Source organism: Dasypus novemcinctus, chromosome 12 (genome assembly GCF_030445035.2).
Source record: "Dasypus novemcinctus isolate mDasNov1 chromosome 12, mDasNov1.1.hap2, whole genome shotgun sequence".
In the NCBI taxonomy this organism is placed as follows: Eukaryota; Metazoa; Chordata; class Mammalia; order Cingulata; family Dasypodidae; genus Dasypus; species Dasypus novemcinctus.
The window spans coordinates 84568325-84670902 of record NC_080684.1 but is presented as its reverse complement, the minus strand read 5'-3'; the positions used below and the strand labels follow the sequence as shown (position 1 = coordinate 84670902).

General features: G+C 38.2%; 1 protein-coding gene across 8 annotated transcripts; it reads right to left on the bottom strand.

Moving 5' to 3' along the window:
* Window positions 1-3843: 3843 nt before the first annotated feature.
* On the bottom strand, window positions 3844-99841 carry NR1H4 (nuclear receptor subfamily 1 group H member 4). Of its 8 annotated transcripts, none has more exons than XM_023591926.3 (11): window positions 99630-99841; window positions 77567-77610; window positions 76791-76923; window positions 62882-63247; window positions 39689-39898; window positions 36896-37029; window positions 35081-35179; window positions 34246-34345; window positions 30402-30548; window positions 11673-11786; window positions 3844-5018 (listed from the first exon to the last, which is right to left on the bottom strand). In XM_023591926.3, exons 3-11 carry the CDS (start codon window positions 76867-76869, stop codon window positions 4780-4782), a joined length of 1488 nt encoding a protein of 495 aa, XP_023447694.1. In that variant the 5' UTR covers window positions 76870-76923; window positions 77567-77610; window positions 99630-99841; the 3' UTR covers window positions 3844-4779. The 8 variants fall into 8 exon arrangements, with proteins under 8 accessions (XP_023447694.1, XP_058164586.1, XP_023447693.1 ...); XM_058308603.2 differs by having other exon boundaries at window positions 39746-39898; XM_023591925.3 differs by lacking the exon at window positions 77567-77610.
* Window positions 99842-102578: the final 2737 nt, after the last annotated feature.

The following is a 102578-nucleotide window of genomic DNA, read 5'->3' as shown; positions in this document are numbered from 1 at the left end:
CTAGGCTTTCTCCCCGGGGCTCCAGCTTCCAAAGCTAAACTCTCTGTGTTCTCCTTCTCCATGTATTTTTCTTCCCTGTCTTTAATTGAGCATCCATTTATATAGCCCACAAAGAGGGAGAGTAGGGTCTCAAACCAAGTCACCTTAATGACGTGGTCAAATAAGAGCCCTAATCTTGATTTAATAAAGTAAGAGTGAAACCTTAGATCTAATATAATCTAATATGCCCAGAGGAACAGACCAGTTTACAAACACAATCCAATATCTATTTTTTTAAAATTCATAAACAATACCAAACTGCCACACGGGGTTTCTCAGCCTCAGCACTAATGACCTTTGGGGCTGGGTAAGTTTTTCCTGTGAAGGGCTGTTCTGTGCAATGTAGAATATGCAGCGGCATTCCTGGCCTGTACCCTCTAGATGCCAGTAGCATCCCCCCTGCGGACGTTACCAAATGTCCCCTCAGAGATAAAATCACTCCCAGTTGTGATCCACTGGGATAAGAAAGAAAAGGAAAAGAAGACAGAAACCCTTTATTTCCCCATTTTTATCTTTTTCCCATTTCCTTTTCCTTACTTCCTTTCTCACTCTGTGAAGGGTCTGTGGAAATATTTCAGGGGCTCTGTGAGCTTGAATTGAAAAAAACCAACTTGTTATCTTTATTTTCTCTGACCTCTAATTTCCTTCACTTGTGAATGTATGCAATAGATTACAATAGTATTCATTTCATATCACGTTACAGTTCAATATCTTGACAAATTGCTTACATTCATCCATACATTGAAAATACAATCGTTGTTAGACCTCATGCTAGTTGAGTGTCATAAAACTATCTGCCTTGCTACATTCTAAGACATGGTCCGTGATTTTCACCTTATTGGCAAAAGGGTCCATGGAACAAAAAGCTTAAGGACCCCTGGTTTAAGAGAATATAGCACTCCAGGTGTTTTATCTGAAAGCTTAGAATTTAGACAGGGGTAGGAGTCAAGGCCAGGGTAGCACCAGATGATAAAGGGTCCCAATTGCCCTGCCAAGGAGTTAAGATTTTTGTGCAGCCAATGGGAAACCGTGAAGGAGAAATGGAGCACATAAACAGATTTGTAATTAGACAGAGAGCACTCTATTGACTGTGGAAAATGGTCCAGCAAGTTATACCTCAGAGAGAGCACTTGTCACAATTTGTACTTATTTCTTGTCTGTCTCTATTACTAGATTGTAAACATCATAGACTCAGGGCCCTTATACCTGTTTCATTCATTACTGTTACCCATTACATCAAAACTTGAGATATTCAGAAATAAAACACCAGCAATATCAGCACATGACAGTCAATTTTATTAATAATAATAATAATAATAATAGCAGCTACTCTTTATTGGATTCTTACTACTGGCATGTGCAGCCAAGTATATTGCTGTGTACATATTATCTTGCTTAATCTTCACACCAACCCTGTGAACTAGGAATACTGTCTACATTTTACACATGAGGAACTGAGAATTAAAGAGGTTAAAAAGTTTTCCCAAGGTCACATGGCTAATTAGTGGCAGGTCCACTTCCTTGATATTCTGTTTCCATGATATGCATTTTTTTTATCTTAAAGCCAGATTCCACTTCAGTACTTCTTCATGGATACAATACGTGATTACAATTTTTTACTGTGCTTTTTCTCTTTATCTTTTCTTAAAGTCTCACAAAAATTCTTTCTGAAAAAAAAATTCATTAGTTTTCTACATGAGAAGCAGTAATGTTTTTGATAATCTAAGGTTTTAAGCACTTGAATAAATACAAACCAATAGCTCTGCCTACAGTGCCCCATCAGTTTTGAATCATTTCTCACCACTTTTCCCGCAGATGTCTTGTGATCTGGAGACACCAAACCACTCTCAGTTCCTCAAACTAGATGTACTCTTTCAGGCATTCAGAAATTTCCTCCATCTTAAATGTCCTTTCCTCACCACTCTTCTCCTGTGGGCCTAGAAACTTCCTACTTTCCCTTCATTTGAAGGAGATCAAAAGCAGTCATATGATATATGTTACATTGCAGCCTTAAGTTTTAGATTAAGCTAATGAATGATATTTATTTTTAGCATGTAATCTCACTCTTGTAACTCATAGCAATGTATGTGTGTACTTGTTACCTATGAAACAGTCTATAGTAACAGAGTAAATTCCTGTTTTCCTTTCCCTTATCTGCACTTAGCAAGTTCCTGTTTTCTACTCCTTTCTCTTTGTCTGAGCCTGGAATTTAAAAAGAGAATGGAATAAATAACTTGGTCATTGAATTATTAACTTTTAAAATTAGCTAGAGATAAATACCTGAAACTTATCTTTGATTCTAAATGCTATGTTTTGTTTTCATAACAGTAATCTTTAACGTGTAACTAACTCCCATTTGTACTCCCTTATTTTACCGTGCATGGATTTTGCCAATCCTTAACAGCTCTTTGACAGCCAGCTTTGTTCAGCTTAGCCATGTTAATTAGGTGATTGACAACTTTATGTGTTACTCCAGCCAAACTTGTTTAGTTTAGCCTTGTCTTATGTGGATTGTAATATTTACAACTTTATGTATTATCTAACTAGACTTTGTCAGTTCCTAATGGATATTAATTAAGCAATTTAGGATGCGGTTTGTAACCTGTAACCTGATGCTTATCCTAGCCGCCTCCAGGGCCTGTGTGTACACATTGCCAATTAAACGAATCAATCAATACCCCTTGACATCTCAACATCCCTATCCCTACCTCTCGATGTCTTAAAATAATAAAAACACTATCTTTCTTTGTTCGGGGAGGGAGATTTGAGGTTTTCCCTCTCCTGACCTCTGCTGGCTTAATAAACTCTTTTCCTTGTGTAATCAAAACTCGGTGTGGATTCCAATTCTCTGCTCTGGGCAGAAGAACCCAGGTAACTAGGTTTATCTCTGAAAGACTTTTCATATAAATAAATTTTCAAAGTATTAAAACAAAAGATTCTGCTTGTGTTACACATACATACACATACACATACCTGGAAAAGAGATCAAAACTGCTGTGCACCTGGCTGGGCCAGAATCAAAATAGCAAAATAAATAGTGGGAAGTAGGGTCTGGTTAAGCAAGATGCTGGCTGGTAGTGTCAACACTACTGAACACCTGCTCAGCACCGGGGACCCTGCTTACTGCTTTACTCACTGTCTTATGGAATTCTCACAGTAAAAGTGCAAGGCAGCTGTCATGCCTCCCTGATAAACGACCTGCCTCCTGGTCCTTGCCTCAGCTCTGGTTTGGGGTATCTGGTGGGGGCAAATAAGACAGCAGGTGCGATTTTCATTTTGCACTGGTGAAATTGAGGCTTAGAAAGGGTAAGCGTATCCTGTCGCCCCCAGACATTACTGGAGGTCCTTTAACATCGCCACAATCCCCCAGCTACTTGGTTTTGTTCCTGCCACCCCTCCCACCCTCTTAACCTGAAAGTCCTGTTTATCCTTCAAAGCCCAGCAGAAATGCCATCTGCTCCACAGACTTTCCCAGGTTCCTGGGTGGGCACAGGTCACTTTCCTCTGGACCTCTTTTAAGTCCCTCCAGGCAGTTACTGCGTCTTAATCATCTTTGTATCCCTCATGGAGTTTAGCAGAAGATTTTTGTATGTAGTGGGGACTCAAGGCATTTTTGTTGGGCCAAATGGAGTCCAGCTGACACTAACCCCAGCTCATTCCCTTTTCCACTTACCAGAGATTTTTAGGATTTCAGGGTTGGCCTAGTATTTTAATAATTTAAAAAAACCACAAAAACGAAACCCTTTGCTTGCTAAGCGAGCTCCATTTTGGCTGACTTCAGGATAAAGGGAGATATAAGGCCAGTACTTATAGAAGCTGTTTTATTGTATTCGCTGAAGGATAATGGGGAGAAGAATGCAACAATATAACAATGAAGGAAGGAAATGAACTAATTCCTGCTTTGGGGGAAGTATACAACAGCTGTGCACCCAGCTGTAGGAGTGTTATCAAAATGCAAAACAAAACAAGAAAAAAAAAGATTAATTACATGTGCTAAAGCCAATACTGAGCATTTTTAAGAGAGATAAGGGAATGCCCCGTCACTGTAGTTATCTGCATACTATGAATTTGTAAACCCTGCTTCGAGACCCTAACTATGGGGAAAGGGATTGCTTGAGAAAATATTTTGTATGAGAATCATTTACTTTTCTACAGTAAGCTACTCTCTTTGAATTTCTAAGAAAATGGAATGATGGGAGGGAGGAGCTACTACAAACTAATGCATATTTATCAGGGCTTGTCCAGGGATGAGAAAAGTGCCATTTATGTTGAGTTTTTCTTTCTGTAAATTACCCCCTCAGGTTCAATAGGATGTCCTTCCCCTTTAAAGAAATAAGAGTTTGTGTATTTTTCAAATTCTCTTTCCAAAAAAAGGCCTGTTGTCATTATGTTTGGTTTATTGCTAAAATTGAACACAACCCTTTAATAAAATATATGCAATAAGGTAAGATGAGCAAAGTGAGATGTCCTCCTTGATAGAACTGAAGTAGCGATCAATTTAATTTAGCAAACAGGGCATGCCAATTAAATGAATAATTCCCTGAAGCCTTGTAAAATACAATGTAAGAAAGTAATTCTACCTAGCCCCATATTTACAGTTGTGGAAGTTATATAATTATGACATAAATATTCATCAAGAATCTTCAGTGAAACCAGATACCAATGAAATAAAGGGAAGTAATACATCAGATATATATTATGAGGAAGATACAGAGCTAGCCCCTTCCCCTGTGATACCCATTACTGGACATCCCAAATTTCACAGAGAAGCGGAGTAAACTTGTGGTCATTTGCTCTCCAGGACATCAACATCTCTGCATGGTGATGATTGAATGTCCGCAATTCAGTCAGGCGACCGAGGAGACAGGCAAAATGTTGAGGATTTTCAGGCTGATGAATCTTGCACAACTTTTGGAGCACGTCAAGCAGTGGTTCCTGAAGCTTCTCTACTGCCTCTCTATCCTTTATGTATTGCCTATCTGTTTTGAAGTTTAAAATAAAAAGGGAATAAAAAAGTGAAAATGTATTAATTTAGCATAATTATGGCAATATTAACTTCTTTTGATATATGACTTGAAAATGTATACCTAAATGGACAAATTTTAAGTGTTCAATATGATTTTTTTACATACACATATGCAATAACAACTAGATCAACATACAGAACATTGGCAGCTCCCCAGAAGACTTCCTAAAGCCTCCTTCCAATCAACACCGCCAGAAGAAACCCATATTCTTATCTCTACCTCCTTAGATTGGTTTTGACTGTTTTTGAACTTTAAATAAATTGAATGATACAGTATGCATTCTTTTGGCCTGACTTCTTTAGCTTAATATTATTTTTTTGAGATGCATCTCTGTTTTTGCATGTAGCAGTTATTTGTTCTTATTCCCTACCATGTAGTATTCCTATACCACAATTTACCCAGTCTACTATGAATAGATGTTTGGATTATTTCCAGTTTTTGACCATTGCTGGTAAAGTTGCTATGAATATTCTTTTCCCCTCTTTATTAGAGAGTTGTGGGTTTATAGAACCATCGTGCATAAAATACAGTATTCCTATACACCACTCTACCACCAACACCTTGCATTGATGTGGAACAACTGTTACAATTGATAATAGCCATTTTTATAGTTGTACTATTAATTAAAGTCCATGGTTTAACCTAGGGTTCACTGATTATGTAGTGTAGTTCCATGGATTTAAAAAAAAATTTATTCTATTACCATATATATAATCAAACATTTCCCCTTTTAACCATATTTTGATATGTATTTTATTGCTGTTAACTGTGTTCACAGGGCTGTGCTACCATCACCACCATCCATTACCAAAACATTACCATCATTCCAAATAGAAACTGTGTGTATATTAAGCCTAAACTCCCTAATTCTTACTCCTATACCCTGGTTTTATATTATAGATTCTGTTTACCTGAATTTACTTATTCTAATTATTTTATATCAGTGAGATTATACAATATTTGCTCTTTTCTGTCTGGCTTATTTCACTCAACAAGATGTCTTCAAGATTCATCCATGTTGTCATATGTATCAAGAATTCATTCCTCTGAGCCTCCTCTCGACATAGAGGTGCAATGGACACAACCAATCCAATGTCCACATAGAAGAGATGGCATTGGATTGGGAAAAGTGGACATGGTGGACGATGGGTATGGGGAAGGGCAGGAAGAGATGAGAGGTGGGGGCGTATTTGGGATGTGGAGCTGCCCTGGATGGCGCCTCGGGGGTGATCACTGGACATTGTGGATCCTCACAGGGCCCACTGGATGGAATGGAGGAGAGTATGGGCCATGATGTGGACCATTGTCTATGAGGTGCAGAGGTGCCCAAAGATGTACTTACCAAATCCAATGGATGTGTCATGATGATGGGAACGAGTGTTGTTGGGGGGGGAGAGGGGGGGTGGGGGGGTGGGGTTGAATGGGACCTCACATATATTTTTAATGTAATATTATTACAAAGTCAATAAAAAAAAATACATGAGGCAAAAAAAAAATAAATAAATAAAAGTAACTAAAGTATCAAAAAAAAAAATAAATAGTTCCTATTCTGCTGAAAAAAAAAAAAAAAAAAAGAATTCATTCCTTTTTACAGCTGAGTAATATTCCACTGTATGTTTATACCAAATTTTGTTTATCTATTCATTGGTTAATGAACACTAGGGTTGCTTCCATCTCTTGGTAATTGGGAATAGTGCTGCTGTGAACAACCATGTTCATAGGAATAAAGTCTAAGAAACTGTTGCCTAGCACAAGGTACTAAAGATGCTTTTCTATGTTTTCTTCTAGGAATTTGATCATTCTAGCTCTTATATTTAGGTCTTTGATCCATTTTGAGTTGATTTTTGTATATGGTGTGAAATAGAGGTCCCCCTTCTTCTTTTTGCAAATGGAGATCCAGTTTTCCCAGCGTTTGTTGAAGCGACTGTTCTTTCCCAATTGTGTGGGCTCTGCTACCTTGTCAGAAATTAGTTGGCCATAAATGTGAGAGTTGATTTCTGATCTTTCAATTTTATTCCATTGGTCTATATGTCTGTCCTTGTGCCTGTACCATGCTGTTTTGATTACTGTGGCTTTGTAATAAATTTTAAGATTGGGAAATGTGAGCCTTCCAACTTTATTCTTCTTTTTCAAGATGGGTTTAGTTATTTGGGGCCCTTTACTTTTCCACATAAATTTGATGATTGGCTTTTCCATTTTTCTAAAGAAGGTTGTTGGTATTTTGATTGGAATTGCACTGAATTTATAAATCTCTTTGAGTAGTATTGACATCTTAATGGTATTTAGTCTTCCGATTCATGAACACAGATTATCCTTCCATTTATTTAGGTCTTTAATTTCTTTTAACACTGTTTTGTAGGGTTTTTTTTTTTGGTATAGATCTTTTCATTCTTGGTTAGATTTATTGTTATTTGATTCTTTTAGTTGCTCATTATGAATGGAATTTTTTTCTTGATTTCTTGTTCTAATGGTTCATTGTTTGTGTATAGAAACACTACTGATTTTGGGGTATTGTTCTTTTACCCTGCCACTTTGCTAAATTCATTTATTAGCTCTAAGGAGTTTTGTTGTGGATAAATAATCAGATCAGATCATCAGCAAATACAGAAAGGTTTATTTCTTCCTTTCCAATTTTGATGACTTTTTTTTCTTTTTCTTGCCTAATTACTTTGACAAGAACTTCCAATACAATGTTGAATAACAGTGGTGACACTGGGCATCTTGTACCATATTGAGTACCTTCTCATTTCTATTTGGATATATTTTTCATTTTTTCCCTTGTGGTTACCATGGGGTTAAATTTAATATCCTAATATCCTAAATATAGCAATTATATTTGGTTTGATACAAACATAACTCCAATAGTATGCACATATACTTTTCCTATTCTCCTCTGTACCCACATTTTTGTACTTGTTACCACTTATATCTTTTGCATTGTATGTCCAAGAACCTAGATTTATTATTACTTTTTATGTATTTGCATTTTAGCATGTGCAGGAAGTAAGAAGTAGAGTTACATGCCAAACAATAGATACAATAATACTTTGCCATAGGTCTTTATTTAGTGTCCTTTCATTTCAGTCTGAGGAACTCCCGTTAGTACTGCTTGGGGGCAGGTCTAGTCATGATGTACTCCTTCTTAATCTTAATCTTGCCCTCTTTTTTTGAAAGAGTCTCACCAGATATAACAATCTTGGCTGGCAGTTGTTTTCCTTCAGTACTTTAAGTATTTCAACCTACTGCCTTGTTGCCTCCTTGGTTTCTGATGAGAAATCAGCACATATTCTTATTTGGCTTCCCTTGTATGTAACATGTTGCTTACCTCTTGCAGCTTTCAGAAATTTCTCCTTGTCTTTTGCATTTGATAGTGTGGCAATTTAGTATTGCTTAGGAATTCCAAAAATAGATATTGGATTGTGTTTGTAAACTGATCTATTCCTCTGGGCATATTAGACTGTATTAGATTCAAAGGTTTCCCTTTTACTTTATTAAATCAAGATTAGGGCTTTTCTTTGACCACGTCATTAGGGCAACTCAGTTTGACTCCCACCGGCCCCTCCTTCGTGGGCTATATAAACAGATGCTCAAAGACAGGGAAGTAAATACACAGAGAAGGAGAACACAGAGAGTTTAGTTTTGGAAGCTGAAGCCCCAGGGAAAGAGCCTAGCTGTTTGCCTGACAGTTTGCAGCTGAGGAGACCAGAGCCCTGAACAGCTGAGAAAGCCCAGAGAGAAATGAGCCCTGGGAGAGAGATGAGCCTTATGCTAGCCTACAGCTGAGATGGGAAAGAGCTGGGACCACAGAGCCTTAGGAGGAGAGGAAGAGGAAAGCTGAACCCTCACAGATACTGACAGCCGTCTTGCTCCAACATGTGGCAACAGAAATTGGTGAGGGAAGTAACTTATTCTTTATGGCCTCATGACTGTGAGCTTCTACCCTAAATAAATACCCTTTATAAACCCAACAGATTTCTGGTACTTTGTATCACCACCCCTTTGGCTCACTAAAACAGACAGTGTAATCAATATATAATCGGGGTATATTTTTCTTTAGGTTTATCCTGTTCTCTGAGTTTCTTGGATGTGTATATTCACATTTTTTGCTAAGTTTGAGAAGTTCTCTGTCATTATTTCTTTAGCTATTCCTTCTACCCCTATCTCTCTTCTCTTTCTGGGACTCCCATATTGCATGTATTGGTACATTTAATGGTGTCCCACAACTGCCTTGTAGGCTATACTCACTTTTTTTTTCTTTTTATGTATTCACTTTTTAAAAAATCTGGTTGTGCCATCATCTTTTTGGTGCATTGCTTCACTGTGCAGGGGCCTTGCTTCTCTCCGTGCAGGTCTGGGACACCTTTTTTGTTTTTGTGGGATCAAACCCAGGTCCTCCATATGGTGCATGGGAGCTCAATTACTTGAGCCACAGCTGCTTCCCCTTTTTTACATATTCACTTTCAATATTTCTTTTGTCTATCTGCTCCTTAGCCTGTCTCATTTCAAATGTATTGTTTTCAGGTTCACAGATTCATTTGTCTGCCAGTCCCATTCTGCTCTTGAAACCATCCTGGGCAATTTTTTCATTACAGTTATCATGATTGTCAACTCCAGTAGTTCTGTTTGGTTCCTTTTAAAATTTTTTATTTCTTTAGTTAGTCTCTCATATTGTTCATTCATTGTTTTCCTGATAGCCTATAGATATTTTTTTCTCTCTGTGCTTTCTTTCCTTCATCTCTGTAAGCATTTTTAACATCATTTTTCAAGATGGTGTTGTTTGCTACATCCACAGTCTCAACTTCTTCATTGGTGTTCTTTGTATTTTTATACTCTTCCTTTGGATGGGTCACCATTTCCTGTTCCTTAGTGTCTTATATTATTTTGTTGCATTTTACTACTACTTTTAAATGTTAAATCTGGGATTCACATCATGGGATGTCTCTTTCCTTTTTTTAAAACCAGCTGGTGACAACAGAGTTTTTCTTGAGCTTTACGTCTCTGATCAAGAAGGTCTGCCCAAAGTGAGTGCACTGTGGAGGCTTTTCCCTGTCTATTTAGGCCTCTGACTTTCCATGAGCTTTTGCTTATTAATTGCTTTGTGGCTGCCCCTGGGCTTTTGCTTGTTAGTTGTTTTCGCGTTCCCCTCTTTACAGGAGTTTGGTTGTACCCTCTGTTTCCCAGGCGATAACCCTCCCTAACTCCCTGAAAATGGCAGTTGTTGTCCCAGTAAAAGGCCTGCCTTTTTCCTGGAGGGAAATTCTGGGAGAAGGGTTACCACAGGAAGGACTTTCCCAATTTGGACTTACTCAGCCAAAACAGGGCCAATGACCAACATCTAGGGTGAAGACCAGCTCCCAAATGCCCTGTGGAGGGTGTCAGGAAGGATGCCCAAAACTTCTCTGATGGTTCCCCAAAGCCGAGCTTTCCCAGCCTGCCCGACAAATGGAGCCCTTCAGCTACCTTTCCCCCAAGAGTCCTGAAGAAGAGCTTTGTCTTTAAATCTCCACTGCCTCTGCTCTTGTGAGGGTGAAACAATGGCTTCCCTCAGAGCCAGAACTCAACAATCCAAATTTACTAATCAAAACCTATGATAATGATGGGTCATGCATACCCCTGTTCCTGGGGATGAGAATTTTTATATCTCTTTCTGTCAGCAGCCTCATTTCTGTTGGATATTTTACCAGGCGCTGAATTGCTGGATTATAGAGTATACATATGCATAGCTTCAGTATGTACTGCCAAATAGTTTTCCTTTTTTTTGGTAAATGATAACCATTTTTATGGTAAAGCAAGTAAAGAAACAACTAACTTCTGCTGCAATATCATGTATAAAAGTGATTTCAGGCAACGTACCTTTTCATTACAAATCATAAACATGGCATCGCTTACTCCTAAATTATTGAAGTAACCCAAAATTATGGACATTTTATGAACAGAGGTATTAATTTCAACATTGTTAAAAAAAAGGCAAACATCTGAATATCCAAACATATGCTAAAGATTAAATAAATGACTATACATCCATAAAATGGAATATGATACATACATTACAATGAATTTTACCAAAATACGTTTTTAGTGACATGGGAAAATCGTTTTAAAGACATGTAAACTTAAAAAAAAAAGATACAGTATGCTTACTGCTATGTCAGAGAAGCCTTCCCCAACCATTAATTAAAATAGCATTTCCCTGTTATTTCCTTTTTTTGTATTCTCATCTTTATGTTTTGGGTAATACTTCTGAAAAATTATTTTTGTTTCTTCATTTATGTTCTCTTTTGCTCTACTAGAATGCAAGTTCCATGGAAGCTGGATCCTGTCTGTTTTCCTTACTGCTCTATCTGTAGCATCTATAACCATCTTTAGCACACATTAGCTGTTCAATATGCATTTATTGAATAAATGAGTTGTGATGTTTCAAAAAGAGACTACGAGGAAGTAAGCTAGAATGTTAACAATGATTTTATTTGAGTGATAGGATTTTAAGCCATTTTGCTTTAAAACAAATGTTTCTGTGTTTTCTGAAATTTCTTTAATAAACATTATTACTATTTCATTGAAAAAAAATGAATAGCATAAAATTGTAAAATGTAGTATTAAGATTACCTGGAGAGAGGATAACAATTGCTGTAAGCAAAGCGTACTCTTCTTGAGTCATTTTCAATTCTCCAACACTTTTATAAAAACTAAACATAGGTGCTATATATTCATCAGAGATACCTGTGGGGGAAAGGTTAAAAATTGTAGAGGTGTAGTAAAAACTTTGAAAGATTTAAAAATGTGTAAAACTACAAACACATTATATATATTTACATAAGTAAATCTTTGTGCACATATTAAAATAATTACTGTATATTATGTGTCCCAGACAAAGGCAGGACATTACAAAGAAGGTCGGCTAACAAAATCCTCAAAATATAATCTAGTCCATGACTTGCATCTTTGATTTCAGTAGTGCTTTCATCTTAGTTACTAATATCTGACAATAAATGATAATGTTGGGCGGCGGACTTGGCCCAGTGGTTAGGGCGTCTGTCTACCACATAGGAGGTCCGCGGTTCAAACCCCAGGCCTCCTTGACCTGTGTGCAGCTGGCCCGTGCGCAGTGCTGATGCGCGCAAGGAGTGCCATGCCATGCAGGGGTGTCCCCCGCATAGGGGAGCCACATGCGCAAGGAGTGCGCCCTGTAAGGAGAGCCACCCAGCTCGAAAGAAAGTGCAGCCTGCCCAGGAATGGCGCAGAAAACACGGAGAGCTGACACAAGATGACACAACAAAAAGAAACACAGGTGCCTGTGCTGCTGACAACAACAGAAGCGGACAAAGACAATGCAGCAAATAGACACAGAGAACAGACAACGGGGGGGGGGGGATAAATAAATAAATAAATCTTAAAAAATAAAATAAATGATAATGTTCTTGAATTGCCAAAAGAATCTCACAACATCACCATTTTCTATATGGGTTTACTTTATCTTTTTAACATTAATGTCTTTAATCAAGGTATAGATAGCGTCTTTAAACAACAGAAACTGGTTTTTCTCCAGTCCAGAAGTAGAAAGACCTCCAATCAGTTAGGGTCTGATCTCTCTCTCTCTCTGAATACCAAACCTGTGTATCCATTTGCTTAGTAGACATGGCTCCTTGGCTGTTTTCTTCAAACTCATGTCAAAAATCAAAGTTGCCATGTACAGAACTAAACTCCCATCTTTTCCCAAATCCATGCTTCTCCTGGCATTCTCATTCTCTGTGATTGATATCCTCACCCACCCAGTTGCACAGGCCTGACCCTGAGATTCATTCCTCCTCCAACTCGATCAGATGGCAAGCCCTGTGGATTCACCGCCGTACTCTTTATTGATACTTTCTAATTTCTCCATTTCCCCTTGCCTTAGTTTTGTTTAGGCCCCTAGCTCTTTGTTCGCTGCAATCACCATCTCTGATGCCACTTGTCCAAGACACACTGTTGGTGGGAGGTGGAGCCCGGATTCAAACCCAAACTAGCAGACTCTAGAGTCTTTACCATTCAGCTGCATTGCCTCTCTATCACACAGCCTTTGCTTCAGCCACATTCAGTCACTTGTAGTTACCTGAACAATTTCCCATTGCCAAGCCTTTGTTCATGTTCTCTCTACTTGGAATATCCTCCTTCTTTATCTAGCTTTCTCTTTGTCATCCTTTAAGACTCCTTTGTGTCACTTTCTCTATTCAATCAACAAATATTAGTTTCCATGCATGACTCCACTCCAGAACAGTCTTGACTGAGGAATGTAGAGACAGAGAAAAAGACTGCGATGTGAATAATAGATAAAGACACAGAGAATTCTCCCAGATTGGTCCAGAGCAGAATAGACTGCTTTATTTCTTCCCAAACCAGAATGTGAGCCATAGAGCTTTGATTAAACCAAAGCAGAACAGAACTGGATTCCACATGCAAGAGTACAGTTATCATGTTTTACTTCACAGATTGAAAGTCTAAATCCCCACCTTTAAAAGAGTCTATAGAATCTTTTTGAATTGAATTCTGGCCTTTGATTTTCTAGTCAAAATAACACATTTTTCTCCCCCTTTGTTTTTGTTTTTGGTTTTTTTTGGTAATAATAAACTATTTTTAGAGAAGTTTCAGATTACATAAAAATTATTGTATCAAAAGTTTAGGGGATTCCAGTATAACCCATCACCATCGCCCCCTTCCCCTATTATTAGCTTTACATTAGTATAGTCCATTTGTTACACTTGATGAAACAATATTGAAGAATTGCTACTAACCAAGGTCTGTGGTTCATGTTAGGATTTATACCGTGTTTTCATAAAGCTTTTTTAAAAACATATTCAGCAGTTTCCAAGGTATGAGTACAAATTGGATGATCAGTGATTCACTTCAGTATTTACCAAGGTACTAATTAGGACCTCTATTTTCTTTAGGGTGGTTTTTTTCACCTTCAGAAAAATGGCAGTCTTAGGGCTTTCTTTACCCTTGAGATATAGGGAAATATACCCATCAGTTATTATTGATTAGCTAAAATAATTCATGGCTATGCCATTACTTTAAATAATACATGAGAATTTGGGGATATTATTAAAGCCAGGCAATTTGAAAATACTCATTTTTAAGAATCCTCTTTGACTACTTAATTTCTATTTAATTTGTCTTTCTAAATCCACACTCATCCCCTAAAGTTGTTACATAATGTGAATGTTATAAAGGCCATGAATGAAGTGACACCCATGTAGAGAAAATGTAGGGGAAAAGATGAGCAGAAGAATTTTTAAAAAACAAGTTTCCCACAGGATAGAATATAAATCTCCTCTTCTGGAAAATGGAGGATTAGAGAGGCAGAGGGATCACTTCTCTCCCAGAAAAAAGTAGCTAGAGGGTAAGTGGAGACTGTAGACTGCTCTGGGGCTCAGGACACCAGGGGAAGGTGAGACAGCACCCAGAAGAGAGAGGGGTGAAGGAAAGGAGTCTCAACTGGCTGAAAAATTCTGTGAGGAGAGCTGCAAAAGAAGCAGAGGAAGCCCTTCTCTCCATCTATAGAACAAATAGTCTGCAGACTGCAGCAGCTGTGGACTGCAGTGGCTGAGGACTGCAGGGGTTGCAAGGATCTTCTTCACAAGGAAAAGGGAGAGGGAGATACACAGCCACAGAAAATTCAGATTTTGGCCAGAGAAATTGGTCTGCCTCATAGGAGAGTCCCACACTTCCAGGCCAGATGGGGCCCCAACATTATTTGCCCCAAAACCCTGCAGGAAGCTAAAGATCATTTGCTTTCTCAAATGTCCACCTTCCCGCCCTGGGCCTCTTCAGCAGAAGAGGCAGAGGGAAGGAGAGTGTGATTGGTCAAGGGTGGAAAACAGCCTCTGAGGAAGTTTGTTTGTGAGGCTTGGGCAGCTCTGAGGACACTGATTCTGCACACCCACCAGCCTGAGAAGCTTTGCTGAATGCATTCCCCCTTAGCACCTGTGATCTGAGCTGAGCAGTCTACCCATGAGCACCATCTTCTGGTCAGGAAAGTGCACAAAAAATAAATAAAAGAAGAAAGCAGTGCCTTTACTGTCACTGTCTCCAAGGCCATTGGAAACTGGCCTGCACCTCATTACTGGGTCCTTAGTCCTAGTTTGAGCAGTTAAACAGGGCAATCCTAAATATCTAGAACAAGCTGAACCAAGAGTCAAAGGACAGTGGTAGCACAAAGCTACTTAACAGTAAATCTCTAGGCAAGAGAGAGAAATTGAACATCAAGTAAACTTAGCATCAGAATCAGATGCCTAGACATCAGCAAAAAAATTACAAGCCATACAAAGTAAAAGGAAGATATGATTCAGGCAAAACAACAAATCAAAGCTCAGATGGGACACAGTTCTTGAAACAGCTAGTCAGTGAAGTTCATACAAATCTTCTAATCAAATTATGGAGCTGAAGGACAGCATGGCTAAAGAAATAAAAGAGGGAAATGGCTGTGGCTCAAGCAATTGACCTCCCATTCACCAAGTGAAGGACCTGGATTTAATCCCCAGGACCTCTGGTAAAAAAAGAAAAAAGGTGTCCCAGACCTGTGCAGTGAGAAACAGGCCCCTCTGTGATGTGGAAAGATTCAATCCCCAGCACAGCAAAGTGGTGCATGAAAAAGACGATGATGCAACAAAATAAGAAAGAAAAAAGAAAAGAAAAGAAAAGAGATTAAGAAAACACCGAGTGAGCACAAAGGAAAATTTGAAATCTAGGATAGAAAAACAACAGAGCTTATGCAAATGAAAGACCTAAAGTGAGATTAAAAATCAATAGATGCACACAACAGCAGATTTGAAATCATGCAGGAAAGCATCAGTGACATAAACAACAACCAAAATGGAATAGAAAGAGGAACAGAGAGAGAAAAGAATGGAAAAAAAATTGAGCAGGGGCTCAGTGATTTGAATGATAATATGAAGCACACCAACATATACGTTATGGGAGTTCCAGAAGGAGATGAGAAGGGAAAGGGGACAGAAGAGTATTTGTGAAAATAATGGTTGAAAATTTCCCAACTCTCATGAAAGACATGAATATATGTGTTCAGGAAGCACAGTGTACTCATTTAGAAAAAATCCAAATATACCTACTCTAAAACACATAATATGCAGAATGCCAAATACTAAAGATAAAGAGAAAATTCTGAAAGCAGCAAGGGAAAAGTGAAACATCATGTACAAGGGGCACCCAATAAGACTTAGTACGGATGTCTCCTCAGAAACCATGGAGGCATAAAAGCAGTGATATGGTATAATTATGGTATTATGGTATTGAAAGAGAAAAACCGAAAGCCAATAATTCTTTATCTGTCAGATCTGACAGTGAGCTTAAAATATTCACAGTTAAAAAGAAACTAAGAAAGTTTATAAACAGGAATCCAGCAGGGAACACTAAGGGGAGTTCTGTAGCCAGAAAAGAAAAGAACAGAGAGAAACTTGGAGGAGAGTGTAAAAGTGAAGACTATCAGAAAGGGCAACCAAAAAGGTAAAAGGATGGGCAAAAATAAGGTATGACATATGAAAGTCATAGGCCAAAATGGCTGAAATATTGCCTTTACAATAATAACATTGTATATTAATGGATTAAACTCCCCAATTAAAAGACATAGGCTGACAGAATGAGTAAGAAAGCATGAACCATCCATAGGTTGTCTGCAGGAGACTCACCTTAGACCCAAGGATGCAAACAGACTGAAAGTAAAAGGTTGGAAAAGATAATTCACACAAAAAGTAACCAAAAGAAAGCAGGAGTAGCTATACTGCTGTCAGACAAAACAGACATTAAATGCAAAAAGTTATGAGAGGTAGAAGGCCATTATAGATTAATAAAAGGGGCAATCCTCCTAGGAAAGAGTAACAGTTATAAATATCTATGTACCTAACCAAGGTGCCCCAAAATATACAAGGCAAATACCGGCAAAACTTAAAGGAGAAATAGACATCTCTACAATAATAGTTGGAGATTTCAACACACTACCCATATCAAAAGATAGAACAATAAATGGTGCTAGGAGAACTGGATATCCATAACCAAAAAAAAATCAAAGAGAACCCCTATCTCAATCCCTATACAGGAATCAACTCAAAGTGGACCAAAGTCCTAAACATAGAAGACAGGACCATAAAATTCCTAGAAGACAATGTAGTGAAACATCTACAAGAATTTGTAGTAGGTGGGGGTCTCTTAAACCTTGCACCTAAAGCATGGGCAATGAAAGAAAAAATAGATAAATGAGATCTCCTCAAAATTAAACACTCTGCACCTCAAAGGAGTTTGTGAAGAGGGTAACAAGGTAGCCTACTCAATGGGAGAAAATATTTGGAAACCACACATCCAACAAAGGTCTAATATCCATGATATAAAAAGAGATCTTAAAATCAACAATAAATTGGAAAGAAAAAGAAAAAGAAAAGAAAAAATATAAAAACAAAATAAAAAAGGCAACAACAACAAAAAGATAAAAAACCAGTGTAAAGATGGGAAGTGGACATGGCTCAACTGATAGAGTGTCCATCTACCACATGGAGGGTCCAGGGTTCGATACCCAGGGTCTCCTGACCCATGTGGTGAGCTAGCCCACACGCAGTGCTGCTGTGCGTAAGGAGTGCCATGCTATGCAGGGGAGCCCCCAGGTAGGGGTGCCCCACATGCAAGGAGTGCACCCTGCAAGGAGAGCCACCCCATGTAAGAAAAGCTCAGCCCCCCCAGGAGTGGCACCACACACATGGAGAGCTGACACATCAAGATGACACAACAAAAAAGAGACACAGTTTCCCAGTGCCACCTGACAATTCAAGTGGACACAGAAGAACGCACAGCGAATGGACATGGAGGACAGACAACAGGGGAAGGGGAGAGAAATAAATAAAATAAATCTTTAAAAACAAACAAAAAAACAATTAAAAGAAAATGACCCAATTAAAATATGGGCAAATACCTAATTAGACATTTTTCTAAATAAGAAATACAAATGGCAAAAAACACATGAGAAATACTCAGCATTACTGGCTATTAAGGAAATGGAAATCAAAGCTACAATGAGGTGGATGGCGGTTTGGCAGTTCTTAAAGAAGTTAGAAGGTAGATATAGATCTAACATGTGACCCTGCAATATTGCTACTATCAGAAAAACTGAGAGCAGTGACACAAACAGACATCTTCACACCAATGTTCATAGTGGACATTATTTACAATTGCCAAAAGATGGAAACAACCCAGGTGTCTATCAACTGACAAATGGATAAACAAACTGGTATAGACCCACAAAAGACTGTAAGAAGTCATGAAGTCATGAAGCATATGACAGTGTGGATGAAACTGGAGGACATTATGTTGAGTGAAGCAAGCAAGGCACAAAAGGACAAATATTGTATGACTTGGCTATTATGAACTAAATATAATGAGCAAACTCATGGAGTTAATAGCTAGAATATAAGTCCCCAGAGAAAAGAATGTGGTTAAAGAATGGAGAGCTGAGATTTAATCTGTGCAGAATTGGTAGAAAGTTGTTTGTAAATGTTTGGAAATGAATAGAAATGGTGAAAGCACATAATAGGAATTGTAATTAGTAGTGCTAACATATGGATAATATGATAGTGGCTTGTTTTTTATTGTTTTTCTTTTTTTGAGTAATGAAAATGCACTAATATTGACTGAAGTGATGAATGCACAACTCGGTGATTATACCAAATGACATTGATTGTATACTTTAGATAAACTGTATGGTTTATGAAAAAAAAAATAACAGAGTGGGTTGGAGGAAAAACACAGCAAATGTAAGATATGGACTATAGTTAGTAGTAATACTTTGACAATGCTCTTTTCATAATTTGTTACAAATGTTTCACAACAGTGCAAGGTGTTTGTGGTGGGGTGATGTATGGGACTCCTATATGATGTTATGCATGTTTATTTTGCAAGTTCACAACTTTTACTATACACTGATTGCCTATGTATGTTCATGTTATGAATGATATACTTCAATCAATAGTTTTTAAAATGAAAAAATCAGTAAATATATATATATATATAAATCTGCTTTCAGAATTAGATATAATAATCAGAATTAACCACACCAACATAAGTAAAGGGGTGTTTCAAGTGTTTATGAAGTGGTGGTTTCGAAATAAGAAATGTAACAATACCGTCATCCTGAAGAGGACAACCTTTTCTGTTTTCCTGCTTCCTCCTTCTTTCTGGAGACCTGCTTCAAGTTTGCTTATTTTTTACCCAGGTCAGCTAACAGGGAGGTGAGGATGGTCAACCACCACACCAGGGAACTGAGAGAGTCTACACCTACAAGCAGGACAATCCCATCCACCAGCCATGTGGGATCTAAGCCCCATCTTGATTTAGAGGTGGAGTGGACATCACCATCCCGGGGTCCTCAGGATGGAGGAATAAAATATGGATTAGAGTAAATTTCCTGGTACTCTACTATAGAATTATTGTGACTCTAGTAATATTGTGACTCCACTATTGTGGAGACAGTGGCCATGGGAGTTGCTGAAGACAGGGAGAGGGAAAAAGAGGTGTGATATGGGGACATCATTTTCGAACTTGGAGTTGTCCTGAATGATATTGCAGGGACAGATGCAGAACATTATATATCCTGCCATAACCCACTGAATGGACTGGGAGAGAGGGTAAACTACAAAGTAAACTACAATCCATGCTGTGTAGCAATGCTCTAAAATGTACTCATCAAATGCAGTGAATATACCACACTAATTAAAGAAGTTGACCTTGTGGGAGGAGTGGGGGTGGGGGAGTGGGGTATATGGGAACCTCTTATATTTTTTAATGTAACATTTTGTTTGATCTATGTATCTTTAAAAAAAAAGATAATGAAAAATGAAAAAAAATTCTGCTCTTATGACAATAGTTGATGTTTGGTCACAAGAGGGGGCTATTTTCTAACATAACCACAAAGACTTTGCTGGGGAAAATTCAGTTATTAAAAAAAAAGTTTGTTTCTGCTCCTCTATTTCTTCTTTGTTTTTCTTTTTTTAAAAAAAGTGGTCTATGGGGAAGCAGACTTGGCTTAACAGATAGAGTGTCTGCCTTCCACAAGGGAGGTCCAAGGTTCAAACCCAGGACCTCCTTGACCCGTGAGCTGGCCCACTCGAAGTATATGGTGCACGCAAGGAATGCCATGTCACACAGGGATGTCCCCCGCTTAGGGGAGCCCCACGTGCAAGGAGTGCACCTGGTAAGGAGAGCTGCCCAGCACAAAAGAAAATCCAGCCTGCCCAGGAATGGCGCAGCAGACATGGAGAGCTGATGCAGCAAGATGACGCAACAAAAAGAGACACAGATTCCTGTGCTGCTGACTAGAAGGGGATCCAGAAGAACACACAGCGAATGGACACAGAGAGCAGACAACTGGGGGAGGAGAAGTGTCAGAGGGGAGAGAAAGAAATAAAAAAATACATCATAAAAAAAAAAGTGGTCTATGACCGATTAATTGTTCAATAATAAGAAATATTCTAGATAATAAGCACTGGATAAAATTAAAATTATGCTATTTTATGTTGTTATTCTAAGTGAAAATGTCTTTTCTTGCCCAATTAACTTTCTAATTTAATTGGAAGCAAAAATAAAGAAGAAATTCAGTGTGCATATTATAAAAGACTCATTACCTTGTGTTTCCTGGTATTTTAAATACCTCTATATGATTAATTATAACTGACACTCCAGATAGACCAAGAATCTTGTCTTAAATGATGCTATTTTTTAAAAACGATATTATTTGAGATCTTTCTAGAAATGACAACATCATTCCATAGCATAGAAGTTAAGGTATAAACTCCGTATAAGGCATGCAAGGCTATGTCTGTCTTCTGCTTTCTTTAACCTTAGTTCTCTCCATCCCAATGATCTCCCCATGAAATGACACCAACTCTTCCAGATTACTAAAGTAGACTCAGTTTGTCGCCTACACAACAGGTCTATCCTCCTCCACGGCCTTGAACTACAGGAGAGGCAGGTCCCAGCTCCAGTCCAAGGTCCAGCCACTGGTGGTCTTATTTCCTGGGTCAGAGGTTAGGGTAGGCAGGGATGGTGGTGTATTTCCAGGTCTACTGGGAGGCTTGTGAGTAAGATTCCCTGGAATCTGGACGAGCCTGTCTCTTTTTCCTTTAGCCATTGTTGTACCTGGATGTGATACCATAGGTGGCCAAGAGGAGAACCAACCTGAGGGTAACGCCAATACACCAGGGCTCGCAGAACAGACAGACAAAAAGAACCTGTGTTTCTAATGATGTGTTAGCCCCTGAATTAACCAACGCTGGAGCCAACCTTACTCTGGGTTTCTTGTTGGAGCTAATATATTTGCTTGCTTTTCAAAGCCACATTGAGTTAGATTTTCTGTTACCTGCAACCAAAAGCGTCTTGACAGTGTCCTCCCAAAGGAGATACACATGCATGTCTTCGTGGGTTTTTTTTCACCTGCAAAATAAGGTGGTCTTCTTGTCAAGGTAGGGCTTCCCACCCACATTTCAAGACCAAGCTCAAATTCTACTTTCTCTGTGGATCTTTTTCTGTCACACAGAAGCAGAACTAGTTGCTTACTCCCCTAAGTTCAGTCCTATTGCATCTACCACAATTCATATTTCTCCTCTCTACTAGGGTGTGAAACACTCTATAGACTTCATGAGAGCAGGAGAAAAGTTTGTTCTGTTCACTGCTGTATCCCCATTACCTGGCGTGTTGCCTGGCCAGGATGCTCCATAGCTGTTTCTCATTCATCTTTATATTCCTAGTAACTAGCATCCTGCTGGATACATGGTGAGGAATCAATAAACATTTGTTAAATTAGGCAGTATTATGCTTTGCTAGCTTCTTGTGACCAAGGTGACCAATATGCTCCCTATTGGGACAATGGAACCATTCTATCAGTGCTAAGAGGCTGTACCTTGACCTCAAATCCATATGATAAACCCTCCCCAGTGAGTCATTCGTACCATTCGATTGGCCCTAAGGAAAAAGCTGCCATCAAATTAACAATTCAAAAAATAACTACTTTCAAAATGGGATAAATTTCCTCTTAGTTTTAGTGACCAAAAAAAAATTACCTTGCCAAAATAGGTCTTGCTGGTGCTTGTGAGTTACTAGGATTTGGACTATCAAATTTAGATTCATCTCAACAAAATTCACAAACATTTGTAGAACTTGTCTGTGCTAAGCCCTGTGCTGGTGGTGGAAATACAGAGTGCTCAAGGAGTTAACAGATTAGTGCAAGAGGCAGATACATTAAAAAAAAAAAAAACATGTCTAAAATTGGACAAATACAAAGGTTTAGGAATACAGCTGAGGGACAAAAGGTTCTGCCCAGGGGCTAAAGAAAATTGACTTGGGCATTATTTTAATACTTTCTCTTATTTTGAAGAAACTTTATTCCTGAATTTGCCAAATTATAGTGTGATCTCTTTAAAAAAGCAAAGGTGAGATGATCTTTAGCTGTTAAGAATTCTAAACCTCAAGCCTTTACCTTTCTTATAAGTTTTCATTTGTTTCTTTAGATTTCCAACCCTTCTTTCAAACACATATCTGAACTTATCATCAGCTTATTTCTGGGCCCTTTGGAAAATTTTGTTCTTATAATTATTTTCATTTTTTGCAAGTTACAAAGTCTAAAGCAGTGATATATATACAGCAAGTTATATACATATATATAGTATATGTGATATATATAGAAAAATAAGTTTAGTATACTTTGTTACATACAATATACTTTATATGCTACTATAAACCAGCTATAACTTCAGCCCAGTAGTAGGAATTTCTTCTCTCTCTGACTTCACTGTCTCTGTTAGTTTTACTACTTACTACATGCCTCCTCAAATTGTTAGCTGCTGCCTATTCTCAAAGGGCAGGAAGTGCATCTTACGGAGTCTTTATATTCCCTACCATTTGACTGTTGGGAAATGTTAGACATTGGCGAGTGACAGGCACAATGTATAGAAAGAGTTCTGGGTTTTGAGTCAGAACACCTGCATCCTGGTGTTCTGCTGGGCAGGTCACACAACCTCTCCAAGCCCAATTCCCCATCAAAATAAGTGGAGAAAAACCACCTTTGGGGCCACTAGGGGGTCTGACAAGATGATATGTAAAAGCAAAACTTTGTATAATTGTGAGATACATTGTCATCCTGAAAAATACGTAATGAATTGAATATTTTTTTCTTTCATCTTACAAAAAGAAAGTTGATAAGTAGCTTTATTTGATATATAGTCAGTTGTATAGGAAGTATTATCAAATTGAAAGATTTTGTAACTTTCTATTGGTTAAGTTTTAGGCTTAAATGTTATTAGTATAAACACTTCAGAAATTACGTAAAGTTCTTAGAGACTTGTCAATATCCTCTCACTCTTCATGAGTTGTCCAAGTAGCGATAAGTCTGATATTAGATAGTAGTATTATTGGTCATAAGTTCAGTTATTCTTAAAATAATGTTTTGTGACCTATCATCTGATGATTCACTTTTGTAAAACAGCAATAAGTTTACCATGGAAATTGGACTATGCCAAGTTCTCTGAGGAACAAGCTTCTAATGACATTCCTTAAATAACCTGAATATTTTATTTACTTATATCATGGGGCTAAGAAAAGTTCAAAAGATACTACATATTTCAAGGATTGTTTATATTTGCAATTAATAGAATGCCCTCTGATTAAGGGTTAACAGGAAAAGTTGGTTAGATCTACAAAAGATTATTAACTTCCTTAATGTTAAAAGGTAAATTCATTCTGTGTTGGCAAGCCTTTTCAGTCTTACCGTGTTTTATAATATCATATGATTACTACTATTTTTATTGAAATTCCAGCTTAAAAACATACTTTGCATTATAATACTACATTAAGGACAAAAGCATTGACACTTAGAATTGTATAGAAACAATGCTTCCACAGGTTGTACCAGATAAGTGTTCTGAAGCATCAATGAACGTAAACACTATAACCTATATTAAATAGATGCAGCTCAGGAGACAGTATCTTTGTGTATGTAATTGAGATTTAATAATAGTAAACAAAGAGTAAGAATTTGAAGATGAAGAAGAAAAGATATTTCACGTATATTATGTAAAGAGTTACATGGGCATACACAGAGTAACTTTGGGATGTTTTGTTACTCTGGAGTTCTACGTACAATAAAAATAAGAATGTGTTATATTAGCATAAGAATAAAAAGTTATTCTGAAAGGTCATCTTGCAAGATCAGGGTTTTATGTGGTGTGTGGAAGAGGCAATGTTCTGAAAAATCCATTGGGAGAAGAAAACTCATGAATATTAATAAGTGGAAGCCTCTTTATAGATAATAAAATACAAAGCAGCATGTGAGTTGGGTGGTTTTTATTGTCATAATATGTGGTTGATATTTGGGGAAAGTATCTGATTATGAACCAGAGACATGCTTAATTATACTGATCATATTCTGGAAATCTCATCTTTGTACTTTTGAAACTTGAGAAACCAAAAGTTCTGAAACTTCTGAAATGAAAAGCAAGGCTTTTCTTTTTGATTATCTATTTTAACTTGCAAGACCCACATTACTTCTCACCTAGGTATAGCTTTGGTCTCTTTACAGCTCTCCCTCCTTCTCAGACCTTCTAAACTATCCTTCACATCACTGCTACAAAGGTCTTTCTAGGATGCAGTCATGGGCATGCTGCATCCTGCTCAGGATATTACAAAACACTCTCCTTTATGTAAGACCTAAATTAAACTCCTTTTGTGGTATTTAATGTCCTTCACAATCTAGCACTCACTACATTCAAAGTATTTCCAACAGCAGCAAGTCACTTCTGAGTCCTGTGCATGGAACTCTCATTCCTTCAGCTCTTTGCATTTGCTATTTCTTTGCTCGGAATGCCTTTCTCAGACTTTCGTGGCTTGACAAGTTCATAATCATCCTCCATAATTTAACTCTCCACAGTGTGAGCTTTTCCTGGCTCATCAAGTAAACTCATTCAGGAAGGTAGCCACGCCTTTATGCTTTGATTTCATTTTGAATATACCTTCCTTATGGTACCTATTATATTGAATTTGATTTGGAATTATTAGCTTGTCCTCTTTCCCCAGTAGTCTGAATTCCTGGAGGACAAAGATCATATAGTCTCATTGCCTTACTCTCAACAACTTTACAGACCCTGGTATAAAGTAACTATTCAAAGTATATTTGCTGAATTGACTCAATAAATGAATAGCAGGATCTCTTATAAATTACTGTACATTTCACAAACATTTCCTGCAAGATTTATGACAAATTTCTCACATACAGAAGTACCACTAATTGCCCCTTAACATCCATTCTCTCCTGCTAGACCAAGGTTTCTTAACCTCGGCACTATTACATTTTGGACCAGATAATTCTTTGCTGTGGGGGACTGTCCTCTGCATTGCACGTCGTTTAGCAGCATCCCTAGCCCTCTACCCAGTAAATGCCAAAAGTACCCCTCTCCCAATTGTGACAATCAAATATGTCTTTAGACATTGCCAAATGCTTCCTGGGGGCAATAGAGTCAATGGATGGAGAGATAATGGATGGAAAACCAAGGAATAGAAGGAATCATTGGAGCCAGGGTACTAGAGGAGGGTGATTAGAAAGTCCAAGAGATGTCAAAGGGAAGGAATGCTTGGGACCAAGATTTTGGAGGACAGAAGTTATTAATATTGTAACAGCTACTGCAAAGTGTTGTAAAGAGCAAATGAGACATTTTTGTAAAGCACTGTGCGAACTGTGGAGATGTCCATTTGGGTCTCCCTTCAAGAAAGCCCGCGGTAGGGAGCATGGTTGACTGAGAGCCTCTAGCCTCTGCCCCCCAATAATGCTGAGGCCACATTTACCCCAGCCCTCTCCCAGCCAGTGACGAAGAATGGCAGGTGTATGAGTGCGGGTCCATTCTTGTCCTCTATGGGCAACTTCAGCTTAGTCACTCTGTTGGCCTAGCATAGACTTTTTCAAAACTGCACTTTGGTCTGAGGCTCTTCCTACTCAGTCCTTCCTTCCCCCTCTCCTTTCACAGGTGTCAGACCAGCATGGTGCAACATCTGTCTTTGCCTGCACCTGTTTCCTCTCCCTTTGTTCCTCAGGGGTATTTCCCCTACTTAATCTCTTCCATATCTAACCCCATTTTGGTGTCTGGTTCTTGTACCATCCAAACTCACACAAGTACTTAGAATAGAGCCTGACACATAATACATGCTGAGTAATTGTTAGCCTTTAGTACTATGATTAATAGATTCCTGCACTATGCATATATGCCTTTTATAAATCTCCTCAATGTTCCTCTTAATTTTCCAGTACACTTTTTTGGAAAATTCTGGTTTTCTCTCAGCTGAGCCAGAGTGAAAAGGGATATTTCCCAAATCAGCCAGATTGGGGGAGGGGCCCAGTATCATCCCAGTGGTCAACATGGAAATGACCCCATCCAACTTGTCTCAGGACCTAGGAGATCTGAAGGAGCCAGGCAGAGAAAACAAATAGAAGTTGAGCATCCAGGACAGAAAGAGATGGGACAGATGGGCTGGATAATTCCCCTTCAGATGTCCTCTTGTCAAGACATTTCAGTTCATATGGCAGAAACTGCACTCCTTTTTCTCTCTGTCTGGCACCTGAATCAATGCCAAATGACTCATTTGTGGGGAGGAGGAGAAAGAACACAGCAGAACTTCCCCACCCAAACACTCTTTTCCTTTTCTTGAATGCAAATGAAGAAGAGGGGGCTGACCCCCAAAGTAATGAGTGCAAGGTCTGCAGAAAGGGCTTTGCATGGCTTAGTTGTCAGACAGGGATGCCAGTCAATCTGTTTTTCAGGATAAGAAACATCTCAAAAGTAGATAAAGGGGCAAGACTCATAGCTACAAACCCCCGTTCATTCATTTGTTCTTTTGTTCATTCATTCATTCATTCATTCACTCATTCCACAGATTTTCATTGAACACCACTCCAAGCTAGACATGTGCTAAGGCCTGGGATAAAAGAGTGAGTCCTGACAAGGCAGTCCCTTGCTTTAAGGAATTTCTAATATTAAAATCCAGGCAAAACTGCAGAACAAATATTAAACTTAGACATGATTTCAAATAGATCAAGTTAGTTGTAAGGTATATTTCAGTAGCCTTTTTAAAAAATGTGGGACATATAGCTAATAAGTAGTGGAGCCTAGATCCAAACCAGATTGCAGACAGTATTTAATCACCACTGTCTCTTGTATAAATCAAAGTGTGTATTAATTGGAATAGGCTCCTTCGATATTAAAGAGATCCATCTGTAAAATGAAAATTATTTTGTCTCATGAGTCATCACCCCTTTTGATTTTATTAGTTTCTTAAAAATTAGATTTTGATGCATGCATTTTCTTAAAGTGAGCACCTTCACAATCCACAGAAGTCAGGACCAAATAACCTAGTGAGGCTTTATACATCATAGGCTGAAGCCACAACAATTTTCTGCATAGAGAGAGGACTAATTTACATTCAATAGCCTAAACTAACAGTTAAAAGCATACACATTCAGCAGCTTGCCTCCTTTAACTCTAATTGCAGATTTAAAATAAAAATAAATCAGGTATCAGAAAAAATGAATTAGTTAAAAGGAAAAGACTTACAGAACTGAATGGAGCCTCAGAGGTTACCTGATTCAACCCTTTATTCTGATCCCTAGCCTGGACACACACATACACACACAGAGTATAAAATTAAGGCCCAGAACAGGTAAGTGATAAACTCTGTCCAGGACCAGAATCCATATTTTTTCACAGCATAATGTCTTTGAAGGGTACAAAAGCAAGAATGATATCTCACTGCAATTCTTTCCCTTCTCTCCATTTCTCCCAGCTTCAGGGGTCACATCCTTGAAACCTCTTGCTTCCTACCAGTTCTTTACTTATCCTAACACCGCTGGCAGATATGTCTTTTTAAAGCGTTATTTTGATACTTTACCTTCTGATGTGGATGGAATTTTTTACCCCAGTTTGGACCTATACTTTGTCCTCATTTTGGTGGGTGCCGACCCACTGTAAATAAAATCTTTTCAAGATGTTACTTCAGTTAAGTTCTAACTCAACTAAATCAGGTTGGGCTTCAATCTGGATGACAGGAGTGTTCTATAAGCAGAATGAAAGTCAGACAAAGAGAGAAGCCAGAGGCTAGAAGTCAATGGAACCTGCAGGAGAAAGAAGATGCCGCCATGTTGCCATCTGACAGAAAAGCCAAGGATGAAGCATCACCAACAGCCAGCCCCAGGATGCCAAAGTCTTTGCAGAGAAAGCTTTGCCTTACTGAGGCTAGACTTCTCCTAGCCTCAAAAACCACACTAACCCATTGCATGGCATTTGTTTTAGCTGGAAACTGAAACACCTCCCCTGCTCAAAAATCACCAGTGTCTTCTCATTACTTATGAAATAAAGAACAAAATCATTTACTTGGCAATCAAGACCCTCAACCTTCTGGTTCTGATATTTTTTCTTTCCTTTTAGTGTAACCCTTAATTTGATCAAAATCAGTGACATGCTCTTTGGGCTCATGACCTGAGCTTTCTTGCCTCTATCGCTTTGCTTCTGCCAATCCTGCTATCCTGAACCTCCACTCAGGGCATCCAAATCAAGCATCTTTCAAGGCCCAGCTTAAATTCCAGTGAAAACTGGCCAGAGCCTTCCCAACTAGAAGCCCTCTCTTGCTCAATTCTGTTCTTCCACATCTTACTAGAATTATCTGTTTACAGTTCTTATTTTCCAATTAGTATGTAAGTTTTTTAAGCGCAGGGAACATGCCTGATTCACCTCTTCACTGCTATCACCTTGCCTTGCTAATAAATATTTTTTGGGTACATAAGAATAATGCAGAAAGTGCATGTTTTAAAAATCTACAAATGATGTCAATTGTACTTTCAATTTTGTTTTAAAGATTTATTGATTTATTTATTTATTTCTCTTCCCTTCCCCACCCACCCCGGTTGTCTGTTCTCTGTGTCTATTTGCTGCGTCTTCTTTTTTGTTCGCTTCTGTTGCTGTCAGCGGCACGGGAATCTGTGTTTCTTTTCGTTGCATCATGTTGTGTCAGTTCTCCATGTGTATGGCGCCATTCCTGGGCAGGCTCTTCTTACTTTCTTTCGCACTGGATGGCTCTTCTTACGGGGCACACTCCTTGCGCGTGGGACTCCCCTATGCGGGGACACCCCTGCATGGCAGGGCACTCCTTGCGCGCATCAGCACTGCGCATGGGCCAGCCCCACAGGGGTCAAGGAGGCCCGAGGTTTGAACCGCGGACCTCCCATGTGGTAGAAGGATGCCCTAACCACTGGGCCAAGTCCGCCACCCTCAATTTTTAATTGAGAGAAAACATAATGACTATGGGAAGACTGCTTAAATTAATTTTCAATTTTTAAATTATTTTATTTGCATCACAGATGCAGAACTAACTAAAAACTTCTCTTCCCACTTTTATTCTGAAATATTGGTTTTAAAGGTTTTTAAGCTTTTTCCAATCAATCATGAATGATAATACATTACAAGACATAAAGACCTTAAGAAGTCATTTCTTCTCCTCCCCTCCTCATACCTCACCTCTATATATTAACCCTCTCAGGAAAATAAGAATCCATCCTATTATAAAGTTTTCCAAAGATAAATTACACAGAATTCTTGGTAATTTATTTCAGTGTCTCTTGACCTCCCATGTCACAGAATTAATTAGATAGTTAATTGTGCTTTTATTTCTTTTTGTCTCTTGAGGAGCAGTATTTCTAACTGTCTCTGGACAAGTTAACATCTCTGCCTCAGTTTCCTCATCCATAAAATGGGAACAATAATAGTTCTTATTTCATAGGATTTTTGCAAGTGTTAATGAAATAATATATGTAAAAATTTAGAACAGTGTTTGGAGCCTATTAACTGATGTATAAATATTGCTATGATTTTTTTTCTTAGCTTACTTTGAATAGAGAGAGATAATAGTTGAATATATAATTTTTCATATCTTAAGATTTTAAATGAAGTAATCTTTTTTCTGGACTGAATAATCCCAGTTCCTTTATGCTTTTTAAAAATAAGTCCAATTTTCCAGTCTTTAAAAAGCTCCTCCTTTAACACTTCATCTCAGTGCAGTGTGAAGAATATCTTTGGTATTTTTGCTATTACAAGTCTTTTTGAGTCAAGCATCTAAAAGTTCTATCTATTAAAGATATGTTTGAGAGCCAGTCACTATGCTAGGTTTGATGCACATTGCATAAGATAGGCATGGGCCTTGCCTTCATGGGGTGAAATAAAACTCTTTTTTTTTTTTTTGAAGATAAATGCTTCTTTTAGCATTAGCCAAATTACTTACCACTCTTTCTAATTCTTTCTTCCAATAGGTCGGCATGTCCAACTGGAAGTTTCTTATTGAAAATCTCAGCTGAACGGAGGAACATAGCTTCAACTGCAGACCCTTTCAGCAAAGCAATCTGATCTTCATGATCCAAAGTTTGAAATCCTGGATAAAGACAATAATCAAAATTATTAATGTTCTTAAATCAGTATCAAGGAACTATGAAAGATACATAACAATATTTGATCATCACAGTCATTCCCATTGATAAAACTTTTCTCAAAATTATTTTTAACTGTTTTAAGATTGGATAGTCAACTCAAGTCAACAAGTATCTATTGAATTCCCCAAAATGGACGTTGGCATTCATTTTCATGGAGGAGGATTTATTGAACAAGTTGGGTATGACAGTTTGAATTTGGTGAGCCCCCACGAAAAAGATTATGTTTTTAAACTAATCCATTCCTGTGGGTATGAGATCCTTTGATTGCATTAGCTGCAATTAAGGGACCTTGATTAGATCACTTGATTAAATTGCTTTTGATTGGATTACATTGGTAAGTTGTGACTCAGGTTGTGTCTCTGCCTACTTACTGGAGACTTAAATAAACAGAGACACAGAGAAAAAGAGAGCTCTGCCATTTTGACCCAGCCATGTGTGAGAGAGGACTCAAGGACTGCTAACAGCCAAAGCTTAACCCTAAGAGGCTGGGCCCATGCAGATCAAGGTTGAGAAGACAAGCTATATACCTGATTGCTCACAGCTGAACTCGGGGTAAAAGCAGAGCAGCTGAGATGGACAGAGGAAGCTTACAAAGAGATAAGCCATATGCCTGATCACCCACAGCTGAGCTCCTGGAGACTCATACAAGGACCTTAGCAGAGACTGGTCACCATCTTGCCTTGCCATGTGGCAGGACTCCAGGATCACTAGTAGTTGACTTTGGTGAGAAAGCATCTCTGATGATGTCTTAATTTGGACATTTGATGACCTCAGGAACTGTAAGATTTTTCACTAATAAAATGTCCATTATAAAAGCCAATCCATTTCTGATACTTTACATTGGAAGCCCTGTGACCAACTAAGACATTGGGTAAAGGGGGAGGTTTAAGGCCACACCTGGTGTGACAGGGTCATCTCTGCATAATGGCAGTATCCACAAGCCAGAAAGATTTGAAGAGCATCCAGAGATTTAAGGACTATTTGGCTGATGCGTGAATCTTTAATCAATCTGCAAAATGAGTAGCATTTCCCAACAAAACCATCAATGTCAGGGGATCTGTTCTGAGCTCAGCACGGTACCATGCAGGGTGGGGAGCATTGGAGAGATAGGAGAAATAGTTGTCAACTTGGAGGACTATGACACTACCCAGAAAATACAGAGTCTTTAACTGGTCTTACAAGACTTTGCATGACACAGTCGCCAGCTGCCGCTCTGACTGCATCTCCTGTTCCTTCCCTCCACTCATTGTGCTCCAGCCACACTGACTTCCTGGCTCTACCTTAACGCACAAGACTGCTTCTGCTTCAGGAATGAATGCTCTTTCCAGTGTTTTACACTTCACTGCATTCAGATCTCTGTTCCAAGGTTTGCTACCTACAATGGTACTCCCCAGTACTTCCTGATTTATTTTTGTTCATAGCATTTCCTGCTACCTGGCATGATATTATAGATTTATTTGTTAATTATTTGTTAACTGTTGCCACCTTTACTGGAACGTAAACTCCTTGGGGGCAGAGACTTTGACTGTTTTGTTCACTCTTGTATCCCCAGTACCTGGTAGATAATAGGTAGCCAAGAATTATTTGTTGGACAATTGAATGAATGAATGAAAACAAAACACAGTTGCACATGCATGTGTGCATGTATACACACACTAATAGAGACAAACAAATGCCATGAGGGCCTAAATGGTTTAGGAAAGTATTAAATGGCAATAGAAATTTAGAGAAGAGAACAACACTGAGAGTGACTATCCTAGAGAATCTAAATGCTGCTTAAGGATGGGAACCATGACCTAATTTCCTCTATGTCTCTGGTAACCTGGAGAGTGCCCTACACAGGGAAGGTATAATCAACGTTGAATGGAATGACTCAACTCAATCTTTCACAAATATTCTCTGAGTAGTGTATTATATCACTATTACTATTTGTAATAACATTATCATTTCTATAATTATTGTAAAATTTAAAAAGGACTTATCAAGGATTATTTCCTTTTGTATTTTAAATTTTTACCTTCTGCTTTACTCATTAAATACACATTGATTATACTATTTCTTTCCCTTAGGAACTGGGGCATGAGCTAGGAATGAAGAGATGTATGCTATTGCTTTCAGATTAAGCTGCCTTTTTAGGAATAATATTCTTTGTCTTCAATTATTTCTTGGTTCAAGAATGACTGAAAATTTGAACTGAAAATTCCTTTCCTTCAAATGACCAAAAAATCATATTTCTCCCTTTTCTAATTCTTCATCCATCACATTTTTACCTTTGTTTTTAATCAAGTCTTCAACTTAATTAGCATATAGCAAATTAAGTTGCTCTTTCATTGTTAATAAAGAAATGAGATAATATTAGTGTTTCAATGATAGAACAGTCTCCTCACATTTATGAGTTTTATGATAGATATGTCTATCCATGACCCGTTTAATAAAGTAATAGCATAAAGCTGGCAAAAAGAAGGTATGTTGACATGTCCAATTAAAATTCTATGTCAGAAAGCTACCTTTTGTAATTTAGTATAACAATGTTATGCTGCTTTACAAAGTATTTGTTATACTTTTCTAAACCATTGGATCCTAAGATACTAAGAGTTTTGAAAAACATTGAAATAACTTAAAAGTATTGATTTGGAATACCACTGATAAGGTCGTAGAAAGAATCCTGTAATCCAGTTTCTATGTTGGCATTATCTATCAGAATAACTAAAGAAGTCCCTCTCCCTCATCCTACACTTAAAATTGTTCATTAGGCCCTATCAATTTTTGAATCTCTCTTCATTTTATTTTCTCTTCTCTCTCCCACTGTTAGTAATTTATTTCAAGACTTTTTGCCTGGACTTGTGCAGTAGCATACAAAGTGATTCTTTCTGTCTTTCTCCATTCAAATCCATCTTTTACAAATCTGATAAAGTCATCTCTTTGCAACATAAACCTCATCATGTCCCTCTCTACAATCTGATTGAAAATCACCAGGGGAAAAGGATTAAATTCCTTAGCGAGGGCCTTTATCAGTCTGGTACCAACTTGTAATGTCCAACCAAGGGACCCAATCACATTATAATCCTGCCATAATACATTTTCCCTCCCATCTCTAATCATTCAATTCTCGTTCACACCTCATCCCATTGGCACAAACATTTCTCTCTACTTGGAATACTTCCTTTCCTTCATACCACCTGGAAAATTCCCTTTTCTTTTAGATTCAATTCAAATACGGGCCTCTCTGAATGCTTTTTTTCTTTCTTAGACACAATTAGGAACTCCTTCCACTCTGCTCAAACAACTCTTTGTGTGTGCATGTATATATATATATTTGTTTTTTTTTTACTTTGACTTTAATCATTCTGCTTGAAGACAATAGGTTGGAACTAATATAGGGTAGAGAGTAAATGAATACTAACTGAATGAGTAAATAAGTGAATGACAATGTTGAGACATCTCAATTTCTTTATCAATTTAGAAGAATTAATGTAAATGATTTTAAGATCCCTCTGGCTTTAATATTTCATACTTATTGTAATTAGAGACATGAATTTAAAGCAGATGTGAGATGATTCCCATTTTACAATAAACAGACTTTCCTCTCTTTGCTGTCACAGGAATATTGCACAGAGTAATACTACATGGCAACCTTACCTGGGAGCCGTTTTGTGAACTCTACAAGAATCTGTACATGACTGGTAGCCATTTCCGTTAAAATTAGAAAATTTTCTTCTGCATTGAATTCTTCTTTTAACTAAATTTTAAGAAAAAAAAGATTAGTAAGTGGATAAGAAAAGGATAAATCAAAAATAAAATCTTTACACTAACGAAGTTCAAGATTACAAAGTTTCACTATAAAATTTAAAGACCCAGCTCATAGTTTTCAGATCCTTGGAGAGCAACTAACATTACCAAGATTGATGTGAGACTTCTTACTCTTTAATTGTCTAATGCTGCTAAAAGTTTAAATGTATAACTTAATTCTCTGTACAAATTATTTCATAGTGACATATTTATATATAAATTCCTCCTTTATGGTAGTAAAATCTCCAGAAAAGTTAACTTTTTTTTTTTTTTAAAGATTTATTTATTTATTTAATTCCCCCCCTCCCCTGGTTGTCTGTTCTTGGTGTCTGTTTGCTGCATCTTGTTTCTTTGTCTGCTTCTGTTGTCGTCAGCGGCACGGGAACGGGAAGTGTGGGCGGCGCCATTCCTGGGCAGGCTGCTCTTTCTTTTCACGCTGGGCAGCTTTCCTCACGGGCGCACTCCTTGCGCGTGGGGCTCCCCCACGCGGGGGACACCCTTGCGTGGCACGGCACTCCTTGCGCGCATCAGCACTGCGCATGGCCAGCTCCACACGGGTCAAGGAGGCCCGGGGTTTGAACCGCAGACCTCCCATATGGTAGACGGACGCCCTAACCACTGGGCCAAAGTCCGTTTCCCCAGAAAAGTTAACTTTAAACCCAGGTATTTTCAGATAGTTACGTACAATTTTATTTGTTATTTCTTGAGGCATCCTCTGCTTGCTGTATGAATCCATAATATAATGTAGAAGATTCTGTTGATCTGGGGTGAGTTCAGTTTTCTCCTACACTGGCAAGAAAATAAAAGGTGTAAGGAAGGATAGTTATAAGGCATCTTCAGAAGTACATTCATCTGGAGTGAACTAGTCACAGAAAGGTATTTGTTGAGGGCAGGGAAAGGGAAGTGGATATGAGATGTGGGAGCATTTTCAGGACTTGGAGTTGTCCTAAATGATATTGCAGGGACAGATGGTGGACATTATATATCCTACCATAACTCACTGAATGGACTGGGGGAGAATGTAAATTACAATGTAAACTATAATCCATGCGGTTCAGCAGTGCTCCAAAATGTATTCACCAAATGCAATGAATGTGCCATAATGATGAGGGAGGTTGTTGATATGGGAGGAGTGGGGGGGGGGAGATATGTGGGAACCTCTTATATTTTTTAATGTAACATTTTTTGTGATTCACGTATCTTTTTTAAAAAAGACAATTTAATAAAAAAATCAATTTTAAAACTTGATAGTAAAAAGAAAGAAATTAGTGAAAAAGTTTTCTCTGTGTTCTTTGGCAAGCTCTATCACATTTAGTGACTCATTTTCCTCATGTAAAATGGTAACAAAATATTCCTTTCATGTATTTTTTGGAAGAAACTATTACTCTGTCTATGAAGAATATTGTACCCATTCAAAAGAAATTCAATGAAAGTTCAAAGTTTAATCATAACTAAGAAAAGACTCTCACATATGAAATAGAAAATCCATCTAAGGATATTCATGTAGAGCAGAGGTTGTCAAACCATGTATTGAGCCAAATCCACCTGTTTCTATAAATGAAGTTTTACTGGAACACAGCTATGCTCATTCATTTATATATTGCTGATAATACTTTCGCACATAGTAGCAGAGCTGAGTTGCTAAACCTAAAATATCTGTTTCTTTACAAAAAAAGTTTGCTGACCCCTAAAATAGAGTCATCCATTCAGACCTCAAACATCTCTTTACTCTTTCATAACGGCTTTTGAAGAGTGTGAATATTATATCAACTCTTCTCTCCCCTATACCAAAGTGTTACTAACAAATTACACTAAGGCAAAATAATAATATTATATAATTTTTTTCTGAAATGAATAATACAAAATAACATATTTGAAAACCTAATGAACTTCTTTGTCATTAGTATTATAAATATTGAAAAGCATGTGACCAGGCCATTTGTAACATTTTTTCAGCTAATGGCAAATTAAAATTCCTCCAGATGTCCTATGCATTTATTCCAAGGTGCTCAGCAGATTTCTTGAGTAATTTGTGACCTCAGGAGGAAGGGCTTTTCTCTATTGGTCCACAAATATCTATTCAGCCTGTCTTGCCCATTGGTATGGACTAACCCAGAAGCCTCTATTCAGTCCTTCCAAGTTTGAGGCTCCCTTCTCAATAACAAGGTTAAAAAAAAAGTCATCAAAATTCAGTTTAAAAAATGCTTTTATACACCAAACCATTCCCACTGGCAGCCACTGGCAAGTAAGAGTGGAATGGAGCCAGGGAGAAGGAGAAATTTCAATTTTTACTTTGTACACTGCTATTATTTCAAATTTTACACCGAAACATGTATTACTCCATTGATTAAAAAGAAAAGAAGAAATCCCTTTAATGCACAATTGAAATGGAAATTCAGCTTGTGGCTGTGGCTCTAATTTGAAAGCTTCCCAGCTGGATCACGATGCCCCCAGAAGCTCAGCTCCTCCTGGCTTTGGCAGCATGGTTGCCTGCTTTTACCCTGCATGTCTTAGTAGTTGAGGTCACTTGTCGCAAGTCACGTCCTTCGCTGTCTTCCTTAATGGTCTGATCTGCATGCTGCTTCACATTTTTTCTTAGTCGTTTGGACTTACACTGAATTTCAGTTAACAAGCCTGAAAAAATAAACAGATTTCAACCAATCACAGAAAGTACTTTTGGATGTGTGGTAAAGAAGCAGCTGATGTGTAGTGGGCTCTGATGATATCGGCTGCACTCTGGCGCGGAGCTAATAATTCTAGTTCCTCCAATGATTGAAAAAGAGAAGGCCACTGTTTAAGACTTGACTCTTTACTAACAAATTTATGCTCTGTGAGTCTCCGTTTCTTCATTTGTAAAATGGAAATAATCTATTTCACAGGGTTTTGTGTAGATTAAATGTAATCAGATCATGTTTTAGAAAATGGGCTTTATACGAAGACTTTACAATACCAAAGCCTTGTATAAATGCAAGATATTTGATCAACACAAAGGGAAGTAAAAAAAAAGAAAAAGACAAATCAACATAGTCCACTTTTTTCAACTTTATATAACAGAAGACAATGAAACAACTTGTCCCCAATTCAAATGTGAAATAAAAGGAACACAATTCAAATAAATCTTTTTTTAATGCCTTTAGATGATTGGTTTAATTTTTAAAAATTTATTAATTTATTATTTTTTCCATTTCATCACATGTGCGTATTTCTTATTTTATTTTATTTTTTAATTATCTTTTTTTATAGTTAATAGGTCACACAAAATGTTACATTAAAAAACATAAGAGGTTCCCATATACCCCACTCCCCATCCCCTCCAAATAAATCTTTTAAGTACTGGTTGGTAGCAATGGTATCATTAATCTAAAACAGTAAACATTTTAAAACTAAATGAAAAAATTCATTTTTTTTCAACAAATATTATTGAACACCCACAGTATGCTGGGAACATGCTGCATTTAAATAGATATAAAGAAAAAATATAAAAACTGGAATAGTGATTTACATTCAAGAGTCTCTTCAAGTACTGAAAAAAAGAAAAATTCCTAAGAAATAATTTTTATATGTAATATGTTCTAAAATTATTATTATATGTAAATAATTCTTATGTCTATGTTCATAGGTAAAATGATAGAACCCCAAGATACATGAATATGAATTGAAGAGATCCTGTAGTCCAACTAATTTTAGAGATAAAAAATCCATGTTCAAGGTTGCTTAGTCACTTGTCCATTGTCTCACAGCTGGTCAGGGACTGACTGGGGTAAATGACCCTTTTCCTTTGCCCAGTTTAGGTGAGCTTCAAAGTTAGTATTTCAAAACATGGTGTTAATATTCTTTTCATCCACATTTGCATAACTGCACCATAAAAAGTATATAATTTTACATCAAACACACATAAAAAAAGGTCAAATACAACAAATGTCAAATCTTTTAGGGAAAATTTTTAAGGTCCTGTTAATTTTCAGAACTGTACAAATGACTGAAAATGTAATTCAGGATGAAAATATCTCAAGGGGACTCTGGAGATTTCTTTCAAATGATATAAATATCATCATTGATTTACACTTTCAAAAAGCTATAAAAATAATGTGGAACAATCGCCCATCTATTTAGTCAACTGCCTTATTCTTCTTTCAATGCTAATCAAACGATGTTTCGGGAACTTCTTTGTGCAGGGAATTTATTTTATAGAATCATATGGAAGACCAACATCTGTTACTGGATGTGTTTGAGTTTGTTAATAATATTATAGACTCTTGTAGGTGGAGTCACGAAAAATGTCCCCAGTGCTCCAGTTGGAACAAGAGCATATTTAAGTGATGAGCAATATGATCTACCTGGTATCAAAGTATTTCCATTACAAGATTGGATTCCAGCAGCACAGCCCTTATTGCCTGTCTCTTGTCTCATATATGCTAAAATGAGATATTGATCGCCACTATAAAAGTTTCATCCACCTAGAGCTGGGTTATTTATCCTCATCTATTTTTTTCCCTCCTGCAGGCCTTATTTCTCTGGGTCCATCCCAGTTACCTTTAGAGTTTGGGAACAATAGAACTGGAGTCACCTTCCCAAGGCTTTTATTTCATGCGGCATTCCCTCCCTGTTATCATCTCTTTGGTGACATTTGTTTGTCTATTTGTGTTTTGAGGAGGAATCTCAGAATCTGAATGGTTTGTAAAATTTCCAGAATGAAAAATTAATTACATTAAATACTAGCATGCATTAGCATGCATTCCATATTTTGATGAAGATTACGGTTACTCACAAAGCCAACAGTTAATACAGTGTCTCTTTATCAGATTGAAAGACCAAATTATATTAAAACTCAGAGTACTTAATTTCCTGTGTATACAAATTGGTTCAGGGCTGCACTAAGAGAAGAAGGATTCTTAATAAAATGACTTGGTTTAAAACTCTATTTAGACAATTCAGGGGCAGTTATATCTTATTAAGCATTCTTAATATTTTCCACAGGTGTGAATTTTTATGCAAATTAAGCAATAAATAAGAAGTGTATTAAAATCAAATTTGGAGAAAACTTTTAGACTGTCATTCTTTGTAGCTTATTAAAGCATGCTATTTTTAACAGCATGTTAATAACACCTTAGTTCACTTAAAATTCATTGTAATAACGAATAACCAAAATCAGCTATTTCTTTCTGATGATTAGATGCTCTTTAGTTGACAGTTTGGACAATTTCAACGGTTCATTATCCTTTTCAAGACACTTAGATGACTTAGTAAATTCCTTCTTTAATAGGTGAAGCACCATTACAGTGATATGAATTACCTGGCATCTGCCTCCTTAGGAGATTTTTAGTGGAATTTAATTGCTTGATGAGAATACCTGTATACATACATTCAGCCAACATTCCCATCTCTTTGCATTTCCTTAGTCGACATTCTTGGCACTTTCTTCGCATGTACATGTCCATCACACAGTTGCCTCCATTTTTACATTTGTACACAGCGTTTTTGGTAATGCTTCTCCTGAAGAAACCTAAGGAAGAAATACTGAATGGTATTAAAAGCAACAACAACAACAACAACAAAAAACAGTCCTAACACTTTCAACTCAGAAAAACACATTTGGATTAAGAGACACCAGAGGATTGATTCATGAACCTCTAGGGAGCATCAGGTAATCTTTGAGCATATTAATGACAAAAAGTACTTTCAACTACACTGCACTGTCAGAAGGCTGCTATTTTTAATTTATCTCAAAGAAATAAGAATGAGTTTGAATTATAGCCTCTCTTAGGAAAAAATCTTAGGTTGCTTTTAAAGATAAATTACTTTTTAAAAATCTTTATTGAGAAGACAATTATGTAACTAGTGAGTTCTAGGTGCCAGTGATACAGGCTTGCTTGATAGCAAAGACACCCAGACATCATGACATTAAGTATTCCATGGGCTCTGATAGGAGACTGTGTTGGAGCAAAGCAGGCCCAGGGAATGGTCAGTTCTGGATGAAGAGGTCAGGAATAGAAATGAGCGTTAATCTAAGTCTTGGATAACGAGTTGCATTTACCAGGAATTTAGGGAGTAGGTCACATTCAAGATTTCAATTCAGTACTTAAGATACCCAGTCTGGTGTAATAAGAAAAATGCCAACCTTGATTTAAAGGTAAACATCTCACCTGAGGTGTTGCCACAGCTGCCACCTGCTATAAGTGAGATGCTTCAAGTCAGGAAATGGCATGACTGGCTTCTTCCTTGCTTTTCCTTTCCCCCATTTCCCATTTCTACTCTTTCTCTGCCATCTAGCTATGCATCGTTTCTGACACTTCCAGAGTCAAAAGGGTGAGAGAGAAGTAGGAAAAGGATTATGGGAGGCAATGGAAGAAATGACAGAAAAGTTCTTACTCGTCTGTTATTCTTAGAGTTGGCTTATATTTAGCAAGGTTTTGAAGTCAACTTTATTTCCTTTGAGTTTGGTTCTTTAGAGAACTTCTCTGCAAATTGGGAGACTTTCTTCTGGCAGTTCCTTGATGAGGGCAAATACATCTCTATTCCAGCCCATGGCTTGAATCTTCTTATTCAGCATGTAGGTATTTGGTAGTTCACCTCCTGCCTCTTTACCTTGGAGTCTCCTTGCCCCTCAATGTGACTGTTGATGTGGACTGAAGAAAACCCCAGATTGGCTTTCTAAGGTCCAATGAACTCTGAGTGAGAAATCTCCCCCACTTATCCATAAAAGCTACCCACCCTACCTCTTGCCTTTTCAGCTTCTCAGGTGAGAGACAAACATCCGTTTACCATGATCCTCAGATTCAGGGAATATATAACAAGCTTCACAAATTATCCTGTTGAAGACCTTTCATGCAGGCTGAGGAGCAGCAGGGCCACCTTAGTGTATATATTTTACCTGGGAAAGGTGGGGACGCCTTTCTCTAATTCTCACAAAATTGCTGTGTTCCAGTGGTGGCCTCAGGGCCAGACACCAGAACACTAGTAATGTCCTCCCAAATCTTTACAAGACCTGTCTATAATTTCAAGCATCTGATCCCTTCATACCCTCAAAGGAGGTAAGGTATTTAACTGGCTCTTGAATACCCCCTGTGAAATTTCTCCAGGTGATCTCACTTGGAATGTAGCATCTAGTGTCTTTGTGCTTCTACTGAAATTGAGACAGCAAGAGCCCTTCCGACTTTACTAGCCGGTTGGAAAAAAATCTTTTAAGCATTTAATAGCTATTGTTCTAACTATCTGACCTGCATTTTGTCACTAAATCCTTATATCAATTTTATGGCATAGATAATATTACATATCCCATGTTATAGATGAAGTGAAAACATGCAGTGAAGTTACTTGGCCAAAGTCCAATGACTAATAAGTGGATCAGCAGGGTTCAAACCTAGGCAGTCATGCACAAAATCCTGTACCCTTAACTACAATTGGCTCCCTTGGGTCACAAGAGAGCAGAAAAACTTGATATTAAGTTTCTATCATCTGAAAGGCATAATCCCATGACCTGGGAGATAACAAAATAAGACATTCCCTGTCTTCAGAGCTTTCAACTTAGTTGGAAGACAAAGAAATAACCTCACAATGTAACACAAGATAGAATGATAAAATAGCTAAAAAAAATAAGTGCTGGAACATAGAAGCAAAAGGGATAATAATAATAATAATAATTATTATTATTATTATTGACGTATAGAAGCAAAAGGGCCACATTATATGCTTGCGAAGATTTTGATTGTAAGAGGGGGCAGCAATCAAATTGCACATGCAAAGATTTGCACATTTATTATGACAAATCTCCATCAGAAGACAATAAAATAAATTGCTCTAATAAAGTCAGTATGATATGACAATTTCTCAACTGCTAGAAGTCTAGTGACTTGCAGAAAAGCATTATATAGACTTGGGGTGGCCTGCACTAATTCTGAAAAGGGGGATAAGGGAAAAACTTCATGAAGAGAGAATTGGAGCTGGGCCTTGAATTTTGGATAAGTAGGATTTTGAAACCTGGACCATGAAAGAGGACGGGTACTCTGGGAAGGGAGCAAAGTCAGGAAGTTATGGAGAATTAGTGGGAGAGGAGTGAATGGATGTAGTGGGAGCAGAATGGGACTAAATGGCATTGAGTGCCAAGCAAAGGAGTTGAGACTTTAGAAAGACTGTAGAAAGATACAAGACATTGAAGATTTTGACAGAGCAGGATATAACCTATCCTGAATGTATGGAAGAATTCTTGGAGTAAGATGCAGAAAAGTGGAACAGGGAGACTGGAGATGGGTGGTAGGTCACTATTACCAGAACACAGCTATCCACACACTCCAGCTGAGTGTCATTTTTTTCCTAGGGTGTGCTAACAAATTACTATAAGCTCTGTGACTCAAAACAACAGAAAGTGATTCTCTTGCAGTTTTGGAGATTAGAAGTCCAAAATCAAGGTGTCAGCAGACCATGCCCCCGCTAACATTGCTAGGGAAGAATCTTCCCCTGCCTCTTTCTAGCTTCTGGTGGCTCCCAGCAATCCTTGGCATTTTTTGGCTTGTAGCTCCATCACTCTCTGCCTCCATCTTCACATGGTCATCTTCCCCAAGTGACTCCTCTGAGTCTCAGTATCCAAATTTCCCGTTCATTGGTCTTATAAAGATACCAGTTATTGGATTTAAGTTATACCCCAATCCAGAATGACCTCATTTTACCTTGATTACAAGTGCAGACCTTTTTTCTAAATATGTTCACATTCACAGGTACCTGGGATTAGGATTTGAACATATCGCAACTCACTTCAGTGATCAATGCGTGAACCAGACATGGGACCCTGAGATGCCTCAAGACTTGGTAACTAACTAAATATGAAAACAGAGGCTGAAGAAAAAGTTAACGATGGCAAGATTAACAGACTGGTGAGCTGACATTAATTTCATTCAGAAAAATCTTAATGTTTTCCTAAATGCCAAATCCAACCAAACAAAATCTGAAAATGGACCTTTAAAATGTTTTAAATTTTTATTTCCCTCCCCCCTCCATTGTCTGTTCTCTGTGTCCATTCACTGTGTGTTCTATGTCTGCTTATATTCTCATTAGGCAGCTCTAGGTACCAATCCGGGGACCTTCTGGAGTGGTAGAGAGGTGATATTCTCTTGTGCCACCTCAGCTCCCTGGTCTGCTGCATCTCTCATTATCTCTCTTCTCTGTCTCTTTTTGTTGCATCATCTTGCTGTGCCAGCTCTCCATGTGGGTCAGCACTCTGTGTGGGCCAGCACTCCTGTGTGGGCCAGCGCTCCATGCAGGCCAGCACTCCACGTGGGCCAGCTCACCACACGGACCAGCGTGCCTTCCCCAGGAGGCCCTGGGTATCGACCTGGACCTCCTATATGTAGATGGGAGCCCAATTGCTTGAGCCACATCCACTTCCCTGAAAATGGACTTTGTGCTTCAGGTCAATGTCAAGGGAGTGCTAATACCAAAGCACGTACACATAGTCAAAAAGAGAAATTTTGACCATAGTCAAAAAGAGAATTTTTTACAGGTATCAAATCATTAAGCATAATGAACATTTTAGCCAACATGACTCAGTCTTCCTAATAATCTTCAGCCCCTCCCAGGAATAATTCCCTTTAAAACCATCACAGATATGAATAGACAGCTCAATAGTTAACAGAATAAAACTCCTTTTTGAAGCTGAGTCACAGGAAAACTGAGTAGGACAATTCTTTGGGTTTTTCATTCTGGTGTTAACTGAGAGAAATCATTATCATCTCAATAGCTGAATTAATTAGCTTTCACTCTGAGGTGGCAACACAATATTATCATTATATCATTTAAATGCGGGCACATATACTGTATTTATACTTATGCAAATTTATCCATACGCATACCTCTCCTTCTATTCTTGCTCTTTATTGTGCATATTCAACAATGCTCATATCAGAAAAGTCATTTGAAAATGAATGGAAAGGAAATTCACTGAGAAACAGAGGCTCCCAGGTAATAAGAGATGAGCAGACAGGGCTGGCATTGCCATTGGGAGAATGTGTAGCACTAGGGGGATTCCTGGGGAGGCAGGCAAAGAGCAGTAGGATGGTTATTTTCCACGGATCCCTCAGTTCTGTGAAATACTGCACAGCCTGCTTCTTTATACAGGTGGAAACTGCAAACTGCCCTCTATTCCCCAACTCATATGTCCATATGCATGCACACACATGCCGAACTCCAGCTGATTAATGGTAGGCTACCTATTACTTTGAAATAAATAAAATGTTGGTTGTTTTATAAATGTTCTTTCACCGTGCTTTTATTTTTTCTCTCTTTATTTTTTTTTAAGTGTTACATTAAAAAAATATGAGGTCCCCGAATACCCCCCACCCCCCTTGCCCCACTCCTCCCACTTCAACAACCTCTTTCATCATTGTGGCACATTCATTGCATTTGGTGAATACGTTTTGGAGCACTGTTGCACCACATGGATAGTGGTTTACATTGTAGTTTACACTCTCCCCCAGTCCACCCAGTGGGCCATGGCAGGACATACAGTGTCCAGCATCTGTCCCTGCAATATCACCCAGGACAACTTCAAATCCTGAAAATGTCCCACATCATATCTCCCTACCCTCAGCAGCTACTGTGGCCACTTTCTCCACATCAATGCTACAATTTCTTCCATTTCTAATCACAATAGTTCCATAGTAGAATATCAGTAAATCCACTCTAATCCATACTCTATCATCCATGTGGAATCTAAGCCCCCTTTCGATATAGAGGTGGAGTGGACATAACCATCACCATGATTTTTAAACAGTGACAAGGCTGAGCAACTAGCAATTTTTCATCCAATATGATCTAATGGAGACAGCTTTCAGATCTGTCTCAGCGCACTGTGGAATAAAAAGATCACACACACACAAAACCTTGAACAGTAATGAAAATTAGAAAAACTGCAAAAACAGCTAAGCAATTAGTAAAAACTCTGGCTCCAAGTAGAGGAGCTAGGTGGTTGGCCTATAAGCTGGGAGGAAGATTTTCACTAAATAGTGGTATCACCTTTAAATATGGAAGTATGTGAACGTATTACTCTACTCCCCAAATATACACACACATAATTAAATTTAATGTTTGAAGCAACATAAGCCTTTCCTGGTCTTCTGAAAAGGCAGCAAAAGGGGAATCACAGGCATCTACAGAGAAATATTTCATCTGGGTTGAGCTTTTTTTTCTCATTCCTACTCCTCTTTCTGGAACAAAGCTTAGTTTGAGAGAGAGCTCTCAAACCAAGTTTTTGAAATGTAATTCAAAGCAGAGAGAAGAGAGAGAGACTCTTTCCTATAGTAACTCACTCAAGTTATGATAGGAGGTGGCCATTCTGGTCTCGGTAATACTAAAGTCTGAGTATCTTGTAGATGTGGGTCACAGAGCCTGAGTGGAGAGTGAGGCTTTCCCTGGTCACCTCCTCCATATGCATGTACACATGCCCTCTCCAACTCCATCCAGGGCTTCAGAAGAAACTGAACAATTGATACGCTGACTGAGTTGAAAGCTGAGGAGAAGAGGAAAGATTCAGGGAAGAGTTGATAGTGGAGGGGTTTAAGAAACCAAGAAGCATAAGGGTGAGGGTGAAGGTGAAGGATATCAACAGAGGTGGCCTCAGATTTGGCACCAAGAGAGAACAAAGCGGCATGAGTTGAAGAAGCCAGAGAAGCTACTGCCAATTCCCCCTCCACAATGCTCTGGGAGAAATACAGTAGGAGGCTTGGGGAGGAAAGTATTATCCTGGAACTTCTGGATAAACACAGCAGTTTGACAAAACTTAATTTTTCTCCCTCTTAAACTCTGGTAAATGTCAGGAATAAAAGGAATGAGGGAGGGAGCAGTAGAATATGAGAGGTTTCAATCCATTTCCCCAGACAGAAAGTAGATGGAGGATTGGTAATTGGCATAGCCGAACAAAGAAAGTCAGGGCCAAAGTCCTGAAGAATGTTGCTGATAAGAGTCAAGTCAGCCTTGCAGAACTGCTGAAGGCTCAGCACATGAAGGCATCAGGCACCAGGAAGGTGAGGATGATGGTGGGACTAGAAACAGGGAGACTGTTTGAAATTCTGTACATAGAGTAGTTGATACAGACAGACAACTACCTTTTGCTTACCTGCTTCACAGGTTTATTTCTGGAAGAAATTGAACTAGAGACTCTGGCACACCAAGAATAGTAGAGGGAGTGTTAAGATGAATGTTGAAAATAAAGGAATCCATAAAAAGTCTATACTAGAGAATGGCAAGACGCCAGTCCCGATTGGATTCTAGAATATTGGCTTAGAATTATGTAACCCAATTTAGACATATTCTTGGTCTTGATCTGCATTCCTGTGAGTGTGAACCATTGTAAATAGAATGTCTTGAGGACGTTAAGGTCATGGCCTAAACAAATAAGGGTGGGCCTTAATCTGTATTACTGGAGTCCTTTATAAACAGAAGAAATTCAAACACAGAGGAAACCACAAAGAGGAGCTAGAAGCTGGAAGTCAGTGGGAACCCAAAGAGAAAGAAGAAGCCATTGCCATGTGATGGGAAAGTCAAAGAAACCAAGGATTGCTGATAGCCAGAGTGCTGTCAACTCTGGGAGGAAGCAAGCCTTCTAGCCAACACCTTGCTTTGGTCTTCTGGCCTCTGAAACTATAAGCAAATAAAGTCTAGTTGTTTATGCCAATCCACTGTATGGTATTTATCATAGCAGCTGGGAAAACTAAGGCAGAACCTCAGGATAGGAGATTGGAGAAATTCTCTTTGGAGGAACCAATTTATAGAAACCCGGATTTAAATTTCCCCCTATGAAATGACAGAGTCACCCCCATTCAGGGAAGCCAGCCAGTTGGGAGTTACCATAGATACCCACAAAATGTCCAATAAGCACCAGCCTCACTCACAATCACCATTGACTAACCAGAAATTACCTTATATTTGAGAAAAGTTTCCAACTATTTGAATTTTAAACTCTAAACATGTTATTGAATTAAAACAAAAATGCTCTGCAAATCCTTCTAGATTTCCATTTAACAAGCAAAGAATAAAACTTTTTCACCCTAATGCACTGTATCACCCACCCCACCCTTCAGATTTTGAAGGCATAGTAATTCTAATAATGCTAGCTACCACTTCCATAGCACATATTTTGTTCTAAACATTTTGCCTATGGTGATTCATTTAATAGTCATAATAATCCTATGAGGTAGATAATATTATTATGTCCTTACAGATGAGGAGACTAAGTTACTTTGCTCAAGGTCCTACAGGCTGTAAATGGTAGAGCTCAGATTTAAACACTGATAGTCTCTTTCCAGACTCTGTGAGCTAAACCACTACATTTTGCTGCCCTTCTTGTAAGGAGTTTACTTTCCTAAAAATTGTCTTTCAACATTAATTGTCGCCTAATCCCACAGCTGGGAATTGAACCCTGTCCCCCACAAAAGGCATGTTCAGGTTCTGTGGGTGTGAATCCATCTGTAAACAGGATCTTTGAAGATGTTATTAGTGAAGGTATGCCTAGACTGAATGAGGGTCGGTCTTAATCCAATGTGGGTGAAGTCCCTATAAGCAAAGGAAATTGGATACAGAGAAAGGAGCCACAGGAGCAGCCAGAAGCTGGAAGTCAACAGAACTCAGAAGAGAAAGAAGATGCCATCATGTGCATTGTCATGTGATGGAAAAGGCAAGAACTTAGGATGGCTAACTGCCAGCTCCAGAATGTCACAGTCTTTGGGGATAGTGTCACCTTGCTGGTGCCTTGATTTTGGACTTCTAGACTCAGAACTGTGAGCTATTGTTTCAAATCAGTGTGATCTGAAATGATTAGAATAAGCAAACTTATAGAATTAGAACTACAGAGTTCCTATTTGGAATGACAGAAATGTTTTGGTAATGAATGATGGTGATGGTAGCACAACATTGTGAACACAATTAGCAGCACTGAAATATATATATATATATATATGAATATGATTAAAAGGGGAAATTTTAGATTATATTCATGGTAAGAGGATAAATTTTTTAAAAATCTGTGGAACTACACTACACAGTGAACTCTGAGTTAAATGATGTTCTTCAGATAATAGTACAGTTATAAAAATATGCTAGCATCAGTTGTAACAAATGTTTACACTAAAGGTATTAATAGTGGGGTGGTGTATGGGAATCTGTATTTTATGCATGATCTGTAAACCTGCAACTTCTCTAATAAAGAAAAAAAATAAAATGGAAAAAACACCTGTAAGCCAATAAATTCCCATTATTTAAACCAATCCACTGAGTGGCATCTGTTTCAGCAGCCTGAAACTAAGACACTCACACAGCATGATAAGTACCCTTCTCTTTCCTATCTCCAAAATGCCTTCAAAAACATCCCCTCCCCTGCCCCACCACCATCCTACAGCTATTTTTTCAACCTCTTTCCCACCGAGAGGTGGTTGCAAAGTGGTACAAACTAGATAGAAGCACTGCTGATACTAAAAATGTAAGACTTTGGTTTCCATCACACATTTCTTAGACTTTTCTTTAGGCTCTCAGTCCTTCCCCTTGAACTGCTGGTTAAAATCTTTAGAATCTGATAATAGCTGCATGATTGCCTGGCAGGACCTGTGTCAGACTGTTGTTTATAAAAAAGGCAAACCCTAAACTTTTGAGGTGTAACTGCTGAAAATTTTTAACATTTAATTCCTTATAAAGTTGGATTTTGTTTTATTTTTTCCCCTTATCTTGGAAATTCACAAAAACAGATATGGCTACCTAAGTTTTCCAACACTTAATTTCACCAACTACAATTTCTATTGATTTTTTCTGAAGTAAGTCCGAAAATGACAGACTGACTTATTTTTGGAAATTGCCTAAACATCATTCCAAAATAGACAACTATGCAATTTAGTAGTCAAAGGGCATTTATCAAACCTCCATACTCCCTTCTGTCAAAAAATACCATGAAATGAAAGAAAAGAAATTAAAATAGAATGGTTTATAAAAGAGTTAGAATTGAACTCCATCAGTGAATCAAAAATTTTGATCAATCTCTAAAAGATAGAAAACAGAGTAAATTTATGACAAAACAAAAACCATGGAGAACATGACCCAAAACAGGTTTCAGGAGTTAGAGCAATGGAAGAAGTTCCAAGTCCCGATGCAAGGAGATGCACATGGCCCTGATGCACTCATGAGTATTATGGAATGCCAGGAACTGGCAAATTATGGCCCACTTTTATACAGTCCACAAGCTAAGAATAGTTTCCACATTTTTTAATGGTTGAAACAAATCAAAAGAATAAAATTTCATTACATGTAAAAATTACATGACATCTATATTTCAATGTCCATCAAGGAAGTTTTATTGGAATACAGTCAAGCCCATTCATTTTTATATCATATAGGTTTGTTTTCACTCTGCAATGGCAGAGCCTAAAGGTTGTGATAGAGAACTTAACATCCGCAAAACTTAAAATATTTGCTACCTGGCCCTTTACAGAAAGTTTGAGGACTCCTGTGCTAAGCTATGAATAGCGGTGGCATTTGCATTCAGTCTCAAACAATGTATATATAAGCCAGAGAGGATAAGCAATGCCCAGGAGGAACTAAGAGTCTGCACACTCAGAAGACAAGAACCAGAACGTTCTATCAAGCAGCACATATTGCCTTCCCACTCAATCTCCAAAAGCAGATTGCAGAAAAGCAAACAGCATCCTTAGAGAAGTGAACAGGGAATCTCAGAGGCTAACCAATGAGGTCACTCTCTCCTTTCTAGAGTCATCTGGGAATTGCCTTTGTGGGATTGTACCTTGGAGGCAGCTATGTGTATGTCTCTCCTTTTGCCTTAACCTATTAATATAAAGTGCAGGATAAGGTGTAAACCAATGCAAAGTAGAGGACTGATAAGTTGACTGGCACAAACAATAGGTTAATGGGTTTTAAAACCATTTTTATAAGGATGAAAAAGCCCTGAACTTATTCATCAGCTCAACCACATAACTGATCAGGGAGAGAAAATAAATCTACCTCATTTTAACATTGTAAATGAGCATGATAAATCCTAACAACTTTTTAAAAGGTCAATTTTATTCCTTGGCTTCATAATTTTGGGTGATCAAAAAATAGAACCCCTCCCAATTAAGCTCAGAATTAAAGGAATTGCAATTAGTTGTAATGAAAAATAAGGAAAGAGGGGCCATCACTACTAATCCCATGGATATTTAAAGGACAACAAAGGAATATTATGAATGACTGTGTAAAAATTTGATAACTTAGTTGAAATTTCTTGAAAGACACAATCTACCAAATCTCATAGATGATCATCTGAATAGGCCTATATCTATTAAAGAAATTGAATCATCATTTAATAACTTTCCAAAACAGAAAATGTCAGGCCCAGATGAATTCATTGATAATTTCCACCAAATATTTAAAGAAGAATTGATTCCAATTCTCTATAATCTCTTCTAGGTAAAATAGAAGCAGAGAATACTTCCTACCTCATTATTATGAGGCCAGCATTATTCTAACACCAAAATCAGACACTTTACAAGAAACAAAACTTAGAGATGCAAAATCACTCAACCAAATATTAGCAAATTGAATCCAACAATGTATAAAAAGAATTATATACAGTGACCAAGTGAGATTTATTCAAGATATGCAAGGCTGTTTAAACATTTGAAAATCAATTAATGTAATCCTTCACATCAACAGACTAAAGGAGAAAATCATATCAATAGATGGAAAAAAAGCATTTGACAAAATACAATACTAATTTATTATAAAAATAAAACTCTTATAGAATTAATGATAAAAAACTCAAACTCAATAATAAAAACAAACAACCCACCCAATGGAAAATGGGCAAAATTTGTGAACAGACACCTCCCAAAAGTTGTACAGATGGCAAATAAGCAAGTGAAAAGATGCTTAGCATCATACATCATTAGGAATTGCAAATTAAAACAATGAGATAACACTATATAGCTATTAGAATGGTTAAAATCCAAAACACTGACAACACCAAATGCTGACAAGGATGTGAAACAACAGCAGCTCTTATACATTGCTGGTGGGAATGAAAATGGTACAGTTACTTAGGAAAACAGTCACGCAGTTTCTTACAGAGCTACATATAGGTTACCATTTGATCCAATAATCACGCTGGATTTACCCAAATGAGTTTAAAACTCTTGTTCACTCAAAAACCTACCCTCAATAGTTAGAGCAGTTTTATTCATAATTGCGCCAAATTGGAAGCTAAGATGTTTTTCAATAAGTGAAGAGAGAAACTATGGCACATCCATACAATGGAATATTATTCAGTGATAAATAGAAATGAGCTTTTAAGCCATGAAAAGACAGGGAAGAAACTTAAATGCATATTGCTAAGTGAAAGAAGCCAGTCTGAAAAGGCTATATACTGCATGACTCCAAACCACATGACCTTCTGGAAAAGACAAAACTATAGAGACGATGAAAAGATCAGTGGTTGCCAGTGGTTCTGGAGGAGGGAAGGAGGAATGAAAAGATGGAACACAGACATTCTTAGGGGAGTGAAACCTTTGTACAATATTGTAATGGTGGACACATAACATTATGCATTTGTCAAAACCCATATAGTATTAAAGGATTCAAAGAAAACTGGTTAGAAATATGGAAATGTTTGTACTTTCTGTGCAATTTTCCTGTAAAACTAAAATTACTCTAAAAAATAAGATCTATTTTAAAAAACACAGAAGTAAAGGATTCTTTAAAACAAATTGTGAGAAAACCACTTGGATTATCCACAGCCCCGATTGGTCCATATCTTGCTATGACCTTACAAGGAGTGATTGTTTTGCAATGCTAAGTCCCTATCTGGTGTCCAGCTGGGCCTCAGGAAGATATTTGCTACCTAGGTTTGCAATCCTTCTATCTCAGGAAGCTGGTTTTCAGTGATCTGAATGACTTTGACCATAATTATCTTGTTTCTTCTTTGGCTTTATGATTTTTTAACTTTTTTCTTTCTTTCTTTCATTTTTTACCTTACTCTTTTTCCTTGTTCTCATTTTATTTTTTCTTTATTCTTTTCTTTGAGTCTTTTTCTCACTTTTCCTTATCCTTTTATTTCATTTTAAAATTTATTATTTATTATTTTTCATTTTTTCTTTTCCCTTTCTTTTACCATTTTTATTTTTATATTTCACCATTTTTCTTTGCCTTCTATCTCACCTTTTTTTTTTTTAAGGAGGTACAGGGTATTGAACCCAGGACCTCATACATGTGAAACAGTTGCTCAATCTCTGAACTCTATCCATTCCCCATTGAGAGTTGGTTTTTTCACTTGTTTGTTTTTTGTTTTTAGGAGGTACTGGAGATTGAACCTGGAACCTCATACAGGGGAAGCAGGCACTCAACCACTTGATCTACATCTGCACCCTATCTCACTTTATATTTTTATTATTTTTATATTTATAATCATTAATTTTGTTTTTTTCTTAGTCTATTTTAGCTCATTTATGTAAACTGTTTCTTGTTTTTGCTTTAAAATGGTGACTCTGAGAACAAGAGCTTTGATTTTGCTCACTGCTGTACCTCCTATGCTGAGAATAGTGTCTGGCATATAGCAGGTGCTTAAATACTTGTTGAGTAAGAAGTTAGATTAATTAATTGATTAATATGACAAGAGATAGTTTTGGAGACAGGGTGTGACCCAAATTGGAGAGGCTTAATGAACAGAAGAATAACAATAAAATAATAATCCATCAACAAAATAACAGGAGTTAACACTTATTGAGTGCTGGCATGTGCCAGACACAGAGGTCAATGTTTTTAAAACAATGTCTCCTTTTACTCTTCACATCCACTTGATGATAGTAATAACAGTGGACATTTATTGAAGGCTTACCATTGGCAAGTATTGTGTCAATTGCTTGATTTCCTTATTTAATCCTCAGAACAACTGCTAGACACCTCCCTCAAAGGGTTGTCTGAGGAGTGAGTTAGCACACGTAAAACTTCCATAACAGTGCCTGCACACGGTAATCACTTGATCAATATTCCTATCAGCACCTGCAGCACCTCCTCCTCTTTATTATCCTCATTTTACAAGTGAGACATAGGAAGTTTTGGTTAAGTAATTTGAGACAACTGGAAAGAGAATCTGGTGGGATTAGAATCTAGGTCATCTGCTTACAGAGTCTTACTCTTCCCAGGATTTTTATAGCATTTATTACAAAAGGCCTTCAATGCAGTCAAATAGTTTGGAACCTCCCTTTGTATCATACTCTAAGATAATTTGACCTGTAGACTTCATTAGGATCATTGTATTAAATTGCATAAAATCAGACCTCACAGATCTCAAATAGCGTTTTAGTAAGTTTATATATGGATCGGGGCTTCTCAACTTTCACCAATGCCCATTAACAAAGGACCCATTGGAAACACTCCATGTCTATTCTATGCACAGATAAGTTTCAATAATTTTGGAAGCTTTTCTAAAACTTCAGAACTAAGTCTAATGCTGGATTAACTATTTCATATAACTCAATGGGACAATAGGGTTACCCATTTACTTATAAAATGCCTCTTAGGAATTCTACCACTTCTCCCATTGATATTTGTAAGAGTTTCCTGGCATTGACATGGATGTGACTGACACTGACCTATTTGGAAATGCAGCCATTTGAAATTTCAGTCAGATGCAGATGAGTTTGTTGGTTGAATTTTGAGGTTTGAGTCAAAATTCATTTTGATATCAGCATATTTCCATGTGCTCCACTGATAACTAAGGAGGAAAAGAAAGCTCTTGATTTAATCTAGTGCTGAGCAAATAGCACTCACTGTCACTATGCATGATGCCTGCATTCTGCAGTTATTACTTAAAGAAAAAAAGCATTGAACACTACAGTTTGTCCTGTTGATACCACGCCATAAATAGCTATGACAAAACCCACTGAGAAAAATTAAAATATTTCAATGAGAAGCAGTTACAGAGACCAATGAAAATCAGGAAATTTAACTCTTTGTTTCATTTTAGAGTTTTTTTTTTTTAATCTCTTATTTTCTTTTTAAGTATTCAGATCTGACAGATCTACATTGAAGTTCTAAAGTAAAGGGCTCCTAGGATCTTTATATGTAATAATCGAATTTAATCCTCACAGAGAGACCCTGTGAAATAGATATTATACCCATTTTGCAGATTTGGGTCTCAGAAACATTGAGTATTATATAGACTAAGGAATGGCTCACTTGATATCCACTGCACCCTCCTTCTAATCTTGTGTGAGTCCTGTACTGGGGAGACTGGAACACAACCTTTCCTAGCCTCCCTTGCAGCCTTCACTGTGGACATGATTTAAGCGCGACCAAATAGATGCTATTGTAAGACTTTTGGGAAGTGGAAATAAGGTAAAAGCTATGCTTCTGTTGCTGCTTTTATTTCTGCTGCCAAGGAGGAGTGTGGAGTTTTTCTGTGGCAGCGTTTTGCTTCCAGTTGCTAGCTTTGAGAACCCTGTGGGGAGGATTTAGCAAGCAAGCCATGGCTTTGGAACCAGTAATTGCTGTGAAGGCAGATCCCTGATCTTTGATTGCAGCTAAGATCGTGTCTTCCTGGAGCCAACAGTTGTTATGGAGGCTTCCTGACTCCCCACCATCTTGGCTGAAGCAGAATAGTAACTGTCCTGGCAGACCAGCTCTGGGGTGTGGCTCTGAGAGTCCTCTTGGAGGCTAAGCATAGAACACGGTCCTTTGTCCTTCCAATTTCCCCTGTGTTCATTCCTTTCTAAAGCTTGACATTTTGGTTTCTGTTTATTTCACTGAACTCTGATGTATTAAGTAACTTGTTTATTATTCAGCCCAGAAGGGCAGAGCTGCAATTCAATGCAATTCCACACTTCCTATGATAAAGAGCTATGGGGTAAAATTCACTTTGCGTCTAGCGAGATCATAATGTGGCAGGGGAGAGAGTTGGACAAAGTCTTTCCCTTGGGCCTCAACCCTACTTTCTGTGCAGCCCCTTCTCTTCCCCCCCCCCCATTCACTAAGCTGGGAAAATTTTATTTTTTAATTTGTTTTCTTAAGAGAACACTCCAAAACCACAAAGGGGTTCATTATTGGCATTTCAGTCACCAAAACTGAATTCCCAAGATCCCAAACACTAGATAAAACTTACCCTGCATTGGGAAGAGGCCGCCGATCAAAGAGTGAGTGACAAGAGCTAAGAAATGCTAGGAACCTGAGAATGTCCTGAGCTCTGTTCTCCCATCCCCCACCCCCCATCGCAGATGGAGTCCTGGTGTGGGTGGAAAGAAACTCCACGTCAGGTGGATCCTGAAACAGAGGGATTCTGTGCCCTTTCTTGGGTGGAGCCTGGGGATCCATTATGGTTCCCATAGGAGCAGAGGAGTGGGTTTTCTGGGCAGCCTGGCATCCCGGAGCCACCCCGGAGCAGCAGCAGGAACCCTCCCCCCGGAGCTGCGGGGCAGCAGATGGACAGACCTGAAGGAGTGTGCTCCGGCCCCAGGGCGGTGGGAAAGGTGGGAACTTTCACAAGGATGACCAAAGACCAGATGGACCAAGCACATCCCAGCAGATGCCAGAGCATGTGGAAAAGAGCCCCGAGGTCCAGATCCTCACCGCCAGTGCCCAGTCCCTCCGTGGAACTACAGAAATCCTGGAATTTAGACAAAGTACCAGGTGTCAGAGAATAGTCCTGAATTGAATGGGATTAAATTTCCACTAGGGCTTGAAATAGAATTAAATCCAATTATACAAACCAAGGTTACATTTTTTGCACATAAGGCTGTGGGCCGAGCTTGTACTCATTCTCTTGACCAGTATTTTGGTTAGTCCTGGTACTGACTCTAAAACTAGCATTTGAGAGTCACCAGCCTAGAACAGCAGTCAGCAAGCTACAGCCCACTGACCGTTTTTCCCCCCTGCTTGTTTTTGTCAATAAAGTTTTACTGAAATACAGCTATGCTCATTCCTTTACTTGTGGCTGTCCGGGGGCCACAACAGCACAACAGCAGTTGAATAGTTGCAACTGAGATTGCTATGGCACAAAAACTAAAATATTTACGATTTGGCTCTTTACAAAAACAAATTTGCCTACCTCAGATCTAGGAGATGGGTCCTGCTGGGCTCCATCTCATGCCCACCCTTGAACTCTTGTCCTCCTGCTGCAACCACGGGGCAAAGTTGCAAATGAAAATCAATGAAAACACACTCCCTTTCTCTCCTATTAAAAATCTATCTGTGTCCAAATCCTTCCTGTGCTTCCCTGAGGCTCAGCTCTCTTTTGACCACTTTCTCTGTCCCTTTGTCTCCTGCAGCCCTGCACTCTCCTAGTAGCACCCTATCTCTGATCTTTCCTATTCTATTTCTTTATGGACTGCTCTTCCCCTGCCTGCCTTTGAAGCTGGTGCTTCCTGGGGTTCTCATTTGCTCTCTGGTCTCACTCTATTCATCCTGGCGCTGGAGCAACTTTCAGGACGATCAAGTTTCATTATAGAGTTCACCTCCAAGAAAGTAAGCCACCCCTGCTTTCTGACTTTAGGGATTTATTGCCTTGGTTTAGATAATACAGACTCCTTAACCCTTAAATGGAATGCTTGCTTTTCTTCCTTGGGCTGTAGAATTAGCAAATATTAGCCTTGAGCAAATAGCTCAAGAGTGGAATGATCACTTAGTTGACAAGCAATAGAAGACATCAAAACCTTGTGTTTAACAGTATAAACTAGAGTCAGATTAATAAATTTATATTTGAACTTCCACCACTTATTAACTGTGAGGTCATGGGTGTGTGAATTAACTACTCTTGTTCCAGTTTCCTCATCTATAAAAGGGGGGTGAAGTATGAGGATTAATAAATTTATCACTGGTGTGTAGCTAATGCATCACATAAGCTGTTAGCATTGACCTGCTTTGTGAAATATTACTCCTCACCTTTTAAAATAAGCGCAACATCTCCTTTGCATGGCTGTTGTAAGGACCCCAGAAAATGTTTGTAGAATACCTACCAGAAGAATTGCCATGTTGTCAGCACTAAACTTTGTAGGTTCAAAAGTATTTATAATGTGATCTTTCTTTGGAATCAGATTTTCAGAAAAAAACTGCAACTTATTTCCTACTCTTTCTCTCTAGGAAGCATGACTTGGTTTAGACTCTGTGTCTTTCTAGTCCAGGTTTCTAATATATATTTTTATCTATTAATGGAGAGCAGTATAAATGCAAAACCAAGCTGCTTGGCTAGACAAGTCCCTCAGCTATCTTTTAGACATAATTTACACTAGGAGTTCTCAAACGTTAGCATGGAAGGCTTTTTAGAACACAGATTCTTGGACCCCACTCCCAGAGATTCTGATTAAACAGGACCCAAGAACGTGCATTTCCTGTAAGTTCTCAAGTGATGCTGATGCTGATGGTTCAGAGACCAGGCCTTGAGTAGCATTGGTCTACACAGACAAAGTGAAATGACTTTTGGTAATTTGAATCAGTGTTAAATTTGAGTGAGTCTTGACAACAAATAATAATGGGCTGAGCTTTGACATATATCTATATAAGCAGAAATAGTCCCATTGCCACATCATTCTGTATAAATGAATTTTAAGACCATAACTACAGCAATATGACTAGTGATAATGGGCACTTACTGAGTTTTGACTGCGTACTATGTAGCAGACTTTTTTCCAAGTCCTTTATACATACTAAATTTATATTTACACTTTGCCTTATGACAATCATTAAAAACTAATACCAGCATTCTCTGGAACATCCCTATGACCATTTTGTACTGCCATTCAAACCAATTGCTTTCGTTTTTGTTTATGCCCATGATCTAATTAGCAACTAGAAATATGATTTATTTGTCAAGTGCTATGAAAAATGACAATAAATATGCAGAAGATGCTCCCTGTTAAGGGATGGCCAAATGGAGCTCTGGATGAGTCAAATGTTTGAAGTGAGAAAAGCAATGGGGAATTGAAGCCCCATGTGGCATGTGACATAGGTATTGCCCAACTCAAAAAAACTTGTGATTTAGCATTAGAACCAGGGTAACATTTTGAGCAATAAAATCACCTCCCATAACACATTTTATTATTTTATTGGTTTTGTAGTTTTGTTTGTATTTAATTGTATAAATTTGCTTTTGTTCTTTGGTTGTATAAAATTTTGTCAGCAAAGTAATTTGATAAGAGCAATTTGTATCAACTTTAGAGTTTCCTGAGAAATGGCTTTCTTCAAGAAAGTTCCATATTCAATTCAAGTTTGAGAGCCCCTGTGACTGTTTGAAGCTGGGTAGATCCCAGAATATCTTGTTCTTAAAGTTAATCCATTTCAGTGCATGTAAACCTATTAGAGATGGGACCTTTTGATTATATTCAGTTAAGGGACCTTCCTTTTGATTAGATTACTTCAGTACAGCATGACCCAGCATGGGTCTTAATCCTCTTACTGGAGTCTTTTATAAACTGAGTAATACAAAGTCACAAACACAGAAAAAAGCTGCAGAAACAGAGAGAGGCCTCCAGAAGTTGACAACCCAGTGGTTAGAAAAGCCATAAATGGAGCAGCCCAAAGCTGAAGGCAACAAGGCCCAGAGCTGCAGTTTGGAGAGGAAGCATCTTTAGATGATGCTGCCATGTGCCTGATTGCCCACAGTTGAAACTTGGGAAAGGACGGATCTCTTGGTACCTTGATTTGGACATTTTCACAGCCTCAGAACTGTAAGCTTTTAACATAATAAATCCCATTGTAATAGCCAATTCATTTCTGGTATATTGCTGTGGCAACATTTAGCAAACTAAAACAACCCCTATATTGTATAGCACTTTTAATTAATGAGTCTGTATCAGTGGTTCTCAGCTGGGGCAATTTTGCGGCCCAGAAGACATTTGACAATGTTTGGAGATATTTTGCCTGTCACAATTTGGGTGGCGGTGCTACTGGCATTTATTGGGCAGAGGCGAGGGATGCTGCTAAACATCCCAAACTGAGCACATGACAGGCTCTCACAAGAAAAGAGTTATCCCAAAATGTTAATAATGTCAGGGTTGGGAAACTCTGGTTTATCTTTCTTTTTAATGAATTCATAGCAATAGGAGAGGCTGAATGAGCTATAGATATAAATTTTTTTGCTTATGAAATTTGCAATCTAGATTGGATGACAAGACATGGATTAATTAGATTACAAAAGATACTGCTAGAGATTTATAGAATTTAGAGTGACAGGACCTCAGAGGCCAACAAATACCATTTTCCCTAGAAGGCACAAATTTCCTGTATGAGCACTCAAGCTTGTTCACCTAACCTCTTTTTTAATTCCTCTAATAAAGAGGAATTCATTATTACCTGAGGCAGAAAGCCAATTTCATTTTTGGGATAATTTTAGTCGGTACTTGAATTAAGTCCCAAATGTGCCATCATATAAGTTTCTTCATTGGCCGGTCCTATTCTGCCTTCCAGCATAGCAGACTCAGCTACTTTTTGACTAGAGCTAGTACAAAATTAGTTCTTTATGTAGGTTGGCCCTAGATTTCTCAAACCTACATGTAGAACTTTTACTTATTTATTTTAATCTAACTTTCATGCCTGTAATTTTGAATCAATCTTATTTTTAGAAACTATTGTCAGTTTCTCCCCCACTTTATTCCAACACCCCCCTCCCCACCTTCTTTCTTGAGGGCAGTACCTGGGGTCAGGGAATGAACCTGGGATCTGGTATGTGGGAAGCCAGCACTCAACCACTAGAGCTACATGGACTCCCCTGAGTTGTTTTTTTCTTTTTCATTTGTTTTTGCTTGTTGTTTGTTTTTTTGTTGTAGAAGGCATGGGGAACTGAACCTAGGATTGTCCACGTGGGAAGCAGATGTTCAACCACTTGAGCCACATCTCCCTCCATTCTCTTTTTAAAAACTGTCACCTAAGCAGATCTCCATCTCCACAACTATGCCCACTCAAAGGGAAAATTGCCATGAGATATAAGGGTTAATGGGTAGGACTTTACTTTTATCATCTGGAAGTGTGGAAGAATTGTAAAAATTTGAATGTAACTTTTACAAAGTCGAGTTATGTGTTCTAAGTACCAGTGGTGAATATGGATTTTCATTGGCATTCAAAAACATTGACCTCATACATACTATGTGCCAGGCACTATGCTAGGTACTATGGGGAGTAATGGAACTGAGGAAGATATAACCTATGCCTTCAAAGAATTTATTAGTTCTTTTCACCTATACAAACTTGGTCTCCACAAAAAGGACCTCATTAAGGCAAGAAATGAGAAATCTTTAAAAATTTCTCTTCAGATCTATTTTAGTTTTAAAATTTGGCACATAAATTCTCCTTTTTTTTTTTTTTTAGGTACCAGGGGCTGGAGAATGAACCTGGCACCTTGCGTGTAGCAAGCTGGTGCTCAACCACTCAGCCACATCGCCTTTTCTGAGTTGGTTTTTTCATTTGTTTTGCTTGCTGTTTGTTTGGTTTTTTTTCCAGGAATCATTGGGAATTGAACCCAGGACCTCCCATGTGGGAGGCGGATGCCCAACTGCTTGAGGCATATCTGTTCCCCCGCCTTCCTTTTTAAAATAAAGATCTAATGATATTACACCAAATTTTTAAGAGATGACAAAGATGGTTTTACACAATCTGATCACTTGAACTTTTAAAGATTTTAAATGTCCTTCAGCCATTCTTATGTGAGTGGGTCCTCTTTATTTTCATGGCAATCAGTGGCATCTGGGAACCCAGTGTGGCACTTCATCTAACAGATTCTGCTCAAGGTACAGTTTTTATTCAGCTCTGAATGTCCCAGAAACTAGCAGAGTCCCTAACACATGATCAGCATTCAAAAAATGTCTGTTGAATGAACAAATACAAGAATAAATAGACAAAACTGCTAGTCCACTCTGTTCTTTCCTTTGAAAATTTTTTTTCAGGAGCTATCAGGGATTGAACCCAGGACCTCATACATGGGAAGCAGGCCCTCAACCACTGAGCTACATCTGTTCCCTTCCCTCTGATATTTTGCAAACTTATCTGTGACCGCACTGGGAGAGTAATCACATAGAAATATATACTGATTATTTTTCATATTCCAGTTATTATATTTTATTTATTCTAAAGGTATTGTAATTTGCTTATGATTCGCCACATCACCTATCACTGATCTATGTTCCTGCTAAACATAATACTTGTTGAATTTAGACTATCATTACTTACCTCTTTTTTCCCTCTGTTTTTCTGTCTTTTTTTTTTTTTAAGATTTATTTACTTATTTTCTCTCTTCCCCTCCTTCTGCCCTACTGTTTTTGCTGTCTGTGTTCTCTCCTCTTATCATTTTCTCTCCTCTAGGATTCACCCTTCTCATTTTCCCTCCTCTAGGATTTGATCCTGGAGACCTCTGATGGGAGAGAGGTTCCCTCTCAGTTGTGCCACCTAAGTTCCTGGTTTCTGCTGCACTTCACCTCGACTCTCCTTGTCTCTCTTTTTGATACACCATCGTCTTGCTGCGTGACTCACTTGCATGGGGCACTGGCTCACCACGCGGGCACTCATGCGGGCACTGGCTCACCATGTGGGCACTTGTGCAGGCGCGAACTTGACACGCAGGCACGTGTTCTCTTCTTTTTTCACCAGGAGGCTCCAGGTATCGAACCCAGGTCCTCCCATATGGTTGGCAGAAGCTCTATCACTTGAGCCACATCTGTTTCCCACATGTCTTTTCTTAACGAAAGCAAATGAAAATGTATTTTAAAATATTTATCAGTGAAGTCTTGCTTTCCTTTTTTTTTTTTAAAGATTTATTTATTTTATTTCTCCCCCCCGCCCCATTTGTCTGTTCTCTGTGTCTATTTGCTGCATGTTCTTCTTTGTCTGCTTCTGTTGTTGTCAACAGCACCGGAATCTGTGTTTCTTTTTTGTTGTGTCATTTTGTTGTGTCAGCTCTCCATGTGTGCAGTGCCATTCTTGGGCAGGCTGCACTTTTGCGCTGGGTGGTTCTCCTTATGAGGCACACTCCTTGTGCATGGAGCTCCCCTACATGGGGACACCCCTGTGTGACACGGCACTCCTTGCGTGCATCAGCACTGCGCATGGGCCAACTCCACACGGGTCAAGGAGGCCTGGGGTTTGAACCACGGACCTCCCATGTGGTAGACGGATGCCCTAACCACTGGGCCAAGTCCGCTTCCCTTGCTTTCCTTGATATTAATTTTAGAAGAGGTGAATTCGAGTTTCTTTCTTTTTAAAAAATGACAGAAAGAAAAAAACCCATGATTAACTAAAATTAATTATAAATTCCTTTTATCTATGTGTGAAATTGTGAATGGAAGAAAGATTCCTTATATCCAAGCTTTATAGTCTAAGGGGATCTTCCTAGAAATCTATGACAGCCCATCGGATGTGAGGAGATAGAGGTCAGAGTAGAGGTAGAAAAACATGAAGTTGTGAGGGAGAAGGGAAGAATCCAAGTCACAGTATTTCAACAACTAAGGCAGTGCCACCTTAAGGAGAAAATTGCCAGCCAAAGGATGCTTACCTTTGCACCCCTCGCAGGTCAGTGCATTATAATGGTATCCAGATGCTCTGTCTCCACAAACGACACACAGCTCGTCCCCCTTTATTCTCCCAGCTGACGCTCCCATTCGAGGCTTCTTCATTACAGGAATCTCTGCAACCTCAGTCTCTCCCTGGTACAGAGCCTCAGAGGGCATTCGCCTGAGTTCATATATTCCGGGAGAGTACCACTCTTCAGGCTGCTGGGGGTAGAAACCCAGGTTGGAATAGTAGGATGATGAGGAAATCTGTGGTTGAACTTGGGGAAACTGAACATTGCTGTACTGTGAGTATGGTTCCACTTCTAGATTCTGTCCCAGAGGTCCTGCCCCTTGCTCTGTCAGCACACCTGGACAAAAGTGACAACAAAACAGGAATTAATAACTAAATTAGAGGGGCAGTTTGGCATAAAGGCTAGGAATATGGGCTCAAAGAAAAGAGTGAACTATTTACATAAAAATGAAGATCTTTTGTATCATAGCCACAACAATAAACTATAAAAAGAATTAAATGACACACGGCAAGCTTGGAAAAATACCTGAAATTAGAGGATGGACCAAAAACTAATATCATTAACCTGTAAAGAACTCTCACAAAGACAGTTTTTAGAGATATAAGCACAAGTGTTTTAAAAATATTCTAAAAGACTGGAATTGCAATCAAAGAAATTTGAATAGAAACTACATTATAATATTTTTCATCCTTGAGTGTGCAAAGGTTAAGGATGTTTGATAATGCATATCTTGAAAAAGCAGGCATTATTGCAGGGCAATTTAACAATACAACATCTTTCAGTATTTAAAACTCAAATACTCCTTTAACCCAAAAATACCACTACTGGAAATTTATTATAGAAATATGCTTGTACCTTTATACAAAAGTGTTTGTGTAAAGATGTTCATTTGCAGCAACATTTGTAAGAGTCAGAAGTTGGAAGCAATTTAAATTTCATCAATAGGAATCTGTTTAAATTATGGTATATCTATACTCTGAAATGTTATTCAGATGTGAAACAAAGATTTAGTTCTATATGTGCTGATACAGAAAGGTTTCTATGCTCTGGGACTATCTGGAAAAAGTAAGCTCTAGAACAATATATATATTCCTGTTGCTTTGAAAAAAAAAACCCACTATAAATGTGTGTGCATTTACAAAGCACATTTCTGCATGGGCACAAAAGAAAACTGGTTGATGGTGACTATGAAAAGTGGTTTGTTTATGGAGTGGGAGATTATAAAATATTTTTTTTGTAATTTTTACCATGTGAATGTATTGCTTTAATTGTTATAAAACAAAGGAGGATCTTAAAAAAAAAAAAAAAGAATGCAGTGCCTGGAATCAGTATACCTGAGTTCAAATTCCAGCTCTGTTAGTTCTTATTTGTGTGCATCTTGGCAATTTACCTAACACACTTAAGTCTCAGTTTTCTCTTCGTAAAACAGAGAATAATAATACCTACCTCATTAGGTTAATGTAAGGATTACATGAGACAGTGCATGCCAAGTGCTTTGCTAAAAGCTTGGCATATAGGAAGTACTCATTAAATTATAGCTGCCATAAAAATAATATTATTTTCATTCCGATTAGCTTTATTATTAAATGAGCCACATATCAATAAAGATACCAGGTAATAGAAAACAGATTATGAAAATGCTTCCATTTCCTAGAAATATAAACTTTAGAAAATAGAAATATTTAAATTATGCAAAAAGCTTAAGGCTTTAGTAGACATAAATAACATATCTGAAAGTATACAAATTTGTCTAATTCTTTGAAGCATAGCCAGATATCCCTCCCATTCCACCTTTTGAACAGTGCAACTTTGAGCAAATTACTTAATCTATTGATGAGCTTCAGTTTTTACAGCAGTAAACTTAAACTTGGTATGAAAATAGTTATATCAAGGCTTATTCTGAGGATTGAATGAGATAATATCAGATCCACAGTTGCTTATCTGAAATCCTTGGTATCACATATATTTTTAATTCAGAATGTTTTGGATTTTAGAACAGAATACAGTGTTATTTACACATTATATAACATTACCCGCATTTATCCGGGACAGAACCCATAGTAAACACAGCAATATTTTCCATAGTAAAGCGTTTGAATAATCACACTAAATGAGATAAATAAAGACTATAAATAGCCTCAATCGGGACAGGTTTTGCAGCCAAAGAAGTCAGTGCCAAACTTTTGAAAAAATATTTGGTTTTCAAAGATTTTTTGGAATTTGGAATTGTTAATAAGGGATTGTGGACATATCCATCTATACATGTAGAATCCTCTTGACAGTGCTCAAAAGATGATTGATATTATTTTTGTTATTATTATTACTATTATTATAGACAGAAATCTTTTATGGAGTTCTCCCAAGTGCCAGGCCCTTATATATTATTTCTTTCTCATAAAACCTATGAGGTAGGTAATATAATCCCCATTTACAAATGAGCTCATTGAAGCAGAGAGAAATTAGATAATATTTCCCTTTACCCACCTAAACAATGGAAATTTGGGCTTTGGGAGTCTGACTTCAAAGCCCATGTATTGAATCGCTGTGCTCCAGGGTAATTTCAGATGTGTGATGCTTTAAAGCAGAATATAAAGGCTTTCTCTTCTTTTCTCTATACCTGAATTTGCTACTCCTTCCATGCCTTCAGTTTCATATAACCTGTAACCAGCCCTGCAAGGCTCTGTGTGATCCAGTTCTTGATTTCCTTTCCAGTCATTCTCCATGTTCCACCTTCTCTCTTCCTTGATTGTGCCTTGCTGCCTCCAGGCTCAGGACTTTCCCAAGCACTGCCTCCTGAGCATGGGCCATTTGTCAACACGAACTTCTCCTCCAAGAGCTTCATCTCACATATTTCCACTTACTTCCAAGTTTCCCTTTAAACATCGCTTCTCTTGGGAAATATTCCTTGATCCTAGGTGCCTGAGAGTCCTGGCTCGGAATCTAGCTGTACAGCCTTCAACAGCCATTGCTGTACTCACTCCCCTTCCCCAGGCCACCCTTTGCTCCTCTTTAAAGAAAAGACTCCATGCCTGCTATTTGATGTTTTAGTTCTTCTCGTTATCTAAATCTCCATAATACGGGACTAATAGCTTATGCTCATCAGAATTCAGGGCTTTTCTAAAATGACAAAGTAGAGTTTATACATATTAAATGTTCATAAGAACGTTTTCAGCATTGACCCAGGAAATGATTGACAGAGCACAAAGACTATAGTATCTATTCAAAAATCAAGGTCCTCTCTTTCATGCTTCACATCCATATAAAACCAAACTCGAATCAGTATATCTGACAGACAAAAAGTTTTGGCCACAAAATGTAAGAATAGAAACACAGGATTATTAGAGAAAAACAAAAAGATAAAGTATAAGCAAAATTCTGATCTATGTCATAACCAAATATGACTAAAATTCCTGGGATACCGAGCTCTTGAAATGTGGCTAGTAAGACTAAGGAACTGATTTTTTAAACATTTTAATTCATTTAAAATAACTAAAATTTAAAATTAAATAGCCACACGAGGCTAGTGACCACGTTGTCAGACAGTACAGTTCTAAGGAGTCTGTGATCAGAGCCACAGTGCCATCAAACGGGAAAGCCAGCTTCCTGAAATCGCCACGGCGCCTCGCCACCATCTCAGCTTGTTTTACGGGGTTCTAGGTTATAACCATTTCTTCACCCCTGGCACAACGCGGACCACAGTATGTTTATTGAATTGAAGTGAATGGAAAAATAGCCTTCTCTGCTTTCCTTTATTTCCTAATCCACAGTTTCTTGACTAGATGACATGGCTTTATTTTGTGAGGCGGTAGGTCGGTCCCCTGCGAGGTAGCCACCTATGCCGGCTGGTCAGCTGTTCGCCTCCTCTGAAGCTTGTCCCAGTTCCGGTAGGTGGAATTAACCTCTCCTGCCCTCTGTACACACTTCCACTACAGCTCCTAGCAGAAGCATGTACAATCATTTTTATTTGTTTACATGCTTATCTTCTACACTAAACTTGAGGTAGTAAAAGACACCAGTTAAAAGGACCCTCCTGCGTGGGATAAATTTGGATTCAATTCACCCTGAAATGTCTTAAAGAAGTGAACTTGGGAAAAGCACTGAACTTCTTTAAACTTCTGTTCCTTCATCTGTAAAGCTGGATTAATACAGTACCTACGTGACAGGTTATAGTAAGGATGAGCTAAGATGATGAAGGTAAACTTCATACATCATCAGTATTCAATACATTTTTGTCATTGCTGTTAGTCTGTGACCACTTTGGGGAAAATATTTGGATATGTTCCCTTTTTTTTTCATTCTTGGCCCTTAACGTAATGCCTGACACATAGTAAATGTTTCATAAATATTTGTTGAATTGAAATGAATAGAAAATTTGCTTTCCCAGCCTTCCAACTAAATTCCATTTCTAAATATAAAGTCAGTCACTTTTAAAGTCAGCTTAAACAGGATGGTAAACTGCCAAAGCTCTGGTCAAAAAAAAGTTCAAAATTGTAATTATTGTTAAAATGATTACATAGCATTTCTCTTTCAGCTGAATTTTTAAAATAATTTTCTGTTTTGAGAAAAATTAAAATTATGTTATACTGTCTATATTTTATTATAACCTCTCTTTTATTTCAGAGAAAACAAATAGATTAGGCCTAAAACTGGACTATTTACTCAATTAACTTGCCATCAACTATTGGGAGAAATCTGCTACAAAACTAGTTCGCTAGGTTAGTGTTTCTCAATCCCCTCCTCTTTTAAAAACTGCAACCCATAACATGAAACGCATTTTCAATCATGACCCCCGTGCACACTTATATATAGATAAATGAAACCAAAATCCCATGAACTAACATTTATCCTTGCTTCTTGAGATACACTCTGATATTTTTATTCTATTCTATTTTTCAGTGCTGGTCAAAAACCACTAATTAGCTTTCGTGACCTACTGGGCCTGAGACCTGTGGTTTTAAAAACAGTGCATTAAATAACAAACTTCAAAATACTTTTTCAAGTATCCACAGGCATTAGTGTCAGACTGAATGTTTAACTTGCAGGAATGGTACTAATCTGACGTAATGACCAATAACCAATTTTAGGGAAAACATACTCAGATTTAATTCCAGTGAGATATTAATTTGGTTAGACCCCTATAAAAATCATCCTACCCCCAAGCTCCTACCTCCGGCCTCCGGGGTCTGGCCGAGGCATCTCTGACAAGTGTCTTTTGCTATAACCTCAAAGTCCACCACGGTTGCTTAGCCCCATTGCAAAAGTGAGACCAAGCGCACCTATGAGCTATGGCCTACCTTTAGGAGGCTTCGGGCTCATCATTTCCATGACAAATCCTGCTGATGTGTGGCTATGTCGAGGACTACTTTGAATTGGATTTTCTAACCCCTGAAACTGCATTACCATTCTTAGTTTATTCACAGCAATTGAAAATGAGACTAGGAAAGGAGTGACAGAGGCCAGAGGTTGAGCAGTTTACTGATTAACTTCATTACAGAGAAGAATATTTGTGAATGTTTATAAGAAAAGTCCTTGATGCCAAATTGCCTAGTAAGCTAGAAACTGGTCTCTTAGAAAATGTTTTCAGGGGGCACTTTTTAAAAAAGTGTGGATTTCTATCCAGTGGCCTTGAAAGTGGATATTGAGGTCAAGTGCCATGGTCTATGTCTTGGCTTATGTTCCTAGCAAAAGGCTGTGGAATGGTCTGACTTTGTAACATCAGGAAGCATTAAAGCATAGTAATGGTTACTGGCTCTGAAGGCCAACTGACCTGGGTTTTTATTTGGGCTCTCTCACAGCTTTCTAGTTCTGTGGGTCATGGACAAATTCCTGAAAATCACACAACCTTACAGAGCTCTTGTGGGAATTAAATGAAATATAAATAAAAAGCTTAGCACAATGGTGGCTAACCATCATCGTTATATTAATGTCATGATTGTTCAAGCACTGGACTCAGGTTGTAGGTTGAGTTGCTTAGAAGTAGATAATTCCATCTTTGTCCTGCAGTGTAACTTCTGGATATCGTCTGCATCTATTTGGTGGTTTTTGTTGTTTGTTTGTTTTGGCTTTAGGTAGGGAGTCTAGGTTTGGGTTGAGTCCAGACAAACTGCATAACCTTAGGCAGGTTTCTCAGCTTTCATGGGCCCCATTTGTCTATATCAACAGACAGTAAAACGTAGATAATAATTCCTGCCCTACTTCTCTCATAGGTCTGTTATGAAGATAAAATGAGATAAATATGAAAGCACTTTTAAAAGGCAAAGGTGTTATATATAAACATAATGATCACCACTAAAACATTTCTACAGCCTTTAGTTTACAGAGCAGCTTCACATGCACTGTTTCATCTGATCTTCACTTGCATGCTTTAAGGAAGGTATTATTTATGGGGTCCACCATCTACAAACCTATTTTACGTATAAGGAAAGGCAGCTTAGTGAGAAGTTAAGTGATTGTCTATAAGGAATTTGATCGGAGGAGGGGCAAGATGGTCATCAGATTAAGTGCACCCACATCATCTCTCCTACGAAATAGGACTGGGTGGGGGCAAAATCCTGCCTGAGTGAGCTGCTTTGGGAACCCACAAAGCAGGAAGCTTCAGGGCATCCATCTGGAGAGAGAATGACAAAAAGAGTGATTGATCAACATTTGAGTTCCAGAGGAATTCAAGACATAGAACCTAGCATCAATTTTCTGTCAGTTGTTATTGTGATTTTTTACTGTTTTGCTCTTCAGCCACTTATACAATAAATAAAACCATAAATCGCAGAGGGTTTTTTGAAAATAGATCATTCTGTAAATAAGCTCTCTAGCTGCCAGTCACAAGACACATTCTTAATACAGACTTGTTTGGAAAGGAAAAAAAAGTAGATTACTCAGATCTTGTAAATACCTACGGTATATTAAATAAAAAGATTTTGAACACTTTCGAGTTTTAAATTTCACACACGGTTGCATACATTCAAATGGTGCCAAATCTGTGTATTTATAACTGCTATGTCTTTTAAGTGACTTCTATGAGAATGTAAGTAATTCCCTGTGATGCTGATGATAAATATGAAATAGGTTTGCAGTTACTGTATCTGAGATGTGCATTTCTAAGTGTTCCAAGTGAGTAACTTCAGTATTAAAAAATTTTACCCTACTTGGAAATAAAAAGTAATCATTTATGTATTAAAAAAAAGGGGTGGGGGAGGAGGAGGTGGGCACTTTAACCCAGGTCCTCTGACTCAAAACGCTGTGGTTAAAAACTGCTCTGATTGCCAAAAAAGAGGGAGAAAGTGGTAATCTAGAGTGTATTTCAGTTTGGATTGCTCAATCAAGGATTGCATTTATAACACTGTTCTCAATCTCCAATTTACTTGTGACCCTATTTTCCTCTCTGCACAATCCCGGGGCCCTCCTGCTTTGGAGGACCTTGGGTGGAACAGATCTTTGGTTACTCAAAGGATGTGAACCAAGACAAACTATCTCCACATTTTCTATTTCAAGAAATCTCCACTGAGTTTTTCAGTGGTCAAAATAAATGGACCTGTGTGTTGCCCTTAGAAACTTCTCTATTGGAAAAAAAAAAAATGGGGCAGGATATTTTCACTGATCAGGAAATCCTTGTTCCTGAGAGAAATTACCACGGGATTTCCCATAAGACTGATTGGATCCCTTCGCTTATCTCTCAGTTAGCAGCAACTGCCTTTTGTTATTTTTTTCTAAAAATACTTTCTTTTCTTTGTAGATACACACTGTCCAAAACAGTAGCAACTAGTTGCATGACTATTTAAATTTAAATTAATTAAAGTTCAGTTAAATTAGTATTGGTTCTTCAGTCACACTAGCCATATTTCAAGTGCTCAATAACCATATGTGGATAGTGACTATTAGACATAACATATCTAGAATATTTCAGTTCTAGAAAATTCTATTGGAAAGCACTGTTGTAGGTGTTAACTGGGGAGTAATGCAAATGCTATGGCAATCATGAGGATTGGAAATATCAGCTATGAAAGCATGAAAAAAGGCAAGTCCCAGAGGCTTCTGGGAACTAACCTTTAAGAAAACATTTGGGAGGGGTGGGATGTGGCTCAAGCAGTTGAGCACCTACATCCCACATAGGAGGTCCTGGGCTCAGTCCCTGGTGCCTCCTAAAAACAAAAATAAACCACAAGCAAACAAATGAAAAAACCAACTCGGGAACCAAAGTGGCTCAGTGGTTAAGCACCGCATATAGTTTTCACATACGATGTTCCAGTTTCAATCCCTGGCCCTGGTACCTCCAAAAAAAAGAGAGAGAGAGAGAGACAACACTTGGCCAACAGACTTTAAATGACACAATCTCATTGGAAAGACTTTCTCCACTAAGAAAGTGAACATGAGGGCTCTCTTAGCCTGGTCCTTTGACCATTCAATTCTGATTTCTCATCAGATTATATTTTCGTTGCCTACTTACTAGCTATGAAAACTTAAGCAGAGGATTTAACATCTTTAAATCTCTCTTATAGGAGTATTGTAAGAATTAATTTTAATGACAAATTGTTATAGAATGCTTATAATTTGTCAGTTATTCTTCTGAACACTTTATTAAATATGGCAAGTAAACCCCTAAATTAAGCAATTTGCTTACGACCATGTACTACTAAGTGGTAGAGATGGAACAGAACCCAGGAAGCATGCTAACAAATCTAAAAAATACTTAGCATGATGCTAGACACATAGAAAGCATTCAAGAAATGGCAGCTATTGCAATTTATAAATCTGCAATCTGATTTTATAGTTAGTCATTCTCAGCTAGGTTATTCTAAATGCTCCTGAAAGTCTGTTTTTTTTTTTAGCCGACAAAGTTGAAGGTCAAAGCCCTGAATGGCAGAGAATTCACTAAGAGTTGGCCCATTATCTCTAGTCGCTGTCTCATTGCATGCCCCAGCTTTAAAAAGTAGTTATCTATTTTGTAACAAAGGAAGACACATTCAGTATTTCTTTAACTTTCCCCATTTTTTAACTCTGCTAACAAGAACACCAGATTTGAGATTCCCTGGGAGAGTGAATTAATAAAAACCATAGTGAATTAATAAAAACCTTAGAGACTGCTTATCTCTGGGGTAGAGATGTGTATAAGAAAGAGAAGTTACAAAATACGTAAACTATGTTAGTCAAAGCTCTGTTCTTGTCTGAGCCAATGCTATCTTTTCATCTTTTGGAAAATTGTAGCTTTGATTCACCTGTCAAGTCAAAACTACATTCACTTGAATTGAGCTAGTGAGATGGAAAAATATCTGAGATTAAATCTCAAAAATATTCCAGAAAACAGCATCACAACATCTCTAATTGTGTATTAAAACATCTGGCTGGTTATGTACTATCTGGAAAATTCTTTTAACTTAAGCATAAGACATAATAAAAATAAAGCATACTCAGAGAAGAATTGGCATGAACAGCTAGGTGAGGCGTAAAGCAGTGACAAATAGCCACAGGAAATGGAACGTAAATGAATAGGATTATATTGCCAGGTCTCATTCAGCACAGGGTTTGAACAGACTAATTATTAGGTACAATAATGAAAATAATATAAAAACGTAGATTCCATAGCTGTTGTTAATGATCTCATGACAACATGAGGCAGAACATAGCCTTTGGGCACCCAGAAATTTATTTACTTACTATTTGTTTTTGTTGACTTCTTGAAAATCCTTTGCACTCAACAACGTTAAGATAAACTTTCTTCCTTTAATGAGTAGAGTAGTGTTGATCATTTCAACAATTTAAAATATAACAATTCAACTCAAACTCTGCGATAAGTATAATGTTTCATGATACCTTGCAGTTTACAGAGCACTTTATCACACAGCCCATCTAATCTGCCCAAAAAGCTGTAAGGTGAGAGGCTTTCCTTTCCCATTTTACAGGAGAGAAAAGTGAAGTTCAGATAAGTTAAATTGTCTCTGGAAATTTTATTTATTTCAACTTTATTGCTTATTTCCACCCACATTCAGTGCACTTTTTTCCAGTCTCACTGAGGTACGTGAGTTGGAATCGACTACATTGCAACATTAGGTACCGGAGCTTGAGACTGTACCTTCTTTTGCTTGTTCTGTCCTATCGTTAGAAGGTTTTGTCTATTTACATAGTCTTTGAAATTCTCTGATTTTTAAATTCCTAAACAGCAATTTGCTAAAGGAAAATACAGATATGAATTAAGATACCACCACCTCCCCTTTTTACTATGTCAAACCGTGGGAAGCTGTGGACTTTGTCATTATTACCTTTTATTGTGTACTAATTGCACAAAGACCCTGCCTTCTTCAATCATCAAAGACGCCTTTCTTCATCCTCTACAATAATCTTTGACCAGGTTTCCTGACTTGCAGGTTTGGCCAAAGGAAAAGACCCTTATCTCTGTCAGGTCACTATGTCCTTACATTCTGAGTCCTCCATATGGATTGAGTTACCGTGGGATAGATTCCCATCTGGATTTGTCCGGGATGGCTGTCAGCAAACAAATTAAAGGACCTCAGGGAGGTGATTCAATCTTCATAATTCCATTCTGTCCAAGCTTTGTTTCTTTTTCCTACAAGGACCAGACTAACAAAACAGAGCTATCGAGCAAATCTTCACCCCTCCCCACTCCAAGAAAAGCACACACAAATTTTAGCCTTCCTCTGGGTAGGGACGGGTCCCCTTCACATTCAGCAGTGCCTTTGGAGTGTGAGGGACCCATGCCCATTGCTGGAAGAGGATGAAGGTTATCACTGGTCATTGGGGTCTCCAAGGTCTATTAGAGAGTGCACATCAGTATTTGTAGAATAATCCTGCAGTCACTTTCCCAGTGTCTCAAAGTTGGGATTTATTTATGGCCTTTCTAGGAGCTTGCAGTGAGAAGGATCCATGCCCAGGGCCACCTTGAAAGGATTTGTCAAGCTGCGTGTGTGCCAAGTGAGTTCTACTGAGTCCAAATCACTACTTCCTGAGCACGGACAACTACAGCATTTTATGGACTCGCTTGCTAAGACTAGGTGGGGTCCCAGAATTCCCAGCTTAGTATTCCTTTTTTTTGTAACCAACTGAACTTGAGTGAGTTGTTCAAGGCTATACATCTGGTTAATGGCAAAGGAGGGTCCAGAAGCAGTTCTCTAGACTCTTTCTACTGCCCTAAATGAGAAGGAGATGAAAAACTCCTTCCAGACGTTGGCTCTTTGCATTTGCTCTTTCCTCCTGCTGGAATGTTCTGCCTGCCTGGCTTCTTGTCTTTCAGACTCAGTTTACTAGTTGATTCCTCGCAGAGGCCTTCCCAGACCACAGCACTTAGGGTCGCCCCACCCCTCCATTAACCATGGCATCACCCTTTTTGTTTTCCCGTCGCACACACCACGAGCTGATATTTTTATTTACTTGTTCACCTGTTTTTTGTGAGTCTACCCTCCACCATTAGAAGTAAGGTCCATGGAAGCAGGGATTTTGCCTGTCTTATTTCCCTCTCTATTCCTGGCATCTAGGACAATGCCCAGCATATAGTCAGTGTTCAGTGTCTCGATGGAAGGAAGGAATGATAGCTCTCCATATGGTGTACCAAGAATCTCACTTGTCCTTGCTTGAAAAATATGGCTGCTTCATTTGATCACACAGTTAGACCATTGGAAAAGGTTCCATCCTTTGGCTGGCTGAGCCCATGTGTAGTACTTCTGAATCCTGGCATATCTCAGGATCCAGGAATAGTGAGGTAGGCCCTAAGGTTTGCTCATCCGATGGCCACATTGTCTTATTCCTGGTTCTTTCCACCCTAAGCTCAGGGAGAGGACATTGAATCAAGACATAAATGAAGAAGTGGAGAAGGAAAAAAGGACTCAAAATTCTCTTAATCTTCCTCTTTGACATACCATTAGCTTAGGGAGTCCTTGGCTGTGGTATGTTGAGTGGGGATAGACTGAGGCCTTGGAAGTAAGAGATTTGGGAAGAATACTCAGACCTGACTCTAGGGCTAAATGGAGAAAAGGGGAAAAGAGTCCCAAGGGTCACATGTGGTTCAAATTAGCTTACCATGAGAAGGGACTGGATAAAGATTTGGGGAAACTTCTCTGGCCAGGAATAACAGCTTTGCATTGCAACTTACACTTCTTGTGTTCTAAAGTCTCAGAAACCTTAAATGCAGTTTTAGAAACTGGATAAGAATGTGATCCAGCAGGAGAAAGATGAGGGGACTATGACACAAAAAGCATGAGCTACAATTCTTCCTTAGCAATCATTTTCAGATGCTTTTTACCTCACAACCTTTCTCTAATTACTCTCACATTTTTCATTTCATGGTTTCGGAGGTCAACCTTCACCCTGCTGTGTTTGCTTACATTTTGGCTAGGTTGAAAGAGGTGCCCTGTCATTTCCTCTCCATGTAAAAATTGGAGCGGAATTAGTTTAAAATGATGATACCAAAGTTCAGGTTTGGAGATATTAATAGGGAACAATGAACTTTTAGAGCCATAGATGGCAGTTTTTATGTGAAAACTAATCTCAAGGGTACTTTTCCTTAGACTGTAATATGGACCAGCAGTCCTAATTATCTTGTGAGTTCTGACTGGTAGAGCAAAAAATTGTGAAGATGCCTATACAATGATTTTTCTAGGGAACCTTAGAAGATAGACCAGAAGCAAATGGTTAAGTAGCCAGGCATGAAGGTAAGACCTCCCACTAAAAGACCCAAGTGGAAGAAATAAGATGCAGCAAGTATGTCTGAGAACTGGCATTTCATAAATAATTACTGCTGCCTTCAGTTCTCTAAGGATTACTGATAAACATCTCTTTTTCCCCCTAAACCTCTTTTCCCCTTTCCCTTCTATTATTTATTTCTTGATTCCTATTTATCAAATGCATACTGGGATTAATAAAATGTGGTCACTGCCCTCAAATGCTCTAATACTGAATAGAAAGAGATAGACATGTAAATAGGCAATACAAATAATGATCTTTCTTTAGAAATAACCTGATAAACCCTTATACATTAAGGTGCTAATGACTGATACTAGTGTAGTCTATTAATTAATATCTCCCAGGGATTACTACAAGCAAGTAGGAAATCATGACTTAATACATTTAATTTTGTGGAATTTTAAGGTTTGCATTTGTGCTATCTTGGTCTGCCAGGGTCCACATATATTAATGTAGGTAAAAAACTGGGAAAATTCAAGACTCCCAGGTATTATGCAGAAAGGAATGTGTGAGTATCATTCCTAAAGAATTATTTTAAGTGTGAGTCTCCCTGCCCCACCCAAAATATTGTTCCTGCTGACTCTTTGCTGATGTTCTCAATTGAAGCTCTTTATAATGACATATTTTTCATAATGCATTAAGTGGAGCAATATATCATTTTATGGTATCATCTAGTTACAGATCTACTGAAAACAACTCAGTACAATTTGTTCTCAATCAAGCTTAAATGACTAATCCTGACACTGTGCCATAGATCCCCCGGCAGCAGTGGAATGATGGAAAAGGAAATCTGCAGAGCTATAATCTTAGTAACCTCTTCCTTTAATAGGTATAATATTAAACCATAAGAATCATGATTTCATACTTTAGTACATGTAATATTAGAAGTAGTGCTAGAACAGGAATGAGTTTCTACTTCCAGCTCTGTTAATGATCTAGCCTTGCAACCTTGGGCTAGTCACATAGCTCCCTGAGTCTTGCTTTCCTTCTCTATAAAATAGAAGACCATTAGGTAAGATGAATCCAAGGTCCGTCCTACCTCTAACCTTGGGTAGTCACTAACATTTACTGAGTTTTTAAAAGGAACAGAAACATTTTCTCAATTCTCTCTTGGGCTCATCATCATCCAGACTTTTTCATGTATTTCCACATTGTAGTTTGTTTTTATTATATTCAAATGAACTTGCCAACTTACCAAATAAATTGTCAGAAAGAGAAAATTCATCCATGGCAGATAAGTGGGAGTGTTCGATGAGATTCATTTCTGATCCCATCCAAACTAGTCAATTGAGAATGCCCTTCGTTATGTTGGTCTTCAAAAGACAAGTCTGAAAAGCAAATAAAAAAACAGAAATTTGGTGGGGGAAGGAGTGGTTAAGAGAGATAGAGGGGGAAAAGCAAGCTAATTTACAGAAGAACTAATGGCTCTCTTTGTAGGCATTTTGCCATGTCCTTTCTGTAAAGTTTCTTTTCTCAATATTTATCACCTTTACACCTTATTTGAAGTTATAAATGTTCAAGATAAGATGAATGCTTTCGGAAAAGATGTTCTCTAATTTTTGTGGGAAAACACCATGTATTATCATTTAAACTTTAGTACCAGAAAGATTTGGGTAATATATGATGACATTTTAGTTGCATCTTTATTTCTTTTACATGTAGGGGAAAAAATAAAAACAAATATAAAGGCTTTGATCAGAAACTGATCACTTCTTTTTGTTAACTTTATCCCAAAGTTGAACAGGTCGTTGTAAAGTCATAACAGTGATTAGGGCCACTTCCTGCTGGAACTTTCTTAAGTTATGTATTTAGTCATTATGTCAGGGAAAAATAATCTAGAAAATGTTACCCCAGAATCATCTTTACTTCTCCATTTTAAATAAATTTTTACTCTCATGGCCTATCTTGCTCATATATTAATTTAGGGTAAAAGGAAGCTATGATAAAAGGAAAAACAACAGTAAATCTCACCAAAGTGTCTGAAGTTTCATCCTTAGGAGCTGTCCAGAATATATCTGAGAATCCAAGAGAAGCAGAGTTCACTCTTAGCTATATCTCTAGGCCTACTTGTCTGTCTCCATCCCTCCTTCCCTCCTTCCCTCCTTCCCTCCCTTATTTCTTTCCTTCCTTCCTTGAAAGATGTCTTCTACCTCCCTGAAGAAGTATTTTGAAAGGTCAAATAAAGCACAGGTGTTCTATCAGAACCTCTTTTCCCAGGTTTTTTTTTTTTCCTGAGGGTGATTTCAAACATTTTTATTCTGTATCTATGAAGAAATCATTTTGTGGACAAATAAATAACTATACTTACTACTTAGGAAAAGAATATAGGAATTTTGTTGGACAAATATTTATTTCACTAGAACTTCCCCAACTTTGACTCTATATCTCTCTTACTCAGCAAATATCCAGTTCAAATGGAAATGAGTTTTAGATACATTTGGCTGCTAGGAAGGTAGTCCACCAGAAACTCATTGCACATTCAGTCATTTATTTGTGCTTTCAACAAATATTTAGGGATGCGGACATGGCTCAGCTGATAGAGTGTTCATCTACCATGGGGACGGTCCGGGGTTCGATTCCCAGGGCCTCCTGGCCCGTGTGGTAAGCTGGCCCATGTGCAGTGCTGTGGTGCTGTGCCATGCAGGGGTGTCCCCTTGTAGGGGAGCCCCATGTGTAAGGAGTGTGCCCTGCAAGAATAGCAGCCCTGCATGAAAAAAGCACAGCCTGCCCAGGAGTGGCACAGCACACACGGAGAGCTGACACAGCAAGATGACACAACAAAAAAAGAGGCGCAGTTTCCCAGTGCCTCCGGATAATGCAAGCAGACACAGAAGAACACACAGCGTGTGGACACAGCAGACAACGGGGGGGGGGGGGGGGGGGGGGGGGAATCAATATAAATCTTTAAAAAAAAAACAAAACCAATATATATATTTATTGAACACTTATTCTACACTAAGCTCTGGGCTGGATCCTTGAAAATGGAATGGTGAAAGGAAAAAAATGCATCCACAGTCTACGACATCGAGCTTAATGAGGAATAGGACATTAAACAAATAATCACACAAATACAGAGATGATTACATATTGTCATTACAGCTGTCTATGAAAGAAAGAACAGGATGCTCTCTAATAGGAAAGTTTGGGTGTGAAAAAGAGTCAAGGGATAGGGAAGGAAGTGAAGGAGGGCATGGTTTCAAGAGCGATTTTTAAAGATGGGCAATCTCGATCTGAAGCAGAGCAGCCATCACCATCCCAAACTCCAGAAGATTAAGAAATGAACTAACATAAGGGGGCAATGCAACCAAAATAAACTTACTAATATTGTAGTAATGGAAGAACATGTAATATTGTTTTAAAGACAATGGTTACCGGAGTTTCTGAGGGGAGGGGAAAAATAGGTAGAATATAGGGCATTTTTAGGACATTGGATTTAAATGTAAACTACAATGTAAACTATAGACTTTACTAGTAGCAGTGCTTCAGTATTTATTCATCAATTGTAACAATGTACCACACTATTGAAAGACGTTATTAATTGGGGAAGATGTGAGAGGGATAGAGGATGGGTGGGATATACAGGGAATCCCTTATACTTTTGAGGTAACTTTTCCAAAATCTAAAACCTCTTTAAAAATAAAGTGTATATATGAAAAAGTAATGATGGGCAATACCAGAGCACATCTACATTGAAAGATGCCACAGAGAGGGAGTAGAGGAAGAAGCAAGAGAGAGTCCTGAGCACTGTGTCTAGCATGGGGCTCCAGACATATTCAGGTCTAGCTGAATATGCATGACCCTGCCAAACTCTGCTGTCCAGTAAGCCCAGGGACCTGCCGGGAGAGAACCATCCTAGAGTCAGAGGGAGCGAAAAACCATGACCTTTACTCAGTGTCAAGGTCTCAGCCACTAGAGGTATGAATAATTCTCAATACAGCGCTGTGTTAGAAGGACTGGTACCTCCCTGAGGTGAGATGGAAGGGAGCTGTAAATAAAAACGTAGTCTGGAAACATTGAGGTATAATATCAGACCCTTTCAGGAAAATGGAACAAGTAGGATAGAGTGCTCAACTCACACTTACCCTCTCCCTCAAAGAACACTGCCGCATATCAGAGAGGAACTTTGACCCCAAGAGGACTCAGGACCTTTTAGGGGCAATTGTGAAACAAGCACAGCACCTAAATATACTGCCATAGCCTGAGGAGAAGTGCCTGGCAGAGGCATCACAACTCCTGGTTGTGCACTGCTCTGCCCCGTGGAACAAAAAAGCAGAAGAGACCAGAGCTGACTTCAATATGAACAAACGGAAGAGACGTCTGGTTGAGGAGATCTGGTAGGAAGCGGGGGGTCCTGAGGAAGAAGCCAGTAGAAGTTGAGTTATGGATATTTATGAGATCTTATTCACACTCAGACTAGTTGAGGACTAGGGAAATTGGAGTTTTCCCTTGTGAATATACACATATTGTGTATGTATATATACAACGTGTATGTATGAATATATATATGAATGATATATTCAAATATGTATGACTATATATTACGTAATAAATTGGTTGAAAATTGATTTTCCCACCCCAAAATTCCGGCAACTCTTGTTCAAGATAGAGCTTTTCCTATCTCAGGAATAGGCCATTCCACAGTTTCCTTTCATAATACTCTTCAGGAACCCACAATCTTCAGAGTCAGAAATTTTCCTACATCCAACCCAAACTTGTACTTTGTAACTGATGACCCATTTCCTCTGGGCTTTAAAAAATAAGATTTCAGCCATGTGACCCTTATTTTAGGTTTCCCTTTGTGCTCTCCTTTACTTAGCAGTTCCCTTTTTTGACCTTTAACCATATTCACCAAACTTTTTCATACTTCCACAGCATGTCACAGCTCTCTAGTATTTTCCAGGTATACCTGTCATCATTTTGGATTCCTGTAACATATTGTTCTCATATGTTCATATGAACTTGGTACCTTCAATTCAAGTTCCTGGCACACAGTAGGGCCCCAAGAAATGTTGGCTTAATTAAGTTATCTGTACTGATGGGTTGTTGTTTTTTTGACTTAGTTCTGCCAAATTTCATCATATTTGGCATACTCTTCCCAGAGAAATTTCCCAAGATAAGGATTTCGTTTTCCTATTGGCACAAAGGTTTAGAACATAATTTATCACTTGTTCACCCAAATGAAAGTCCAACTCATCCTAATTCTATCATTGGGGTTACTGCTCCCAGCTGGATGCACACCATATGGCCTGGGCCCCTCTATTAGAAAACACAACAAAGCCCTCCAGAATCGACACACATAGCAGAGCGTACATTCAAATCAGGTTTGTTGGCTTTACAATTTCTATAGGGGCCTAATAAAGGCATGCTTTAAGTTGAAATGGTAACTCAAGCATGTGGTAAACAATTAAAAGAGCAGACTGAAAAGTAAGTCTTCTTCCCAGCTCTGTCACCCCTTTCTCTTACCAAGATAAAACTGCCACAGCCACTTTCTTACGCATCCTTCAGGTAACTATGCACACTCTTTCGCAGAGAGAGTCCTTTCACCACTATCCCTTAAACCAGGGGCTGGCAAAACAAATTTGGCCTGTGACCTGTCAAGAATTTTTCTATATTTTTAAATCATTGAAAAAAGAATCCTTTATGACACTTGAAAATCATATGAAATTCAAATTTCAGTGTCCATTTGTTTATGTAATGTTCTTTTTTATTTATATTTTATTTTTTTTAATATTACATTCAAGAAATATGAGGTCTCCATATACCGCCACCCCCCCTCACCCCAATCCTCCCCCCGTAACAGCAATCTCCTCCATCATCATGAGACATTCATTGCACTTGGGTGAATACATCTCCGAGCACTGCTGCACCTCATGGTCAATGGTCCACATCACAGCCCACACTCTCCCACAGTCCACCCAGTGGGCCATGGGAGGACATACAATGTCCGGTAACTGTCCCTACAGCATCACCCAGGACAACTCCAAGTCCCGAAAACGCCTCCACATCTCATCTCTTCCTCCCATTCCCTACCCCCAGCAGCCACCATGGCCGCTTTCTCCACACCAATGCCACATTTTCTTCGATTACTAATCACAATAGATCATGAATAGAATATCAATAAGTCCACTCTAATATGTAATGTTCTTGATACAACAGCAGAGTTGAATAGTTGAAACAGACACTGTGTGGCCCACAAAGCAGAAAATATTTACTATCTAGCTTTTGCAGAAAAAGTTTGCCAATTCCTGTCTATCCTTTTCCATGAGGCACTGCCTATGTATTCTAGTGTTTCTTGCCACTCTATTAGAAAATGTAGCAGGACTCCCCAGGATAAGAATTTAATATTTTGTTGATTATTGTGTGAGTCTCTACCCACTGAGATAACACCCCATGACCACATGAATTCATTCATATTCCATAGAGGCATGCCCCAGGTTCATCTGTTTTTCTTTGGAAGTGTTCATTTTGTTTTATTGACTTAGAATAGTTCCTCATATATTGAATGTAATTGCATATTGCATTCTGCTTTATTTTCAACATAATAGTTTTGTTTTACTTTTAATTATCTTTGCCTCAAAAGTGTTGCATTGTATGTAATTAAATGTATTAGTGCTTTTTTTAAAGCTTACTTTAATTGATTTTAAATTTCAGTCTGTATTACAAGATGACTTCTAGGTACTGTTTTTGAATGCTTTTTCCTTTCCCCATTGATTTATGATGCTTCTTTTATTAAGGCTAACTTTGTTACATCTTTATCAATATCATCTTTTCCTATTTTCATTTGTTCATTTTCAACATTTCATTAAATATTCTCTCTTATTTATTCTCCAGGATAAACTTTCACATCATGTATCACATTCTTAACAAAAAAGTTTATTTGGGAATTAAGATGTTATCCAACCTATATATTTAGGGTGGAGAATTTATATCTTTAGAATATTCAATTTTGCCTTTCAGGGGCTTAGAATGTGTCCATTTATTCTAATGTGCTCTTATATCTCTCAGTTGTATAGATTATCCCCCCCAGGCATGTCTCATCTTCTCCATAGCTGGTTCCCTTGTCATTTCTCTTCCTTCCTTGTGTAGTACCTAATGATTTTCATCTATCTTGTCATCTCCACTATATCACCAGATTGTATACACCTAGAAGGCAGGAATCAGAGCTTATAGTTGTTTTATATCCCATTTTTGCAGTTAGCAGTGCTATGTCAGTTGACATATCAACTAAGGATAGGAAGATCAGGGCTGGAGTCCTTTCTGACATTTCATAGCTTCATATGTGACCTGGAACTATTCACTTAATAGCAACCACCATCCCCCTTGCACCCGTCACACATATACTACCACTACGAGCCTCAGAAGAAAGAGGACTTAAAGTCTAAATGATAGGGCTGCTGTAAAGTTTAAAGGGTGAACTCTTCATAGGTCCTTAGCAGTTTGATATAGTTATGAATTCCAAAAATAGATATTGGATTATGTTTGTAATCTGGTCTGTACTGGGTGTAATTAAGTTATGATTAGGGCTTTGATTGGGCCAAGCCATTAGGGCACTGGCATGGCAAAGGACTGAGTTGAGGGTTTCTGATGTTGGAGTTTTGATTTTGGAGTTTGAGGCTGAAACCTTAAGCTGGAGCCCTGGGAAGTAAGCTCACAGAGGAAAGAAAAGCCAGCCCCAGGAAGGGAGGAACCCTGAACCCAGGAAGAAGCAAGCCCTGGGAAGAGAGGAACCTTGAACTCAGAGAGAAGCAAGACCCAGGAAGGGAGCCAAGGATGCCTGAACCCGCACAGACATCGGCTACCATCTTGCTCCAAGACATGAAAAGAGACTTTGGTGAGAGAAGTAATTTATGCTTTATGGCCTGGTATCTGTAAGCTCCTACCCCAAATAAATACCCTTTATAACGGCCAGCAGACTTCTGGTATTTTGCATCAGCACCCCTTTGGCTGACTAATACAGTCCTCACACAAATGTACAGGATGACGTGTGCAAAAATATTCACTGTGTCATTGCTTACAATAGCAAAAATTTGGAAAAAATATAAATTCCAACAAGAATAGAAAGGATAAATAAATAATAAATAAATAATGTATTCACAATGGAATACTATCCAGCTATTAAAAATGAATGACCTAAAACTATAAGTACTCACATAAATAAATCAAAAACATCGTGTTGGGCAAAGGAGTCAGGTTGCAAAGCAATACTTGGAATTTGATTTTATTTATATAAAGTTAAAGATTTATAAATCAATGTTAGATGTTATTTGTTGATACTCTAATGCATGGGTCAGTAAACTGTGACCCACCGGCCAAATGCTGCCTGCCATAGGCCAAATTTGCCTACACGCGTTCGTTCGTATATTTTCTTAGCTCTCTCTGTGTTACAACAGCTGAGTTGAGTAGTTGCAACAGAATGCCCATGGCCCACCAAGCCAAAAATGTTTACTTTATTGCCCTTATACAGAAAAAGCTTGTGGTCCCTGCTCCAACGTATAAAGGCATGCATGGAAGTGAACCCCATATTCAGATTAGCAGAGAAGAATGTGACTAGGTAGGGAGCTTGAGAGTATCTGTAATGCTCTCGTACTTGAACTGGTGGTAAAGACAAGAGAGTTCATTATGCTACTCTCCATTTTCTGCATATTGGAAATATTTCAGAAAGAGAAAGATTAAATGAAATTACATATGTGAGAAACTTCATCTTGTAAAGATAAGCAAATTCATACAGAGATTTGTTCTTTCTTACACACCCTCTCTCTAACACACACGTTCTCAAGTTTTGAGGAGACAGTAATTCCTTCCTATAAAATGTTGGAGCACCCTAACTATGATCTCTGGGGAATTACTGAAATTTTTTGAACAGCACAATGAAACCAAGCTCACGAAGATTACTCTAATGCGAAGGTGGAGATGGGATAGGTAGGCAATGAAAATTTTAGGATATTTTACTGAGGTGAGATGATCAGGGAACATAAGTAGGGTGGCATCTGTAGAGATGGAAAAAATCTATAAGTTCAATATACACCAAGGAAGAGGGAGAAGAGAAAAATGCCTGATGATAATGAAGTTTAAGCTGAATGCCTTGGATGTTGGTTGGACAAGAGGGAAAAATGTTTATTTTACTTTATGTTTATTTCTATGAAGTTGTAACCTAACTCTTAGTTTAATGATAGAGGAATAATTTCAGAAATAGCACCCACTGTTTGTTTTTAATGTGATAAGACACATAGTTCCTGGCAGTTTGGACTCCCACTTTCTGGTTATCAATTTTTACTTGTTTAGATTCTAGTGTCACAGGAAGTTCATCTGTTGCATAAGCTCCTCTGATTTTAGCCTTCATTTGCAAATGAAGACCTTGGAAGAACCCTGTACTAATTAGCTTTAACTCTGATTTGGAAGACTCAACTCTCAGAAGATGAAATTAAAAACATGTGCTGATTCACTATGAACTTTTTACACCCGAAGATATCACCCTTGGTAATATTTTCTCAGATGAACATAAATGGCATAACATACATTTTATCAGATTTCTATGTAATTCACTCTTAGGAGGTACTGGAAATTAAACCTAGGACCTTGCACATGGGATGCAGGAGCTCTACCACTGACCTACATCCACTCCCCTGTAATTCACTTTTAAAAAGCAGGAAAAAGGCAAAACTATGATGCCAAAGGGAAAAGGAAAAAGAGCTCTAGGGGAAAAACTTTTTTCTCTTTCCAGGGAATTTGGTGTTACCAGCAACTCTCAGACTGAAGTAATTCTTTCTAGGGAAAAACACAACAAAACAAAATAAAGCAGAAGGAAACCCAGAGTTAGGATAAATAGATCCTCACCAAAAGCCAGAGAGAGGTAAATCATAATATGTGACTAATACTGACCACAGCTCAGGTAGGATGGTTGCTGGCCAGTATGGTCATTGTGACCACTGAGGATGGTATCCTAGAAGAACCAGATGGCTTTTGTTACTCTCTCAGTAGCTGTTACATAATTTGGGAGTGTGATAGATTAAAGTAATACCTCACCATTTATGACTGCTACTATGTGGCAGGCACCAATCTTTATCATCTCATGTAATCTAAAATAAACCAAGTAGGTATTAATGTACACATAGGTGAAAACCTGAGACTCAAGAGATTAAATGACCTTTATTATAATTGATTAACAATTTATTATAATTATAATTACACTATTAACTATGGTTCACAGTGTACATTTGGATTCACTATTTCTGTTGTACAGTCCTATGGTTTTTAAAATTTTTTTTCTAATAGCATACAACCTAAAAGTTCCCCTTTTAACCACATTCAAATAAGTCATTCAGTGGTTATTAATTACACTCACAGTGTTGTGCTTCCATCTCTAACATCTATTATTAATTTTTCCATCACCCCAAACAGAAACTCTGTGCTAATTAAGTATTACTTCACCATTCCCTACCCCTACTGCAGCCACTGGTAATGTAAAGTCTAGTTTTTGACTCTATGAATTAGCTTATCCATATATTTCATATCAGTGTAATCATACAATATTTGTCCTTTTGGATCTGATTTATTTCACTCAACATAATGTCTTCAAGGTACATCCATGTATTTGCATGTATCAGAACTTCATTCCTAGTTGGATAATTTTCCATTGTATGTATCCTATGCTACATTTTGATTATCCATTCATCTGTTGAGGTCACTTGGGTTGATTTCCTCTTTTAGCAACTGTGAATAATGTTCTTATGAAAATCAGTATGCAAATATCTGTTTGAGGTCCTGATTTCAATTCTTTGGGGTATATACCTAAAAATGGGGTGGCTGAGTTATATTATCAATTCTATACTTAACTTTCTGAGGAACCAGCAAACTCTTTTCCAGAGTGGCTGCACCATTTAAAATTCCTACCAACAATGAATGAGTGTTTCTATTTCCCCACATTCTCTCTAACACTTGCCATTTTCCTTTTTTTAAATAGTAGCCATTTTAGTGGGTGTGAAATGGTATCACATTGTAATTTTGATTTGCAATTCCCTTATGGTAAATGATGTTGAGCATCTTTTCATGTGCTTCTTTGGAGAAATGTCTGCTCAAGTCTTTTACCTATTTTTAAATTTGATTATCTGCCTTTTTGTCATTGAGTAATGGAATTTCATTAAATATTCTGGATATTAAGCCCTTATTGGATATGTGTTCTCCAAATATTTCCTCCCAATCTGTAGGTTTTCTTTTTGCTTCATAATGAAATCTTTTGATGCACAAAAGTTTATAATTTGGATAAAGTCATATTTATCTATTTTTTCTTTTGTTACTTGTGCTTTTTATGTAAAGTCTAATAAACCATTGCCTAACACAAGGTTCTGAAGATGCTGCCCTATGCTTTCTTCCAGGAGTTTTATAGGTTTAATTCTTATTTTAGGTCTTGGATCTATTTTGAGTTAATTTCTGTTTATGATGTGATGTAGAGATCAACCTTCATTCTTTTTCATATGGACATTGAGTTTTCCCATTTGCTGAAGAGACTATTCTTTCCCCATTAAGTGGTCTTGGCACACAACAAAAATCAATTGGCCATAGATGTGAGAGTTTATTTCTGAACTCTCATATTGATTCCATTGATCTATACGTCTGTCCTTGTGCCAATACCAGGTTGTTTTGATTACTTTAGCTTTGTAATAAATTTTAAAATTGGGACATGTGAGTCCTCCAACTTCATTCTTCTTTTTTCAAGATGATTTATACTATTTTTACTATTTTTACTTCATTTCTGCAAAGAAGGATACTAGAATTTCTATTGAGATTGTGTTGTACTATAAGCAGCTTGAGTTAGAATTGACCACTTGACGATATTTAATCTTCCAATCCATGAACACAGAATGTCCTTCTATTTATTTAGATCTGATTTTATTTCTTTTGGCAATGTTAAATGGTTTTTCATGTATGGCTCCTTCACACCCTTGTTTAAATTAATTGCTAGTTACTTGATAATTTAGTTGCTACAATAAATGGAATTTTAAAAATTTCCTCCTCTGATTGCTCATTACTACTGTGTAGAAACAGTACTGTTGTGTGTGTGTGTTAATCTAGTATCCTACCATATTGCTGAATTTGTTTATTAGCTCTAATAGCTTTGGTATGGATTTTTCAGGATTTTCTACATACAGGATCATGTCATCTGCAAATAAAGTTTTACTTCTTCCTTCCAATTTAGATGACTTTTATGTCTTTTTCCTACCTAATTGCCTAGCTAGAATTTCCAGTACAACATTGGATAACAGTGGTGACATTGGGCACCCCTGTCTTGTCCCAGATCTTAGAGAGAAAGCTGTCAGTCTTTCACCATTGAGTATAATGTTAGCTGTGGGTTTTTCATATATGCCTTTTATCATGTTGAGAAAATTTCCTTCTATTCTTATTTTTCAAAGTGTTTTTATCAAGAAAGGATGCTAGATTTTATTAAATGTCTTTTCTGTGTCAATCACAATGATCATGTGGTTTTCCCCCTTCATTTTGTTTATGTGGTGTATTGCAGTAATTGATTTTCTTGTGTTGAACCACCCTTGCATAGCTAGGATAAAACCCACGTGTTCATGGTGTATAATTCTTATAATGTGTTGTTCCCTTCAATTTCTAGTATTTTGTTGAGGATTTTTTCATCTATATTCATAAGAGAAATTGTTCTGCAATTTTCTTTTCATGTAGTATCCTAATCCAGCTTTGGTATTAAGGTGATGTTGTCCTCACAGAATGAATAAGGAAGTGTTCCTTCCTCTTCAACTTTCTGGAACAGTTTGAGCAGTATTGGTACTAATTCTTCTTGGAATGACAGGTCGCATTCACCTGTGAAGCCATCTAGTCCTGGGCTTTTCTTTGTTGGGAGATTTTTTTTTAATGACTGATTCAATCTCTTGTAATTGGTCTGTTGAAGCCTTCTATTTCTTCTAGAGTCATTGTAGGTTGTTTGTGTGTTTCTAGGATTTATCCATTTCATTTGAGCTGTCTAATTTGTTGGCATGCAGTTGTTCATAGTATCCTCTTATGATCCTTTTTATTTCTGTGGGATTAGTAGTAATGTTCTGCCTCTTGTTTCTGATTTTACTTATTTGCATTTTCTCCCTTTTTTTGTCAGGAAAGGTAAGATTTCGTCAATTTTATTGATCTCAAAGAATTAACTTTGTTCTTTCTGCGGTTTTTTCTCAATTTCATTTATTTATGCTCTAATCTTTATTATTTCTTTCCTTCTGCTTGCTTTGGGATTAGTTTGCTCTTCTATTGCAAGTTCTTCCAGGTGTGCAGTTAGGTCTTTGATTTTAGCTCTTTCTTCTTTTCTAATGTAAGTGTTTAGGGCTATAAATTTTCCCTCTTAGCACTGCCTTTGTTACATCTTGTAAAATTTGATATATTGTGTTCTCATTTTCATTCATCTTGGATTATATACTAACTTCCCTTACAATTTATTCTTTTTTTTTTTTCACTTTTTAAAAGTTTTTTCTTCCTCTCCCCCTACTCCACCCTGCTGTTTTTGTTTATTTTTTGCTGTCTGTGTCCATTTGCTGTGTAATCCTTCTTTATCTATTTCTCTTTTTGTCTTCTCTTATCTTTCTCCTCTAAGATTCACTGGGATTCGATCCTGAGGACCTCTAGATGTGGAGAGAGGTTCTCTGACAATTATGCCACCTCAGTTCCTGGTCTCTGCTGCACTCCACTTTTACTCTCCCCTTTATCTTTCTTTTGTTGCATCATTATTTTGCTGCATGGCTCACTTATGTGGGCACTGGCTCACCACATGGGCACTCAGCTCACTACATGGACACCTGTATGGGCACTCAGCTCAACATGCAGGCACTAGGCTTACTGCATAGGCACTTGGCTCAGCTTTGGGCACTGGCACAACATGCAGGCATGCTTTTTCTTCTTCTTTTTCACCAGGAGGCCGCAGGGATGGAAACCAGGTCCTCCCATATGGTAGGCAGAGGCCTTATCACTTGAGCCACATCTGCTTCCCTGCAATTTATTCTTTAACCCACTGATTGTTTCAGTGTATTGTTTAACTTCCATATATTTGTGGATTTTCCAGATCTCCACTTGTTATTGATTTCCAACTTCAGTCCATCATGGTCAGAGAAAGCAATTTCTATAATTTCAATCTTTTTATATTTATCAGGACTTGTTTTGTGACATAACATGTGGTATATCCTCAAGAATGACACAGGCACATATAAGCAAATGTATATCCTGCTGTTTGGGATGTAATGTACTGTATATGTCTGTTAAGTCTAGTTCTCTGTTTCCTTATCGATCCTCTGCCTGATGCTCTATCTATTGATGAAAGAAGTGTATTGAAGTTTCCAACTATGATTATAGAGATATCTATTACTCCTTAGAGTTTTGCCAGTCTTTGCATCATGTATTTTGGGGCACTATGGTTAGGTGAATAAATATTTGTGATTGTTATTTCTTCTTGGTGAATTGCTCTTTTTATTAATATATTGTGTACTTTTTTGTCTCTTATATTAGTTTTGCATTTAAAGTCTCTTTTGTCCAGTAATAGTATAGCTACCCCAGCTCTTTTTTGGTTATTATTTATGTGGAATATTTTTTTCTACTCTTTCACTTTCAACCTATTTGTGTTTTGGGGTCTAAGGTGAGTCCCTTGTAAATAGCATTTATTTGGATTACACTTTTTTATCTTTTCTGCTCATCTGTCTTTTTGATTGGTGAATTTAATCCATTAAACATTCAATATTATTATTGTAAAGGTAGTTGCTTCAGCCATTTTATTTTTTGGTTTTTATATGTCATATCTTTTTTGTGGTTGTTATTTTTACCTTTTAGTTACACTTACTGTTAATGCTCATTTCTTCACACCACTCCAAGCCACTCTCTGTCTTTTCCTTTCAGCCTGCAGAACTCCCCTTCGTATTTCCTTTAGGGAAGGTCTCTTGTTGATGAACTCTCTGTTTCCGTTTATCTGTGAATATTTTAAACTCTCATTTTTGAAAGCTAGTTTGCCCAGTAACGAATTTTTGCCTGACATTTTTTTCTATTTCAGTTCCTTAAATATATCCTATCCCTGCCTTCTTACCTCCATGATTTCTGATGAGAAATCACCATTTAGTCTTATTGAGGATCGCTTGTGTGTGATGAATCACTTTTCTCTTGCTTCTTTCAGAATTCTCCCTTCATCTTTGCCATTTGACATAGTGATTAGTATGTGTCTTGAAATAGGTCTATTAGGATTTATTATGGGAAGCAGACTGGCCCAATGGATAGGGCCTCTGCCTACCACATGGGAGGTCTGCAGTTCAAACCCCGGGCCTCCTTGACCTCTGTGGTACTGGCCCATGCGAAGTGTTGATGCGCACAAGGAGTGCGGTGCCATGCGGGGTGTCCCCTGCATAGGGGAGCCCCATGCACAGGGAGTGCGCCCTATAAGGAGAGCCACCCAGTGGGAAAGAAAGTGCAGCCTGCCCAAGAATGGTGCTGCACACACGGAGAGCTGACCCAACAAAATGATGCAACAAAAAGAAACACAGATTCCCAGTGCTGCTGATAAGGATAGAAGCAGTCACAGAAGAATACACAGCAAATGGACACAGAGAGCAGACAACTGGGGGGAGGAGGGGAAGGGGAGAGAAATAAATTTAAAAAAATAAATCTTTGGGAAAAAAAAGAATTTATTCTGTTTGAAGTGTGTTATGCTTCTTGGACATGTATATTTATGTCTTTCAAAAGAGTTGGGAAATTTTGGCCATTATTCCCTTAAGTACTCTTTCTGCCCCTTTTCCCTTCTCATCTCCTGGAATGCCCATGGAACATATGTTTGTGTACTTAATGTTGTCATTTAAATCCTTAAAACCCTGGTCAATTTTTTTTCTATTCTTTTCTCTATCTATTCTTCTGTTTGTAAGATTTCGATTGTCCTGTCTTCTAGTTTGCTGATTCTTTCTTATGCCTGTTCAAATCTGTGTTTTATGCCTCTCATGCATTTTTATTCTCTACTCTTGTGACTTTCATCCCCATAACTTCTATTATGTTTCCTTTTTTACTTTCAAAGTCTTCTCCACACTTGCAGATTGTCTTTGCAATGCCCTTTATCTCTTTAGCCTATTTTCCTTCATTTCCTTCAAGTGATTTAGGAAATTTATTTGAACATCTTTGATTAGTTGTTCCAAATTCTGTGTCTACTCTGAAGTTTTCATTTGTTTCCTTGAGTGAGCCATATCTTCCTGTTTCTTTGTGTGGCTTGTAATTTTTGCTGATTTCTATGTATCTAACTATTTTGTTGCGTTTACTCTGAAGGTCAGTTTCTCTCTCTCACCTAGGGTTTTATTGTTGATTGGCTTTGTGCTAAAGCTCTTCTTTGATATTTGGTTCAACTTGTTCTAGTCCTTTAGAATAGCCTATGTTTAACTGATAAGATTTTGTTTTTAGCTTTCCTTCATCTGCTTCTTACCCTGAATATGCAATACAATTTTTAAGATTGAACTATTTGTGCAATTGTTTCACCTCCAGGAGAAATCTTCCTTTACATTGTTTCTTCTCCAGGCATCTTGATCTGTTTTCTTGTTTGTTTGTTTGTTTTGTTTTGTTTCTTTGTTTTTGTTTTACATCTATAGTGTTATACACTCCTTTCATTGTCTCTAGCTGCTTTTCCTGGAGGGCAGATTCTCAGAAGAGTATCACCCCAGAGAAACTTTCCCAAGTGTATATTTCTCAACCAAAACAGGGCCAGGTATGCATGAAGGGGTCACAGACTTGCTTCAAAGTGCCCTAGGCAAGGGATCAGGAAAAATGCCTGAAGGCTCTTTGATGGCTTCTCAAAGCTGTGCTTTCCTGGCCTGCCCAGCAAATGCAGACCTTCAACTCTCTCTTCCCTGCAGCCCTGAGAGAAGCACTACATCTTTAAATAACCGCCATCTCTGCCCCTGTCCTAAGTTGGGGTTGAAACAATGGCAGCTGTCACTTTTGTCTGAGGTGAATTGAAACAATAGCTCAGAGGTAGAACTCAGTGATCCAAATTTGCCAATTAAAAATTGTGGTCATTGATTGGCTGTGCCTACCCCTGTTCTTGGGAAAGAGAATTTTTATGTCTTGCTCTGTCTTCAGTGAGCTAACCAGGGATTAGACCCCGAAATGGCCTGCCAGTAAAATGGGGGATGGGCACCAGCAGACACCATGCAGAGAGAGAAATTCACTGTTCTCCACCACAGTTTATCAGCCTCTTCCCTTTTTGCTGTGTGGAGTTCTTCTGGCCTTCAGAGCCCCAGAGCAGTTCTCTCAGACAGTTGCTCCCTCCTCAACAGCCATTTTGATTGAAGGTCTGAGTCCAGGAGTACCCTACTCCAATATCTTACCCAGAACTATCCCACTCCCTTTCATTTCTCATTTTAAGTATTTGCATCCTCTCTCCTTTCTCTTTGTCAGTCTAGCTAAAAGTTTGTTGATTTTATTGATATTTTCCAAGAACCAACTTTTGGTTTTATTGATTCTATCTAGTACTTTTTTGTTCTCTAGTCCATTTATCTCTACTCTAATCTTTGTTATTTCCTTCCTTCTGCTAACTTTGAGTCTAGTTTGTTCTTTTTCTAGATCCTCAGATTGCAAGTTAGGTCTCTGATTTGAGATCTTCTTTTTTAAAGTAAGCATTTAAAGTTATAAATTCCCCTCTTAGCCCTGCCTTTGCCAAATCCCATAATTTTTGGTATGTTGTATTTTCATTTTGATTTGCTTCAAGATATTTCCTAATTTCCCTTGTGATTTCTTTTTTGACCATTGGTTTTTTAGACATACATTATTTAATTTCCATGCATTGGTGAATTTTCCAGTTTTCTCTCTGTTATTGATTTCTAGTTTCATTCCATTGTGGTTAGAATACAAATTGCATTATTTCAATATTTTTTAAATTTACTGAGACTTGTTTTGTGACCTAACATTAGCTCTATCATGGAGAATAATCCATGTGCTCTGAAGAAAAATGTGTATTCTGATGCTGTTGGTTGAAATAGTCTATATATTTCTATTACGTCTGGTTGGTTTGTATTTCCTTATTAATTCTCTGTATAGATGTTCTATCCATTATTGAAAGTGATGTGTTGAAGTCTCCTACTATTAATGTAGAATTGTCTATTTTTCCTTGCAAATATGGCAATATTTGCTTCATATATTTTGGGCTCTGCCATTAGGGCCATATTTATTTATAATTGTTACTAATTACCTATTTTTCAGTCTGGTTCAATTTGCCTTAATGAGTGTATAGTGACCGTCTTTGTCCCTTGTAATGGTTTTTTTTACTTAGAGTCTTTTTTATCTGATGTTAGTATGAATATCCCAGCTTTCTTTTGGTTAGCATTTGAATGGTATATTTTTTCTATTCTTTCATTTTCAAACTACATGTTTTTGAATTTGTGAAGAGTCCCTTGTAAATCTCATGGTCCTTTCCCTTCCACACAAAGGAGTTCACAAGATTAAGAATCTTTCTGAGAAATGGGTTCAATATCAATTTAATTTAGCTTCCAGTAAGTTGGCTGAAATCCAGCCTATATTTATTAAATGCAATATTTTGTTAATTCCTGTTCCTATCTTTCACACTTTTTCTTACCATCTATATAATTTTTAGGCTATCCTCTCTCTGTTTTTGGAATTAAGGGGTGGAAAAATAACCCTCCATCAAGACCTGAGAAACATTTCTTGCAGATGTTTGTTTGGTAAGTGGCACCAGACACTGCAGTGACAGCAGTTTTGTCCCTACAAAACAAAGGCTGGCATTTAGTTTTCCATCTTTTTGTGTTGAGAGTCCAGACGTTAAGCCACATCACTCCTTGGGAGAAAAAAAACTTCCATATTGCATTAGAACCTCATCATTAATAGACTGCTAATAGAATGCATCTATTCCTCCTTTTTATTTATAGAATGGTATTTGAATTCATTTACACAGAAGGAGGTGCCCACCACCCTGCCTGCCTTTCTGTGTAACAGGCACCCTTCTACTTGTCACAATCAGAGGTCCAAAGAGCAATTATGTCTTTGCACATTCCTCAGAGTTGCTCTCTCCTGAAGTCACTTTGCAAATCTTGTTGACCAATTTGTAAACTACAGAAAATGCAGGAGCCTACCCAAACTATAAATCGGTTCTATGTATCTTCCCTAAAAACACAACTGAAAATGTAAAAAAAAAAAAAAAAAAAAAAAGTGCCCCCCCTCCTTTTTTTTGCAGATGCTCTACAAGAAAGCTTCTTGAAGGAAAAGGCATTACACTAGGCAAATGGCACCATGTGGGGATTGTCACAGGGAGGAAAAATAGCATGCTGTGTCTGCGCAACTATCAATAATTTACTATGCTCTATCTAGTTGATTCTGCTTAGATGAGAAAGTATAGACTCTCCAAGAAATAGTGTCAAGAAAATCCACTATTCCTTCTGAGAAAAATGGTAAAGAGTCCTATCTTACAACAATCCTGAAAAAAAGTCTCATATGTATTAAAGATTTTTAAAATTATGAAATTACTGGGGAAAACTACATTTATGATCTTCATAAACTTGGTGACTAAGAAGGATTTATTGAACAAAACATAAATAGAAAAATAATAAATTTGACTATTAAAATATAAAACAAAAATCAAGACACCATAGGGAAGCAGACTTGGCCCAGTGGATAGGGCATCCTTCTACCACATGGGAGGTCCAAGGTTCAAACCTCGGGCCTCCTTGACCCGTGTGGAGCTGGCCCATGCGCAGTGCTGATGCGCGCAAGGAGTGCCGTGCCACGCAGGGGTGTCCCCCGCGTGGGGGAGCCCCACGCGCAAGGAGTGCGCCCCAGAAGGAGAACCGCCCGGCGCGAAAAGGAAGTGCTGCCTGCCCAAGAATGGCACCGCCCACACAGAGAGCTGACACAACAAGATGACATAACAAAAAGAAACACAGATTCCTGTGCCACTGACAACAGAAGCAGACAAAAAGAAGAACACACAGAGAATGGACACAGAGAGCAGACAACTGGGGTGAAGCTGGGGGAGGGGAGAGAAATAAATAAAATAAATCTTTTAAAAAAAAAAGACACCATAAACAAAGTTAAATACATGAAGCAAACTGGAAGAAATATTTATAACATAAGTAACAGAAAAATTAGTATAAACAATATATAAATAACTACTATAAATAAAAACAAAAATGATAAACAACTCAAGAGAGAAATTGGCAAAGGATATAAAGAAAAAACTTGCCAAGAGAAAACATAAGTGGTCAATAAACATATAATAACATCTGAAACTAATCAGTAACCAGAAAATGTAAATTAATATAAACAGCATTTTCACCCATCTAATTGAGAAAAATTGTAAAGTATGATAATACTCAAAGTTGGGAAAGCATATGAAAATATGTATTCTCATACACTGCTAGTGGAAGTATAGTTTTCAGTCTTTTTGGAGGGCTTTTTTGCAGTGCATAAAAATAAAATCTTATTCCAATTCTTAGGTATCTTCCCCAGAGAAATTTTGGCACATGTGTATAAGGATGTTTATTGCAACATAATTTCTAATGGTGAAAAAGTGGAAATCCCCAAAATGATGATCAACATTATTTAAATTGTTTAAATAAACTGTGCTCAATCTAGAGTATCAAATATTAGGCAATGGTTTTATATATGTACAATTTTATATGTATAAACTTTGAAAGAGGAAAATAAGGGAGAATAGGATTAAGGGTGTCAAAAGATAATAACTTAATCGTTTGGATTTAGTTATTATAATGTAATGTTATGCTATGTTTTTATAAGATGACTGCATTAAAGCATGCTCATTCCCTCAATATTTTTCCCTGTCTTCCATTTTGCCAATTCTGCGATTTGATGCTACCAGCAGGCAGGCATGTTTAGATTCTCTAGGACTGAAGATTTTTGGATTTTTTTTTTTTTTAACATATTTTAGGATATTCCAGCTTTGGGGGCTTCAGTGAAAATTATAAACCTCTCTTTAGGAACAGCATATATGCACACATTTTCAAATACAACCTTCAAGGATTCCTGGGCCCAAATACAATCATGGCCCCAGATTTGGAGCCTGGACTCCAGGAGAGCAAGGATTGCCCCCATAATCACTTTGAGACTGACATTACTTTATTCTGGCCTGCCCTTTCAACCCTCGACCACCACCAGCATTTGTCCCTAATGTAGACCTGATGTCTATTTTGAGAACTTCAATGATGAAAAAAAAGCAACAGACAATTCTCTGCTGTCAGTGATCCTCTGAGACCTAGAACAGTGGGATTTTCCCTTATCAGTAACATCCCTTAGCAGGACTATATTCTCCACGCGCAGGAAGATTATTTACCACAATTTCCATGTCCTTGTTAAATACATATTTACCATGACTATCATGTTAAATACACCTGCCAAGCCTGGAAAATGCAAAGCCATGCTGTTTATCCTTTTCTTTGAATTAATGACATTAAAGTACAAGAGGCCTAAATTATCCCAGGACAACTGGGACCAGAAAAAGGCCATTAAAATCAATTTAAAAGGGAAGCCAGAATCTCAAAGTTTTATTAGGAATTGATCTTGAAAAATGAAAGTGAATAAAAATGTGTTTTATATTCGTATAATATTAATTATAGTCACCAGAACTCTGCTATAATTCTTAGACCTAACAAAGAATAAACCATGTGATTTTTTTCCTGTGCAATATTTACTTTGCAATCGAGTTGCATTATATTAGCATTGTTTTAATGCAAATTTACAATGAGGAGAGAGGGTGAGAATAGCAGACATCCCTTTATATATAAAATTGTAAAGGGCAAACTGAGAAAGTAAGCACGTCACTGTGGGAGCAAAGGGGCTAGGAGTTTGCGGAGGGGAGGGCAGGGTGAGAGAAAAGGACATTGAAAGAAAGCAGAGAGTCTGTAGCCACCAAGCTGCAAATGGGGAGACAAAAGTTATTATTACACTCATATTGAGAAGTCATGTAGCAACATCTTCCCTAGTAGAAAATATGGGGGCCAGAAGAAATACCTGGAGGAAAATTTTTCCTATTTCTTTTAGCCCCTTCATAATCTATGCTGCAAAGATTTAAGAGAAAAAATGTGATTCCAAGCAAAGTGAAATGGAAAACACTTCCTTTCAAGAAAAGAACTTCTATCTTTTATCCACCCACCTATATGACAACATGAGCCTTTGGAAATGGATCACAACATGATATGCATTCCCCCAGCCTCTGAGAACCACAGCAGTTCTGAGCTCCTCTCAGGCGTCCCTCACCACAGCACCAAGGCGGCTTCATGTCATCTTTAATTAAGACACTGATAACTGAGTTGCCAATCGGCTCTGTCCTCTGACTCATGCATTAAGACAAATAAGTGCTGAAAACTTGATGCTTCCCCTGCTGATAGTACAGTCATTAGAAAACGCCCTATGAGATTTTTTGAATCTTCCAGTTACTTGTGGAGTTTAACAAATCACCCCTGTCAAGCTGGCATATTTGCATCTGATGCACCTATCTTCCCATTGTTCCAGATTTCAAGTTTTCCCAGCTTCTGGCAGTATTGGGGTAGCAAGAACAGAGCTTTGGGGTTAGAAAGACCTACCCTTGAATTCAGATCCTGCCACTTTCTAATTGTGTGGCCATGGACAGGTGATTTGCCTTCCTTGAACTCAGTTTCCTCATCTATAAAATGGGTGTAAGAAAAACCTTCCACCCAGGGTTGCTGTGAAAAGGGAGCAGGCAGTGAAGGAAAAGCCTGTGGCATTGACTCAGCTACCTCTACCACCCCCTGGCACGCAGGCACACAAGCACACACATTTCCTTTCCTTCAAGAGGACCCTGGGCCCCACAATGATTGGGTACGCCATAATAAAATTCTGCCAGATCTGGGAGGTGTGGAAGGAAGGAGGGGGATAAGGATTGTATTACTTTCCCTCTCCGGCAGGTGGGAGAGGGTCGAAGTGTGGGATGGGCAGCAAGGCTGCCGAGAGTGAGGCAGCCTCCCCTCAGAACAAAAGAACTTGGTCCTTGGTCACTGCTTTATCAGTTACCTGAGAGTTGCATCAGTCAGGTTGCAACATTTTCAGCAAAACAGAAAAGTCCACGGTTCAAATGGCACAGGACCATAATTTGGAGAGTGGGGGTAGGTGGCACAAAGGTGAAAGTGTCTATCATTTTATAAAAATCACAGCTAGAAACAGGGAGGTAACTTCACCAACCTCTTCCCTGTCCTGTCTTCAGAAGCTGCTGAAGTGATTCTAGGCCATGCCAGAGGCAATAGATTTCCTTAAAGCCCAAGTGTGAGTTTCTCAAAGAATTTAAGGTGAGTCACTCTCCTTGCGCCACCTCTCCCTTCTAAATAAAAACCCGGTTAAAAGAAACGGCCCTGGGTCCCCTCACAGTTGGCTAATTTACTGTAGCAGGAATCAACAAGGAAATGCCTTATCTGTAGATTCACTGTTTGGACAATTTTAATAATAAAGTTCCTCCTAACGCTTTCCATCTGAAAAGACTGCTTAAGAATATTAGAAATGGAAAGCAATAGAAGAGGTTACAACTGAATGCAAGAGAGAAAGCTGTTTAAACCTACTCTCCTCCTAGGGAAAACTTTCATTTTAATTAAGCATTTCTTAAATATTGTCCTTTTCCTATTTCTAGTCACCTGACTTTAGCAATATTCCCAAACTCACATCAAGGTTTGACAAATCTCCAGTATATAGCACACTATACAAGTCAGACAGGGTATGGAATCAGAATAGAAATGTTTCCAAAGGTTCTCTGTTGATTATTCTGGATGACTGCAAGGTAAAAAAACACTCCAGAATAATTTTTCAGTAAGGTCCGCAACTGCTAGACCCATTAACTCCTGCTGCTTTTTTGTTCATTTGGGCTTTCTGTGGTTTTAGGGCTAGCTGGTATTCTTTTTTGTTTTCTTTAAATTTTCAGAATTTTACATTAAAGTCTACTAGGATTCATTCATTGGCAGGAATTACAGATGTTAAAATGAAACTTGAAATGACTGCTTTCCCCTGTGGCCATGAGATAGATACCCGGCTCCCAGAGGAATTAGGTACTTACTTGGATAGTTCGGGGTTGGAGTTCAAACTTTCAAGGTCCTGGGGGGATTCTGAGTCCGGTCTTCCTCTTCAAGTCCCAGAAATTTTCCTATAAATGCACAGAACCTGAATTTGCATTGGGGTGAGTGGAGGAGAACCAGGGATGAGTAGGAGAAGGGAGTTCTAGCAGAAGCCGGAGACGGCCACAGGCAGGCTTCCGGTCTAGCAGCATCCCTGCCTTGGCTCGGTGCCTCGTGGACACAGATTAGTCATTAACAATCCCTTCCCTGCTAAATTATATAAACATAGAAAGAAACCTCGAGATTCCCAGGATGAACTCCCAGAGTCCCAGAACAGGCAACGGGACAAAGCTGAGAGGCCCTAAAGCTTGCCTTTCAAAACACTCCTCCTCAGGCTGTTTTTTAAGGCTCTCAGGTGCCCAGATTTCTGTACACACCAACTAAACCTAAACTGTCATCTTCCCTCTCTTATTTTCCAATTTCTTTTAATCGAAAGACCCCAGTGACCCAAGCTTGAAAGTCTGAAACTTCTTGACACTTTCCTCTCTGTACTCTCCCATAGCTACTAATATTTGTGTGATTCTACCTTTAGAATGTCTCTTATTTCTAACCCTCTCCACCCCTCTGCTAATTTGGGCCAGTCTTTCTCTCTTCCTTCCCTCCTTTCCTCTCTCCCTTCCTTCATTCCTTCCTTACATCACTCCCAACTTCTTAGCCAATTGTACCAAGCTCTCCTGCCTCCGTGCCTTTGCTCAAACTCCCCTGTTTACCTGAATTCCCTTCCTCTCTCATCCACAGTTCTTCTAGGCCCATCTCAAATGCTGTGTTCTCCCAGAAGCAGCCCGATTCCTCATTGGCCCCCACTCTGCCCACGAAACGCATCTGACCCTTTATTTTTTAAAAAAGATTTATTTATTTATTTATTCCCCCCCACCACTGTTGTCTGCTCTCTGTGTCCATTCGCTGTGTGTTTTTCTGTGACCGCTTCTATCCTTATCAGCGGCACCAGGAATCTGTGTTTCTTTTTGTTGCATCATCTTGCAGTGTCAGCTCTCCGTGTGTGCGGCACCCCTGCGTGGCATCCCACTCCTTGCACACATCAGCACTGCGCATGGGCCAGCTCCACACAATGGCCCTTTATTTTTAGTTCTCTTATTGTCCCTCATTTCTTCTGAGCTCATATATTATAATTCACTGCATGTCTTCTCTCTTTTACAAGGCGCATTTCCTTGAGGATGGGCATAGTAGCAGACTTGCCTTTGTTTCTATCCCTAGGCCTAACTTAGTGCTTCTCACAGAAAATTATTGCATAACTGTGCTAAGGGAATCAATGAACGAGCTGAGAAAAGGACAACTTAAAAGCATGCCTGAGGGGAGGTGTGTGTGCACATGTGCGTGCCAATGTTTCCCCATTGTAAAGAAAGTTAATGGAAGGTTGTTGTTAGGAATGTTATATGTTACTTCTCTAATTAAATAGCATGTGTATGTCCCACAGACTCACACTGCCTACCTCTGTGGGCTCCAGATACACTACTAACACACACACACTCACACACGCACGTGCACACACACATCCTTTGTCACAAGGAAGAGGGGCAACCCAGCCCTGGAAATTCTCCCTTCCCAATTTGAAATATTTTTGCGCTGCCTGGGGATGTCGCACGGACTCACAAGTGACTCCAAGTCCAGTTCTTCTTGGAGAACAAGAGCATGTGTAGTGATTTCATTCCCTCCAGCTTCAGTGGATGGTGGTGGTTGAAGACAGACTAGAGCCATACCACCTGGGTTCAAATCCCAGGTCTGCCACTTATGAGCTGTGTAACCTTAGCATCGAAGGTGACATCTCTATGCCTCGCAGTTTCCTCATCTGTAAATGGAAATATAATTACTACCCATTTAGTGGGGTTATTGTGAGAATTAAATGAAGTGATATACATAAAGTGTGGGTATATGTAGAGTATCTGTTATAAGGGTTCACTATTTTTACTTTGCTCTGGGTATTTCACACTTGACAGTCTTATTTGCCCGACTGGACTAGATACTCTCTGAAGGTGGGGCTTGTTTCTCATCCTTTTGGATCTTGGACAGTTCTTGGTGTGACAGAAAGGCTTTATTAAAAATTTCAAAATGTTTTTCATTCTTTCTCACATCATACAACCAGTTCAAGAGACAATCCTTAAATTCTACCTTTAAAACATATGTACCTAATCCAATACCTTTTCCTGCTCTTGGCCTCCACCTCTCTGAGCTAGCTTCTCTCCCTTGGCCTGCAGCCTCCTGATGGGCCTCCTTATTTCTGTCTTGCCTTCCTACAGTCCTTTCCCAATACCACAGCCAGGCTGGCCCTATTGGGACAAAAGCATCATCTCACTCCTTTGCTCAAAATTCCTTAATGACTTTCATCTCCCTCAGAATAATAGGCCCAACTTCTTGCAGTGACCCACAGAAACCTAGATGAACCCCCAACCCACTATTTCTCTGACCTCCTCTCTCAACATTTGTTCCAGCCTCACTGGCCTTCTTGCTATTCTTTGAACTCATTTTCTGTCACCTCGTCTTGGAATTCTTTCTCCCAAGAGAACTTTCTTCTCTTCTTACAAGTTTCTACAACAATAAGTGAGGCTCTTCCTGGACACACTAAAGAAAATAAGATTTCCCTCTCCTTTCAGAGAACTCCCTTCTCATATCTTGCTATAGTTTTCCTCTCAGCACTTATTACCACTTGACATACATGTGTTTATTTAATGTCTGTCTCACCCTGTAGAATATAAAACAGACTCTGTTGATATTTTTCATGGCCATGTCCCTGATAACTTGATGTCTTAAGGCAATACACTAGTGCTGTAAGAAAGCCCCAGAGGGAAAGAGGATATGGCTCAGGAGACTGGACTCTTGCCTACCACGTAGGAGGTCACTGTTTGGATCCAGGTGACTCCTAAAGAAGACAGCAG

Bases quoted from the DNA above. Each gene is read 5' to 3' on its own strand.
- NR1H4 (XM_004469205.3), bottom strand. From the start codon at position 68,314: ATGGTAATGCAGTTTCAGGGGTTAGAAAATCCAATTCAAAGTAGTCCT. The intron at 39,899-62,881 runs GTAAGCATCCTT...TTTCTTCCTTAG, and splicing joins GACCTGCGAGGGGTGCAAAG to GTTTCTTCAGGAGAAGCATT. The intron at 35,180-36,895 runs GTAAAAGCAGGC...TTGCCAGTGTAG, and splicing joins CAACTACTAAGACATGCAGG to GAGAAAACTGAACTCACCCC.